Source organism: Nyctibius grandis, chromosome 7, assembly GCF_013368605.1.
Source record: "Nyctibius grandis isolate bNycGra1 chromosome 7, bNycGra1.pri, whole genome shotgun sequence".
Taxonomy (NCBI): domain Eukaryota; kingdom Metazoa; phylum Chordata; class Aves; order Nyctibiiformes; family Nyctibiidae; genus Nyctibius; species Nyctibius grandis.
Genome location: NC_090664.1, coordinates 25910422 through 26032317, shown reverse-complemented (window position 1 = coordinate 26032317; position 121896 = coordinate 25910422). Strand labels below are relative to the sequence as shown.

The following is a 121896-nucleotide window of genomic DNA, read 5'->3' as shown; positions in this document are numbered from 1 at the left end:
TTTCTTTCCAGATAGGAGAAATTAAAAAATAGAGGAGTGAAATCCAATGTCCCTATTAAAATACAGTTTGTGTAATTGCAGCAATCAAAGCGGTGCTAAGTTAGCAAATTGCAGTTGCGGTTAGATACGTCATTATTCACATTCACTTCTTCCGTTGTCATTCTCTGAATTGTTACACAGCTGTGAAGTGTCACCTCAGAGAGAGCTGCACAGCAATGATAGGCAAAAGCAGGGCTAATAGGTGTTTATGGTTTGCATAAAGCTGCATAGTACCTTTCAGCACGATTCTTTAGATACCAATTTAAACACTTGGATGATAATAGAACCTTTTGCTGTCAAAATTTCTGAGAAACTTATATCTGTCTTGGTCCTCAGAGCTTTATCAGAGTCATCAAGGATGACTCCAAAAGGACTGTTCAGAGAAAAAGCCTTTTTTTTTAATACTGTTGTGATTTTCTGCTGTTCTGAGGCAGTGAAAGGTGTTTGCACGTATCTTGCAAACATGCTAGGAGACTATAGTCTCCTGCTAGAATGGAAATAAATCTCTGTACTGAACTGTCAAATGCCATATTCACAAAGTCATTCAAAAGGCCATTGTAGGATGAACTCAGTCTTGGCTTCATCCTCATTTAATCCATAATGTGAGCGGGTATGGGACGGATTTTGGCCATTAACGCGTTGCAGCACAGGAACAATTTCATTGCAATTTTCAGCTTCGTTTTCTTTTTTTCCTAATCAAAATGTGTTTATCTAAGCCTCTATTCTGCAAATGCAATTAAGAACGCACTCTAACAAGTAAATGCTGGGATTTTGTTAGGTATTCAACTCTGTCCAAGAAAAGAGTTTAGGGTTTTTTGATTTTGTTGTGTAATGAAATTACCTTGGTATATTTCAATAAATGTATTCATACAAAGTCTGCTTTTAATTTCATGAGATCTTAACTCCAGCTTCATCAGGCTTATCTTCGTGCCATTGCTGGATCTTTAATTCTTCTTTTGTTAGTCTCTTAAGAGTCCATATAACTTTTAACAGGAATCTGACTGAGCCAAAAAGGAAATCATATGAATAATGCTGCATGCCAGTGCTTTGTGTACATCTCATTATCGCAATATGCTAAGTCAGTCAGAGGCTAAGCATGATATTGAAAACACAAGAGGAAGTCCTTCTGAGGGTAAAACTGTTCTTCATAGTAGAAGACTGGTAGTTCAAAATCATCCAGATGTCTGAGGGTTGTTCAAAAATATAACAGCACTAGATCCTCAGTTACTTACAGGACTGCTCTTTACCTCAGTGTCATATCAATCCGTTGTAAATATTTTGTCAAGGGTTCTGCATAAGGCTGGGGAGAAAGCTGGATTACTTTCGTCACTGATAAAGCAAACTATGCAAAGTCTGACTGTCAAAAGGAGTAAATGTGCCTGTGCTTTCCTCATCCTTGTTTTTTTAAACCACTAACAGTGTCATTCATTCTGAATGCCAAGATTACAGAGTAAAAGGACTGTTTATTCAAAAGACCCTCTGAAAACGGTATAGGAAATAGGAAGCCTTGCATTTATACTGTAATCCCTCACCTCCTAACAACACTCATCTGCTAGGGAGAGAGAAGTGTTGTAACATCTGGCTCAGTGTAGTGAGTGTTCATCTTCTGTTGGGAGGGCTGATGTCATGTAAGGAACAGAGGAGCAGACTAACTGTTGTAAATGAGAGGCAGCAGCAGTGCTTATCCTGGGAGCTGGGACTCATGGATCGGTTGAATGGCTGCCTGCAGCCTCAACGTGTTGATTCTGGCCCATTAACCATCCTATTAATCTTCAAAAAGGTTTAAAGGACAAGTATTTTGGAGAGTGAATATAGGTGAGAATTTGCAGGTGTCATTCACACAATACAGCCATCTTCCCCTCTCTTTTCAACAAACAGCTCTCCCAGTCTATTAAAGCACAGAAGGAAATTCTTTCCACCACCTTTTACCCCGTCTGAAATTTCTGAGAGCATCAGGTTTTTTAACATTTGGCAAGATGGTGGTGCAAACGTAAAGGAACAGAAAGGCAGCTTATAAGAATCAGAAGGATATTTGTTTTGGAAAATTTATACACTTCATTCAACCCACATCCTTTAACTTCCAGTTTTTGAGTGTCACCACAATATATACTGCTGCATGAGTCACTTCAATCCTGTATCAACCAACATTTCAATTCTCTGTAATATTCTGTTCTATTCTTTTGGGAAAGAGCAGCATAAAAGAATAGGGCAATTTTAGGCAATTTGAAGGTTATACCATGCTTGACACCTGACTTCACTTTAGTAACACCTGCCTGAAGAATAATTAGCAGGCTACTTTTAAAGAAAGAACTTCCATACGCCACAGATGGCATTTTTCATACCAGACAGGCAATGATGTATGTTGAAAGTGAGCCAAACTGTCTGCAAAAACTGTGAGAAATTCAAGACAGACATCTGAGTGGAAGGAAAGTTTTACCTTCCTCAACAACTCTACCCCCCCACAACCATTTGGGAACATCTGTTCAAACCTACTTCTATATATAATATACTTTATTTTCCTTATCTACTAATGCTACAAATTACAGGAGAAGGAAAGCAGCATAGCAAGTTTCTTTTATATTGGCTATGAAACCTACGATTTAATAACATAATGTGATGATTTGCCAGCCATAGAAATCCCGTACTATAAGACTCGTTAGAACCAAGAACAAAATTTTCTTAACTGGCTAGTAATATGGGGTCCTCAACTCACATTTCCATAAAGTGGTCCTCATTATCACTGTGTACTCAAAACTTCATCGAAATCAGGATACCGTATGTCATAATGGAGGCATAAAGTCAACAGTCACTTTGGAAATTATTGGCTAATATCTTAATCCTGGACTGTTCACTGATTTGTATGAACTTTTGTGTGTACTTTGGGCTAAATCCAAATCCCTGTGAAATCAATCGTAATATTTCCATTGCCATCTATAGGCTTTAGATGAGGTCCTTTGCTTCCTTAGAAGAATCTTTCTTCTTTCTTGCAAAAATATTCTACATAAAAGGAGTCCTGAGAAACCTTCATAATATTGTCATCAGAATCAAATGTCTTATGCAAATATGTTAAAATTAGAAAAGTAACAGCTCTATGTTGTACTTAGTGTTGCTTATGAACTAAAAAATTGTGCGTTTTATTTCCACAGTTCCAATGAATAGGTACGTACGTAAGAATTATAGAAATACATATACAAAATTATTTACAATGTGTTGTAATTCCAAACTAGGGGGGGGTTTGTCCCCTGGTACTTTTTACTCTCTTAAACACATTTCTGTGGTGATTGCACAAAATTTTTCTAAGGGCACTTTTCAAGATAAATTTTTAATTTGGGAAAATGCCCATTTCAGTATTTTCTCAGCTGTGCATGTGACTTTCTTGGCAAATAATGTGGTAAGCATTCAGAATAGGCATATTTCTAAAAACCCTGCAGTCCATAAGCAAACATAAGTAACATATACAGTGTCTATATATTCATGGTGACACTGAGGATGAGAATGTGTCCCTAAATACTAAACCACTTTTATAGCTATTTGCCACGTTCAGTGCTTCATATGGTTTTGGAGCACACTTTTATAACACAAAACCCATGATACTGTCATGTGGTTATAAGACAAGAAAGTTCCTACAGAAATGAATTATTGTGCTGTTTACTTAAAGGATGAGTGAATCTGAAACTTGTTGGGCATTAATGTAAAATAACATTTTACAAGGTTTGTGTTAATGGATACTAAATTTTCAAAATTTACAAATAAAATCCAAATGTTAGCAGAAAAGTACTTATGGCCAAATTTTATCTCTCTCTTGAGAGAGAGAAGTCTATCTGTGGACTAGTAATGTTATTTGGTTAGACATCAGAACTGAATATTTCAATTCAAGTATATAACATTAATAGTTATAATAGGTAAAAATTTCTAAAATAATCACATTTCTACACAAAAATATGAAACCATTTATGGAAAGAACAGGAATGTGGCAATATGCTTTATTCCAGTCAATTAGTCCTCTGAATAGAACTAAAGCCATTTTAATTATTATTTTATGGCCTGGATCACATTTAATCACATTTAATGCCCTGGATCACCTTATCTCAACATCTCTACAGAAAAGCACTGCAAAAAAAGGGAACTGTGAATTTTTTTCCTACTACAACTACTATTTAACAAGCTCTTCATTTACAACACTTTTTGAGGTCTTCTCTGTTTGTTGATACTAACCAAGTCATCTGCCCAGGTGATGGTTTTCAACTGAATGAAAGTAAAGTCTCATCAAATTTCCACAGGTAGGAGTCATGATAGTTCAGATGCCAGACAAAGGACAATGGCTAACAGATCCGCATGCATGACTTGGACAGAAGTAATAAATGGCTGAGAAACTTCTAACACATTTGCAGTTTAACAGATGACTGTGATAACCTCTTATTATGCCATATGGAGGCCCTGACTAACAGCCAGGGGCCTTAAATTACATTGAAATTGATTCCTACACTACAGCTTTCAGCTGTAAATGGTGTCAAAAGACTATGGGCTTAACACGGAAATTAACAGAAATATATAAAAGCAAATGAGCTCTAGTAAGTCCTTATCAACCTGAGGTAATAGTGTGCGTCTTCACTTAAGCCCTGTGCCAGTTATTGCCAGCTATCGGCTATATTGCCTTTTTTTAAATGAATACAGACATCAGGTTGTGTACAGAATTCTCCCTTTCTATCCACACACATTACATAACGATATTAAATTACAGTACATAATTGGTTAGACATTACTCTTTAAAATTTCTTGAATCTTGTAGCCGATTTTAAATACTGCATGTACTCTATTAAATACAAGCTCACCCAAGAGACGTAAACTGACTGAAGCCAGGAAATTCTAAACGAAGACTCAAGCTGACATTTTGTCCCTAACTTACATAACTATGTTTCCTCATAGCTACTAAGGGTGCACATCCTAATGGTGTTCCTTTCTTTGTTTGTACAAATAATATTATTGCAACAGTCAGCACCTTCATTTAAGAAAGCAGGATACATAAACTACCTTGAAACTAGGCCTGTGGTGGAAAGACATAGCTACAGAGTCTCTCCTTCTTGTGCTTCTTTTTTTGACTGTTTTTTGGATCTGATGAAAAGAAAGTCAAGAAAAGATAAGCATTTAATGAAATTACAGAACTACTACCAATTTGTGATTTAGTACGTTCAGCCAGCTTGTAATGGTGTTATTTTAACCACATCTCTTGAACTGCTATTGTCAAAATAAAACTGAACACAATGAAGCCATAGTAAACAAAAGTGCAAAATAAAAACTTAATAGCCATAAGGGAAGAGAAAGAAACACTGCAAATAATATATAACCTTATAACCCAGAGACAGAAGAAAAAAGAATTCCCATCATCTATCATGTCAAAAATTAAACTCTTAAGCATCACTGCCTTTTTACAGTCAATTATATTTTCTGTGTACTTTTCCTAAGAGTACACATTTCTATGTCTAGCTCAGTAATATACTAACAACAGAACATCAAAAGAGAGGTGGACTCTAGACAGATACAATACCAAAATTACTGTAACTCAAAAAATACATTATTAGTCCTCAGAAACAGAATTCATTGACAATAAGATATAAAAGTGATTAGCCACTATTTAGTAACAGGAACTAATAAACATAACCAAACCAAACTAGGTTCCATCACATTTCATTCTACCACCACGTGCCTGCAGAATTTTGGGCAAATCACAAGTCTAAGGCTTGATTTTTTTCTGTCTGTTAAATGGTATACTCTTAGCTATACTGTATGGCTAGACTGGTGGAAGAACCCTCTGTTAGTGTGCAGACAGATATAAGCCAATGAGGATAAAACTAAACTTCAAGCTATAGTTCAAACGCCTTTATCCATAGCCATTTTCAGTAATAAAATTATGCTAAAACTTTGATACAAAGTCATAATATGTTACAGCAAGTGATTGATCCCAGGAGCTTCCATAAGACAGTTTTTTGAGTAAACAAGGTATTTGGAACAAGATGAGACATCACCTGCATTGATGAGTCCTGAGCAGACCCACTAACCCACAAAGTGGAGTTAAAGCACAGGGAGTTCTTTGCTGCTGTGTGTGGCTTGAATATGAGCTAGCTGAAATCTGGAAGAAGCATGTCTGTATTTCTGTGGGGCTGTGCTTGTTAAGTAAATTCCTTCAAGACCATGGTAGGAAGCTCACTGTGCTTAGACTTTGTAGCTTCAAGTATATCTGTACATCTGCCAGTGTGGGATCTCTGCACCCTACTGCACTTACTAATGGGGTACCCACAAAGCAGTTGTTTAAAGCCACTAGAGGTCTTTAAGTAATCTGAGAGGTTACTACATACAGTTAGCACCTTACAGCCAAAGTGAAAGTCTGAGCTGCTTTTGAAGCATGGGAGACGATCAATTTTGTTACTCTTTTTTTTCTGTAATATAAAGTTATGTAATTTGGTCCTTTGTTTGAAGGTTCATTCAATTATCTAAACAAAAATTCTCCTAGCACTGTAAATCCATTTGCACATGTTTCTCTCTCTTCAACCTGTGCTTTAAGTCTCAATTGATTCAGTTAAAACTAGGAAAATGGAAAAAGACTATCTTTCTCAACAGGAAAAAATTCTTCCTGGTAATGAGATTATTATGGCTCCCAGATTTCCATCATCACACACACATATTGGCTGCTCCCCCACTGCAAGTATCCCAGTCAAATCACGCTGCCGCTAACAGATTAGTACACCTCTCAAAATGCCTTGGGCTAGGAACACATTGCTGGTGCATTTCAGGTAATGTAAATAAAGTACTTCCATTTGTTCTCTAAAATGTCAGCTCAAACTTGGCTGATGCCTTTTCAGGTTCAGTCTTAAACTTTGTATGAAAGACAGCAACAAACAATTCTGCAAACCTGAAAAGGCATTTTTGGCAAATAGAGTATTTGAAAGAGAAGTATCTTCTCTCCCCTCTTTACTAGCATAACGAGACACATTATATTTGACTTTCTGTTGTTAAAAGGTGTTATTTGAAAATTCAAGCTGCTTTTTTTCAACTCTTCATTCTAATTTTTCATTTTGAATTTTAGCTATATTTCATTTAAGAGGGAGAAAAACTAGCCAAGAATAAAAGGCTTTAGCCTGAATCACTGTTTTTTTTTCCCCTGTTTTGATAATCACCACCACCATCCAAAAAAACTTCCCCATCCAGCCATGAAATCAAAAATACCAAGCATTCACAAGTAGTTGGCTCACTTCTCTATCTTACTCCCGTTCTCAGCAATTTTGTCTGACAAAGGCATTTGAAAAAGAACTAAGAAACAAACACAAAACCTCTTAACTGCTGGAATCAATAAAATGCTCTAAAGTCTTTAAAGAAATGAATTACCTATTGCTTGGATATTTTAAACTAAAATGATCGTGACCACAGTTAATATGCAAGAAAGATCAATCCTACAGTGGAAAGGATTTGGAAAACAGACACAGAGTTCTTCATCACATTTAACTTTTATGATGCCCTACTACTCCACATAGCAGAGCTTTAGGGAGTGCTCACAAGCATTTGCTAGAATATGCACATTTCTTGCTCGCTCTTTCTTTCACTCAGCTCCTTCTACCACATTACCCAGTCCAATTAATCTCTGAAGGTTTTGGAGATATTTTCTTTTTTCCTTCTGAACAGCTTATTGAACAAAGGCATGATAATATAAGTATGCATCCCTTCCTGATATTTATTCCCTTTCATCCATTTCAACAAGGTCCAACAAAATAACCCTTTATATTTGCTCTAAATCTGGAAAAATGATTGAACAGACTCTTGTTGTTTTTGGCTGAAGACATCATTAGCTGCTAGATGCCTTTTTCCTGCTAAAGGAAAGACTTTCCCAAACGGATCAAGGTAGAAGGTTTATCCAAGATTAAAAGCCTACATTTGAAAACATACCTTTGTGTTGTCCACAGAGAAACTAAGTTTCGAAAGACACGAAAAAGGCAGAGCTGCTTAGGACTTTTACAAAAAAACATTTTACGTTTCCTATGAAATCACTGTAGAGAGACCAGAATTATTTAAAAAGGATTATTTATTAAACATATTTCTTTACAAAGTACAATCAATGGTTTGCATTAAATTTTGGGGTTTGGTATTTGCCTGTATGTACATAAAAGCTTATAATAGAAAATGTGTCATGATTTTACACATGGGACACAATACTGAGTTACCTTCATATTTTGATTTCTACCAACATAAGCAGTTGATAATAACTTTCAGCTTATCTGCTGGTTTTTTTTAAACTGAAGGTGAAGCGACAACATTTCTGCAGAGTGTCAGTACTTATCAATGTACTCAATTATGACAAAGTAGAAATGAATAACCCTTTGGGAAGTTTCCACCAAGCATGAGTGGAACATGACTTTTTTGGCAGGTTACTGGACTATCCTTATGATCCTAAAAATCATTTTTTGCAGTTTTAAGATAAGAAGAATTGAGGAGCTAGGTAAGTTTAATAATACCCTATTAGCAGCAGTTGATAGTAAATGCAACATAAGGTTTGTTTTGTCTGTCATACAAGGATGTGTCCTAGCAGACACTATTGTATTGTTCTCTACTTGAACAAAAGTATCTGCATGTATTGTATGTCTGGAAAAACAAAACAAAAATAAAGAGACAAAAAGCCATTTATTGTCATGAGTGACTATTGCCATCAGCTAATATGAATGCATTGCTAAAATTAGTGAAGACAGGAAAATGCTGTAAGGTAAATATATACAGAGTTAAAATACATTTCTTATCCACTAGATAGTGATTTTGTGGCACTGTGGTTTTCAGAATGTAACATCTGTTGAGAACAATGTAATTTTCAGTGCAAGCTAAAGCAAAAATACCTGCCCGCTGTCATAAACATGACAAACAAATCTGGAATGTTCAAAGTAAGTTCGTCTTCCACTTCTCCATTCTTGAGGCACCTTTAAGACATGGCACTTACTGTAAACCATCTAAAAATCAAGAAAAGCAGACACAATAAGCCTGAATTTTCCATAACAACTTTAAAAATCACTGCCAGAGTCACTTGCATACGTAAACGATGCCTGTGTAAGGCTTGCCAGCAAAGCATCTTTCCTGAGAACAGAGCTGGGACACTCTCTGTGTATCATAAGTGTGCGTGTTCTGAGCTGTGATCGCTGTCGTGGCTGTCATCGTTTGCTAGTGAGTCCCCCGTGTGCTGGAGACCAGCTGCGCCGATGCCAGAGAGCTCTGAGGGGAGCAGCGTGCCCTTTTTCACATTCACCAGTTCCTTCTCCCGGGCTGCTGCCCCTTGCTGGCCCCCTTTTACCCGCTTCCACTTCATTCGTCTGTTCTGGAACCAAACTTTTACCTTCGCGGAAGAAAGACAAAACAATAAAATAAAGATGGGGTCAATGAAAGTAATTATTATCTTTCTAGCTGTAGCACAGCACTTGAGTTTTTCCTTTTTTTTTAAGGTGCAAGACACTGCCTTTCTGTCTGTATGGCAAAAAGTTTAGCAAGCCTTCCCTGAGGAGTTTGGATAGGACGTGGACCCTGGGAATGTGAGGATAATGACTGCAAAGGAGGGAATGGGGTTATCGCAAGAAGGCAGCAGGGCTATCTGCAGCAGTTAGCTCCACAGGAACATCTCCAAGCCCTTTAGAAAACATTAATAAGTTCACATACTCTTGAAAAATGTACTAACGCCATTTCACAGGCAGAGAAACAGAGGCAGAACGGTTCCCATCCAGGGACTGCGCAGAAGAACCCACCTTTTGTGTAACAGAGAGCCCCGTCTGGTGGCAGGGACCCACACTGCTGCCCCTCGTGCTGACAGTCCTTTTAATTATCCTTCAAAGGAGGGTAGTTACTTTGGAAAGCAACTTGCACTGAAAAGTTTGCCTTGCTTTCTGCCTGTTTGTTTCTGTAAACTGGTGGTGAGTTTCAGGTGGAGCACTTTAAAAGCTTTTTTTCTTTTTTTACTTGCTGAAGTATCTGAAAGACCATTTCTTACCGTCAAAACTTACAACTTCCCCATCTATTTCACAAATGTATTTAAATGATCTTTGTTGACCGATACTCGGTTCTACTACATTTAGCCCTAGACCTTGGTCAAATTTTTCAGACAAATAAATAGCCCCAAAGCCAGAGGTCCAGGCATTTATAAATTTGACTCAAAATCAGCAAATAATTTCAGATAAGAATGGAAAAGAAATTCATAGCATGAAAGATTAAAAATGTATCTGTATTTAAGTCACATTTAACCCCAAGATTTTACTCCAGCTGAAACTCATTTCCCCTCCTCCCCTTCTCTGCATAGAAATATATAGGGAGGGGAAGTAAACCTAAATTATTTGCACAGTTCTAAAGTACCAGTACTGCAAACCACAAGGACTTTTTTTTTCAATAGCCAAAAGAAAAGAAAAAAAAAAAAAAAAGATGTGCACAGCATCTGTCAAATGTATTAGACCAGATTAAAGGCTGTTTTCAAATCAACTTAAAATATTGTCAGTGAAAACAGTATGAATAGAAGATTGTTGGGTTTGATCCATTTAGAGTTAATGTTGCTAAAGAATCTCGTGCGTGTGTGTCTGTGCAGCTCTTCACATGAAGGTTCCACAGAAAAATAAACAATGTCTGCAACTTTTCACTTGGAAAGAAAGCAAGAAAGCTTGCAATGTTGGTGTATCCTCTGCTGCGTTTAGCAGAATGTGTTTCAGAGTTTTAAAAGAAACAGCAAGGAACAGGCACAGCAGGACATATTGTACAACATGAGTAATAGAGCCACAAAAATGCTGTTTTGCTGAATCTGTCTTATACATCCAGGAAACGTCGCAGTGTTTAACCTTTACTATCACTTTGAATTTTACATTTAAATTTTACTACAATTGAACTGATAATTAAGTTCACTATCTGTATGGATGTGTGTAGAAAGGAAGAGAGGTATATTTATTTTTTATGCTCTATATTCCTGTGAAAGCCAATCACTTGGGAGCAGAGCAAAATGATTCCAGGTTAGTTAAGAACCTCAAAGCACAGTATATCTTTTCCTTTAGTCAACTCATCAGAGCCAAAGAATCTGGCTTGTAAAGTGAAATGAGTGTAAAGGGGAAGGTATTTATTACTGGCTGCTGTGATGTTGGGAATTACCATACTCGGGTCACGTATAAGAGTTGTCCATGGAAACAGTGTCTTCAAAAGTGTACAGCATTAGTACAGCATTGGCAGTTTTCTGGGGGAAGTTAAGACATCATTTTTTTTGTTTGTTTGTTTTTAAGACAATATAGTTTCTCTTGCAAAAGACACTACTCTACTAGTGCCAGACAGTGCAGTAGATGCAACTGCAGTCATAATTTAAATATCAAAAATAATACACTTTGGATTCAACCCAGTACTGCAGAATGTTATCACTCTTCTGAAATAAGGGCCAAAAGAATTTTATTCGGTAAGAAGAAATGACAGATTTGGAGTGATGTTTAAAAGATCTAAGCAATTCTCCGGATATTTTTATGTCCTTGAACATTCACAGAATAAGTCACAGCATTGAAAGCCTAAAACAAAGTAACAGCGTATACAAAAAGTGGTTTCAAGAAAAATGACAATGATGCATTTGAAGCAAAAATTTCAATGCACAGCCTGGATTCAACCTACTTTAACTTACTGGGACAGGAGACATCCAGGCAAACCACCTTCTGAATGCATCCATTTCATTTTTGGATACTTGAGAAACTGAAGCTAATACTCCTACTGTCATTGTCAGAAACTGTTCTGGCTGGGACAGATGTGAGCAGGATGATCACTGCCTGGCTCCTGATACAGGTGCTCATTTCTGTGCTCTCTCAGACAGAGCTAAACTCTCACATCTGCTCACTCGACTTTTTTGACTCTAATTTAATAAATTTTTTTGTTTGATTTCCATTTTTTCTTACAATATCTTGTTGCTGCTGCTTTTTATAATTCCGGTCACTTCACAAAACCACAGTCAAGAGCAGTCTCTCTCCTTGAGCTTTAAACCCAGGAGAACTGAGTGGCACCAGCTTTCGGGTAATGAGTAGCCAAGGGCAGGCTGGGGACTAGCTCTTCATTCACATCTCCTACCCTCAGACTAGCTCATCTGACCATGCCCTGAAATGCCTCCACCAGGGATGAGTCTAGGTCAGCGTCTGTATATTAATTGATATAAATCAGTTAAAGGACAATGATTTCCCTTTTCAAGAACAAGCACAAGATACATTTATAAATTCCTCAGAGGATGCAGCATGCAACGCTATGTCTGCACATGACCCGCTGTCTGGGAAACGTGGTATTTAAGGGAAGGAGGGCTAAAAGGACTCCAGCTACCTTTGCATGCACTCTCTGAGGGCATGGGAAAGAAAGTAACGCTGGTGCTCCCATATGTACTACTGACTGTCATATAACCTGTCAGGCTTCCCATAAAGAGAAAACAGTAACAATTTAAAAAAGGAAAAAAAAAAAGCTTTAGGCTTTTTTGTTAACGACTTCAAATAAACTGCATCTGATTTACTTAGGGAATATCAAATAAGAAATTTCTTTATCTGGTATGTCAAAGATTATTTTCAAAAGCTAGAAATCAATTCTAGTAAAGTTTATTATTGAAAATATTATGAGTTTATTTTGATGTCATTTGGTGTATTAATGTACAGAGGGTCACTTATATGAAGGAATACGTTAGGTATTTTTTATATAGATTTCTTTATGTCCTCCATTATAAAGCACTGAAATCCACTTTTGACCTGATCCAAAGTACACTAATGTCAGTGTAAGTTTTTCCATGGAGTTCAATGAACTCTAGATGAAGTCTTTAATACTCATGTGCTAATAGTATGAGACAGGTCCTTCACTTGTTATTTCCTCTAGAGATCAAATTCAGATACTGGAATTCTGAACTTCCTTTGGAGATGAGGAGTCAATTATGGAGGGTATAGTTGTTACTGATATGTGATCCATCTATATTTTAGTAATGGGAAGGAAGTGAAGCAAACTTTGTGTTAAGTACTTCAGAGTGTCAGTTTATCTGGATTCATGGAAACCCATGATTTTCAAACCCACAACTTATTTGAAACTTACAGGTGTTGCACAAAACATGCATCAGAACAAAGCACCCTGAGAAACAAAAAGGAGAGAGAGGAGAAAGAAAGAGGAGAGAGAATGAAAGAAAGAGAGAAAGAGCAAGAGTGAGAGAGAATGACTGGAAGAAAAAGAAAGAAAAAATAAAAATAAAGGAGACAAAAAGCCCTTAGTGAAGTGAACTTGAAAAACTTGAACTTTTTTCCAGTGAAAGAACTAGCTTGTGCCATTTACAACTTTTTTCAAAACTGATATCCTTTTAAAGTAGTTTAAAGATCTACTATGACAAACTTGATACCGTAGGTTTTATGAACCTTTTTGTGCTGTTCTTCAAGTGTAAGTTAGCTCCAGCAGGAGATGAGGGTGCTCACCACCTCCCAGAATCAGGTCCTGATTGCCTATTATTTGTTAAAATGCACTCCCTCTTCTCCACCCTCTGACTAGCACAACTTAACTGTGTAGAGCAAGCATATGTATGTACAGAAAACAAAGGAAGTGGAGGGAAATGAACTATATTAAAGATGATGGTAGCATTAACAGCTGTTTCTAAATCAGCACTTATGAGCAGTCTATAGAGTACATCTGCTTACTGGCACGAAAGCACAGTTTCTTTTCCCTTAGTCAATACGTTGTTTAGCATCTGCATCTCCACATCTGATGATTAGACTGTTACTTAAGATACGAGCAAATGATTTCACATTGCGCATCTCCTGATGTACAAGATAAATGTTTTTGCTGTGACCATTTATTTTAAGGTCTACTCTGCAGGAATCATGGGAGGAGATTCAAAACAAGGAGGTTGACATTGTTAGTGTCTACATTACTAAAGTAATCATTATATACTTATGATATATAGGCCCTTAATATGCTTAAGGGCCACATTATGTGCTGTCTTGCATGTATATCTTTCATACAGCTTCATGATATGGACATCAACACATCGTTTTGGTTCCAAATGAGCATGTTGCCTAAACTTCTGATTTAATACTGCTTCTTCAGAAGAGTACTTCAGTCACATTAACTTTAAGAATAACTGACTTCTACCATGCTCTGTAGAATGCAGATGCTTCCTTTTGACAGGGGATTTTAGCATTCTGTACTTACAGAGAAAAGCTAAACAGATCCCTTCTATAATTAATGAGTATTTCTTAATAAAGAAATTCTTGTCTGAAAAATTAAAGCATGACTGAATTCAAACTACCTTAGTTGTACTGTCTGCTGTCTTTCTTCTTTTAAGAAAAAAAGACATTTCTCTTTTAAAAAAGCTCTTTTCTGAAATGAAAGATTCTTTCCTAAAATTGAGTTTTCTACTCCAGGTTTTAGTGGCATGAGTCCCAAACGAGATTAAAATCCGAGGCCTGATATCTTGGAAACCTTAAAAATTAGAAAGAGTACTGTGCCACTAACTGTTATTTTGCTATAAGGGATGCATATTTCTAAGTATGAGTCTTTGAAGTCAGTATCCCAAATTCCATGTTTTATTATACCTAAATGATGTGTCAGGAAGACTAAATCACCAAGCCTTTTAAGCATTCTGTCCCTGGTCAGCCACTGCCCATTTTCTTTTTTTTTTTTTTTTTAATCTACCAACTTACTTTCCTCTAATGCAGTCAAACATATGGATAACAAAAAATAACCCTGACTTTTCAAAATTAAAAAAAAAATGAGAAGTTTATTTCTCAACTTTCTTTGGCTCTGAAAACGTTCCTGTTATTTTTAGATAGTATGCTTACACTGCCCAGTTTTAGAGAAAGTCAAACTCCTGAACTTTACAGAGTTTTACACAGATAAAACTTACCTTTTTTGCATATATAGATAGTATTTTTGTGATAATTTATTCAACAAACTTACAAAAGCAAATAGGAATGTAAAAACAGAAGTTTCTTTTCATGTTGTAGACTGTAAATAAATATTAGAGTTGGAAGAATCAAATCTGTTACTTTAAAATATTTACAGAAATGATAGAGTTATCAGTTCACTTCAGTAACTAAAGGTAACATGATATTTTAAATAGTTCAGCTGGATTTCAGTCATGCTGGATACAAGAGAGAGTAAGTTAAGGTAGTTTTATTCAATTAAACTTAATTTTCTTCCTTATATGATTTAAAGGAATTCCAATTTCTATTCCAAAAATACCCTCTTAAAAATCTTAAATATATTTTGAACTTAAACACAGTTTATATAAATCTGAGTATTAAATGTCGTGTTAGTTATTATAAAATAGTACCAAAATATATCAATTGGAGAAAATCAACTTTTCTTTGGAAATTATTGAGTGGTACTAGAACCTTCTGATTAAAATTGGTTAAGTCACCTGCTCACTGATTTAAAGCAATCTGCTCCATGTTACGTTCCAGGACCTTGCACTGAGTGTACACAAGTACTTTGCAGCAGCTGTTGAGAAAAAGGGGAGGTTTTGGCAGGTGCACAAAGGACAGCTGGAGCTTTTGGCACCCAGGAAGGTGTAGGAGGGAGTTCTGGTTTTTTGTTACATAGAAGTCAGTTGAGGTTTGTGTACTAAGGTGATACATTCTCCTTTCTACCTCCCACGTTTAGATGGGGATGGAATAGACATCATATTTCAGAGGAGAGCAGTGATAGGAGTATTTCATTCCAGTTTCAGAAGTCTTTGAGAACATTCAGTTCACCTCCCTCTACTCTATCCAAAGAACTGCCACCTTCTCCACCAGTGATCTTCAAAATTAATTTCATGATCAAACAGCTAACCCTCCCTATTCAAAACCTCTCTTAACTAGGTTTCAGGGTTAACATACCTTAAGCAGAATGGGACACACTATTTCAGGTTCTTTCCTCCTACTGGCTTGTTGTACATAATCTAAGGGAGTATTTTTTGTAAAAATAGTCTTTCTTTTTTATCCAGAGGAAAATAAGGGCAATCTGTGGGGCTGCTGCTAGAACTCCTTCTACCTTGTTCTCCTATAATGTATCTTTTTAGAGTCTACCTTCATCCAATTTCATTGCATATATATAGAAATCTCCAAAAGAAACACATGGTGGAAAACTAATTTGTGGGGAAGATTGCCTTCAGCTAAACTTTGCCTCTTTGTATAGGCATTTACCTGCATGAATTGCTCATAAGTAGAGCATCTTATTTCATGAGAAAAAAATTCTGCACCCATTTTGTACAGGTCAACTGGATGTGGAAGTTAAAAGACGAGGGATAATCAAGGCTGGCTTTTGACTGATTGTGTTGATGCTTTTCTCTACTACTTTAGTATGAAGAAAGCCAAATGTCAAGAAGCAGGTCTTGGCAGAAAGCAACTTCTGACTACTGGCCCATGACAATCCTCCAGGACTCTATGGCAATGGAAGTCACCTCACTGCCTAAGAAAGAAGCACCCTCATTTGTATTCATTTAAACTAGTTCCACAGTTCATGACTTCAAATATGGAGGGACCTTTTTGCCTTCCAAAACAAGCCAGTCCTGAGTCTTTTGCTGGTAAACTAGCCTCAAAATCAACATCCAGTTTTAAAGCTAGTAAGCCTCAAGAAACTGCATCTGTTTTCAGCAGGGCCTGTCCTGAGTAGAAAGAACTAGTGAAACCACAAAGAGATTCTCAATTTTTCAATGCCCTGCATAAAAAATATCTCCTTTATTCTACAGGTTCATTGGTACCTCTCCAGTGCCATTTGTTCCTCATTGATTTATTCTCTTCTTCTCACTTTTTTAAAGTGACCATGAATGACAAACCTAAAAAGCTCCTATCTCCTTAAACAGGCAGCAGAAGAAGCCGCATCTTTCTTGACCTGTGTCTAAGAAAGGGTAGGGGCAGCAGAGTCTTATTCACTTTGTAAAAGCAACCACATAAACTGCTAATATTTCTGTCTATATTGCATACACTGCTTGGCACAGACAGATTTCTGCCTACCCAGACCTCCATGGGGTTTCTCTGCAGGTGTAGAGTCCATTCACAACTAACAGCTTGAGGCCCTTGGATCTTTGCACATGGTATTGCTTGTTTGAATTCAATCAATACTGCAAAAGTAAATATGCTGTTTGAGGTTTTGCCATGTACTTTTTTTGAAAAGAATTATCATACAGATCAAAATTATGCACGAGTTATAATTAGGTTTGCCAGGAGCATTCTTTCCTAAGAAAGAACAAACTGAGTTGGCACAGCAACTCTTACTGCTGGTATTTATATTGCTCAAGACAAATATAAAAGTATTAGTGAGTTTGATTTTATTGAGAGTGTTACTTTAAATAAAACAAACAATCTAAAGGATTTCAAGCCACACAGTCTTATTATTATAGTGTGTATAGAGTGCTTAACACATGGAAGCTTGGAATGAGCAGCTGCCTCTCAGAGAAGACAGGACAGCATGATAAATCAGACAGATATGGTCAAACTTGTCCTGTAAATCCATTCTTTGATTTTGTTTTAAAATATACAGGGTAATAATTTCCCCACCTAACCTTAGAAATCTAGCTTCCTAAAGTAGGAAATTAGTCCTGCTGTGTGATACATGGAGAGACATTGACTCTTCCAGAGGTGGTTCAGAACAAATGACCAGTTGAGGAACATTGAACTCTCTGGTTTCTCACTCAGGTGACGAAGGGGAGCTACTCTTACCTTACCAGTCAAGTCTAAAAAATGCAGTGATTAGCCTCCCCTGAGCTCTGTGATACTGAAAACGATTTGAATGAAGTCACTTGTGATGCAGGATACAGGTAACCTGGTCTGGAGGAAACTTTTCTAATGGAAAACTTCATTTATTTTTTGTATAGTCATAACAATGCAGTGCTACACTGCCCAAATGAATTTAAATAATAATGCTGCGTGCTTCTCTTTCTGGTAGAAAAAGACATTACAAAGCTTCTGCCTTTGTTACTCATCCCATGTTGGTAACACGTACATGGAAGCCAAACACAGATGTAAAAGCACTCTTCATTTTGACAAAATTTTGTCCTTTGTCTATGCAAATCAATGGCTTTGGGCCTTTTATAAATGATTGGTGGCTTCTTGGCAGGTATTGGAAATCAAAGTTAAGAAGAAATAAACCTTCTCATTGCCATCAGCAGAATTTAATCTGACTAGGTGGGATTTTCTGTTTATGTTGGCAAACAGAAGCATTACATATTTGGACTGTTTATTCCGGTAACCTTAGCTAGCCTGCAGAACTGCAACATTACCCTTTTGATTAGCTCCATGCAAAAAGATCTTGCAAGGTCAAAAGATCTCCTACTCTTTCTATATTTGGCAGGACCAACTCCATAAAAATGTCCATTTTGCCACGCCTCTGATACCCCACTGCAGCTGCTTCCTCTCCTCATCCCACAGTGAGATATTAAAAAGTTTGCATGGAACCTTCTCCAAGTTTATCTGGATGTACAAAAAAGCCAAGAATGCGCTTGTCAAGGTTACAAATATCTAGGGAGCTAAGACAGTTTTTAGTCTAACTGGCTCTTCAAAATATAATAGAAGCCTGCCAGATGAAAATTATTAACTGCTGGCTGAGCAGGGATTGTGAGTGCGCTCTATAAGAGATGGAGCAGGAATTATATGTACCTATACTGCTGGAATTCTTACAATACCATAATAGAACCATCCTACCACCAGATGTGCTTATAATGCTCTCAAAGTACACTCTTAATATCTAGGCAATTGAGATACTTATTTTTTTTCATTCTCCTGTCTTATAACTCAGGTTTCCTTTTTAGGGAGTGATAGGATTACTTCCTTCTCCTGATCCATATGTCGTGAGGGGTTTTTTTCATTATTATTTTTGTGAAATGGCCTTCCATGAGTCATTTATGTTTGAACTGATCTTGTAAGTTGTTTCAAAAGTCAAATGGGGCCTTACTTTGATGACTGTAGAAAACTTTAATACCCTTATATAGCTTTTTAAATATGGTCAGACATATGTTTTTTTCTACAGCTTGTTTAAATGCCAGAAAGGTAATTATGAAGTGTTAGTTGGTCAGTGCCTCTTTTAAGCTGTGGCGTATGGTTGAAATTATCACTATAGCCAAGAGGAAGATAGAGCTTTCTTAAGATAATAGGCTCTGTGATTTATCTCACATCTTGGGAAATAACTGAAAGTTGTAAATTTAGGATGACCCAACAATACTTTCCCCAGATTATTTTTTGTTCTTTTGCCCTCTGAATAATATGATGATTGTCATTTTTTAAAAACCTAGTAGAAACATTATGCTAAACAATTCATTCTATCAGGGGTTAGGTCTGCTCTTAAACCTATTTTCTGAGCAGATACATTAGTTCACCCAATATACCCACTGCTGGTTTTTTGTCATTGTATTATCTGAAGCAAGTTTCAATTCTCTGTATGCAAATTCAATGTTTTGTGAGAGATCAAGAGAGCTTCCATCACAAACAGGTCTACAGCCTGTGATGAGATCGAGGTTATCACTTGTGTGTTCACTTACTTCAAACAAAGGAACTACTGCCTATCAGGTACCATTTTCTGCAATGCAGCCTTTGCCGGAAAAATAGTAAAGGAAAACTGTTCCAGAAATAGCAATTTTCTAAAAATGCTACCTTAGTGGAGAGTGTTTTTTCTTAATTCCATCAATATATTTTAATTCAGTCATAATAATTTTAGAGAAAGGTCTGGTTTTCTTGCATCTGTTTAAGATAGGTATCAAATATGTTCTTCTCTGTTGGGCGGCTAGTAAAAGAAAGTAATAACAGTGGTACGTAAACAATTAAGTGCTGTTATCCCACTCAAGAATAATCATTCATTCTGCTAATGATGGAAAGACAGGTCCCGAATATGAGTTCAGTCTCTTAACTGGAAAAAAAAGAAATATTAGTGTCACACCAGGTTCACCCTAGAGTATTTTTTTTAAGTCACTGAAGGAATACTGATGTAAAACAAGCATGCAAGAAGTGTCAAGCCTTCTGATTTACTGCATTCAGCTTCTGAAGACTGCCTCATACCATGGAAACCCACACCCAGTTGCATGACTATTTACAATTTTTCCATCAAAGCAATATATTTTTTTAAAAAAACAGACATTTCTAATTGACAACATTGGAAGTAACATCATTACTTGGCTTACTGTGATTCAAAAACTGAAAAATATGTCCAGAATTTCCTCTCAATTTTCTTTTTGTTTTCGATTGACAATATAGATTTTATGCTATCATTATTTTTTTTCTCTCAGATCATTTAATTGTGGCAAAATACAGAACTGGACTGTATCAAGCTAAAAATCTTAATGCTTTCCTCTCTAAGCAAGAGTGGCTTTAAGCAGGAAGGCAGGAAGGGAGGTAGGAAAGCAGGGAAGAAGGAAGGAAGGAAGGAAGGAAGGAAGGAAGGAAGGAAGGAAGGAAGGAAGGAAGGAAGGGAGTTATCTCTAGCAGCTCAGTTGTCACTCTGTGATAATCTGAGGAAGCAGAGAAGAACTAGATTACATAATTAGACAGACTAATTAGAATTCTATAGAATTTATCACAATTGTCAGCAGAATGCTTAGAACTGATGTTATGTGACAGCTAGAAAACAGCAAGTGCTCCCATGACTTAAATGAAATCTCTGCACTTGTGTAGCACAGTCTGCCTTTTCTGCTCCAGAGACAATATTCAATATTTATCTGTCCCTTTTCAGTATGTTAAATGCTTTCAGTTTAACTGTTTCCTTTAGGATAGTGAACTCTCTCTTCATTTACTTGTACTACTCAACCTGATCTTTAATTAAAAGAATAAAGAATTTATCAGGGAGAATAGTTAAATTCCAGGGCAAATTCACCATTATTAAATATGGGGATATGTTTTCTGAATTCAGCTGACTGATTCCCATCAAACTGGCCAGCAGATATTTTTTAAAATTTATTTATCATTGCTCAGTTCCACACCGACTCTATCTTTGTCACCAAGACAAGAATTCACTCCTCCTTCCCTTAGCTGTCAAAATCAGGTGTGGAAGTTAATCTAATTGTCTCTGCTTACTTTAGTCAGTGGAAATGAAACAGGCAACATTTTATTAATTGTTTGATACAAAATGGTGTGCTTTACAAATATAGCAAACATTTAAGTAACTGAAAATGACCCCAGTAGAACCTGGCAACGTGTTCAAGTCAAACAAGAGAAATTACTGGCTGCTTCTTGACAAGCTGGAAGGGACAGCCATTCCCTAGAAGCCTTCAAAGAAAAAAACTGTTTCATTGCTTGTGTGAGTAAATGTGCATTTATATGTATAGAAAAGGCTGGATTTTCACTGATGTGTCTACTTATAGCAGGTGTTAATGAAACTCAAGAAAATTTCGAAACTTCTCGTATCTAGAGTTCTCAAATCATGGTGCTATTTTGGTACCTTCCCTTGAATATATCATCATCGTACTAATTGTATCTAAAGCAATCCCTCAATCTAATATTGATTCCTGAAGAAAGGATGACTGTCTCTGAGTGGGCAAAAAGCTTTCAATTCTAATGATAAAACTGTAGGTAATATTTCATCAGATTTGGTGTACATGAGTCCAGTATTCTAAATGTCTTTACTAAAACACATTTTTAAAATGTGTATGTTGATGTAATTATTACTGGAAATGTGACTTTACTACCTATTTAGTGTGTTGGGATGAGATCCTGAAACACTTCAGTACATGCTTGACATTAATATTTCTATTAGAAATCAATGTGACAACATGCATGATGAAACGAGCACATGCAGAAGTGTTTCCCGGACCAGGATTTGGTGAGCAGGAAACCAATAACAGTGATAAGAAATTCCATCGTCTCCTCTGCTTTCACAGCGCAGGGTAAGATAAAGTGGTTAAAAAATGCCTGTATTACAGTTTTGCTGGTGTTCCCATTCTTGCTGCCATCTGGAAACAGGATGTTCAGAAACTTTGGACAAATGGCAACTGCATATATTTAATAGACTAAAACAAGATGCTCATATTTGTTGCATGCAGGCAAATCAACTGCTTGTGCATGCAGTATTTGGGACCTACCACTTCTTCAGCCACATCAGTCTGGACAGATTAGAAAAGATGTGCACCAGTTTAATGGATATATTACTCATGCTTTTATCTTCCATCTCTGCCTGCTAGATGAAACTAATCTGTAGCTGGTGCATAGAAAAATATAAATTACTTGCATAGCAGAGAGATAATAAATGTTTATAATTTTGCTATAAACATCCAATCTGATATATCAACATATCTGTTAGTAACATAAACAAGAGCTGTACTGTGAGGAGCTACTAACCACTGGTAAATATTGGGCAAGCATCTAAAGTCCAGTATTTTGCAACAGTACCTGTCTTTCAGTGAGGTCAAGGTTTACTGCTATCTCATATCGCCTCAGCCTGGTCAAATAGTTATGATGAGCAAATTCTGCTTCTAGCTCTCTGATTTGCTCCTTGGTGAAAGCTGTCCTTTCCTTCCTGGGTTTACTGTTGACCTCTGACTTGTAGTTTCCTTCTTGGGAATCTGAAAAAAAAAAAAAAGATGAAAAAATGGAAGTAATGATAAGTGTACAGCTAAATAGAAAACAAGCCCAAAGATAACAACATGCTTAAGTTACGTTCTTCAAAATTTCTTCTCCAAGAAACACACCCTTGCTTTCATACCTATGGATTCTTCACTGTAAATCAGGAGAGCAGAAGCGATTCTGACAGATGTGAGCTGCTGCTTCAATTCACACACATCAAACTTTAGCTTAAACCTTGCAGTGTTTAATTTCCTAACAGTTATCTGTAGAATTTTTGCAAAGCTTCAACCCTTCCCACTTCTGGCAGCTCTCAGTGCATCCAACCAGTACAGGATGTGTATCATTTGATTAGTGTCTTAATGAGTAACACTTCAAGAATCTCTCCTATCATTTCACTAATACCTTAAGCCAAAGCTCTATTTTAAAGAATACACGTTAAGGTTTAGTCCAGTTACACTTTCAGGGAAAGGTAACAGACAAAGCATAGGAAATTCAACACACATCAAAAAGAAATCAGTGAGCACATCCCATGTGATAATGGGATCTCCTCCTATTCATGCCACGATGCAGGTAGGGGGGTTATGTCACAGCTGGTATCCGTATACGAAATTTGCTACCACTACAGCTCATTACCTAAGGAATACTTTGGCCACAATCAGAGAAGCTTTGATTATAGTTTCATTACCACCCTCCTGTTTCCTTTTACTCTCAGAAGCATTTGGTCCTGAGCCAAACTACTGAACTCAGTGACAGTTATTCTGTTGCTGTGACTGAAGTCTGTTTAAATAAATAAAAAGAGATGAAACTGTAAAAAAAAAAAAGATAGAAAATTGAGAAAGAGAGAATGCAAAGGGGAAAAAAAAGGACCAGACATTTATAAGTTTGGGTATGTTACAACACCTATAAATCCAAAATTAGCAGGAGATCAGTAGGAGTATCATTAGTCAAATTCTGGCCTCATGAACTATCTTAAAAATGTCACAGATTAATTCACACTTCAGCTGCTGATTTAAATAGAAACCTGCATCAACATCCAAATGAACAGGCCTGCAAGAAATCACTCCCTGGCACTCTGTGTCAGATGAATCATCGACATGCCTGAGACTGTCCAACTGGCCAGTGAGTCTGGTTTCAAAACTACAGTCAACTATCTACATTTTATAAAGGTATAAAAATGTTTTCACTTTTTGTCAGTTACTCCGTTGCATGGAAGGGAACTTTTTTTTTAATGAGAACTGTTGATGCTTGACCTAGTCATTAATGTAAAATGTTTTAAAGCTAATGGTTCCAAATCACCAAACCTCTTAATTTTTGCTGACATGACACACTGAACTTTGCTTCAAACGTGCAGTGTACTGCTGGTTATATGACTGAGGGTATCTATCAAAGTTGTTGAGTGGGTCTGGGATCTGTTGAGCCACAACTGGAGTAGGGATTGTTTAGGATAGAACCTCTTTTGATGGCACACCCATTGACTACAACATGGGGCCAAGGTCTACCTAAACTCAGCATAGAAAACTTGACAGATCAAAACCACTTTAAACCTAGAAGTTCACATTTCTTCCTTCATACGAGTCATTAGGCAAACTAGAGTCACTATAACTTCTCTCCACATTTTTCCATTGCAGGAACATGCACGTTGCTTTTCTTCCTTGAAATTTCCTGGTCTGCCACCTCATTATAAGGTCCAAATACTATATAGATGACTTGAACTTAAATATTTAAACCCCTATATCACCATTCGTATGAATCAGTGAAGAGAGATATCTAAATCATTTTTCTTATCATTCAGACTTAGCGTTCTTATACCACCAGATGTGTTTCATACATGTTTGAAAGCAGGTGGGTGTGCATACTTCTTATCTGTATTACGACACACAAATGTATTTTGTGCAAGTAATTGCTAAAGCCCTCTTAACTGTCTTGGTAAACCTGTGCCTGTGTGAGGCCATGAGCCAAGAAGTCTTCCCATGTCAGTTCTTGCTGTAAGAAAGATCCATGGCTCACTGGTTTCCAAACTAAAGGTTGCTACCTTAAATACAAGTAACGCACCTACAGGTATTTTATTTTAAATACTAAAAATGAAGACATAAGCCTGGAAATGCAACAGAAAGTGTGGTCAAGGGTGTAAAACCTTGCTAGCTACTGCTATCATGAATGTTCAAAGGGAAAAACTTCAGGAGTACCCATCCAAATGTCTCTCAGGAGGATACTGATCTCTGTGAGTGACTGAGACTTACAACACAAGCGATTTTTCTACAAGCAGATGGTTCCATGAGAAAAACAGAATTACTGTACACCCAGTAAAACCATAAGGAGCCAAGTCATTGTTCAGGTTAATACTCATGGTTCCGAGTTCTCAATTTACAAACACGATTAGCATCTAAATTCCAGGTTCCTGGGATACTGATGTAAGGAAAGGGAAATGTAACTGCACGAGTAGCATTTGTCCTTCATCTTCACCAGCATAGATGATTCAGCACTGGCAGCAATGTTAGCCCACACAGATCCTGTGCAAATATATGCATGCTTGGACAATTGGTTATTTAGACATTTCTGCCATTGCTGGATACTTCCTTTAAGTCAATGCTGGATTCTAAGTGCCTGGCAGCCAGAGTTTTGTCAGCAATATGATTTCATCAGCAGACTGACACAGGGGAAAAGTTTCAGGTTTTTATTTATTTGTTGTGAATGTCATGGAATGCATTTGTAATAGTCAAGATACTCTGAAAAAAAACACATTTTATATTCATATATTTCTGAAAGCAAAAGTTGGAGAGCTACTCAGAAACCTGAGACAGGTACACAGAAAGCTGACTCCCTCTCAATACTGAGGTCCACGCAACAGAACAACTGTAACCTGTTTCAGCAAAGATCTGGCCAGCAAGACAATGGTTTAGCTTAATGTATTTGAGATATTGAAATGTATCTAAAAAGAGATTTAGATGAATGCCAGTTAGGTGAACACTAGTTATGAACTCTTGCTGTCATCTGACTTTCTCTGCTGCAGTGTTGCTATGGTTCATGTACAGATTGCCTTTTATTTCCCATTGACATCATGCTACTTGGAATAGTAATTTTTAAAAATATTACCTCCATAAATTTTGGTTGTTTTCATTTCCAAAGCGGTAAATGTAGGTTTTCTGATTGCTTCTTTTTCACAGTCTCTGTAGAGCCAGGATTGGGAGCCAGAGCTTCCATCTCTTTCTGACCTTCAGGTCTTTGTTCGTATAACCTGACTAACTTCTCTTTGGTGGAAAATGGGTGGGAGATTTAGAATAAATTTTTGGCAGAACTCATGTCAGCCTACATCTGTTTTGCAGCTGTTGCAACTAAGACAAGAAAAAAGTCCCAACAACCTTAGTTTTCTTCTACTGGCTACATCTTATGCTGAATGGTAGGTGTAGAGGCAGACAACAAAGCCTAGGGGGATCTGTTACACTCCTTGCCTCTCAAAAGGCACATGTAAAATATATACAGATGGTACAAACCACTTGATGAAAAATACAGCAATCTATATTGTCTGTCTTCTGCCTTCTTCCAGACGAATTCTGGCACACTCTCAGAAGATGTAGCCTACATGCAGGTATTAGTACCTTATCAGTCTCCCTTTTGCAAACCTTTGTTCTTTGGATGTCAAGTAATGTAGGCAGTTAAACACTACTTTGAGGGATGCAGGTCGTACCTCTTTCTCAGAACTGTTTTTATCAGTTTTCAAAAATTCCAGGCATCATCTTTAATATCTGCTTTTAGACAAAAATGCTTGTTGGTAACTGATGCAGAAGGTACCATTTGGAAAGACATTCAAACTTATAAATGACTGTTCTACAGGTTATTTGGAGGCTTAGATTTTTCCTGAGTTTAATAATAACTCTTTTTTTTTTTTTTTACAAAAGAAATTATTACTAATCGCACTATTCCCCAGCCTCAAAAGTTACTTCTACTTTATTCTAAGAAAAAGATCACTGTTAATCCCAGCATTTGTATTGTCCTTCCAGAGTTCATGTTTCCTTCCCTGTACATCACTGAGAGATGAAGCACACCAAGAAAACACAGAATCTTACTCCTGTGTGTAGAATACAAAAAGTGGTCATATTGATATTTTTGCTTTTGATGCATGCCTAGAAAAAAAAGGACTGCTCACAGAATAGGGAAAAGAGACTGGTCAGAAGATCCATGACACAAAGATCTGCTGCTAACTGGGTAGGGTCAGAATCACAGGCAAAATGTGCAAGAAGCACCTGCTATTTTTCCTTTGATTAATTCAACAGCTGATCTACCTTAATTTCTCAGACGGAAATGAACTTTCAGTTAATACCTGCAATATAAGATCCGAGACAAGAATTTTAAGAAAATAAATCACATTGGTAGTGCTCTATTAGCAGTTGCAGATGGTTTTCAGATCCTGAGAGTGAGTAGTGACAATAACCACTAATAATTTGTGACAAAAAGGCCACAGAGATTTCACCCCAAGAATTGTTATTCAACATTCAGGTTTTCAACTTTAACTCACATATTTCAACGCGTATTCTCAAAAAGCCCCTAGCATGAACAACCTATTTCTAAACTTATTTTGCTATAAATTTATAGAGAAGTTGGATAAATTATATGTTTTTAATTGCATACCTGTCTATAAATGATGTTCCAGTGTTTGCAGAGAACAACTACTACATGGTTATTTACTTTAAAATGAAGCAATATGTACAAAGTAATCAATGCAAAAAGCTTGTTACTTTACTAGTTTAATGTTGCATGAAAGAACATTTCTTTCAAACTTAATTCCTCTACATTTGTTTAAATCATTAACATATAAACAAAAGCTTTAGAGCTTCTAAACATCAGTAGGACACAACAATGATGTGTGATTCAAAGCAAAATGCCTTTTTTTGTCCTTCAAGATATTAGCACTATGAACTTAGGGAAAAATACTTTAGTATCAGGGCAATAATCTGGCAAAATATCATTAATCTGAAATACACGTATGAAGAAAATAAGCAACTTTGTGCTATTACAGTTGCAAAGGGATATTATGAAGGAGCGGACAACTTTATTTTTTAATGGTCAGAACTACATACTGGTATACAGCTGAACTGACTAATCTAATAGTTTCTGATGCTTTATAGTTAATTATGTTTTCTGACAAAATGAAGTAGTTCATTGAGACACAAGCAAGGAGCTAGCATAAAGGTCTCCATATGTTTCCTATTGATTTGCCAGCAACTACATGTGAGAACAAGATTTACCCAGAAATAGTCACTTCCAAACATTTTTGACATTTAATAGAGAATACTATGCAGTTTTTCCATGACATTTTTTTTCTATTTTCATTTCAAAGTTGCTCAGAATTAATAAGTAAACTTACCCTGTGTCCAAAACATCTCCCATTGCTTTGCAGGATCCTAATTTAAATCCTTACTCCCTACTTTTGAGTATAATCTTTGTACCAAAAAAAATTAGTTAAATCCAGGGCCATACAAAGCTACATAGCTATGCTTACTTTGATGCACCTACTCTTACTTGCACCAATTGAGACTATGCAATCGAATGCTGCAGACATAATTAATCTATTTTTATTTCATAATTTTCCTTCTCTTTAAAGTCATTTAAACAATATTCTTAGAAGATTTTGCTCAGTTAAAAGTACAGTTCCAAACCACTGAACATATTCAATCTGAGTGCCTCTTTTGAGAATGTCATTAGAAGTGTTTCTGGAGCTGCAATTCACTAAATGTATTTAGAGAATCGTTTCTGAAAATTGGAACAAACAGCATCATCATTTCCATAATTCACAACTCTGCATGTGCAAATGGGCAAAGCTGCACAGTAGCACAAGTACAACGTCAAAATTACATGAATCTTTCTTTTCATTCTAATGAAAGCGAACTTTTGTTTGCTTATTGAGTTAATCCTTTCTAACCTAGTCTGTGACAATTTACAATTTAAAACAGCCTCATATCCACTCCCAAAAAAAACATGAACTGGCACAGCAAAACTTGAGGATATTCTGAAACACATTATATACCATCCTAAATCATTACCTACTAGTTGTTGCTGCCAACTTTTTTGTTATTCATGCCTCCTGAAAGTACAAGTCTAGGAATTATACGGCAGTATCAGAAACACTGATTCATAACACTGTGATAGCTAATGCTCCAGATTCTTGAAGATACCTATGCTGGAAAAGATGTGTTTCTGCCAGGTCATCTGATCCATCTAGCTATATAGCATGTACATGTCACTTCTTTTTCAAACCATGCAAATATGGAAGACAACATATGAATTCTCTCATATGAATAATTACACTAGTTAGATCTTCATGTGGAAGACACTACTCTAAGTCCTAAATGTTGTATTATTACAGCTCATGTTAGTAAAGAAGACTTGAAAGACACTTTAAGAAACACCTGAAAATTTGTCTAAAAGGTCAACACAGGATTTCCCTTACAGAAACCTCACTGGCTGCATTTTAATAGGACTTTATCCAGTGGGACTTCCAATCCCCATTTGGAGTTCTGGAGATACATCTCTTACATGCAGCATTGAATAACATACACGTGGTGTTTTTTTGCCTATTTACTGAACTATTTTTATAGTTTGCTTTCATGTAGAAGAGTTTCTAGAAGGTAAGAGCTGCGAGCACCATCTCCCCACAGATTAGCAGTGAGTCCTCCTGAGTAAGAGTTAACCTACAAAATTAAACCAAAAAAATTTCCTTCCAAAAGCCTCTTACAACAAAGACAGACATCTAAGTGGAGAAAATGGTAGTTGAGATGATAGGAGTTTATATAACCTTTCTTTTCTTGAGTCTCACCTCCTAGACATCTCACACAGAGGCTCTTTCCTACCCAAAGGAAGCAGAATAAAAGTGAAGAGCAACCAAACCCACCTCAAACACTATGTGTGCCTCAGTCATCATCATCAGTCTGATGGAAGCCCTTCTCTGGACAGCAGCTGTATTGGAACTCCAAGGAGGCAATAAAATACTCCTTTTGGCCCTACTTTTTTGTATAAAAATACTTAGGAAAATAGATTTTTTTTCTGCAAAGATGGTACATGAAATATCTAAAGCACTACAAACTGTAGGGAAGTAGTTGCTTAAGAAGAGAAAGGAGCATATGACACACAGAACTTAGATAATCACCTCTCAACAAGTCTTATCTCCCTAAAATGATGGGTTGCAGTTTCCATTTTAGCCTTGTGAAGCAGGGAGACCCTTGTCCTGTGAAAAATACTGGGGCAGCCAACATAGGCAGCATTCTGGGATTCAGGTTTAACAAAAGGCCATATTTAATTCATGTCTGAAAAAAAGAAAAAAAAAACTAAAATACTTCAGTGATAAAGAATGCACTCTGGATGTTTTAATCCTTTTGGCCGGAGAGCTTTTTGAGGAGATCCTTTTTCACAAGTATATGTAGATCTGCCTCTTTGTCATAGTTAAAATATGGTTGAGGTTGCTCCACTTTATATGACATAAAATACTAAATATTTAGCTTAAGGTATTGCCAGTAAAAACAGAGATGAGGCTAAGGAATGGAAAAATATGTTGCAGTCACTTGCTGCTAAGAAATATATGGAGAAATTATACTGGTATGTATCCTGCATGTGCTATCTAGAATTTAAATATCATGAAAATAGTTATATTATTTTTTTCTCTGCAAAGCCAGACTGTCACTGTTAATATTCAGAATCCAAAGTACAGTGGGGATGGGAACATATGTCAAACAATGCATTTTACAAACCTCGTTTCTATATTAACTTCTTTATATAAATGGCCATTAGTTTTAAGTGCTTTCAAATTTGCATTCAAAGTACCTTGCATTTAAAGCAGCAGTACATTCCATCATAAGACTAGCGATGTCTGCTTTCCCAATGGCAGTCAGCTCTTGCTAATAATTCTGTTGCTTAGAAAGGGCAGACCTTGTGGATATTATTCTTCTAATCTGTGAGTAAAACACTTTTAAAGAGGTGTTACAAACTTGGTTACTCCATGTAAAGATCTCAGTTATTTAATTTTCAGATATCACTACAATAAATCTTCACTGTGAATTTCCAAATATTCTTCTAATAACCAATTGTTGTGTTTTATCCATATGCAAATAGACTTCAATATTTTTACACATAGTCACTATAGTCACCTTATCCAAAGTTTACAGAAATCAAGATGTAGTTTCCAGACCAAGTGTATAGCCTTAGGCTCTTTCTTCCTTAGCTGATGTGCTATACATAAACAGTGCCATTGTCCCCACTCCTCACACACAAGACATTACATTTTAAAAATGTAAAAGCCAGAATCTATAGTAATTCTTGTAGATCTTTTAACGGGCCACATCATTGTGCTACAGTATGTACCTTCACTAGAGCAAATGACCAAGAAAAGAGTGTGCCATTTGGGCCAGTTTCTAAGGATAGGCCAAGCTCTTCCCCAAATTACAGTGGGCAAGCTGGGGCAAGCTCAAGAATTTCAGTGGAATCGCTTCTCCGTCACAAGGGTGTCAGAGCCAATTTTGATCTCTTTATAAGTCCCAGCTTACTTTGTGCATGATCATGAGAAGTCTTGAGTTGATTAAAGAAAAGTATTTTCTTAGGCTCCTATACATATATTTTCTCAAAATATACATGCAGAATTTACAGGCAAAATCTTGCTGACTTCTAAGTTTGCTTTTTAAAAAAATTTTATTGCAATTGCGTGAGCTCCTGTCTGAACAAAAAAATAAATAGTTTGCACATAAGCCAAAGAATCCAGGATTTTAATTTTCCATGCTAAGCAATAAAAGTTGAAGCACTTACAGAAGTTTAATACAGTTGGAGGGTTTTTTAGGGCTCCATATTGCCTTACTCACCCATCTTTCCAAAGCAGGTCTTCAGGATACAGTTACACAAAGGAAAATATAAATGAGTACCAACAATTCTACTTTAACTCTCTCTAAGAATTATTTTGCTGCTACAGGAAACAGGAAGCCATTTCACAGCGGTATTTTTCAGTGTAATTCTTCCACGTGTGTCATACTGGCTAATTTTTTTTTTCCATTCATCATGGAACAGATTTCTTTGGAACTCCTTAATGATGTAGTGAAAATTTTATGTATGTTGAACATGTGACAGAAAAAAAAGTGTCTGGAGCAAATCTAACATCCAATATTTCCGCTTAATCCTATGTTAGTGTGCCTTTTCTTCCTTCTTTTTTTTTTCCCAATCAGTCTGCCTCAAATGTTTTTTACTCTTTCTAAACCCTGTCCTTTTGAAACACTCATAACTGGCCTCTGCAGTGTATGTAGCACCTTGCAGAATTGCAGGATCACAAATCATCTTCCATTTCACAGTCTTGATGAGTGTCACAGTCCTCACAAGCAATTTCACATGGTCATTCCCTGCCTTGGTGGCTGCCCCTGTTGGACATGGCTCAGCTAGTGTGGCATTACATCTTTCAGCATGAGGCACAAATGTAACCCCTGTCTGGGTCTTTAAGAAATATCATAGATTTCTGTGCAAATGCAAATACATGCATATGTTTTAGTGACAAGTTTTGTAAATCTTATTATCCCTCAGAAAGCATTAAAATGAAACCAACAGGCCCAGCTATGCTCATAACATACCTTAGTAGATATCCAGATTTTTTTTAAGCACAGAAAAACACACACACACACACTCTCCTACCAAACGGGGTTGCTGTTCTGCATGTATTCTAGTATTTCATTCATAGTTTACTTTACAACATAGTGCTGAAGTATAACACTAACTATAAAAATGGAAAAACAGTGGAAAGTACTTTCCCACATGCAATTAAATGGAATTACCTGTCTTTCAGGGGAAACCAAAATAAAAAGGGTTATAAAATAAAATTTTTCAGATGTTTAAACTATTTATGCCATTGGCTTTCAGATCAACCATGAAAGTCTCATTTTTCACTTAGAACCATTACTATCTGTTAATACCAGATAGAAAACCTCCTGATGACTACTTTAGAAGTCCTCACTGTCAGCTGTTTTTGACTCCTACTTAGGAGTTCTACGAAGTTCTCTTACTTAGCAGCACGCCACATTTTCCGTTCTTTGTGTTTTCTCAAATGATTATCGTAAATGGCAGAATCCATTAAAAACACCCAAAGGATTTGTCATGTTTGAAGCTAACACAATTTCCTTTTTTGAACTAGAGTACAATTGTTAAGGGATGGAAAAATGCTCACATAATTAAACAGAAAACCCAAAATAGTTCTCTAAATGGTATATTGGGTAAAGGAAATAAATCTCTAAAAGAAAAAAAATCTAATTTACAGTGCATGTTTAAGTTTTCTGCTAAGTCTATTTTACTATTAATTTTACAGTCTAGGGGAGCTTTTTGATGAATAATTTTTCTTGATTGCTAACAATCAAACTTGTACAGTTGAAGTTTGTGACTCATAATGGAAATCTTTGACAGGGTGCAATAAAAAAAGAACTTTCAACTTTGATGTGAGCAAAAAGCCACACCATTAATTGTTTGGAGTACTTCCTATTATTTTAAGATGAGAGTGCAAGAAAATATTTACTATATACCTAAGAGAGGAGGTCACTTCAACTATGGGTTCAAGTACAACTTCTGAGACAGGAAATTTTTATGCCATACTTGTACTGTCCCCTTTTATATGTATAATATAGAGAGACTACAGTTAAAGTAACTAAGAGGTCTAAGTCCCCTTTAAGCCTCTAAAATGTACTGCTACTTCCAAAGTAGTTGATGTTCCTTACATAGTCTTAATATTTAATTTGGAAAGAGAAAGTATAGTAATAAGGGCCTGATTTTGCAAACATGTCAGTGTGTACATAAAGTTCAGGTCTCAAGTGAGCACTCTGAGAACAGATATATTTAGGGAAAAATAAAAAGAAAAGAATCCCCCAAAACCCAAGAGTGCCCAGTAATTAAACCACAAGTCCACAGTATGTTAGTCAAATCAAAAGGTCATTTTGTCCCCAGATTCATTTAAAACTCCTTTTCAGTAACCGAAAGTCTTTCTGTGATCACTAAACTAATACAAAAGTAGAAACTTTTATTTTCCAAACTAAGAAAGGACATTTGGCACACAAATGTTAAATAATATGGCCTGACTCTTCCATCATTCACTTCACACAACTTGCTGCATATAAGCTGGAGAAGAAAGGCCTTCCTGGTAAAGTAATGTGCTAGTGAAATAGCCTGGCAGTGCATGTCAGACCATAGTAAATCCTGTATATGTTTTACAATCCCAGACAGTATTTGTTTTACTCTTTTAAACAAAGCTCATTTTAAATACCTACCTCTACTGGGATAAGAAAATTAAGAAACATTCATTACAATTGAAAATACAGGTTGGGTAGGTGTACCTTTTTTCTCCATCCTAAAAGTTGTAACTCCAAAAACAAATAGAAAAGTTATTTAATTCTTCTGTAAAACAATGCACATCAGTGCCCACATTCTCTATGGTGATCGGTTGTCACCTCCAGTAATGGTTGGCAGGCTGGAGGTAAAACGTCATCCCCCCTTTTGACTCTGAAAGTGTTGAACTCCACCTTTCTAGGAACTTAAAATTGCTGTTTTATTTCTTTGCTCTTCTTCCCATCCATATAATCTAGGGTTGGATGATCTGCGGTAAGAGTAGATGCAATACTTGAGATTATCAGATCACAGAAATAGGGGAAAAAAGAGCAATAAAATTATTAGCATACCTACTGGAGAATGTAGGGCTGTACTCTAAAAAGCAGAGACTTGAAGCAACAATGAAATCCCAGCACGTACATCAGCAACCAGCAATTCCAGGGCTGGACTTCATGCAACAACAATGAACGCTGCATTTGCCAGTGCTAATGGGGTGAGGAGGAGGAGGTGGAAAAATCCCCCTCTGAACCTCAAAAAATACCTCCTTAACTCTGGTCTGGCAGCTCTGAAAAAGAGTATGAAGGAGCTCTGAAACAGCACAAATTCAAGAGGTATATTAAGAAGTGGAATAAAGGTCTGCAGCTTTCCAACAAAATGAGTTATAGCAGTCAGACACGAGCTCCGGGGCGTTACTCTTTTCAATATAAAACTTTATTGCATCTAATTTTAAACTACTCTGTCACTGAGTTTCTGCCCAATTAAATTACATGATTGGACTTTATACTATTTTTATCAAGGGTAACTTATTTTAAAATTGCACAGCTTTGAAAAACCTTAATGCCAAGAAAGGAGCTTTTCCAATCTTTTTTACTCATTGATAGCCACCCCGAATATGGGCCTCTCGCATCCCTGCTCAGGATCTTGAGGCAAAGGGGACGCCCACGAACGAGGGACTGTTTGTTTAGCAATATACTGGCTAATAGTTTCTATTGATCTAAAACGAAACCTGAACCATCCAATCTCAATTGTCTGTTGTATGACAAAGTGTCAAGAGGCAGGTGTAAAGTATTGAACAACTTCATTCCCTCTCTTACCTGCTCTTCTGCCGAGAGCGCCTTAGCAACACAGCCCTTTTAGGATTCATCTGCTTACTGCCTGGTCCAGCTACCATGACTTGAATCTCCCTTCCTTTCTGCGGTCCCTAGTGACTCCAGTCAGTAGAACAAATGTCATTAAGGCTTGGATTTCTTGGAGATTCTGGACTGGGTATGCTCCGATACAACACAGCCCTATAAAAATGGTACTTGTTGAATAAGTGCGCTGGGTTGTTTTACATTGTTGCAATGTTTTCCAGGGGATTTATAGGCCTCTGGCGCACTGAAAACATGGAGCAATAGCTTCTTTCGCAGATGTAAACACGGGTTTGAGTAAATAGTTAATTTATGCTGGTGTTAGAGCATTTGGCAGATGTTCCTAGTCATAAACAAGCTTCCTCCATCTTTCAAAACAAAAACAAAAACTGGATATTGACTTTCTCTATCATCCAAAACCCCAGCTTGCTTCATAAGCAAAATTGGACGCAGTTCATTTCAGAAATCTGAGACAAAATCCAAAAGGAAAGGAGGTTAAAATGTTGGTCTGCTAGGGTTATGATTATGCTGAACCCATATAAAAGATAAAAGAGCGTAACATGCTAATAAATCTGATGTTTTTATGCAAGACTGCCTTGTTTCCATTAAACAGCGAAAAGACAGCTACTGTTTAACTGAAGAAACTGATGGAAAATCCTCATTACTATATAAACAGTGGTTTAGGCATAAAAAGTGTTTAGTTTATGCATCTGTGCATTAGCTGAACACTAAGCTTTTCCTAAACACAATTTGGTGCCTTCCTACTCCCATATATTTTCACTTTCTTTTTGAAAGCAGGAAATCTGTGTCTTCTCATGCCTCAGAATGTAAACCAAAAAAAATTAAAGATTTTTGTACCATGTGTTTTACCTAACCCACCAGAAAATCCCAGTACATTGCTCCTAGAGTTGTAGTTTCCCTTTAAAGTTTGTCTTTTGTTTTGTTTTGGTTTTTTTAACCTTATTTCCAAAGGAGACTTTGGTCTACCATCACCATAAAAGACCTCATTGGTTACATCACCTGCTTATTCTATTTTGGGATTTAGACCGCTTGCTTATTTGGTGTTCTGTCATTCAGCTGCTTATCCAGACCTAAAGCTGAAGAAATAAATCTCATAGTCATGCAATTACAACAGAATGTTCTCATTTTACTTCCCTTAGCTTTTAACTCACATCAATAAAAATGTATACATAAACCATTTTTTTCACTGATGGCTTCCATTCCCGGTTCCACACATTTCACCTCTTTCAAGCTGATCTAGTCGCTATTAAAAATCTCAATATCAACCCTCTTCTCTCTTCATTCACTTTCATGATGTCAGCCCTTCAAGCCCTTGACATAATAAAAGTTGACCTGCAGTAACTGTTATGCAAGTGAATCTTCAGTTTTGTGGACAAAATGAGAAGACATTGATAAGACAAGGCTGAGAACATCAGAAAATCACCGGTCATTCCTTCTTGGATTGCATCAGTGGTAACCAGATAAGAAATTCAGGTTAGCCATCCTACTTCAACATATTAATGAGCATTAATTCACCCATATATTAACATGCAAGTCAAATAGGATTATTTGTGTGGATGGTACCCTGTTTGTAAATAGGGGCTGCCCCCAAAAGCTACTGAATAGATCAACACTTGCTTTTGTGTATCCTAATACATTAAAAATGCCTTTTAATCAGTTAAGAACTAATTCTGATTTGTTTTTATTTGATTTGCTTTAACTTGCACTGAGAGATAAAAGGAGCCCATTTCAGACAGTTTGCTACTGCTTGAAATTATCAATCGTTAATTCTCAGCAAAGGAACACTATCAGGACACTAATGCATGACCCTAGTAAGCCTTAAAGGGAAATAAACAAATACATTTTTATAATACTACTTGGAAAAAACTACAACTCAATCAAAGACTGAAGATTGAATTCCTAGCTCCTACCTCAGCTAGGAAGGCTAGTTCCCTAACTAGGAGGACATTTGTTTGGTTCAAAAACTGTAGAAAGAGCCCAGAAGCTCTTTCTTTGAATGAAGACACGTATGCATGAATAGAATGAGACAGAGAAACTTCCAGATATATTATTCTTTAGTATTAGCATATCAGTGGTGCTTAAAGGGCCTCCTCATTTTACTGGACACTGCATACTAACAAATGAAAGTCCATGTTCCTAAAAGCTGGCAATGCATTTATTGTATGCTGCACCTCACTTCTTCGTGGCAGTAACAAACAAGTGAAAACATTGATCACTGCATCCTAGCTATTATCATCCTGGGTATTGCATCAGAGCAGGTTTTAAGGAAAGACTGAGGGAAAACATCACAGTTGTGACATCCTTCAACTTAGTCTCTCAATTCATCTAATTGAAAACAACAGTTCCTATCTTGAACAAGACTTTGATCCTTATTCAAGTAAGGTTTGGCAATAACTGGCCAAATTAGTATAATTACATATTGTATTGCATATAAACAGTATCACATGAAATTCACATTTTAAATAACAGATCTTGGGGAAAAGAAGGGCAATGAGGAGTCAGGCTGCATATGATCTAGTCAAAGGTGTACAGACAGGGCACAGGATGCCATTCAGGTCACATCTCGCTGAGGTACAACCACAGAAGCAACAGCAACTCAGTCTGTTTCTCTGACTTAAACTGATCTTCTTAAGTGGTACAATTCTGAAATTCCTTACAGTGTGCTTATGACAAAAAAAAAAGTATAATTTATCTCAAATTTTGTGGGAAATTAAAGAATCATAGGAAAAGGTCAAAATATGCAGTGTCCTCAGACTTGTGTTCAACAAAAGGCTAAGGAAAAGAAACATGTTGGGGTCTAAGCCAAGAATGAAAGGACAAAAGCAACATGAAAATGTATACACAGTTCTCAGCGAAACTTTGTAGACTTTTGTGAGAAGGTGAGCAAACCTTTCATGAGAGCTATGTCACCAGATACTCAGGTCTGCTGAGCTACATAGTAATTCAGATGCTTTAACATCTGAAAGCACCAGCCTTTGTGGGTATAAATCAGCTTACCTTCTACATGACAAATCAATAATATTCCATGTGGGTATGATCTATTCCTTTTATAAATTAATAATTCAAACAGATTAAGAGATCCTTATGCATAGAAATATGACCTAAAACTCCAGAATTATGTTTAGGAAGCAGGAATACAAGCCACAATCACACAAAAATGGTTTCAGAGTGGAAGCAATTTCTGAAATTATAGAAGTGTCATTGCAAATGCAGGATAAACATTTATCAGTAAGAGAGCTATGAAAATCAGACATTTATTTTTAGGCAAGTCATATGTCAAGTTGCCCAGGGGTAAAATCACTTATCAGTATTTAGACTTTCATCTTCCTAAGCATATTTAGAAAACAGTCATTTTGAAACTCCCTTTGCACATAGGAGATATTTAGGGGAACAAAAATCTTTTTTAAAACTTGGTAAAAGAACACACATAGTGTATGAAACTCATTAGCTCAAATCCAGTTCTGAAAACCTGTTTACAAATCACAATCCCACGGAGCACTCATACAGGATATGAACAATAAGTTGTTTCACAACTGTCAGCAGTGCGTGTGTGAAAAGAAATAAGTGGTAGAAAGTGCTCAGAAAAGTACATTGCCTTTTGTACCCATTTTTCTAAGGAAAATGACCTTCAGTGACCCACAATGCTGTTCCAGATTAGTCACTTCTCTACATCTTCTGCTGCTATTGATCATCAAATTTATCTATCCCATTTTTCACTGGTTATTACACACAGACTCTCAGATCCAGAACCTTATGAATCATTATGAATACAGTGTCCTGGAATATCTGTACCATTCCTTTCTCAAAGCATTCAATATTGCTACAAAAGTAGTTAAGAACCAGTAAGGCAATAATGTTGAGATGCCAAAAAATGATGTTCAGCTCCTCATTTACTCTAAATCAGCATAAAGAAAAATGTAGGAGATGGCAATGTTATATCCGGTACAAATCATCACTTGGACAAAGCATAGCTGACTCTAGACAGGACCAAAGTACTTGTCTGAAATGCTTCCTTCTCTCTGAATGCCTACCGCCTCACCCGCCCTCCTCCTGATATTAAGATGTGCAGGCAGATGCCTTTGTCACTGCCTAGCCCCTGTGTATTTGCTTGGATTGATTCTCACTGTGCTTAACTCTCACTCCAGATGATGAAGATTATGCCCCGTCCTACCTGAAACAACGCAGGCACCAATGAACAGAATTTGCTAACCGATGTAATGCATATGCAGGTGTTAAGTCACATGTCCTGAAAAAAAAGGTTAGAGTTGATACATAAACACACAAGTAGTCTGCTTAGTGTCAAGATTCACATGACATACCACTTTCCTTTCCTCCTCTGTGCACTGCCTCCCCCTTGAAATAGAGTCCAACTCAAGGTCTCTCTCTAGCTGTTTAAAGCCCCCCCCAGAAATAGCTTGAGCAACCTGGCACCTTTTTCTCTCCAAGATACAACTTTTCCAAGACAACTGTGTTCCACTGAAACAATTAGAAAATTTAGGAGTGTGAGAGGTTCACAAACGCAGAGTCAAGTCTTTTTTCCCACCAAGGCTGAATCTCCATTCCCGTAAGAAAAGTGTGGCTCCAGAATTCATGGTTCACAGGAGCAGAAACGAAGCTCTCCTAACTGTTTTAATGTTATGCGCGTACACACAACACAAACAAAAGCTGTGTAGTACACATAGGAAGAAGTTAATTCTTTTCTGCCATATTAGTATACAGAATCATGAACATGACATCTTTGTGTTCTCATAAAGTAGCTTAAAAAAATGTTTATTATTTCAGTTCATCACACACTAAAAGTACTCAACCAGCGCATAAATAAAAATAGTGAACCAGTCTGGAAAACCTGGCTGTAGTTTTTGCTCTGAACAACCCCTGAAATTTTTTGATGCCTACCTGGAGTTTGCCCAATCATTCCAAATCCAGCATGACTGGATTAATTCTTAGAAAAGAAGTATCTTTCTGACTAGATTTATTCTATCTGTGTGATACTTTTTCTTTCAGTTCAATTTTTTGTTGGAAGACAAAGTAAACAGGAAACTCCCAAGCATTTAACTGTTACAAAACTAGCTATAAAACCAAAGACAGAAGTTTCAAAGTTTTGAGTTCCAGGATTATTTAAAATGGCTTGAAGATCCCATTTTAGCACTACCTCATCCAACTATTTTTGATCTGGAAAAAATCTGATTCTTCACTGCATTCTTTACAACTTCAGAGATATTAAATGAATCAACATGGAGAGTGATCCCTTGTTTGCTCAGTAAAATGTAAAAATATTCTTTACAGTTGTCATATAACTAAAATTCCTTGAAGTTCATGTAATGTAGAGCTAAGTGTTTAGTAGCCCTCAAATTTTCCTTTTTCCTGTAACAAGGTGCTTTAGCAGTTACATAAATAAATCATCTAAGGACATCTTGAGGAGCCCCGGACCCCTGAGGCCTCAGAAGAAGTCAGGATAGAGGAGGAATCTGTCTTGGTTGATGAGGGCTGGGTCAGGGACCAATTAAGCAACCTGGACGTCCATAAATCCATGGGTCCTGATGGGATGCACCAGCGGGTGCTGAGGGAGCTGGCGGAAGTCATTTCTAGGCCACTCTCCATCATCTTTGCTGAGTCGTGGGCAACGGGAGAGGTGCCTGAGGACTGGAGGAAAGCGAATGTCACTCCAGTCTTCAAAAAGGGCAAGAAGGAGGACCCGGGTAACTATAGACCGGTCAGCCTCACCTCCATCCCCAGAAAGGTGATGGAACAACTTGTCCTTGGTGCTGTCTCTAGACACATCAAGGATAGGGGGATCATTAGGAGCACTCAGCATGGCTTCACCAAGGGGAAGTCATGCTCAACCAACTTGATAGCCTTTTATGAGGATGTTACCCAGTGGATAGATGATGGTAAAGCTGTGGATGTGGTCTATCTCAATTTCAGTAAAGCGTTTGACACGGTCTCCCACAGCATCCTCACAGCTAAACTGGGGAAGTGTGGTCTGGATGATTGGGTAGTGAGGTGGATTGTGAACTGGCTGAAGGAAAGAAGCCAGAGTGGTGATCAACGGGACAGAGTCCAGTTGGAGGTCTGTGTCTAGCGGAGTCCCTCAAGGGTCGGTACTGGGACCAGTTCTATTCAATATATTCATTAATGACTTGGATGAGGGATTAGAGTGCGCTGTCAGCAAGTTCGCTGATGACACAAAACTGGGAGGAGTGGCTGACACGCCGGAAGGCTGCGCAGCCATTCAGAGGAACCTAGACAGGCTGGAGAGTTGGGCGGGGAGAAATTTAATGAAATATAACAAGGGCAAGTGTAGAGTCCTGCATCTGGGCAAGAACAACCCCATGTACCAGTACAAGTTGGGGGCAGACCTGTTGGAGAGCAGCGTAGGGGAAAGGGACCTGGGGGTCCTAGTGGACAGCAGGATGACCATGAGTCAGCAGTGTGCCCTTGTGGCCAAGAAGGCCAATGGCATCCTGGGGTGTATTAGAAGGGGTGTGGTCAGCAGGTCGAGAGAGGTTCTCCTCCCCCTCTACTCTGCCCTGGTGAGGCCGCATCTGGAATATTGTGTCCAGTTCTGGGCCCCTCAGTTCAAGAAGGACAGGGAACTGCTAGAGAGAGTCCAACGCAGAGCCACGAAGATGATTAAGGGAGTGGAACATCTCCCTTATGAGGAGAGGCTGAGGGAGCTGTGTCTCTTTAGCTTGGAGAAGAGGAGACTGAGGGGTGACCTCATTAATGTTTATAAATATGTAAAGGGCAAGTGTCATGAGGATGGAGCCAGGCTCTTCTCAGTGACATCCCTTGACAGGACAAGGGGCAATGGGTGCAAGCTGGAACACAGGAGGTTCCACTTAAATATGAGGAAAAACTCCTTTACAGTGAGGGTGACCGAACACTGGAACAGGCTGCCCAGAGAGGTTGTGGAGTCTCCTTCTCTGGAGACATTCAAAACCCGCCTGGACGCGTTCCTGTGTGATATGGTCTAGGTAATCCTGCTCCGGCAGGGGGATTGGACTAGATGATCTTTCGAGGTCCCTTCCAATCCCTAACATTCTGTGATTCTGTGATTCTGTGATAATCCAAGAACACTTACGCAATTTTTATTCACACATCCTTTAAGGTATACCTATGCTTATTTAATCTTATGGGCTTTTTCCTCTGTATTTTTTTAATAGATCAGCTTAGAAGCGACAAAACCACGATTCTCATCCATGCAGAAGGCTACATGCTACCTGACTGATATAAAGATACAGGTGTGCAGATGTTTCTTCATGTGAACAACCATCTGCCTTTATTGTTGATGATGGGCCATAAGTCTCTGGGAAACACAAAAAAAAATTGATGATAACTGGAGGTGAAAAAAGGGATAAAAAAGAAAAAGATAAGGCATGACCAGACTTTGTATTTTCTACTTCATATTTTCTACATTCCCACCTGCTAGATTTGGAATATCATATTTTCAGCAAATTCAGCTTTTATAATCTCTCCTGTTCTCTCCAATTCTTCCCACCATTTCATTATTTCATATGTCTGTGATATATCAGGACCTAAACAGTTGTGTAGTTTCAACAAATGTGCCTTTTCAGGACTTGAAACTACCAAAATCACATTTAAAAAATAATCTCTAAACACTTTTTCAGAGTGTGTATGGATTCATTTCAGGATATCTTGGCAAATGTAATTTGGAAACTAATCCCAGTTTTATAAAAAAGTAGTGTATTTTGTAGGAATTGAACTGTCATACCTATGGCAGACAGATACATGCCTTTCTTTTCCTCCCTTTTGTTCTGTTATTGACAAAAAAAACACTTACGTGGGATTAAATGCTAGCCAGGAAATATATATTGTCAACTGGAGCCCCAAGTCATTTCCAGAAGTTTTCCAAAGTAGGTCTAGCATCTGGCAGCACAGCAAGTGCCATATTCCTTTTGGTTTAGTTTTATACCATTTTACCATGGGTCTGTTTTTACATCTCCCCGTCACTAGTGCAATCAATTATAAGTCCAGACAATGAGAAAGAAATGAAGGAGGACAGCCCCATCCCACCCTCCCGTGAGGTCATGTGATGGGAAGCTCCTGGCTCATGAGAGTGTGTGGTGAAGCACATCTCCCTGGCTCCGCACAGCACTGTCTTTCTCTCCAGTTCCCTTCAACCCTCCAGTATCTTCCCACCAAGCAAGACAGAGACATTTCAGCACTATGCTGGGCGTATGCAAACACCCATTCCATGGCAGGAAAGGGACAGATACAGGAATGTCCCCTTAAGTCACTACTGGTAAAAACATGTAATTTTTTTAAAAAGTCCATATTAACTTATAAAACTCAGTATATACATAAAGTATCAGAAGGCAATCTGAATACAAGGGTTAGAATAAGTGTTTGGACAGGATACAACTGAAGTCTGTGTTTATGCTTGCAGTAATTACAAGAACAGTTTCTACCTTATCGTGAGTTCAAAATGTGAAGTATTAAATTTTCTAGCAATAAAAAACAGAGTTGAATGTCAGCACGAGTCTGAAAATAGGTCACTTGAAAGGATTTGGATAAGAATAAATTAAATATTTTACTTATAGGACTAAAGGTAAAAAAAAAACATTCCTGGCTGTGGATCCAAATCCAAGACAGAACTTTTACTGAAACTGTAATAACACTGTTTTCCAACAAAGAAAAAATGTCATTGGAAATACTGATGTTAAAACATTTGACAACCATCAAATGATTTAGAAACAAGCACAAAAAAATGGAATGGATAAAGAAATATGAAAGGTTTTTCAACACTATTTATAAACTATGTTCTAAAGCTGTCCCGTTTAAAAATTCTCATTAGATTTTCTGGGCCAAGGGTCCACCCCTAATGAAGATTCATTAGATTTTCCTAAAAAAAGTCATCTTTCTTCTATTATTGATTGTTCCTGTCATGAGTTCAGCTTCTATCAGCAGTTTCTTGTAGTTTTCATATTCACAGACCTTTGTACAAGTCAAAAGTCGTTTTTTACTAGGAAGAAAGCTTAAAGCTACTTTGCTGAAAACAACTGCAAATTTTTAACAGGAGCATTTTCCTTCACTTTTATGAAGAAGTAAACTATTCTAGTTAACTTAACCTAAAAATGAGTTACAGAACCTAAAACCAAGATTCTTTTTCCTTTCACAACTACGCTCACCTGTCAGAAGCTTAACTTCCACAGCCTTTTTCAGCAGTGGAAGTAATTACCCCATGCAGCTCTACAGGCTGGGGGAAGAGTGGTTAGAAAGTGGCCCGGTGGAAAGAGACCTGGGGGTGCTGATCGACAGCCAGCTAAACATGAGCCAGCAGTGTGCCCAGGTGGCCAAGAAGGCCAATGGCATCCTGGCCTCTATTAGGAATAGTGTAGCCAGCCGGTCTAGGGAAGTGATCGTCCCTCTGTACTTGGCACTGGTGAGGCCGCATCTTGACTACTGTGTCCAGTTCTGGGCCCCGCACTTCAAGAAAGATGTTGAGGTGTTGGAGCGAGTCCAGAGGAGGGCGACCAAGCTGGTGAAGGGTCTGGAGGGTCTGACTTATGAGGAACGGCTGAGGGAGCTGGGGTTGTTTAGCCTGGAGAAGAGGCGGCTCAGAGGTGACCTTATTGCAGTCTACAACTACCTGAAGGGAGGTTGTAGTGAAGTGGGAGTTGGCCTCTTCTCCCGGGCAACTAGCGATAGGACAAGAGGACACAGCCTCAAGCTTCGCCAGGGGAGGTTCAGGTTGGACATCAGGAAGAATTTCTTTTCAGAAAGGGTTATTAGACATTGGAATGGGCTGCCCAGGGAGGTGGTGGAGTCACCATCTCTGGATGTGTTTAAGAAAAGACTGGACATGGCACTTAGTGCCAAGGTCTAGCTGACAGGGTGGTGTAAGGGCAACGGTTGGACTCGATGATCCCAGAGGTCTCTTCCAACCTGATTGATTCTGTAATTCTGTGATTCTGTGATTCAGCAGAGAACCACCAGAATGAATTAAGAACTTTACTGGTTTTTCACGAATAATTTTTGACATTGAAAAGAGGTAAAGATAAGACTTAAGCCACAGATTGTTGGGAAACAGAGACTGCAATGAAATAAATCCCAGCTCAAGAGTAAAGAAAAAGCAGATGCAAACTCACACATGAAAACACTTGGTGCTAAAGGCAGTCAAGGCACAGAGAGGTACCCTGTGGAATGAAACACCAAGTGCAGCAAGCAGAGGACCATCTAGCGCAAAAAGGGAGCCAGAGAAGCAGGGAGGTCAGAAATATGGCGCCAGGCAAACAACAGCTGACACAATGGGTGTCACGGACCTAGAAGAGCTTCCTGGACTCTTTCAGATTTCCTCTGTCCCGTGAAACTGGCTTTCTCTAAGTAGTTTCCAAGGGCCTGCAATTCATTTCTTGGCTAGGCAAGCTCGCTTTCACTGAACACAGTGATCTGAGGTTTGTTTGAATTCCTGCTGTGTGGAAATCTACTGTACTTTCTAGCAGGTGTGAGAACACTGAGGCTCCTTCAGTTGCAGCTCATTTCCACTTACTAACTACTTTATCTCTGTGGATGAAGCAAAAGTGACTTTTGTGTTTCCTGGCAGTCTGCTGCTTCAAAGAACCTAATAGTGACTTGTTTATTTCAGAGGAAATGGAGACCAGTCAGTGATGACAGATTTATTGGCTAAATGGACATCACAAAAAAATTTTCATGCAGTACAGGCTGGCTCTAACCACACTACGAGAACTCATAGTAAGGGGTGATGCTCATTCCAGAAATCCAGTCCTATTTAATCCACTCCACTCTAATCTGTACATTTATATAGCACCCTTCATACAATTTCTGAGAGCTCTGTACAGAAATGTAATAACCACTGTACTGAAAAACATCCAGGTATATTGATGGCCAACATTTAGACTTGAAAATATAACAAAAGGAATCTGACTGTTGAATATCTCCCGGCAATGAGTCAGTCAGTGACAGGCAAGAAAAAAAATGGGTGTCCAATCTCTTCCAATTAAATCTCAGGATAGAAGAGAATTTCTTAGTTCTGGAGAGACAATTCACAATATGGCAATTTACAATAGCTCCTACTGGAGGAGAATTTTACATCAGAGAAATAAAACATGAAAATTGATATGAAACTTTAGTGAGATCCAATATAAATTGTACAGTATGGCTGATCAAACTCAGTCCAAGAAGAGGAAAAGGCACAGGGTTTTCAGCAGTTGGTAGGTTTGCAACACATGAAGGTTTACTCTGAGAACTGCATGGTCTCAATGCGAAAAATAAATAAATAAAAACATTCTAGAGCAAGATACTACCAAACTTATGTTGCAATAATCTTCAAATGCTAACTGGATGTGATAATTGCATCTGTCAAAGAAGATAAAGTAGATTTATGGGTAACGTATAGGGACCTGTGTTGAAAATCCCAGATTACCTGACAACTGCCGGTTTTCTATAAGGGTGAGGAGCATTGATCAAGGCAAGCACTGAGATTCAGCCACTCAGCAGGGAATTCCATTTGATCTGGATTCAATTTCAGAAAAATGTCTAGCTGAGGTTGTGCATCAGCCAAACAAACATACCATTTGGAAAGAAGCTGGAATAGTTGTTGAGGCAGACAAATATATCTGTACATCACCTCTATACATATGATTGGCTAAAGCGCATCTGCCGATAATTGGCTCAAAAAATCAACAAAATGATAAAAATGCTTCTATTTAAGATGATAAAATAAAAAGTGTTATTTCTTCTTTGGACCCACATACCTGCTCAAAAATACCTTGATCGGTAATTCACCCAGCATCTAGTAATTGGAATTATCATTGCATTTTGACTCCTCCTACTCCCCAGTCTAGCTTGACATCCTGAATGGTTTAGCTTTGTTTATACATAAGGAACTGTAAGCTAGTTTTGCCCATTTTCCAGACTGAAGATCTGAAGTATGGAATAACCACAGCACTGTGTAAAGATTATCGAAATTACTCTGAAGGAAACAAAACTAGCGGGTCTACACAGGGACTCCTATAGGGAGTATAGTCAGGGTGATTTGCCCAAAATAATGTTATGTTCTTCTTAGTAGGGGTAGTTTGCCTGGCAAAATCATGCTGCTGACCTGTATATGCTAACTTCCAGCCCTGGAGACTGTTTGGGCTCTTCTGGGCAATGTTCTAGTAGACAAGACAAACTCATAAAAGAAATCTACGGCAGAGTTTGAAACTTAGGGTTTTTATCCTCGATTACTTTCCAGTGTCTTGTTTCAAAGCCACCCATCTTCTCTGCTTTTGGGGTGCAGGGTAGCAAGGTGGCTTATTTATTAAAATACAGTCTTAGTCTTTTAAGCCTACTAATAGCCCCCTCCTTTTAGCAATTATATCTAAATTTTAAAAACTCATAATCCAAGAATGAAGCCCAAAGGTGCTCTTGAATCAAATATATCTTATACAGCCTGCAGCACAATAAAAGTTCAAATGGTATTTTTACTGTGTTTTGACTTGTGTGTGAGAGTGTGTATGTGTATATAAAGCATTTCTGTAAAGTCAAGAGCTAAATTTTACTATCCTTTTTTTAACTATAAGAAAGCACACTAGATGCCTTGTTTGATCTTGATTTAACCCTATCCTGCAATTACATATATTGTGATCATCTGTATATTATCAACCTTAAAGTATAAGCACAATGATTTGCAAGCATCCTATACACTAGCCTCACTCAAGAAAATTTCTAGAACTGGGAGCTTACTTTACAGAAGAAAGTGCACAGCCCTGGTTTCCTTAAAATATGTTCTATTTTACAGGATTGCCAGCCTAAAGCAAGAAAAAGCATATGAACGTACTGCGGTTTAAGAGTCCACACTCTGGTTGAACTCCTTGAAAATGTATTACCAAAGCATTAGATGCAGAGAAGTAGGTCCCCAGTATGAAAGCACCAGGAAGGACACATATTTTTAAAACTCAGGACAGGCTGAAGGGGTTGCAGCCCTGCAATATTAACAGTAGATCTCTTAACTATAAGCAAATGCTTGAAGGATACAGATGAGGGACAGTTCTGGAATAAAATGTTTACAGTTAAAGTTCTACAGCCAGGAAGAGATAGGCTAAAGTCTAAAAGCTGCCTTAACACAAAAGGATCAGCTTTCAAGAAAGTTGCACACCCAACTGTTACTATTTAGGCACCTAAATGAAGAACAATGGGGGCTGCTTGGTTCTGAGCTCTTTCAAGCATCTGGTCCAAATTCTTTCCTTCCATATGAATCAAAACAAATGTTTAGGCTACCAGCTTTCCATTGCCCTTTCAGTTTCATGCCAGCTTTTCTAGCTTTTAAATTCCTTAGTATAATAAGACGAATCAAACACTAACTTAGCAAAATGCCCAGTTAGGGACTATTTGCAATATTTTCTTTTTTATTAGTAGCAGATATAAAGTTTGTGTAAAGTCTTTGTAAAAATATATCTTTCAAAACAGTATCTTTTGGAACAAGATTTTTTGGTTTAATACATTTTAAAAAAAATGAATCCATCTTACTTGGCTATCAAAAAGTGGTCACAGATTAACTCACAAATTTGAAGACAGAACAGGCTGAAAATCAGCATAAAACAAAACACAGTAGCAGAAACAGTTAGATAATTACCAAATTACCAAGTAAATTATACAAGAAAACAAAAAGGAGATCATATGATGTGGAAGTAGAACATAAGTTGATGTGTGCTGTGCCACACGATGCTAAGGAAAGTTTTAAGGCTACATAATTCCTGCTGCTCAGGACAATTATGTCCATCCTACAGTGGTGCAGAACCTGATACAGGAGCTGCAATGCTCTGCAAGAGCCCAGGATACATCATTGTGCCTGGACCCTGATAACGTTGTTCCAAAGTTGGCTGGATCCAACCAAGATGGTTGAAAGCTGTGCTAAGTAGTCAAAAGACTTTGTATTTAAGTGTTAGAGGGCAACTATTGAGACAGACAGGCAAATGTAACTACGCGGTAGTGCCATAACTCTGAAACTAAAATAGACAATGTAGGAAATGCAGAGCATTACCTGATACTAACCTTGCAAGAGTAAAGGTCCATTCCCAGTCCTCTTCCCACTATGGGAAAACCTGTTCTTCAGAAATGTGCAAATTCAAACATTTTAAGAAGGTCTCTGCTTAAGAACACAGAAATTTTGCAGGCCTATCACAGTGAATACTGAAACATTCAACACTTTCAAGCAGGTTAATGAATAAGTAGAGTCTACTGGACAAAAGTAAAGAACAACTGGATACCCCATTTTAGTTTTACAACACACACACACAGCAGCAAAGCAAAGAGTGTCTAGTGAAAACACAAAACCACAGATGGAAATCTGGGTTTTTCTGACTTGAACGAAAGAAAGCTGCTTCAAGAAGCACGTAAACAGAGTTGGCAGGAAGCATCTTTACTAATTTACATGAGCCAATTTAATAAAATATGGGAGACAGAAAGAAACATACAGTCCATTTTCAGATTTTCCTATACCTAATGAGCATTCTTCTCATCAGTTTTTATTTTCCAAACTATATTCAGGTTTAATGTTTCTACTGCTTTATGATTCTTACATAGATTATTTTCTGTAAGTGACACTGTGCTAAACAGCCATTACACCAAAGTTACCTCTGATCATCAGTTGTAGAAAGAGTTTTCATTAAGAAAACAAAACGAAAAATTTGGAATGAATGACGTGAAGATAAGAACAAAGACTCATCCCCAAACTAACTAATTTTATGTATAAGGATGCATGAGAATTGCCTTCTAAAGCTGGATGATGAAGAGAAGGGATAAATTATTTAGGACTGTAGTAGCGCATGAGACAAGGTTCAGAAAAAAAAAGTTCGGAGTATTCTAAGATGAGTATCAGGCCAAAATTCCTGCAAGTGAGATTTATTATACCATGGAGTCTGTTTCCTGAGACTGCTAACAAAGGCAAGCTACTTTTTAAAGTCCAAATGAGCATTTAATAAATGAGTACCACACTCACAAACCATATATATAACCCGTTTTGTCATACTGAATTGAAAGAAATCAACCCACACTCAAGCCTTTTAGTCATCACTACTTCACTCCATCTGTCACTCGTCTAATAAAAGGATATTAATATGGATTGCTGTTTGGTGGGGGGTACCTTCTTCCCTGTAAATAGGATTCCTCTAGGTAAATTATGTATGACTTTTTAGCAAGGTTTCCTTTCCTTTTTTTTTTTTTTTAACCTGTACTGTGTTTTATGTCCTTCCTATCATTCCGAGGTCTGCATAGCTAGACAGCAATGTAATTATCTTGTAATTAATTCTCTTGGGGGGGCTGTTCAACCACCATCCACTGTATCATCTGACCATCATTCACATTCATTACACTGGAAATAATGGCATCACTAATGGCACTGCAGAGTTTGTAGTTCCTCTCCTTTTTGGAGCCAGAGTACCATGGAGAAGAGAGGAAAAGAAAGGGGAAGAGAGGGAGAGAAGGGTTGTTTTCTTCACTTTGAGAAGGTTGGAAGTGAGGTGAGGCGGGTAGTGATGAAAGTCAGTATGATAATGACAAAAAAAAGCTTTCAGCTATGACAGTTTTGCAGCATTTCCTGAAGGGGGGCAGCCTCTTGATCCTTTTTAATATTCTTATTAGTCTCCCGTTCAAGAAGCGTGTGTGAGGATATGTTTAACTCCCATTGAAGTCAATGGTTCTTAAGCATATGCTCAAATTTTTTCACAAATCAGGACTTTAATCTGTTCCTTATGTACATTTAGGATTACAGAGAAGTCTTCTGGTTTTGAAGTTGCTGGAAACATCAGCTTGCTGGTGGGAGGTGGGTGAAGGGAGCAGGACTCCATCACTTTCAGAAGTCTTCAGCTTTCTTGTTTAAATTTTTCTAATTTTGACTAGAAAAGTATCTTTTTACCATTTTTTTTAATCTTCTCAAATACTGTCTGTTAGATTCTAATGTGTGCTGCAGAAATGTGAGTTACTGACACAACACACTTCTAGGTTTTTGTTAGTTATAAAGTCACAAATACCAAGGTTAGCGTCTCATTCCTCCCTCCTTCCTCTATAAAGTCGATAGAACTCTTACCCAAACCCAAAGACATTTATTCCTAGCAAGGGGAAAGAAGAGTTGAGACAAAAGCTGTAAAACTGTCTCCGTCCTACACTGCAAATCCACCTCAATTCTGGCATCTAGTGCTTTTGGCTGTTTCAGTCCTGGAACAGAACCCTCTTCTGAGCCTGAAGGCTGTGCCAAACTGTATGGTGATTTTTGTGATACGGAAAAAAGCCCACTGGAGACTAGCCGGAAAGCAGACAATCCTGTGATCTGATCCTCATGCGAATTTATGTCTCCAGTGTTCAGATTTAATATCTTCTGTAATTTTATCATGCACTCTATTTGCTGATATTACACTGAAAAACTTAAGATATTGAAAATAACTGCAAAATTGCCAAGCCCAAGCATTCAAAAGGTATCAGCAAGGCTACTGTACCTTTTCTTTTCTCTCACTGCCTGCAGCTTCCTCATCCTCCCCAAACTGTTTTTAAAACACATTTAGGAATGAAATAGCACAGTATAACCAAGTGCTGGTCCAGTCAAATCAAGTGGACTATCCAGGTCCCTAACTGCTGTTATTTTAGATTTGACACACACATGCACGCACACACTCACACACACAACAAATGTATGTTGATGTCTATTATATCAATGAAACAGAATCACAAAAAATATTTTACTGTTTTCAAAATTCTTCTTACAGAAAACTAGAGTGAAAAGACAAATTGCCAGTGCTGTTTAAAGAGTTTACAGGCCCCTTCAAAATGAGACTTTACTTTCTTTGAAGCACATTCCTTCCGGCACAAGTAATTATTACCTAAAATCTTGGAATTAAAAGTGCATTTTAAGAAAGTTAGATTCATTTTTTTTTCACCCATTTGGCTTAGTTTCAACTACTCCCTTTTTACACAAGGCTTTGCTCAACACCGAGTACATGACTAGTTTTGAATATTAACCATCAGCATTGTCATGTCTGGGTCATGCTTGATTTCCGCTATAGCTGTTTATGGAATCTGCTCTGTGGTGCACACCCGTATGAAGTTAAAACTTCAAGAAGAGAACAGAGAGCACACAAAACATCTTTTTTTTTCTCTTTTATTTTTCTTGTTTACTCTCAGCCTTGCGCACTTTTCTTATACACCATAAATACGTAGAAGAGCCATGACTGACCTACAGTTACCAAAAGTAAGCTCACAGTAAAAAAATTGATGGTTTGGGGCTGATGGGATAATGACAGAATATTGCTTCTCGATGTTTCTTGCATGTACGCGAGCGTACTGAAGACAGAAGAGCGTGAATAGAACAAGGAAGAACACACTTAAGACAGCCCAGAGAAAACACTGAGGTAGATAAGAAACAGGATTCAAAACATCAGCTGAGCAGCAGTTGGGCAACGCCTTGCAGGGAAGTAAGTTTAACTCTGAGAGGATAAGCTGGAACCAGGAGAAGGATTCTAGGACTGGAATTTCAAAAGGGTATGATTGAAAGGTAGGATCATTTCATCAGCTTTGGTTTTGGCAGGGTTAAAATAGGAGCCAAGAGAGAGCCAGGGCAGGAAAACAGGATTCGATTTCTGCTAAGTGGTGTAAAAGTCATTTGCAAAGCAGTCTGAGAACATGTTGGAGAGAGAAAAGATTGATAAAAGCAACTTGCAAACTCTCATGGTAAAATAAGATCTTCTAAACCATAGTTCTCACACAGTTCAGAACAAGCAGAAGCCCACGGCCTTGTCCTGGGGAAACCAAGGACAAAGTTGTTTTGCCCCTGTAAAAAGATGCTTTATGCTTACCCTGGGTCTCTTTTGCGAGCATTTTTTTCCTACATCTGTGCATTCTTGCCCTGGAAGGAAAGGAAATGCTGTCTGCTTTTATAAAGAAACCAAACTTAACTGCATAAAGTTAGCTCTTAGTCTTTATGGAAAGTGGAGATATATGAGACGTTGAATGACATGGCAGGGAAGGTGCAAAGGCTGATTAGTGAGACCTTCTTTCTGTGCTTGTAGTGCAACATGCTACACACGTTCCCTGGACTTGCTTCAGTCCGCAAACTTGCAGAGATACTCTTCCAGAGGTATTTAGGGAACACGAACCCCCAGCCAAATAACTTCTGAACTAGTAAGGCTCCATGCAGGTTCATGTGAACACCTCAGATAAGAGCAGTACTTCTTGCATTTCTAGCTCAGTGTGGATTTCACCTCCACCTTTTGTAATAAGAGTCTACTGATACATTAATAAGGTCCTTTTAATTAGTAGGCCAGCAATAACATGTAGCCAGACTCCACTATATGGGTAGCATCAAGCTTTCCACTTATCTACATAACCAAGTCAACCATATGTTTCAAGGTTAACATGGCTGCAGCTTTTAGTTTGTGTGTGTGTGAATTAAGACTATCAATTAGTTGTGGAAACATGCTTGAAAAACACAAAGCAAGCCAGAGCCTCCATAAATAACATTTTTATGGTATCTACCCATGTGTTGTGGAACTACAAACATTTCTTAGCCGCACACCATCGAGATGAAGGAATCAATGACAGAGTAGCAACGGACATGCCTGTGCTTAACTTTTTCAACATTACACTGTTAATTCCAAGAGAATTATACACAGTAACCTAAGCTTCGACAGGATTCGAGCATCAGTACACAGACTGGCAAAGCACTGAGTGACTTTTGCAGGAGGGAAGGAAATGGCTTTCCCAAGAACGTTGAAGGACTGGGTCATTCTGCAAGTTATAATTCACCAAACATCCTTCAAAACGGCTGGATGCATTTAGCCACTGTACTTGAAATACACAATGTGTATCCAAAAAAAATGTTTGGGTGTCATGTCTGGCAAAGCTCTTGTGATATGTTTGAAAATACAAAAACGTTAAATCTCTAATATTTCTCATGCCAGCAGACTGCAAACTTGACTGGCACCTTCTCTGCATGTCTACATTTCAGTTTGGAACCATCGAAACAAAGATAGCTTTATAGGGTTTGAATACTGTTAGATTTCTGTACATACACTCAGATTAAAGATGTTTGCCTTGTAAAGTTGTAACAATGTATCAAAGTGTAAAAGGCAAAGGGGTCAGAATGAGTGGAGAAGAAAAATTAAATGCAAAGCTAAACCACAGCTACAGGGAAGTTTGGCAGCGTATTTCTTCATAATGTAAACCAATCCAAAATATTTGCGTTCTTGTCTCCAGCTTTTTCTCCTGTGTGTATTCACATTATTTTTTTTTAATTTATAATTTAAGTTGTTCTATTTACTACTTTTAATAATAATATATTGTTTCACAAAAACAAATAATACAGACAGAATAGTCACTCTTTTTATTGGCCCAATACTATAATCTATTAGAAAATCATGTAAATTAAAGTGGTAATAATACAAGAAAAGATAATGCTATGAATTCAATATGTCTTATGGACAACTGCTAATGAAGCCTCCTATTTTTATCTGACTCTGCTCCACTGATCCGTAAGTGTTTCATCTTGCATTGCCTAACAGATTAACATTACCTAACAGTACTGTTCTACTTAGCAGAACACTGCGGTTCTTAAGTTATTGTAGGTTAACCTCTAATGGAAATCTGATTAAGGTGAAGGGTGGTATTTTTTGTTTTGCAATGAAGTGCGTGCTCATTCTGCAAGGATAAATGGAAATTGAAAGGATATACAGGCATACAATCCTTCAGAAATGGACTTGTATAAAAAAAGAAAGAGAGGGAGGGAGGGAGGGAGGAAAGGAGGGAGGGAGGGAGGGAGGGAGGGAGAGGGAGCCGGGAGTGAGACCATTAGTGTGTATTGTTCTAATGTCCTCAGGAACGCAAAGACTTAACACACAGCTGAAGCTTGAGGTCATTGTGGTACCCCCAAAACAAGAATATAGAAAGAAAAAAGAAAGAAAAAAAAGTGCTTAATACTACTATGTCACTTCTGAGTCAATCAAATCAGTAATTCCAAAGCGCAAAGGACTTGCAACGTCCTCAGTTCTTCCTAAGCCCTACGTAAGGCGAGTATGACTCGCAGACTGTTACTAGGTTTTAAAGTCTAGCTCAGAAAATATCAGTTCAAAAAGAGTGAACACGCCTTAGCCCCCATTAGATTGCTGTTTTCTTCTGGCAGAAAATCCTGTCTGGCATTTTAAGCTCAAAGCTTTACAAGGCATCTTCGAGCGGTCGACATCGCTGTAGCTGCCTGGGCTTCCATTCACACAGTTTTTACCAGCTCGGTGTACCAAAGCCTCGCAAAATATGCCATCGTATAGTCTATCAACACATCTGACTTCAGTTCTTTTTCCTTTACTAAACCAACTGATATTTTCATGAATTTAGGAGACATCTAGTCATTGTTCCTGCCATTCTTTTTACAGTAATAAGCACATTTTAACAAGTAGGTTTTGCTTGTCCGCATATCCGAGGATGGGGCCTACAGCGTTCTGGTATTCTGCACCAGCTGGAACAAAGTGAAATCCTTGAAAAGCTACTGAGAGCCATGTGCCTGAGGAGCCTCCCTCACCCTGTAAAAACACCCCCTTCCAAAGAAGCCCCCATGCACATGCAGGGTAGCTTGCATACTTCGAGAATATGCCATTTGTCACTTGGCAGGTAGAAAACCCCCCGGTTCATTCAACTCTCTTCAGAGCTATATTGTCAGTTCACATATGTCCAACAGATTTTTTAGTATCTATTTTTAGAAGGACCAAAGTGGGAAACAGTTTTTTCCGCTTGGTAAATCTAAGTGACTAATGCCTCCAATTCACCAAAATGTGTAAACATACACTTAACTTCAGGCGTGTTCGTATCAAAGTAATACGACTACTTCTGCTGTGAAGTCCTGGCTCCACTCAATAGTTAGTTTTGACTTCAGCACACCCAAGATTTCATTCATCTCCCAACATACAAAATTAAATGCATACTGGCATCACCATAGGATCACAGTCTAAGAATTAAAACTCACAATGATGGCAGAAGCTACTGAAGTGCATCTAACGCAGTTTATGTAAGGCAGCATTTGTTCAAGCTCACTTGCTAAAAATAAAAAATAGCTATTAGAGATCTGAGAGAATGCAGAAGGCAGAAGGGCTTTTAAAAGCCTGCAGTAATCTGTTTCAGTTTTAGTTTTTCATATCCCATTTGCTATAAAATGATGTTCAATCAACCAATTTTTCTCTAGTCCAAGAAGCAGCTTCATTAAAAAAAAAAAAAAAAAAAAAGAAAGAAAGAAAAAAAGACTATTTGGCTTCCAGTTAGGGTTTCATAATCCACTGGATTTTATTGGTTTAGTAAAACTATGCTCTTCTATCATAAATGAAAGATTTGACTCATTCCTTTGAGACTTGTTTCTTCTGCCGTTTGGTCAATTATTTTGTTTCATTTGTTTAACAGAAAGATAAAAGGAAACATAGGTTCAAGTACAAAATAACTCTTCTTTCAAATGACCATTAAGTTTTTGTGTTTTCTTCTGTTTATGTATTTTAAGGGCCCCTTTTCCCACTGCTGCAAGGTTTATTCAGCACAGGTAATTTTCAATACAAAGTTCAGACTGCTTTTTTTCTTTCTGTTGAGCAAGAAGCTCCAGTGATTTCAGACTGCATAGTATTTAATGATTACATTCATCATTAAACAACAACATTTAGAAGCCAATTTCCAAACGTGACTTCTGATTTTTCTTTTGATATATAACTGCATGCCTATTTAGTAATATGCACTACTTCCAGTCAAGTAACCTACCCCCAAAACTATTTGTAAAATTCACAATTCCGTATGGAAAATAAACTCATGTTCCAAATAGGAGGTATGTTACTGTCTCCTGTAGGACCAAGATCTCAAAATGAAGGACATCCTCCCTAATCTACAATGAATATTACATCTTTAATATCATTGACATTAACAAGCAGAATTTTGACAGCCTAAGTTGTCTATTTATAATGTTTAGTAGAAGAATTCAGAAGCAACTTTTTAGGTATGACAGTGAACAGTATACTACTATATCCCATTATAATGATTTTTTTTTCCACTTTGCATCACTCAGTGAATGCTAGGATACAGTGATGCAACTCTGCACTAGTGATATTACAGATATATATATAACATTTGCAGAGATTGAATAACATCAGTGTGATTTAAATTTTTGTCTATTAAAATATTATTTTAAGTGGATATGGTTTAGGCAAACTTGTCAAAGGACACAGATTGTGCAATATATATTAATAAATAACAGGGACAACAAACGCTATAAAACTAAGACCGATGGCAGCAGTGGCTTTTTAGACAAGCATTCCTTTGCTGTGTTTGCCGCTGGACGCATGCGAGGCAGCGTATCACAAAAAGCATAAGCACTAGCATGGCTAACTGGTCTATCTCCTTCCAAGCTAAGCTACAATCATAGTAAGAACGAGTGTCTTAAAATCTGGTTCTACCAAAAATCAGTAGGAGTTTTGTCATCAGTATCTTCCAGGTGAAACTTCCCTTAGCATGTATGTTTATAAACCATTTATTTTAATAACTTTTTTAGGAATTCAGATACTTAAAATACAGACAAAACCAGACTCTGTGCATCTAACACAATTACATCAGGCTGTTTTTTAATTCAAAGTTTCATTAAATACCATAGAAAAGCAGCTGTCTGGTCACGAATGACCCCAGACACTCACCCCAGAAGTCAAGTGACTTCTTGCTGTGCGCACCTACGCAGACACACAAGCTCATGGTGGTAAAGGTGATGTAATTGCCCTGCTGAGTACTGGGAGGAAGGCTTTTTCTGCGGGCTGGCTGCGCACCGTCTCCCTCCTACCCTGCCACCAGTAATACTTGAGAAATGGCGATGCAGATCTGCAAGTCTTTAAAGCCTACTAAAAAAAGCGCGTGCACACGCATGCATGCACGCAAAGCTTTTCATTATATAAAAGCTTACAGTACTTTACAAATGGAAGTAAAGCACTGGTATTGCCATTGTATAGGTTGGGGAAACAGACATAAAAGGATAGGGCACAGGCTCGAGATAGATTAGAATGCTGGGTTCAGTGCACAGCTGTGCACTGATGTAATGAAGTAGCCTCAAGCACTTTTTATCAAACTTCTCTAACACCACACTATTTTAGTTAGAAACCTTATTAGCGACATATGCAAGTATTTATATTTAAAAAATATGACTTTCCTTTCACGTCTTTTCAAGTTGCATTCTTAAGTGTATTAGAACAAGGACATCGGATAATACAGCAAAAAGAAGGACTGAGCCCAACCCCGCCATAACTACATTTTACTGATGATTTAAACTTTGCTCATTCTAGCAGATGAAACCAGGTTTATTTCACTTCCTTTCCGCAGACTAGCAAAACTGCTTGGTAGAATACATTTTGCTACTGAAAGAAACATGCTACAGTGACCGTTCATACTGCCGTGTAACACTGTATTTGCTGAAAGCAATAATCCAGTGAGCGATATCAGATTATTAGCAGACAGCACCAAAGATAATGTCGTCACCTTCCCTTGAATTTCAAAACACAGAACTCATTCCTACTCTTGAGGACTTGATACAGCATATTGAGTCATCACAATCTTAATGAATGAGTATTTCCAAACGGCAAACTATATGCAGATTAGCAGGCTCAATTAAAAAGCACTTATTAAATAATTAGCATATCTAAAAAGGGCAACAAGTCTGACAAAAAAAAAAATCCAGAATCTGATCACTTACTGTGCAAAATACTAGAGAAGTTATGCTAGATATGTTAGGAAACATTTTATCCTAGGATGTTAAAACCAATTAAATTAAAATTCAATTTATATATATAATGCTAATTGGCAATGTTCAAACAATCAGGCAATCCTAATATTTTATCAATAAATATCTGCAAAAATTATAAAGCATTTTTCTTTCCCTACAACGCAACAGCAGTTTAAAAATCCTGAAAGGTAACGCCATGATTTTTTGAAAAGTTTTAGTGAAATTTTCTCCAGATATGGTCAAAATGTTTGGATCTTTAATCCCTATGTGTCCATATCTCCTTCTGCATTTGGTTCTAGTACCACACTTCTTACTCATCCAGACCCCTCGGTGACTTTGCTTTGAAGACTTGAATTCTTGATAGTGCTTAATACCAAATAATAACAGAATAACATGCAATTACATTTCTGTGCCAGTTTTAAAACAGAGTAACAGAATTAAGTTCCAATGGCTTAAAAACCCTTGAGCACTTCAGTAGTTTCACTGGAGTCAACAGACCTTCTCCAAAAACATTTGTGCTCCAGTGAACGTCTGGATTGGGACCCCGATGTTTCTAAAAGGGTGGGTTGCGGGGGGAAGTGTAAATCCTACTGAACGATATATAAAAACAGACAGAAATACATAATTAGAGGCCATACTTATTTCTATCCACACAAAATTACTCTTTGGCTATGGGCAAAGAATTCTGAGAATGTATCAGTAAAATAGCGTTTAAAAATTTTACAGTCATAGAAAAGTTCCTGATTATGTTTCAAGAGAGCAAAAGTGAACGCATTGCAAATTTTCATCTATTAAACAATCCAGCAAGTAGCCCACTAAGTAGCCCAACATCTACTAAGCAATCAATCAGCCTTAAAAGTGTTCTGCTGAAACTATGATTATTCTTCATCGGATTTTGAACTTGTTTCATTTATGAAATCCACAGAGGTGGTTTGTTGTTGTTGTTTTCTAATGGTAAGTGATGCCTTGATACTGGATACCAAACAAATTAACTCTTTCCAGAAAAACTATGCTTTATAATGTATTTTTTCTTGCTTCCGTTTACAACCACGCTGAAAAGCACAGACATATTGATGAATCAGTTACACAGTTCTTTTTGACTACAAGTGTGCAGCTCATTTTTCTCACTGATGTGTTTCAGAAATGAATCAGAAGTCCTCAAAACCCATGATTTCACAGTATTTATAATCATTTATCAAAATGACCTGCTTTTTAGAGACCATTTCAAACAAGTACATATGATTTATGATATTTACATGTGTTTAAAATAAACTCCCTGGAGGTGTAACTTTTTACAGCTTGCATGTTGAGTAGAGGTAGGTTATAAAAGATGTTAAAACACTGGAAAAAAGAGTATTGTTTTCTTTTTATGTGATTTGTCAATGAACAAAACCCAGCAGAACAGCTATTGAAACACTGGATTCCTTAAATGTTTTAGTAGGTTTAACATCAGTGTTTCTACATGATACTATTGTAAATACAGTCAAATATGAATAGTTGTTATTACCTGCTAGCCTTTCCTTGGAAATCTGTGCCATATAAAAACATTTTTCCACGTCAAATTTTAAATAAATAAATAAAAGGCCTCTCATGTTTGGAGGCATGTGTTTAATTACACTAGAGTTTAACTGGAATCAAATTTACTTATGTATTTATCTATCGCAATTAAATGCTTGAATAGCTGTAGTGCTTAGAAGAACTCCTTCAACAGTACTCAGCCTCCCTCTGGTCTTTTCAGCATAGTACAGATATTTTTTTCGCCATAGTATTTTAGGCTTCCTTAAGGCTACCAGATTCACTTTCTTTTCTTATTTCTCAGTAAACCTAGGTTACACTTTCTGTGTAGTCATTAATATACTTTTCTCCTGACTGAAGTTTTAAGAAAATCTGAACCTAAGTAAGCCAACTTAGACAATCGCAGCAGTAATTTTGCATTTGATGTGTTCTGCGTCGTCTGAGAATCAAAACCTACTCTATAAAAAACAGAAATAAAATGGCCTCAAAAGTCACAGGCAAGTAATGAGAAAGGGAGGCATTAGAAAAATCCAAAATATTCCATATAGAACAACTCATACCACAAAGCAACAAAGCACTCCAAGAATATGTTTTTTATACACTCAGCATGGTTTTCATCCGCACCTCATTAGCGCACAGATAATTCTGACCATTAGTGCACTTTAGAATGAGCGATTTTATTTGCAACCTATCCTCAAATTTAGTATCATCTTTTTACTCCTACATCCTTGACATACACAGAGCTGAGTTACAAAGGCAAGGATGCAGATGGCATTATTCACCGCAAAACGTTAACATCTAAAGATTTGTGTGCATCACTCCTCAACTCACAGGCTAGTTTACTGACCCACTTCTGGGCCTACGCAGGTTGAAAGGAATGTTCTGAAGATAATGAGAGAGCGACTACAAAACCTGGAGACACTGACAGCTGCAGTATGCAAGGGTCGATGACTAAGTAAGCAGTATTTCCCCGTCCTTTACAACAAGAACAGTTGACAATTTCACCCTGTTCTGCAGCAGCCTATTCAGTATCTTCAAAGTGATCTTCCCAAACTGCTTAAAACCTGGGTTAGGGCAAAAGAAAACTGTTAAGTCAGACAGTTTATAAAACTACCACGAAAGCACGTGTCACCTTGCTTTCTCAATCCCAAACAGAAGTATAACAGAACGTAGCGCAAAATATTTCTGTCCTCCCATTCCCCTGCAGTATGTGAATTCCAGGGAAAAAGAGCAAGCACAGGGACGAACACACAGCCCATTGTCCAAAATTTTGCTTGCCCTCTGGATTTTTGTTTATAATTTTAAAAAATTACACTCCCGCCGTCATAACAAATAAGTAAAATGGGGTATCTCTGCTGGTAAATTTTCAGAGTATCTATATGGCTGAGCAACAGTTACTAGTTTGGGAGATAAAGGATGCAAGGAATGTTCACGCTTCACTTTCTTTAAACTATCTATTAGCTCAGCTTTATGAATCTACTTTCCTGATCTTAAACATTCAGAAATAAAAGCAGAGTAGTGCAAGACAGGGGTAGCCTAAGGTTAATTCAGCTCTGAAATGCGCAACAGATTCAGTGCTCAAGAAAACACTAGGAACATTCTGTGGTTTTAAGTGATATGCTTAAGAAGAGAAAATATATCTGTAAATAAGCACGAGCATTAATAATTGTCTCAGAATGCTGGCACTGAAACTTAAACAGTCTCTCTTCACTTCTTAGTTATTTACTATTAGAATTTTATACAAATGCCTATTGAAGTAGTTCCAAGTGTGATGAATATGTCTCCAAAAAGTGGGGGAGGTGTGGATGAAATTCTTTCAAGTAGGGTAATTTGTTTAAAAGAACCGATTAATGAGAAATAAAGGGGACAATTTTTAATCAAATGAGGGGCAATTATGGATGACAAATATAGAAATGCAGTGACTTACAAATATTTCTCGCTGCCATACATTAGAAAGGCATTAAATATCTAGCACCAGATTTCAGGATTAATAAAGGGGTGGGGTTAAATGTTCAGTCCAAAACTCAGGCTTTTCCTGAAGAAAAACCAAAGATACAGCAGCCACCCAGCCATTGTCAAAAGATGTCTATTTTCAGTTTGAGAGATTCACAATTGTGTGAACAGCCATAATCTTTTTTTCTTAGGGAAAGGGAGGAGGAAATAGTTACCTGCCTTGATCTCCAGAAAGTCTTAGAAAGTGGAGTTCGGAGTACAGCACAAGGTAAGCGTTACCATGGCTAAAGGCTCCAACCGTTGTCCACTAAATCCAGTGGAAGACTCCAGGCCCTTCAGGGTAAAGTTTGGGACGTTCCCCACCGGTGTTTTTTGGTTTGCATTGCAAAATGACATAAACAGAAAGCAATGCAAATAATTCCCTGACAGTGAAAGGGAGCAATTTCCTTTTTTCCTTCAGCTTTAAATAGACTGACAAATACAATAAATCCTTACACCAAACAGGCATCCAGTTATTTTCCCAGTAGTAATGGGGACTGAAATTTTAGCATTGCTCATACACCTCACAAAATCACAGAATTCCTTTTATCTCATAAAATGTAACGAAGATACAACAATAGGTTTCACTAACAATGTTTTAACTAAATGTGGCTTTTGATCTTGGAAGAGTTTTCAGCCTGTGTGCTACCTACGTAAGATGAAATTCAGTTAAACCCATTCTGAATCACTGCAAACATTTCTTAATGTAACGGACAATGAAGAAAATGATGGTGTCCTTGAGGCTTATTTTTTAAAATAGTTTCTGCTGCTTACCGCTTTACCGAGCTCACAACGTTTCAAGTGAAAGAGGCCACGGCTTCAGTTGTGAACTTTATAAATATCTGGAAAAGCCTTTCACTTTCCTTGCCTCAATCACAAACAATTCGCTACGCCTGCTCTTCGTTTTTCTCTGTTGAGCCCTCTCTTTTTCAAGTGCCTCCTGCCTGTCTCACTATATTTTTGATGACTCCCCGGTTTCTGTGCACTCTAGGGGAAGTGCCATCAGTCGTGTTGCCTTCGCCGAGTGGTTTTTGTCAGTGGGACTTTGACAGGCTTTGCCTTTTTAAAAAGCAGAGATTATGTCAAGTTCTTTTGCACGATCAGCGATGCCAAATCATTGCCCTGGAATATCTGCGGGTCTACATGTTTTTCTGCGTGTCTTTAAATAAGAATTGCAGTGATTTTAAAAGTCAGACAGCTCCTTCCTTCCCTCCGCCCCCGCCACCAGCAAACTGAAGCGAAGCAGCTTTCTAAAAACTCCCATTCAGCCGTTTGCTTTACAGACTCAAAATTTTGCCTCTTCCACGCTGAGGATTTGATGCAGGCGCACCCATATGCTCCAGGGCAGCAAGGCACCAGCTCCTGTCCCGAATCCCCACTTCCGAGGCAGAGTTTCCAAGCGTGGTGCCATCGCCTCGGAGCGGCCGCAGCTCCCGCCGAGGGGGCGGAGGGGAAGGAGCGCGCTAGATTCTGAATTTTGAAGCAGAGGTGGCGTATCGGGCAGGGGGGAGGGGGACGCGGGACCAGATGCTAAAGTCCTCACCAAAACTACAAACGTTTCTCTCCTTGGCTCTAGGAAACTCTCCCCCCCCCACCACCACCTTGATTTTACGCTCTATCACGTGCTGGATTTTTCCTTTTTATTCCCCCCGCGTAGCCCTAATAAAGCTTGTTTTAATGATGGAGATCCCGAGAGCGCGTTTGAGGAAGGGAGCGACCCGGCAGCCCGGTGTCAGCGGGCGGCGAGAGCACCGCGGCGGCCGGGCCGGGCCGGGCCGGGGCCAGCCGAGCCGAGCCCAGCCGAGCCGAGCCTAGCTGAGCCGAACCGCGGCAGGGGACGCGGAGCCCGGCAGCGCAGCTCCCCCCCGGCACCCTCCGCCCGGGGGTCCCGCCCCGCAGGGGAAAGCGTGAGCCGTTACCTGAGCTGTCGCTTTTCCTTTTGCCGGACCTCTTCTCTGTTTCCACCGGGGACAGAGCCTGCCTGCCATAGTCCCCTGGCGCACACGCTGCCCCCGTGGGGGTGTTAGTGCCCAGGTTGGAAGAGTTTGAACACAGGACGGGGGGGCTGCTGCCCAGCTCCGGGGGTCCTCCTGAGTCGGGCTGAAGGCAGAGGCTGTGCCTGGCCGCGGCGGGAGGAGACGACATCTGAGGAATGTGCCAGTTCGTCTGCAAAGCCTGGTGCTGCTGTTGCTGGTGATGGTGGTGGTGGTGATGGTGATGGTGGTGGTGCCCCCTATGATGCTGGCTGGCAAACATGCCCTCCTCATTGGGGTATCCCGCTATTATGCAAGAGGAAGAAGAAGAAGACAGATCAGGGTAGGACATGTGGTCAGATCTTCCATGCAGGGCAAGAGAAGACTGGGAGAAAGGGTGCAAGCTCTGCGCGGTGGCATGGGGGCTGCGCAGGCAGCCAAAGAGTGTGTGATCCATGGCATGCAAGTCTCAGGTTCCAGGCAGGAGAGTTTAGGAAAGATCCAACTTCACCACCCTTTGTCAACTTTCACTGTAAACAAATCGGGGTTGGGATTTTTTTTTCCAAAACGGCAACGACAGACTTTGCAGCAGGCAGCTGAGCTCAGATAATCCAGGTCTTTAGCCCTAGTGGCCAGTCTCCGCTGCATAAACACTCGGACCTAGATGAGCCTTTCTCAGAGCTGCTCAGATGTCAAGAAGTGGGAGAGGTTGAAGCCAATAGAAGGTGGTCCCAGAGAACTGCTCGAAGGGGGAAACAGCTCCGAGAGGTTATAAATACAGTAGTGTGTAATGTGAGCTGGGGGCTGGCTTAGCAACACAGCACTGACCACATGCAAACTCCCTCCAAAACGCCAGCGCCGTCCCCGCGCCGAGCCGCTCCGTCAGCGGGCGGCAGCGCTGCGCGCCCGCGCCCCGGGCGCCCGCGTCAGCGGGGGGGGGGGGGGTCCGCGGGGGCGCAGCCTGCCTCCCCCTGCCCCCGGGCGGGCCGCGGGGAGCACGCCCCGCCGCCGCGGCGCCCAGCGGGGCTGCCCTGGGGCCGGCGAGGCCGCCCGCGCCCCCCGGCGGCGATCGGCGGGGGGGTAGAGGGCGGGGGGCGGCGGTGCCCCCGCAGGGCCGTCACCGCCCCGTCGGGGCTGAGGGGGCCGCCCGGGGTGCCGCCGTCCCCCGGGGAGCGGGCAGGAGAGCGCAATAAAATCGTGAAGTGAAATCTGCGGGGTTTGCTCGGGGCTGGCAGGCGGGGGCGCGGGGACTACCGCCGCCCCTTTCCCCCGGGGGCTGAAGGGCGCTTGGCAGCGCCTCACCTGCGTGCCCAAGTAGGAGGGCGCAGCGCGGCCCAGCGCGCAGGCGGCCGCGGCGGCGTGCGGGGCTTCTCGGGCCGGCCCAGCCGCCGCCATCCTCCGCGCCGAGGAGCGCGGTGCGGGTGCGGGGCATTCACCCGCTCCTCCCGCACCCGCCGCCCCGGCTCTCGGGCTGAGCCGCAGCGCTGCCCCGCTGCCCACACGCACCTCACGCTTCCCTCCAGCATCAGGGGGTTCGTTCTGCAACGAAACCACCGGCGCCCACCGGGCGGCCAAACCTGGTCGGAGAAAGACAAGTTTCCCTTCTTGCCCCCCGCCCCTTCAAAACAAGAACTCGCATAATTTTTATTCCCTCTGTCTTCGTTTTCTTCGTTGCGGTCTTTAGTGGCTCAAGAGGGACAGGCTAGAGAGTCTGGGCTTGGCTTTTGTTTTTTGTTTTTTTTTTTTAACATGCGTGTAGTGGAATTAACAGTAGCCACGAAGGCGGCTGTTAACTGGTTTAAATTACGATAACGCATTTATTGATCACTGACCAAAGAGGTGCCCACTGCGGAAACGTTTTGTTTCTTAGCCCTTCCTCCTCGCTCTACCTTCCTCCTCCTCCTCCCTCAAATGAAAATCAAAAAAAAAAAAAAAAAGGAAAACCATTGCTCTCCTGCAGTTTAAGTCTAAATTCTTGGGTCCATGTGCAAAAGATAAAATGAATTTCAATTGCTATTGGAAAAAATCAGGAATTGTATGAGATTTGCAAGAGCTAGTTTCTTAAACGGATATTGAGTCCTATTTTGTGGGAAATTAGTTTTGCAGACTTTCTAAAAAAAAAAAAATCTAAAACTTTTGTTCAGCAGCTGCTCCACTTTTCCCTGCAGTTTCAGACTGAGCTGGAACCTGCAGCAGTCTTTCGACGGTAAGATTTTCCCCCCTTTTCTGACATCTAATGCTTTTTAAAAATTGTCTTTAGATTTAAGTGTAACAACGCGGTCTTTAAAAAGAGAGTGGCGTCCAAAGCAGAAGTTGCTGCCTCTGTGCACTGTTCAAAACTTGATATTTCTTCAGAATAAAGGAAATATACAGTTACAACACTGATGAAATATTTTGTGCTTTTCATTGTGTTTATCGTTTCAATATGTGCTCTAATATTAAAAGAGAGGAGTACAAAGAGAACTCAATGGCTGAACCCCTCTTGGGTTCGCTAACTCGCCGGGCTGCGAGCACAGGAGTGCTGGTGCCCCTCAGAAACAGACAGTACCATGAAGCGAGAGGGTGACCGGCGCGGCGCACCCGCAGTGGCCCCGCCGGCCCTGGCCCATCTCCCCGCCGGCGGCGGCGGCGGCCCGAGGGCTGCAGGGGCGGGCGGCGGGGCCGGGCGCGGCGGCCCCAGGTGGGAGCGCGGGGAGCGGCTGGGCGGCCCCCCCAGCGCTCGCCCCGCACCACACCGCTCCCCTCCGCGTCTCTCCAACCTGCTGCTGTCAGTCCGCCCGGCCCGGCCGCGACGGCGAGAGGCCGTCGCGGGGGCCGGGACCCGGGCCGGGGGGGCAGGAATGCCAGGACCCCTCCTGCAAGGGCCACCACCGCTGAAGCCCTGACACCGCCACAGCTGCGAAGGGGCCGGGGAAGTCCCACATCCAAGCCAGTGTGAAAATGCCTTTTTTTTAATTCTAGGGGATGGCCGCACAGGATTTCTCGAACAGGATTAAAAAAAAAAAAAAAAAAAAAAAAAAAGAGTTAAATAAGTGAAACACAATGAAGAAAGTGAGAGGGTGCGAGGAGGAGGGAGAAAGATTAGGTTTCCAAGAGAAATAAAAGACGGAGCCAAATAACACTTTTTAGGGAGAGGTAGGAGAGGCTCCAAAAGGTGAAGAAGAAAAAAAAGAACGCAATAGCGAAGTTATAATGGCACGGCAAAGTGTTTGCCATTAGCTTCATCATGAAATCTGAATATTCAGGACTGTGCTTCCTTGGGCTCTGGAGTCCCCTAATAAGCACACAAGTCCTACATCAAGTGTTCTTATTACTTCTTTAATAAGAGGTTTTAAGCACACAACAACTGGAAATATGAATCTATATAGAGCTTTATGCTTTCATTTTAAACTATATAATGAGAATGCAAATATAGGCAACTAATGCTAAGGCAAATAAACAACTTCAAACGCTTACTGAAATGATTCAAAAAGTTTCTGTTCGGAGTTATCAAATACCTATGGCTATATGATACCATCCTTTGTAAAACTTTATAACTTTCCAGTTAAAGAAAGCTTCAGTGCAAAGCTTCTCAGTGAAATAATGACCAAAGAAAGTGTAAGCAGCTATTACCTCTCAATATTAATGACTGAATTCTCGTTCATATTGTATCTTTTCAGAATGTGCGTTTGACCTACATGTGGTACAAAAGCATAACTTAAATCAATGCCAGCAAGTTTGCCCAAAGCTTATAACAGCAAGTGAAAAAATAGCATGTTTTAAATATAGGAAAACAGTAAACGGTTTAACTCATAAAAACATCTGGAGCCAACACAGTTTGGAACATCATTTATATTTTCATGTATGGCTAATATTTGCATTCGCTTTGTGTTTTTCAGTTTTGGTGGTGGGGTTTTTTTTTTTTTAGCTTACAATTTATGGGGAAAGAGATCATATAAAATTGACCTGAATGAACCAGTGTATAATTGCTTCTATTTGTAATCTTGCTCATTTTTTTATGTTGGAGGCTGAAAGAACCATCTTCCTGAATATTTATCAGAATGTAAGTAGGATTCTTAAACAGTTCTTTCTAGTGTGCGGTTTGCATATTTGCAATATGCATATTACAGTAAAATCAGACAGTCATACTTGGGGACCACCGTTTGAGTGGTATAAATTGTCATAACTTTGTTGAAGTCATCAAAAAGATGGCAATTGATGCCATTTAAGAATATTCTCCTTACTGTCAAAGAGAAAGCTTACAAATATGAATTCAGTTCATTTTAGCAAAAGATTTTATTGTACTCAAGAGCATACCAAAGCAAGAGGATGAGGTTTTATTGTACTGTAATTATGATCAGTTCGTATTTTTCCATGGCAATTTGGTGAAGGCAGGCATCATTATTTAACCTTAGAGTCAATCCAGATTCACAACAGATGTATGTTTATTTTCAGTCTTTTCTTTTTCCCTAAATTTTGCCTGTTTAACTCCCATGGAAGCAATATAATTCATTTCTCTTGATACCTGTGCTGCAACAGAAACCTACAGATATAAGCAATAATAAAGCCTGGGGATTATGCATCATTTCAGAGATGCTTGAGTGCCTTAACTGAAAATCCTCTCATAGAAAATGAATAAGTTGTTGACTGACTTGTCAAAAAATACTGAATCCCTGACTAGCTAAGAATGACAATAATCACATTTACCATTTATAAACCTACGATATACCAGTATCTGCACTATACTTTGCCATAAAAACTTTTTTTGTGAAAAATTACACTACCACAACGCGTACCACATAACTTTAACATTGCATTTCTGAGGTGTATTTCCATTTCACTGTTTTTAACGTTTACACATGCCATGGTTTAACACTTATCAGTCACAATTTTTGCTTTAAAGACTACAACATATCTATAAAAACTCTAAGCCTGAATCTATATTTTCAGCTACTTCACCCATATACATATGAATTCTGTTCTAATTTTCATGATCTCCAAGTATTACAAATTTTAATGCTATGCCAGCAATTTAGTGTATTATATAAAAATTGTGCTGAACTATGAGGCCCTCACTGAAAATGATTTACAAGTTTGCATTACATCATTAAAAGTTACTTGAATTGCCAGCCCACTCTAACCAGGAAAATACCTTATGCTTCTTATTTAATTTAAATAAACCAATGAAATATTAAAATGGTTAATGTACTTGAGGCTTCACACCTGAACTACAATGTTTCAGGAATGCTTTTAGAGTTTAAGCTATGGCAAACTTTCCTTCCACATTAGATACTCAAAAGCCCCAGAACAAGTTCTCTTCAAAGCTTTGGGGTGTGTTTGCTTTAAATAGATAATTTATTTGCAAACGGAACCATCTTGCACAATACTATTTGTTTTCCAGTCTGCATGTTATATTGCAATTTAACAATTGTTTCATTCTTTCTAGTATTATCTCCACTTAGGAACGCTGAACTAAAAAAGAGTTATAACAAGCCTTGTAGAGTACTTTAATAATACATATCTTTCATTGGTATTTAGAACTTTATTCAAAGTCCACGTGCAGGCAAGTCAATGATGCCTGAAAAGTATGTTTTCCGTTTTGTTTTCTCCAGATCTTGACAGTTAGACACTACACTCAGTCCATTCTCCTATTAAAATTACTAATCACAGAGAAAAAAAAAAGGCTTTTATTTTTACATATTATTAATTTTCTTATTTGATATAATTTGCATTGTGGATTTTGATCTATATATGTATTCAGAAGACATTTTACCAGAGCCCCCACTGAAAATACAGACGGAGTTGTGCATGGAAGAAAGGTGAAGTGTATTTTCAGCACTCTGTTTTTTTAACAATGCTTGCTTCTTACTGTGCTGCGCAGTTAATATTTTGCTGATTACCTTTCAAGTTTTAGTCACTCAGAATAAAAAATACACACGATTCAAATCTTTGTGCATCAAATGTTTTACGCTATGACTTATACCCGTTTACTGGGTAAATACGCAGTGTGCTTACATTACAAAGACCAAACTAGAGGAAAAAAACTACCACTGCCTGAAATATTTCTTGTCCCCTGGCTGACATTTCCAGGCCCTTGCAGGACCAGCAGCAGGGGGCATATTTCATAATTCTGCCTCCATCAGGGGACGTTAGGAGAGTGACAAGTCACTAATCTTCATCACCTCTTTTACACATTAATGAGTAAAATGCTACTCACAGTGTCTATTCCTAGTCATTTCTAATTTTCTCTGCCCTGGAGGGAAAAAAAGACACATATGCGTATATCTATGCACCAAGAATAAATAACTACAAAATATCTAGGTTTTAATAGCTGCTGGGATTATGTCACTTACTTTGCAGGTGTGTTTGCTTATGATTTATAGTGTGATGAGCTCTAGACTTGGAGCAGAAATCCCTAACTAGCTAGTATTCGGAACAGAAAGGTATTCACTGCCCTGAAGAGCTTGGGCTCTATTCATTTCACCAGTTTCATGTGGGAGTACTCCTGTGATTTTACAGAGTCCTGTTTGAGTTCATGGTCATTTGCTTAACTAGACATATTTGCAGGACTGGAACCTTAATTAATAATAGCTCTAGGAAACAAAGAGCTGAAAATTGCAGGTACTTTTTTTATGCCTAACTGCATCGTGCTCCTCAAAGCTTGATATCAGATAACGCTAACAACAGATACTGGACAGGAGAAATTAAATACAAAGTAACAATTGTTTGAAATTATCCTTTTAGATTAAACTGGGTTTTTTTTTAAGATGCAGATATTATGGCACGTGAAAGAATGAGAAAAGGAAAAAAAAAAAAAGCAAGCTAGATTTCCCTAAAAAATACATGCCAAGAAGACCTTAATTTGCAGAGATATCACCAAAAGACAAAACTGTATTTGTCTCAAAGATTCTGATCCGGGAAACTAGTTTAAGTTTGCTGGCATCAATGACACTTCTGACGTTAAAAAAAAATAGGCAAGTTCTTAACTATCTTGAAGAAAGGTCCAAGTGGCATACATTAAGGAGACTGACACCTTCTAAATATACATTTGCATAAACTCCTTTTTTTTGTTTTATTTCCGCAAAAGAGAATGTAGCTTTATTGATGAGCTGTGAATATATTATACTACTTCTTGAAATGAACCTTTACAAGATATTTGTATTTGTTTTGCTTCATTAGGCAGCACACTTGCATGTCCTTTGACACAATGCAGATAGGTCTCAGGGTGGGTTCAATAAACTATTACAGTAAGGGAGTGACCTTGAGGTGCTTTCACATCATGTAAGTATACATATTGGACTTTGGCACACTGAATCACTCTCAGGAGCCACCTTCCTCCCTTCATCGATGCCTGTCTCATGTATTTCATTTGAATTAGATGCCCACAATAAAAGTGAAGCCCATTTACTCCTACTCTTTCTTTTCCAAACAGAAAGTGCCTAGCACTGTGGGCTTGGTGAAGCTTAGCAGTACAGCAAAGAAGAGGTATATTTGGCATACTTTTCAGCTGACTGAGACACAAACGCAAAATACAGCACGTGGGGACACTGTCTGGATTTGTGCAATTCCCTCATAGGCATGTTGTCCATGAATTTTACGCATTTGTGCATTTGAGCTGTAGAACGTATCACTTAGAATTTTAGACTACATTTAATAATCCAGATATATTTCAATACAAGATGGTAAAATAAAAATATTTTCCATTTAACTGTTTCAAAACGCCATGTGCAAAAGAACACGACAAAATGGAATTAACTCACAACATATGCAACTCTTATTTGTGCAAGAGCAGTATATGCCCCTAAATCCAGACTGCAGCATCTGGAGGCATAGCATGTCTCTAATGGAAGAGAAAGGCACGAGACATGTCAGCTTCTTGGCTATGTTACACTGAAAGCCGTGCCTTTTCCTTTGTGATACCCAATACAATTCTGATTAAAACTAAAAAAACAGACACTGTCCAGGTAAACTGCCTCGGAAGCATTTTTGATTTTTCATCTCATTAGTTGTAGGCAGTAGGACTAAGCTGAGATAGATATTTACAATATTAAAAAAAAACGGACTAAGCTGAGATAGATATTTACAATATTAAAAAAAAACTATCTAAAGCTCTTTCATTTGAAACAATCAAGTTTGAATGAAAACTAATATCCCATGGTATGAATCATGCATTCATAGTGCATCCAAACATACAAATTCCCATTTGTAGAAGCAAGTTCTGCCGTCACCAAGATATTTGTAGTGCCTCTTTCTTATTACTGCTTTTTACCTCTAGTATTTTTACAAATAATATATTCTTCATATACTTTTACTACTGTGATCAGCTTGGTAGAGACCGAAAACTTTTTAGAGAAACAATTCATCCTTTAAGTGTTTTACAACATGAACTGTCTTCAGACTTGACCTTGAGAAGTGCTGAGTCTTTTCCCCATCGGCCTCGCAGGATCAACTTCATTGTTGCACTGTAATAGCAGTTTTTAAAAGTGCAGCTAAACATAAATACTGTTTCTTGTAGTTGAAAAAAAAAAAAAAAACACCACACTGAAAATTGCATTTTGAAACAAATGTGTATGAAAGACACTTGGTGGATAAAATATATTTTGCTAATGCATTTTCAAATTTTTATTGCACTAAAATCGTTAAATGATCTGCTATAGAAGTTGAGACATCTAATTTTAAATTTTCTTTTATTCATTTTTATCAGCTAATCTCCCTGTTATATTCATAGTAAGCAAGGGAGAAACCATGCCTGTCTATTGTAGTTATTCTTATTTGCAGAAAATACAAGTAGAAACTGAGAAACTGCATTGCTACAAAGATTTTTTTGCTAAACTTCGAAAATCCTATCATGAATGGCATATTGGATGTATAAATACACATATGCATACACTAAAAGAGGGTGTTCGACCATGCAAAAATACGAGCATACCTCCAGGCTTAAACCCTTAATGTACGATTAAAACAGATTAGGTTAGTGCCTGCTTTCTTTTAAGAGTAGGGAGAGTTCTTAGATGCATTACACAAAAATAGAAAGCCTTGCATTAAGGCAAATGAAGGAGCAGAAAAAGCTCTTTGCACAGATTACCAGATGAAGTTCTGACTTTGCTTCCTAGCAGAGTGAAATGTTTGTGAATGTATCTAATCTAACACACCCTATAAAACTGTACAGTAGTCCCTGGTACAACAGTGAGCTGTACGGAAGAAAAGGTCACATCCGAGAGCAAAATTTCAAGATTTCAGCCTGCGATCCAAAACTGCCTGTTTAATTTCTAAATTGTGAAGCTGTGTACCCATTTTGGAAAGCACATAGGTAGTCTTCCCTTATACATGTACAGTAATTTCATTAAATGTGACCCCCTGCAGCTGTGGTAACGAGGCTTTTTTAAAACATACCTTGACTTGATGATGAGAATATTTTGCTCTAAAAATAAGTCATATATTTAATTTCTAATATGGCAGGCATGGCGCGTATTCAGGGGTGCATGCAGTAAGTTTACCCTGTACAATTTGTAGTCAATCAGACTTTCCCAGACGAAGTCCCATAAATATGAACATACATTGCTTGTTTGTTTTCTTTTTTTTTTTAAGTTTCCTTTATTGGTATCATAATAGTATGACCCAAATATAAGGAAATAACCGTACCATATTAAACATAGGAATACGCTTTCACAGTCATTTATTGTGCATAGCTAGTAAACATTTCCTGGCAAACAATTTAGAGAGTCCATAAATTCCATCCTAACGCTACTTCCGTAGCTCGATGCAATGCACCATACACGAGGGTATTAGCTCAGTCTCTCTCATCCGGAATGGGTGGATTGGAATTGAAAAATCCCCACCCCCCCATTATAGCACCATATGTCTCGAAAGTCTATCCTCTCTCAGGGCAAACGGCTCCTCTCAGATCCGCCTGATGGATCACGACTAAAATGCTGCTGTCCCTCGCTATTTAATCTAACAGCATTTCTGAAGTAGCTATCAGGAGAGCACAACAAGCCAAGCATCCCTTTGGCATTCGTGGCAGTTCCCCACGCAGAGAATATCAGGGGTATGGAATAGCAGAGGGAAAATCTACCACACCGTGCCAATTTGTACGGAAAATTTGATCCTCAAGCTAGGGGTAGGAAAAAGAAGAAAGCCTCTCACTCCAGAAAATCGAGCAGTGCTCATGATTCCCTGGTTCCTAATGTAACCAGCTAACCAATGTTAGTAGGCCAGCTTTGCAGCATCTTCTGAAGTACTGAGTAATACTTACACTGTAAGAATTTCAAACAATTTTCTCTAGGTATCTTATTGAGGTGTTTATAGATTGAGGGATTATTAGGGGAACAGTTTACCCATAAAGATTTTTGGTGGATTAGATTTCCGCTCAGTTTTTTACAGTTCTCTTTCTGTGTGTGCATCAGTTTATAATGGAAAAAAAAAATCCTTTAAGTGACACTCAAACCATTTGGTGTTTGAAAGAATTTGTGTGAGATGATCATGTTATGATAAAGTTCACATCACTAGTAGAAGAGACTAAGCTGACATATTTCTGCCAGTTTGTGTCCTTATTAAAGGTATACATTAATACCATTCCTGTTACAGGTATTATTTCCAGATTATTTTGGATTGAAAACAAAGACTTAGCAAAAATCTGGACTCCTTCCAAGTTTCCAAAGACCAGCTCAAAAGCTCAAAGCGGTTCACTTACCATGTCCATGTTCTGCTTTACGATCTTTAATTTTAAGATATAATATTAAAACCTCTCCCCTGTACCCCTTGAATCCGAATCTGAGGAAGGGTTATGTGATAATAAAGACAATTAAGGGCAGAAAGATTTTTATTTCACTTGTCATGGAAGTCTCTTTGTTTTTTAACTCCTTGCTTTTAAAATCTTCTTTCATTTATTTATATCAAATGTAACTACTGTTAAACAAATAGTCCTCTTCTTAGTTACCCACTTCATTATATATATTTGATAATCCATGTATATTATCATAATCTTTCATCAAATGCTGTCCTTTGGAAGATTATTATGTGAACAAACAAAGGCTTTGGAGTAAATAGTACGATGGATTGTTTTTGAAACTAATGAAAATGACCAGGACTTCAGAGCTCTAGAATTTTACATTTTTTACCTCTGTTCTTTGCCCATTGCTCGACAGCAGACCTTGCACAAGCATCCCTCATTTTCTGGCTGCTCATCTTTACAACCTCTGTGTACTTCCTCCTAGTACCTCTACGGCACTGAGTTCAGCTACGAGTCCTTCAGCAGTACTCTGAAGAGAAGTAGTTTGTGGTCTGCAATTTGCTCAACTTGTTGTCTGATGATAAAGCCCCTAATTCCTTTCCTGGACCAGGACCTCCGCCAGCTTCCTTTCATTGTGCACATGGGCAAACAGAGCAAGAAGAAAGATAACGCTCCGCTTGTTCAGCACAACTCCAGCAATCATTTTCTCTTTTATGTTTCCAGTGAACCTGATTGCTGGCAAAAGCAGCCAGAAAAAGACAAGTCTGATCAGAAAGAGCATAAGCAGAGCAAGTCCAGTTTCCCAGACACATAGCCTCACAGACTATTCTGTATTGGTGATAGGGTGTATTAGTCACTGGACCCGGTCAACCTTGGCCTCTCCGAAATCAAACAAGTGCTCCTGCTTGTGTGAATGTCCCCTAATAACCATTTTGCTGTGGATACTTGTCTGATTGGCATAATACACTATTTTCTCATATTTAGCATTACGCTCATGCATGGTTATATAGATTTTTTTCCTGACTCTCTTCATGGTACAGAATACCAATAAACAATTCATGTGTTTTATGTACATTAAATAGTAGGAAATACATCTGTGTAGAAAATGTAGCTAGTTCCTGTGCTTGCAGAGTCTCTCTGGATTTATTGTATTGAAGCCAAATCTATTGTTAATCCATTTAATACTGATTGTATTCTCCAAATATGTTTGGTGTTTCCTTTCCGAACTGTCACATACATAAGTCAGTAATATATGTTCATAAGGTACTGGCATAAAATCACTGAAAACAGGTCATATATTGTATTCTTGCTGATAAAATACTTATAACCTCACCAATTAATTTTAGATGGTGACTGGATAAATTATCACTGATATTTTAATAGGATCTCTATGGAGATCTTTGTCCTTTTTCATCAGGTGCCGTGCACTGAACGGGAGAGCTTTTCATGTAAACAGGCAAGATAAAGGGTAAAACAAAGGAAAACGGATCATTATAAGGCAACTATATCTAAAAATAGAAGCATATACTGTAGACATTCAGTGCAGGTCTGTCGTTAAGAATACTTTGCTTGTGACACAAATAGAAATACAGCATTCCTCTTTAAAAATGTTTCTACCGAATCATGTAGCAAGAATTAGGAGATGCATTCCCTGAAAGTACTCTTATTTAATACCATTTTTAATAGGTTTCACCCTCCTAAAGAATGGGATTAAATCAGGGTGAGGTAATTGGGAGTTATGGTCCAGTTAGTGAACTTTACCATGAAGCTAGTGGCAAGTTAAATCATTATAATATGGAACAGCACTTTGTGAAGAAAACTGCTGGAAGTCTAACAGTTTGAGTGCTATTGACTTCAAAGGGGCTGGAATTTCAGACCCGATTTCCAGAATTTTATGATTTGCTATAATTGTAGCTGCATTTTCAGTATGTCATATATTTCTGCTTAAAGCATTGAAGTGAGCAATCTGCATATGATATGGTAAATAAACAGAGGCTACGAGAGAACACTGCGAATCCAGGTTCACACTTTACCCCTACCAAAAAAACCCAAACAGCTTCTGTACTTCAAATCTTTCACACCTCTCAGTAACTGTGTCAATATTTTAAAAACCACACTCTATTATGAAGCAATAATTCAAATTGTAGTTGTATCAGACTGACATATCTCATTTTTTATGCCTCACTTGAAAGATTCTCGTTGCTGTCACGTTTAAAGAATAATTTTAAAAGTCTGTATTTCTTCCATACAGGTCATGAATATTTTAACATGGAAAAAATGCTTACAGGGTATGGAATAATATTAACAGGAGCTCGAAACCTCAGAGTGTCCATAATAAAACATCAGCTACATTAAACAAATCAAAAATTACCATTTCCCTAACTGCATCCAACACGGAGGAATTCTCTACTAGAGTTGGTGTGACAAAGGAATTAGAGAATAAAAAATTAATTGCTTATGTGCACATAGCTACAACTTGATTATATTTGTTATGAGCAAATGAATTAAAATCCAATATCTATACTTGTTGATCTAAGACACTCAGCTTTTACGAAGTTGACACTGAGCATGAATCAGTTATTAGGAGAAAGTATTAAAGGAAAAAATTGATGGACAACTTCAATCTGATAAACGCACTGTAAAGGACACCTCAAAAAAGTCACAATCAAGGAAAAACCTCCTACGGGTTTTTTTCACAAATAATAAAATGACCTTGTATGTGAAGGCAGCTACTAAAAAAAAACAAAACAAAAGGGAGGAGCAGGGGAAAATGTAGCAATTAATATAAATTAGAAGCTGGGAATTACAGAGCATTGATAAAGAAAGCCAAAAGTCCCAAAGAGAAAACAGAGATAAGGACAATATGAAGACATTTTAAAATTATATTATGAACAAAAAATCCCAACAATTGCCTTGCTCCATTATTAAATGGAAATTACTAGGACTTTTTGTAATATCATTTAAAAAAAAAAAGCATTCTCAAATACTTTTCTTCTGTATTTTGGGAAAAAGTCAAGTGATGTATTCATATCAGATGATTATGATGAAGCTCTATTTCAGTAGTAGCGCAGGAGAACGTTAACTAGCAGCTAATAAAACTAGACATTTTTAAAATCAGTAGACCTGCATAATTTGCATGGAGGTATTTTAATACATTTGGCAGAGAACTTGTCTGCATGGTTAGTGAGGATTTTTAGTATGTCTTGGAGAACTAGGAAGGTTCAAGAGAACTATGCAAAAATTTTTATGAATAGTTAAAAAGAATAAATGTGATGACCTAAATATCTATAGGCATTTCAACCTCACATTGATCTCAAGAAAAATGAGGAATGGCTTCTAGGAATATTAGTTCATTTTTACCAAAGCAGTGAGAACAGAAGTTTATGGAAAATTATCTTGCCAAAGCTAACTAGATATCATTTAATAAGACTATATATTTGGTAGGATAAAGGTAATTTCAGTAGTATGAAATATGCAGAGGAATATTGGAAAGTCTTTTAGTTGTTAATCATAATATTTTGATGAAGAAAAAATTTATTAAAATCAATATTGTACCTATTAAATAGAGTCAAGTCTCAGTCTCAAGCTTGTAGTAAGTGGGGAAAAATAACCAGTGGTGTTTATTTTAATGGTGACCCACAAATGCATGGCCCTGTGATATTTTTTTTCTATCTGTGACTCTTTTATCAATGATAAGAAAACATATTTAGAAAGTTTACATTTAAAATGATTGGAATATTAGTAAATAAAGAGAGAGCCAAGTCACTGTGGAACCCAGGTTGCTCAGGAAACTGGCCACTGTTAAACAAACTGTAAATTTCGGTTCAGACAAACCTAAGACACTGCTTTAATAACAAAGACTGTATGTCACTGCTACAAGGTAGGGACCCTGCCTGCAAACTGAAGTCAGTCTGAAAAAGCCTGTAGAGCAGATACTCATCTGGGAAGAGCTGTGAGTCCAAGAGGGTAAACACGAATCTGATACTACCCATGGGCACATCACCAGAGAAATATACAATATGGTTGTGTTACCTCTGTCCTTGGCACGGATGCAACCAGTTCTGGAAATAGTGTGTCCACAATTCAAGAGAGATTGTTGAAAAATTGGAAAAGGTTCAGAGGAAAGCAACAAGAATGATGAAAGGATTGGAAAACATTCCTTGTAATGAAAGACTCAAGGAGCTCAATCTATTTAGGTTATCAGAGAGACGTTTAAAAGGGTACTTGATCGCAGCTTATAAATAACAATGTGAGAAAGAGAAATTTAATAACACTAGAGTTTTCAGTCCAGTGACAAAGGTATAACAGAAGCCAGTGGTAAGAAGACGTAGTTGGAGAAATACACTGGAAGGTTTAAATCAAGATCGAATGCATTAAAATCGCACACAAACAAACAAAAAAGAGTAATTCAGAAAAGTTCTGGTGCCCCTTACCCATGGGGGGCAGACTGAGTAGATGACCATAATAGCCTTTTAGTTTTATAGGCCATGAATCTACGGCTTCAATTGCAGGCTTCTCTGCTCCGTATTTTCTTATGCCATCACTGGGTAGATCCAACCAGTGCAGAGTTAATCGGAACCAGGTGGAGCCTGTTTTTTTGCAGCACAAGGGAGCTTCCCCCTGAAGCTACATTGGATAAGTCTAGGATTTGACCAGACTGAAGGAATTAATACAATATGAAGAGCGCATGTCTATCATATTGACACATATCCTTTTTAATTATTGCAAAATGTATTGATATTTGAATGAATATAAAACACTGTCTTTAGGGGTGAAATATAGTAAACTTTATGGCAAAGTGATTTTAATCCCCCTCACACACCTTATCAGTTCCAGAGAAATGGAAGGAAATAGAAAATGACGCACAAACACACAGAGCACTGTTTAAGTGAGGCAGAGTACAGGAGAGAGCTAACTCATTTCGCCTGGTTTTTGTGCTCTTGAGAGTAGCGTAGGTCCGAAGACTTTCCTTCGACCACAGAAATTTCTGAATTAACATTCTCGTTAGGAGAGACTGAAGGAGGAGGTGGACCAACAAAGGAAAGAGAAATGGTAACGGAAAAAAACACATATAAACAACATACCATATGTAGGACACTCACCATATGCCAGCCTCACTTTTTTCCTCTCTCTCTAACGTGGTCCAATAATTCCAGTCATCTAGGGGGTTATTCACACTGTCTACTTCAGGCATCTGATTTAGGTGCTTTGAATTGCAGCTGCCCCCTCTTGCCTACAGCCCACCGGCACCTCTGTCTCTCTGCCAGCTATGCAGGGGAGTACAAACACCTAGGTTTAGTTCTTAAAACTGTGCTTAAATGTTAGATATCTAAGTTAGCCTAAAGCTGTTGTATAAATGCCACTCTTTTCTATTATTATTTTTTTTTAAATCATTGCTATGGAAAAAATCAGTTGTTTAAATTACAGGGATATAAAAGTGCAGGAAAGTTTACAAATTCAAGGCCAGTTCCTTAGCTGGTACAGTTCATATACTGGCATTCTAATAAACAGATTGACTCCCATTTGCCCCAGCAAAAGTGCAGCCTTCAAGCTGGTTTTACAAACCAAGTCGGCCACCTGATTCTGCTGGGTAAAGCACATATGTTTTCATAAAACACAGAAAGGAACATTTTACAATGTAAGTCCATTAAGAAAAAACCTCAGAGGGGAAAAAAATAAAAAGAAGACGTTGTGTAGGAAATGGTAGCTACTGCAGCCTGCAGAAAGTACTTCTCTTATAAAAGCAGAGAAAAAGTGGTGAGAGATCAGCATCAGGCTCAATAACGATTGAAAATAATGTATTTTTCTGAGGAAGTCTCTTACTCCCCTCCCTAAATAAATTGTCATTTTATTTAAAAAACATTCTAAATGTTTTGCTGCCTCATATTAGCTAATAGCTTTACTATATACTTCATTTTTATCATGTGGTACTGCAGCACACCAAAGTAAGCAAAGCGTGCAGATCTCAGCTCAGTACAAAGCTAGACGTCTCACAACAGCAGAAAGGAAACTTTGCATAAATATTGTTGAGAGACTGAAGAGAGAAGAGGAAATTCTGCATCTTTAATGTAATGTCTTTAATGCTAATATATATCAAAATGCTCTGTATACTCCTGGAACCCTTCTGTTAAAATCTCTCTAACTCTAGGGACACATTGTATGAGGCAGTTATGCACCATTTAAATGTGAAAAATGCACACTTTACTTGGAAAAAGATGTGTGACGTGAAGTGTTTTTAAGAATAATTGAATGATTTTGTGATTCATTAAATGTTTTTTTCCTCAGCAAGCAAGTAATGGCTTTTCCACTAAGCACCCAAAGGGTGAAAAGTCAAACAGCTAGAATGAGTAAAGCATCCTTAGGAAGAGGATCATTTACAGTGCTTTTTGTTTTATCCCTTATCTCTTTTTTTGTTCCAAGAGGAACAGAACAAAGAGGGAAGGGGGAAAAAAGTGAGTAACTGCATGTAGGAAATTAAAAAGATTGAATGCTGGGGACAAAAGGATATGTGGCAGTTGTCTATTCTTTCGTTTAAGAGGAAATGGAGAAAAATTGTGGCACCTAAGGTTTATTGAATATGGCTTCACGTACATATCCCTGCCGAGACCATGTGATCAGTTCTTTTATGGGAGAGAAAAAAAAAAAAGAGCTGTTTTAATATACCCGATATATCTTTAGGCCAAAGTGTAAATCTTCAGTTTCTTTCCCTTTCTTTTTTTTTTTTCTTTTTAAAAAAAAAATATCTAGGGAAACAATACACACCTTGACTCCTGCAAAAAAGATCTCTGGCAAAATCACAAGACGCCTGCTTAAGTAATACCCAAAAGGTAACTCCATGCATTCCACTGGCCAGAAATAATTCACAGCACGATGAATCCACAAGAAAGTCAATAGCATATTATAACACTCTTAGGGGAGCTGTAGCTGTAAGAGCAATGTTAGACAATGCCTTAGCATGAGCTATCACTTTATATATGTGCTGTATACATGAGCATGAATTATATTACAACATTTGACACGCTGTGGCTTTTGATCTACTGTGACTTATGACCTCTGTCCTATTGTGACCTTTATGCCTAAACCTGCAGAGAATAGTTCAAACAATAGAACATAGATGATAGATGACACTTAGATAGGATAAAAGTGTATAAGGAGTATTACCACTCATGCTCAGGGCAATAGCTAACCAAAAACTGCCAAAGATTAGGAAGATACTTCCCCTGAGATACGATATTATGAATTTTCTTGCACCTTCCTCTGAGGCATCTGGAGCCAAGGATACTAGCCTAGATGGACCACTGGTCTGATTAGGTATGGCAGTTCTAATATTTCTATGAACATATGCTAGTGTGGAAAAACAGAGCTTATATCGTTAATAGAAAGTTCTGCATAAGACAGGAAGGATCTTTGACCAGTGTTAAAATCCTTGTGAGCTTTCAGCTGAAAAGCCAGTTGAACTTTGTGTAGATTCTGTTTCCACCCAGATCAACTGTGATTTCCAGCTGATTTCAGTGGGAGCAGAAGGAAAACTGCAAAGAAGCCCCATGTACTCTCTTGTATGGGGGAGCACTCAGACCCCACAAGCAACTACATTTTATTTTTAGTAAAAAAATATAATAATCTCTGTAGATGTGGGGTCTCAGGGTCTCATGAGATCTTTCCAGATAGCCAGAGTTGGCATTTACTTCCCTCCACAGGAGGGAGAATTTGAAGACAATCTTTTATAGCTCATCTTCATCAGCCTCTGCTGCTACTGTACTTTTCAACAGCTCCTATTTGGTTAGCCTGTTTCAGCAGCTTCCAGCTGCAATCTTGGACTCCAAAGACTGGCTTCCTGATCATCAGCTACCTGGCTTCACAGAACAGTCCAGGGACCAGGCATTCAAATGCAATTAAATTGCTCTCCAAAAGAAAGCTGAAGAGCAAGAAGTAGTGTTGGCATGCTACAGAAAAGCAGGAAGACAACAAATCAACTGACAGTCTATATAGCATGAGACTGGAGTCTTTGGTTAAAATGTGGAATTATACTGCATCTTGGAAAAAAGTATGGACAAAAAAAGCAGCCATGGAATGAAGGTATCCATAAGGTCTTGGCTGGAAAAGTTTTCAGCATTTTTCAACAGCTGGATATAGACACATTAGTAAAACTTTGATCATAAATCATATTTTTAATATTACTGTCATAACCTTAAGACCTGAAACTTACTATCTTTTCATACTACGTAGAAGCTATAGCTTGTCTGTATCAGGTGTAAATGTCAATTTATTTAATTAAGCTGATTTAAAAACAAACAGAAAACTGTTTCTTGGATAGACTTTGAGTTTTGCTAAAAACAAATTTATTTTAATACAGCCCTCATTGATTAGTTAAAACAAAACAAGCCACTGAAACTGTAGCCTCATATACCAGGATTTATATTTGTTTGAAAGCAAACTATTTAAAAATCAAGGAAGCTTATGCTGATATGGCTAGGTCCTATCACCCCCGTTAGACCGATTCTCGGCCCTGTGGGAACTCTGCTCTTGCATCACTCTGTGGCAAGGGCTGAAACCTGTGAGTTCAACAGCAAAGTCTGCAGCTGCCACCTGAGTCACTGTCTACTTGACTGGCTGTAGATTGGGAGGTAGTTCTGGAGAAGTATAAGGAATTTACACTGAAGGAAAAGCAGTGTAGAACAGAAAGATAATCTATTAAGCAAGGCCTAGAGATTGGCAAACCGCCCTTTCTGGTGGAAAATTTACACATGCACAAGCCATTAGTACTATCTCCTTCATACAACGAAATACATAACCACCAGCTCAAACAAGCCTCAGATGATACCTGCCATCTACACATGCCCTTATGCACGGATATTCCTGATGTGCTGTTCTTAATATGTTGGGGGTATGAGGTTAAACAGTGTTTGAAAGAGAGACGTTGCAAACAACAAGTTGGATGGACTGGCTTTTGCTATCATCCTCTCATGATGACTGCTGTTATGGGGGATAGATACAAAGCTTGTCAACTTCCTCTATGTTAAAACTAGTGAAAGCAATATTACAGAAGCTAGACAAAGTGTAAATAAAGCTTGTTTGAGTATTTATTAATTTTTTCCTGAAAAATTTAAGTTCTCAGAAGTAGAACTAGTTACCGTTGTGCTAGCTTAATAATACAGCAGCATGAGTAGTGAAAAGATTCGGCATCCTGAACTGAGATTCACCTATGTAACTTAAGAAGCCATTTGTAGCCTAAATGACAATATGCTAACCCACAGCTGGAAGAAGCAGGTACTTTCAAGCACAACTCATCTGACTTATTGCAAATATCTACTTTATATAAGATTGAGCTACTCTCTAGGCTCTGCTGACTCAGTCTCCAAACACTTCTTGGTAGCAGAAGGAGAAGCCAGTTAAAAGGCCAGTTCTCTCCACTCTGTTCAAGGAGCTCTGCTGTCACCAGAGTCCCCAGAAAAGACACTTCGCTCACTGTTACACTACCATAAAACAAATTTATAAATATGTGGATTGTCATTACGTCCTATCAATAACCTAGCTAAGGGACTGAACCGTACTATTATCTAAATATATAAAAAAAACACGAGTTGTAAAATGATAGGCTGTCAGCAGTACATGCCAATCTATTTAGCATGAATTGAGACAGAGATGCATTACAGAGAGAAAGCTGACACCGGTGGAGTTTCTATTTCCCCTATGACACTGAGCACGAACCTTGCCTCCAGACCCTTTGTCTTCACACTTCTCTGACATTGTTCCTTTCCCTGTGTTCCTTTTGTCTCTCCACTTGTCAAACTGTTCCTCAGACACCTGGGCTTTTTTGATAGATTTCCTACCCAGTGCTTTGGAACTACGCATTTTTGATCTCACAGATGTATGAACTGAGATATTGAGTTTAAAGAAAAAAAAAAAGTCAAAACAGTACATATTGAGCAGAATCAAATGTTACAGTCTGTTTCCTGGAAAGCAGTTATGCTGTGCAAGTAGAGATTTTATTTTTTCAAGACAAACCAGAAGAAAAAAACCCTGAAAATCACAATTTATTCTAGTTGAATCAAAATGCATCTTTTTTGTTTTCTCTTGCCCAATGTGATGCAATGTACACAGCATTCCATTGAAGCAAAATAGTTTATTTTCATTGATATGTAAAAAAAAAAGCTGAAGAAACAAGGTGTATTATTCACAAAACTGAAGGAGAACCCACACTCTTACTTTTACACGGAATCAGGGCTGCCATTCATGCCAGGCGAGAAGTATGTTCAATTCCCTTTTCATCTTGTTAACAAGAGTTAAACCTGTATTAGCCCTGTTCAGTGCCTTCTCTTAAAACATGCCTTCTCACTGATGAACACGGAGGCAGCTAATGTGATACCAAATACCTAGAAATAAGAGATCTGTGGAAGTGCAGGTCAATAAAATGATTCTGTAGAAAATGAGTAAAAGCTATAATAAACAGTAAAATTAGTGAATAAATAAACCGAATTACATAGGGAATTCCTTGAACAAATATAAGGAAAAAGATAAAACTTACTTGTTTTTTGACAAGATCTTTCACTAAAACCTCTTAAAAAAACTAATCAGCCTTGTGATAAGAGAGAAGGTCTTCAGATCTTAATTGTTTAAAGGGACAAGGCAGAATTAAAAGGTTAATTTTAAAATTAGAAGGAGGTCTCAGAACAAAGAAGCAGTATGATAGATGCCTATGGAATCATACATGATGTGAAAAGGGTGAATAAGGAATGACTTTCTCCTCCAGTTTAGGAACTAGTGGGAATCAAGTGAAGATAGTAGGTTTCAGCTCCAAAATGATCAGAGAGAGGTAGCTTTTCATACAAATGGAACAACAGAAGTTGTGGATGCCAGAAGTTTGTCAAGGTCACCAGCTAAACTCATGGCAATATCCAGTGACTATTAAACATGAGACAACACCGTGGATGAAAAAGTTCTTGAAAGAAACAAACTGTTGGAGACTGAGTAGTTTGTGGAAATATCAAATATGCTCTTGTTCATTTGTTTTATTTCCTTCACTTCTCCTTTAACTTCTATCTGTTGTTGTCCATTTTCAGCAGGGTGTTACTGACCTGCAGAATCTCTGACAGGATCCAGTACAATTTCTCTCAGGGCAGTGCCTAATCTCAGTAGCTTTCCTCCTCTGATTGACACTGCTGCATTCCGTATGGAATAAAAAATGTGCTGTAAGCTTAACTGAAGATGTAACACCAAGGGTAAAAAAAAAAAAGAGCAATGAAGAGTTAAGATGGGTTTGGTTTTCCTCTTATTTGTACAAGATGATGAATGGAAGGTTCCTGGCTGAGCTGACTCTTTATATATATCCAAAGTGCCCAAAACAGTGCGCAACTCTCTGCAGGGAATTATTGTCTCTACCATAGACACAGAGGGAACAGGGCTGGCATGTTTGGATCCAGAGGAGTAATTAGCTCAGGCATATCGCAGGTGAACACTGATGTATTACTTGTATGGCTACTTCAAATCCAGAAGCAGTGTTAGCTTGTTTCCATAATGCTGCACCCCCAGGGCTACTCAGACCCAACTCAGGTGGCTCAGAGACATATATCTGTTACGGAGAGCACTCATAAACTATAACAAAAAAGTGTGTATGTACTGAGTCTAGTCCACACTGAGTATAGCTGGCACTGAAGTAGAGATAACAGTGTTGTAAGACTGCAGGCCTTGAAAGGCTCACCTTACAAATACTCTGACACTGCACACAGCAAATAATACCCCAGGGCTGGTGCTGCACCCTAGCAGTGGTGCAGCGCACAGGAGAGCACCAGCTCCTCAGGAGGCATCTCAGTTACAGGCTGTATTACCATGGCTTGGAGCTGGTCAAGCTGGGCTTGGGCTGTCTTCACAGCTATCCACTTGATCTTGGCCATGACATGATTCCCAGTACCCATTTATGTAGGTTTGTAAATAATTTTGAATATTCCAGCCCTTTTAATCACAGATTACAGGAAGTTGTTGATTTAGACTTCTTGTTTTTCCTGGTCTCATTTTTCTTTGAATGCTGATAATCCAAAACTTGTTACAACACTTCAGAAGCAATTTTACATGTGTGAGAAAGGGACAAAGTCCTTTTCATATAGGTATTTCTAAGAGCAGTTGAGATAGGGTTTTATTTTTTTTAATTTTTAAAAAGGCAGTTCTGCTTGTTTTGACCAGCATAGCTGATCCTAAGCTCACATGTGGGCAAAGTGCAGTGTGCCACAAGCACCACATTTTGTGCTATCTAAATACTCACAAAATGGAGGAAGGGGAAGTGATGAATTAAGTGAGAGGCTTTTGTTATGATTCTTTTAGGTTTTAAGGGTAAAAAATTGAGAATGGATCTCCTTAGAGAGGAAGGAGAGAGAATGGTACATCTAAAGGATGCAATCTATCATCCTAAACATTGGTAAGTGACATTTCCTTAGGCAGCTGACAGCTAAATATGTCTGGGTTTTTCAACTTGTACTGGTAGAAGAAAGAAGGAGTCTTATGCCCTCATTTTCAAAAAGGATATCCATAATTCAGTGAGCACAATTTGGTACACAAGTTACGGGTAGAGTTGTATTTAGCATACTTAGTTACATAGCATTTTCCTGTGTGGATATTTTGGGAGGAAAGGAATTTGTTCGTTTTCATGTGTGTTTTTTATGGTTTTTATTTAAGATGCCTGTGATGTGTTAGAAAGCATCATGTGCATAGAGCAACTGCAGCCCTTCCTGTAAATTCAACAAACTGGTATTTGCTGAAAGCAAGCTCTGAATGATTTACCTTTTTCACAAAGAGAGGTGAAGAGTAGGAGAGGAGTGGGAAAACAACAGATTTTTTAAATTACATTAACACTCACTACCTGCAAAAGTATTTGTAGAGAGTTACCCAAATCTCCTGTGGGCATTTCAGCATAAGTCCAATACAGAAATACACCAGAAAGGAAAGACTAGTTGATTGGGCTACAGGCCAATCTCAGCTACAACTGCATGGTATCATAAAACACCTTGGCCCCTTCCACAAGAAGAAATAATCAAGTCTCCATGATACCGTATTCCTGAGGAATGTGGTTTTTCCAGATAATTTTCATTTTCTGAGTCACTGTTAATTTTCTTTAGGCCTATGTACAGTTCACATTCCTGTTACAAAGGGCAACACCTTAAGAAAGTACTGAGATGGTCAGAAAGCAATAGGAAAAGAATGCTAAAAGCAATTACTTCCTCCAAAAGACACCTGCAGTCACTTAGGTGTTTTAAAAATACAACAGGATAGATTCAACCAGGAGGCTCAGGGAGCCAACCAACACTCTCTCCTTGGTTTCCTCTCCAGCGTGGAGCCAGGAGATCCCTAGACAAGCTCCGCCAGCAGTTTGCACCACTGCTCCACTCTGTCCTCTTCAAGACTCTGCCCAACTGGGAATGAATATAGTGTCTTGTTACTGAAGTTACTGCTTTAAGACTCACCACCATTGACAAGTCAGTAAAAATCCTTCCCTATGACTTATTCTAACCACACAAATTAGACCTATATATTGCTATACAAAGTTGTTCCAGCAATTATTTTAATTCAGTGATTAAGAATGGGCACAGTATTATCTTCCATATGTTATTAGAATGTACAGTAGTAGTCCAATGCTTACAAAGATTTACATTTGTGTTGGAATAATATTCATGAATTGGGAATTAAAAATCTCACTCAAACGTGCCTTCACACAGTGGGCCAAATAAAGCAAAGTTCTTCAACAAGGGACTTCTGTGTTAGAGACCTTGAAAATAATGACTTAACAGCATGCTAACTTGTTGAAAAGAACCTCATCAGAGGTCTGTCCAGTTATGACATGTTATGGATTTACTTTGGACTGAGGCAATGGGCTGAGGTATGCCATCGAGATGAAGGACTATAACTTGAAAGATATATATGTCTGTTTTAAGTAGGAATGTTCATTCATTAGCTCACTGCTTCATTCACTAAGCTATGCACAAACTGCTGCACAAATGAATGATTCAATACAGATGCCTTTAATACACCACATATAGCAGTAAGTAAAGAGCAAGGTACTTGCCATCATGACTTTCCTGATGAGACAAGGAAGCAAGTTCTTCATGGCTGCACTGGGAGGCAGAAGCCTTGAAATGGAAGAATACAGGCTATACTGGACAAAGTATTCTTTAACCAAAAGTGATCTATACATTAATATGCTCACAATCTTCCCTCACATCTTGAATGTTATGAATTTATTTTTGGGGAGAAAGGGATAGAAAAGATGAGTCATTTTGAGGTCCAGGCTGAGCAAAACTTTCCAGAACAGCAGCTCCAGGGGCCACTGAAATAATATACAAGCTTTCACAGGGCAAAATATGCTAAAGTGGGTCATAGAGTTTATTTCCAGTTGTTCCCACACGCAGAGTATTTTCTAATGATATTGACTAAATCCTTAAAGACTTTCTGTATGAGGCCAAATCTGTTCAGAAATGAGCGAAACCTGTGCAGAATAATATACTGGGATGTAAAAACAGAACAAGCAAGCAAACAAACAAACAAAAAAAATCACATAGTCCCCGTATTTAGAACTGATATTGCTAAATTTTCACTGTTAATAAAATAATTTATTGAAGTTCACAGAAAGCATTTTTTTCACTTGCAAAGTTTCCAAGCTCAAGAAAGATTCTAAATAGAGGAGAAAGTTTAACTAATACCAAACACTGGCAGAAGAAGCGTAAGAAGAAGCAGAGCAAAGATCAAGCAATGTAAATGATGAAAGCTCTCAGGTAAAGAATTGTGAAGTGGTTCCCTATTTGAAGAAGCTTTCAATTTTAACACTATCTTTTTGTTGAAGTCATAAAGTGTCTGTAACTAAGACCGTTAAGAAGTCGTTTTGGCAACCAGCCCAAGAAGGACATATGTGTTTTAATAAGAGGGCTTGGAATATAAACAGGGGCATATTTGCAAAATTAAGCAGAGCATAAAAACATACGTGTTTTTGGTCACTAAAGAGAAGTCTGCCTGTTACAGTAGAAATGAAAGAACAGTGCATTAGATAACATTATATACGGACTTGAGACAACAGAGTCGCATTTTGGCCCACACGTACAGAACACAAAATGTAATGCACATTTGAATCTACGGGCCTTCCCAAAGATTACTAGATGACAGTAGAGGACTTATGTTTCTTCAATGAATAAACGTGCCTTTGCTGCTATAAAGCACTTTCTCATCACAGACCTTAACGCTTTCTCTTAGGGAAAAAAACAAACAAAAGAACCCCAAAGTCTTAATGCATCTAGCCTTTCCTTGCAAAATATTGTAACCATTAATACACCCATTTAACAATGGAATAGAATGAAGTGCCAGTGGAGAACTGATTTAAGAAGGACAGAAGACCATAAACACACATGTGATATATTTGTATACTTTTCTCAGTCAGACCCATCTGCACTCCAGCTCTTTTTGGAATAGCTAAAGAAAAACTCTCTCTGCCTCCTTGATGCATACAACAATCATATATCAAACCCCGTATGTTTTGCAGTGGTTACTGTTTTTGATTTGCATGCTTTAAACTTAATTCAGACTCATCAGTAGAAATAACAAAGCAAATTAGACAAAACTGTACCTAGCAAAAATCACTTGAATTGGACAAAGTAAGGAAGGAAATTAGAGGCAGGCTCAGTATCAGAAATATGGTCTTTTAATTGTCAGCTATGCATTAAAACCAGTCATCTTTCCTTCTGTCATTTAACATCATTTTCCCTCTCCACTGTATTTTTTATTGTCATAGTGGTATTTGGAGTACGTATGTGCTGCCTTTTTTACCACAGTGTACCTTAGTTATTTTTTCCTGGCTGATTTTATAGCCAGGAGATACCTTTTAGTCTTCTAACTTGACCTGCTATATAAATTAGAGAACAGAGCCCAGCAATTTCTGCATCAGCCATGATATCTATTCTAGACTGGGTGTCTTTCTGAGAGATATGTTACAGCTCAATTTAAGAACAGTAACAGATGGAAAATCCAGCACATTGCTATGTCAGAATTTGTTCCAAACATTAATTACTATCACTTGATATTTGTGTTCTGTTTCCAGCTTAGAATTGTCAAAATTAAATTTCCCGTAGTTCCATCTATATTATTAATTGGACAATGATCAGGTAACAACAATAATTAAAAATTAGCAATTAATTTTAAAGACTTTATTAGTTAACTAAACAGAACTGGTCAAGAACATCTTTTACAGGAAAGGTCTTACAGACTGTGATGAAGTCTTCTTCTAACCTTGAGTAAATCGAGCTTCTTTAGTGTCTTAGCATAAGGCACATTTCCCAGACCTCATACCTTTCTCACAGTTTTCTTCTGAGCCCATTCCAGTTTGTCAATGTCCTTCTCAAAGCATAAATGTTAGAACTGGACAGAGTATTCCAGGAATGCTCTCACTAATGACATACACAGAGGGAGTATCACCCTCTCCATCCGTATTCCCTTGCTCAGACATGAAAGCATTGCACCTGACATTTTAATCATAGCATCATTCTGGTAGCTTACTTTCAAAATGTTATTTAAGTCTCTTCTAGAGTACATACTCTAGAGGATTCAGTTCCTCAATAATAAGTAAGTGTTATGTAAATTCTTTGTCCTTTGGCCTCAGGTTTGGCCATGCAAAAATATTTTGTTTTAATGAATCTATTGTAATGAGCACTCCAGATTAGCTCATTCCCCTTTCATTATCACTAATTGTTCATTAAATGATTTTGTCACCTGTAAGTTTTACTGTTGATAATCTCACATTTTCCATACTTTGCTAAAGATATTGAATGGTGTTGGAGAAAGAACAGATCCTCACAGGACCACACTAGAAATATTTTTCCCTATATGACTATTCTACATCTATACTTATTTCTTTACTACCTCCATTTTAGTCAGTCTTTTGTATGATTTTTAACAAGTTTTTAATTGAAAGTCTCAGCATTAATAAAGTCTTCTGCAATTTCCCCAGAATTCTGTAATTAAAAAATTACACTGAAATAAACTGTCTTAGCTTGCATCAAGGCTATTATCTGATCCTGACAATTTGGAAAAAAAAATGTAATAATATTTGTTCAGCATTGTTTTTAACTACTGATGGGATAGAAAATACTTTTCATTAGCTTCAAGGTAGAAATAGGTCTTCTTGTCTTTTCCTAGAAAAACAGATGTGTATGAGCACATCTGCCTTTTGCACATCATGACCCATGTTTTTACTATCCTTGCTGAGTACTGGATTTAAACCATTACTGAGATCCCACTTTTTCTTTATATACTTAAAGTATTGTTTCTTATTTTCCTCCATCCTCTACAGAGTTTTTCAAAGATACTTTCAGCTTCCTGTATCAATTGTCTGTATTTCCCTAGAGCCAGTTTTAAACTCACTGCTATTACTCTTGGTTTTAGTTTTGTGAATTTTTATTGCTGCCTTCATTTTCTTCTCAATCAATAGTGTATTTTTAGGCTGAAGATGTCTTTTAAGTATTGCGAAGTAGTGTGCCTTTTGACACTGAATATATCAAATCTGAATTGTATTTCATATTTTCATGTTTAAGTGTTTCCTGCCACATAATTTTACTCACAGTTTTTCTCAGCCTTGGGAAACCAGTTTTCTGAAAGGTGAAATATATACATTACTAGTAAAGTATTGCCATGGCAGACATTGGCAAACTACATAGACATTTCTGATGGGAAAAAAAATAAGTCTCTCTCTTCTCTTCCTCAGAATACACATCAAAATAACGCTGACTGTAGAAATATTCTGGGTTGTTGGGTTTTTTTACTCACCAAATTAAATTAATAATGTTTTGTTTGGTTTTCAAACAAACACTTAGCAGTTTAATTCATTGCCTGCACTGATTTGTCCTAAGGGAAGTCATATAGTAATTTAGAAGTTAACCCTAAATGCGAGATCATTTAGCCTGCTCTGACTCATGTGCTCTGTAATCTGGAAAAAGTCCCTTAGTCTTTCTGTGCCTCAATTTCCCATCAGCAAAATTGAAATAACAGTTTTCTAATATCAATAGATATTATGTACATATGCACAAAATTATGCAATGACCAGGAAAGTATGCTGAGAAAAGTATATAAGCCTCTCTGATTAAAAAAACAAAACCACTAAATGGATCTGTATCCATTGTAAGACTAAGTGCAGAAACATCGTAAAACTGCGGCTAGTGTTCTTTTGTGATTTGCATTTTGGAAAGTACAATGTGGAAAGGACAGCTGGGTCTCTGTTCCACTTCAGAAGTTCTGAACGTCTTAATTTCAAAATTAAATATTGCATACACATGAGTAAAGCCAATAATACTAAGGATTTTTTTATTCCCTTTCCTTCTGTATGAAGATCTCAAAACTTTATGAAAAACTGGATTAATATATTCTACAGACTTTTTAAATATTGTATTAGTAGCACTGTAATTCATTTAGGCATCTTTGACTTTTCAGTGTCACAAAAAGCAAGCTTACAGTTTGTTGTCTGGATCTTTAATTTAAATGAGGCATGTGTTAAAGAGTCCATATAGATAGACATGTGACAACTTTGCTAAATAGGCTGAAAAGCATAACTTATTCCTTCCAAAATCAACAGTGAACTGGGATTAGATTCTCCCAGAATTAAGCCCAGAAATAGTTTATGTGCTTTGAAAAAAAAGACCTAATCACTTGGGGCCAAACCTATACTGTCTCTTGGAGATTCACCAGTGGAATTGGCGAGAAAATAGAGAGATGATCTTTACATAATCACAGAAAAATGGTGAATGAAATCTGAAATACTGGCTGCCATGAGTCTTCAGATTCTCAGTTTTGTAGCTGATCTGATGAGCAAATTTGTCTTTACATGTTTAATTATAAAGTGTACATAGGACAAAGACTAACTGTTTCACCCAGGCCACCAAAGATGCTTCCTCTACTGCTGCTTCAGCTGTGACTTGCTCAGATTTAGCTCTTACATCATGATCTCAAATTTTGTTTTCCTTTAGAAAGAGAGAACTTTTATGGAGACACCTAACACACAAGCATTTCAGTTTTGAAGGGAAAGATTTTGTCTTATTTCCTACCAATTACCACATATTTCAACTCAGATCAGAATACGTAACATCTACCTCTAAAGTACACAAAGTTCAAACACCAAACCCAAACGTCTTAGACCTTAGCATCTGATCTAGATTTTGAATGCTGAAGTGCTAGTGTTTCCACTCCAGCTTGAGGTTCTGTGCAACAAAGAACTGAGAACTTCAGTGTTCACAGGTGGTTTTGCACGTGTGTGTGTACACCTAACCAATTTTCACAGGGTTAAATAAAAATGAGCTTATACAGTCAGGAATTTGGTTACAAATATCTACACTTATGAATTTGCCTGTTTGGCTGAAAATACCTTATTAATTTTAGTTCACTAAAACATAGCCCAGCTGTAACTTGACCCATTTTGAGTAGCTATACTTAAACCGGTGTTATGTTTTCAGTAGTAAAGACTGATAACTTGATAGCTCCCCAGGGTTTGTTGGTTACAGTTTAAGTACAGAGTTGACATTAGGTGCTATTTTTCTGTCTGAAAATCCCAGCAGTAATATTACAGATGAGATACTGGTATTTGGAGATATATTCAATGATTAAATTAGAGTCTGGATATCTTCAAACATACAGCATCATTCTCTAACCTGCAATTTTATTCATTTTCAGGTCCCTTTGATCTTATGAAAATGGAACTGTAAAACCCAAAGAAAACAGCAGTTGAGAAATATACTTTGGGCTGAGACAAAACCAAACTGGATTCTGTCATCCTTACTCATCGTGAACGGTAGATTACTCTGTAAATAGTCCTCATTATTTCAATATGAATAAAGGTCACACAATTTGGTGCTTAGGGACTACATAATAATTTTTCATCTGCATTTCTCAGCATTTTTAGAAAGCATGCATAACTCATTCATTCTTCTTTCGTAGTTGGGAAGCTGGTGTAAAGTTAGATCAAATGAGTTATCCTATATTGTTCAACAAGACACAGGGAGCCAAGAACAGAACCTCATTTATTTTTCTGGATGCATTTCAATAGAACAGGGTAGCATTCTATTAGCATTTCTTTCTGCTTCTTTGCTATTTCCAAAAAGCTACATTTCGAAGAAAACAGAGGCCTGCTGTATCTGTTTTTATTACTGTCATTTTTAGCCCATCAATGGATGCGAGCAACGATGCTCTCTGATCATGAAAAACTCTTATTCCAAATGCAGAAGAAAAAAATTACCATAAGTAGCAAATCTATGAATCTGAATGATTTAAAGCTTTCATGCAGATTAATGGAGGGTTTTATTCTATTTCCCAGAATTTATGTATTTGTTTTCTCATAATAAAGGAAGTTTCTAGCTTCTGGTTGTGAAGATAGCCTTGACAATGTAAACCAATATACTTTCATCTTGTTGAGTCCTCATCCTTACCAGCTAAAACAATAGTATCAAGCAAAGTTAACTTCCCCATTCATCTTACGGGAGTGTCAGCCTTGAAGCATAAACATGCACACTTAAGTACCAACACTGTTAACCAATTCGCTGCTTATTATCAGATTCAAAATAATTAGTCAGCACAATTAGACAGTGGCTAGATGTTTGTGATGTTCTTGACATGCTATCTCTTGAAAATGTTGAATACACTATGAAAATAGAGGGCAACCTACTAAGTTTAAGATCTATTTTTCTAAAATAAGTATCTGTGTAATGCTGCACACTTACGTTTTGCAATGCTTTTTAAACACCTCCTTCTCCTGCATATCTAAAAATCTCCCAAACAGTGACTTTTCATCTACTCCCTACCTCTAATTTTGGTGGTCTATGACCAATTGCTGTCTGACTGCCAGCTTCCTCTGCCCTGACAGAGACTTCACTTCATATGTATGTTCAGCTTCTTTGAGAGAATGTTCAGGAATAAACATTCAAAACTGGCCCAAAAGCACATGAATACTCATTTGTTGTGAACTGATTGAAACAACCAAGCAGAAATTATAAAAAACACACTAACACCATCCTTACAGTATTGCAAGGATGAGGGATGAGCAAATGGGAACACACAAAACCTGCCCTCTCTTCTAAAACATCCCTGATAAAAATAAATAATGCCTAGTTATTACACATCACATTTTCTCTTTAGAAAGAAAAACACTTTTCTGATTCCTTCTGCAATGCTTACTGCATCCATTTTACAGCTGAAGAAACTGAGGCATTAGGCTGAAAGGTCATTCAGCAGGAGAGCAACAGCAGAGACAGGAAAGCTCTCAGTTTATCACTCTGCCTCTGGTCAGGTGGCATCTTACGCATGCATTGCAAACTCTGTTTACAGCTGCTGGGAAAAAAAGCTTATCTGCCCTCTGGCCCCCTTACCTTGAATGTCTGAATCATGAACCCAGAGCCACAACATCAAACACAGAGGCCGAATCCTACCTTTGCTACAAGAACATAAGCAATGCTGCTATCCATGCTTCACCATGCTGCCAGCCTGCCAGAGGACAAGACTGGTGGAAGAAACCAGACTCTGGGACAAAACCACTTAATAAAGTCCCCAAACAATGCAAATAGACCGTAACAGGAACCAAAAACATATCACTGATTCCTCTCTTTGTATTGTTCAGTGTACTTTGGTTTAGACCAAGAACAAATTAATCTAATTCATATACACAGCAAGTACGTGATTCCTGGAAGTCTATGTATGTTTCCCACTAGGGATTTTCCTTTTCTTCTTACCTGCATTCATTTGCTGGACATAAATTTATTGGCAGCTTTTGTCAAACCTTTTTTCTGCCTACATCTTCCTGCCTCCACCTCTTTCTTGAAGCCTCTTTCAGGTCAACTTTTTTACACTGGAAATGCAGTTAAACACCTAATAACAATAAAATATGCTATAGTATGAGGAAGTGGGATGTATTCTTTAAATAATGACAGTGGAGTGGGTATTTTTCAGAATAAAAATGTATTTTCTTTCCTGACATAGTTCTGAGAGAACACCTATGCTGTTGTGTTTATTGAGCAATACTTGACATGCATTCATTGAACAGCCATCACGATAGCACTTAATTAAAGTCCACGTGGCTTTAAATGATGGGAAGCCTTTAAAAAAATAAAATTCAAAAATTGTATATACTTTCCCTGGCAAATGTTTAGCTAATGCACAAGGATTCTTTCTAAATATTTTTATTTAGAAGGCACCTTTCACTTTCAAAGCAGTTAACAAAGATTCCGCTAAGTATTATACGACTTGCACAATCATTTTCTTAATGCATTTATTTAGGTACCTAGAGAAGTGTGCAGAAGCTTCTGTTTGAACGAAGAGGACGAACGAAGGCAGGAGAAGAAGACACCAAACTGGCAGGGATCCCGAGCCGCTCACATGCTGATGTTCAGGAGAGCACATGTGGGTGCCACATGAGCAGGTGAAACTGTGATTCTACATGTGTGGAAGGGAGGATAACAATTAAACAATCAGATGTGCTAAGTACATCATGCTGGGACACTGCTACATTTCAGATGGGTTGTGAGGTTTGAAACCCAAGGCGATAACTCAGGAAGTGGCCGAGTTACAGCTGTAATCGTAAGGTTTTCTGCATGGTCCCTGGACCACCACGGTGCCAGTCATGTCCTGGCACGCTCCCCAGTAGCATGCCAGGCGCTTCGCAGCCTAAGGCGAGCGCTCGTCATCTTTCAGCTGCTAAAACGCCGAGATTTTCTCTCTGGATATACTCCAAGGCTCCTCTTCCTGCATGCCTGCACATACTGCAGCCCTCCCTAGCCACCGTCTGCAAGATTTCCCGCTGCCGCCTGCTCCCGGGGACGGTGACTTGCCCCTTGCAGCGGGGCGAGCCGGGCGGGCAGGGGCCGGGGCCGGGGCCTGGTCGGGGCCTTGGTCGGGGCCGGGACCGGGGTCTGGTCGGGGCCGGGCCGGGGCCGAGTCCTGCCCTCTGCCGACTGCGCGCCGGCGCGGAGCAGCGGGTCCGGCGCTGCGCTGCCACCGCCCAGCGGCAGCGGCCATGGGGGGCTCCGGGAGCCCGGGTAGGGTGTCGTTTGGTTCTGATTTTAATTGTAGCTACCGCAGTAGCTCCCCATGGTAACGCAAAGGGTCCTAATAAAGCCTGAGGGGTTAAAATCTGCCCCCACAGGGCTTTATGAGCTGTCGAAAGCTTTCATTGCACTTCAGTATGGCCTTCTGCATCCTGATTTGTCCTTCCCTCTCCGTTTTGGCTGACAATCTTTGCCTGGATGTTTTTTTAACTATAATGTGATAGTTGACTTATTATTGTTGTTGTTATTGTTATTACTATTGTTGTGATGTTATTATTGTTGTTATTTCTTTCAAGGTAGAGGCTATACTGTCTGGAGAACATGGATTTAGTCTTTGCACTGTAACTGAACTATTAACCTGAACTGCATGGAAACGCTACACCAAACAGCCATACATTTGTTCAGCTGGTTCTGGCCCTTTTTAAAGGAAAACCAGGGTAGTTTCTCAAGAAGAGATACAGCAGGGGGTCACAGAGGGCACCCGCCCCTCCACTCCCAGGCCCTGAACTGAGGAGCACCATGGGGCCCTCTTGTCTCTCCTCTCCAACACACACAGAAAGCTGCTGGAGGGACCTGTACTGCTGCACAGTCGTGTCAACGTGCGGCTGTGCGTTTGCATACAGTATGTCCATGCGCAAAAGTTTGAAGGGAAAACAAACCAACCCACCCTCCTGTGGACTGAAAGTCACAGCTTGCACCATGGGGCTGAGCCTCCGGGACCACTCCTCCTTCCACTGCTGCCACTGGCAGTTTTGTGGTTTCCATAAGTTGCTTCTCTTAAACATCTGCTTCCCTTTGCACCAGATCTGAGGCATCTGTATTTTAAATTATAAGCTCTTCTGGGTGAGGATGATATCTATCTACACACTTGCAGAGTGTTTAGCACAACTGCCCTGATCTCTTGCGTTGATTCTCAGACCTAGTCATATACCACTAGCAATAAATGTACATCAGTGAATATTTTGCTCCACTCTCTCCAGCAGAATACAAAGCAACGCAGAGCTTTGCCTCTCATGATAGAAATCTTGCATAGCATGAGCCCAAGCTATTTCACAGACCACCTGTCTTTTCCTAACCATGTGCAGAATTGACTACTAGGAATCCCAATGTGTTTTATATGATATTAATAAAATTAACATTTCTGTTAAATACTACTCCCTTCTGGGATTCTCACCCAACCTTGAGAGTAATAATCAAGAAAAAAATCTTTCTGTCACATTATTAAATGTTCAGTTGCAACAGTATAGAAGACTCTGGTAGCATAATGCCATGTTGGCATCTTTCCAGTATGGGAAATTTTTTCCATAGATTTTTTTTTTCAAGTCAATTTATTGCAAAACAGTTGCTTTCTGTAATATCACAGATTTATCCAGAGTCTACAATGCAATCATTGCTCCTTGCTATTGGAAAAGATTTATTTAGCCAGTTTTGGCCTTCATTCCAAAAGGCTGAATGCCAAATCATTACAGTGTATCTGGTGTTCTGTTGTCAGAAAATATGATCTAGCATTAAGATACTATTCAGAGCCTCTAAAAGTCAGAGAAAATAATTGTGGTAAATCAAAACCTCATAAATACTTTATAAAGTTGTTTTTAATGTCTGTTCTCATGTGTGACAAAAAAGTACCAGTTTACGTGCAACGAGAATACATGAGTTTTGAGGCTTCATTTCCTATATTGTCTAAGTTTTAAAACAATATTAAAGTCTATCCCATATAGATGCAAAAGTCAGGAGGTAGTTGTCACATTATATTTTCTGGTACTACTGCATTTTAATAAGCCAAAAGACAGCAAACCGCTTTTCTAGACTGAACTCCAAATGACGTATTTTTTTTTTTTTTTTAAAAAAAAAGACACTGAGAGGTTAAGAAACATATATATAGCTCTGAAGCTGAGGCCACAACTGTGCAAGCACATACACACAGGCAATGCTCAATGTGGTTAAAGAAAAGCACATGCCAAAGACTTAGGAGCAGCTGGCCCCGAATTTTGGCCTCAACACACCATGTGATATTGAACATATGTGTGGACTAGGTTTGACTCCCTTCAGTTGCTTCTGGAACACAATAATATCTCATTGGGTAAGAAAGCTGTTCTGTCTTCTAAACTACCTATGCCAATAACTTTTTACTTCTCCACCAAAAAATGCAGAGCAATTTTCAGTGTGACAGACAACAGTGATTGCCAGAAGCTTGGAGATGGTAGTATATCTGGGGTGGATATTAAACTGAGTCCGTCTAGAGGCATGGGAAGCATGGGGGAGCAACAGGCAGAATAATAAACTCAAGCAGAGATCATATCCAGATCTTACTCTGTAAATACTCCACTTACTTATTCTTGGAGCACCAGAAATCTATCAATAATTTACCTTTTAAGGTTGTAAAAGTACATAACCTGTGGGCCAGGGAATCTGCTACCTCACATCATATTGCATACAAATTCAGAAGCAGCTAACCAATGCAATATGGAGAGGTGCTTTTTGCAAAGAGGAAACCAGAGAGGCCAGGAGGGAGCACTGGGTTGAGAAAAGGGGCTGAGCTTGGAGGTAGCACTCAGCCTGATCTAACTCAGTTGCCTCTGAGCAGTTTAAACTGTGGCCATATTCCAAAGGAGGACAGAACTTATTTAATCACTATTATGCATCACTGGTGGAAGAAACTGAAGGTAGTGAAATCCTGCCAAGCTCTGATCTTCATGGTAAGCTATAGAAGTAATAGCAGTTTTGCCCTAGTGGGTTTTTTTTTGCTAGTGGGGAAGGAGATATATATATGTTCTGAGGTGACCAATAATTTTATGGGCCTGGCTCAAAGGAAACAGATTTTCATAAAAGAGGTGTTGAGCACTTTCTGAATATTAGGCAACTTTAACAATGTTTCATGTTGAACACTCAGAACCTGACAATACTCAGTCTTTAATCAGTTTTGAAAATTCTGGCCATCATTTGGACCTGTTTCTGGTAAGAGTAGAGAGGTCATCTCACCAAGAAATCCAAACAGAGGAAGAGGTAATCTGGGGAGCACCATATAGAGTGTGTCTACTTATACTCTCCCATCAGAACTTTTAATCCATCCTAATTCCTATTACATCAATGTGCTTTTTGAATAAGTCAGCACCTCTGCTGACTCTGAAATGACAGTTTCATTTTTAAAAATATCCCAGAGGTAGTAAGCCTTAACAAATCTGGAATCAGAACCCAAAGTTCTAAAAGACCTTGGTTTTGAGCTGGGTATTGCAGTTTAGCAGACTACTAGTATAATTATAAGTGGATTACTCCCCATTTACTAAGATTGTGGAATAAGAACTCCTCATTTGGACATTGGTTTTAATGGTCCTTAAATGCCCTCATAGTGTGATGATAAGGCTGAAGTATAAAAGGAAGCTCACTAGCAGTGAAAAAGGGAAAACATACAGCATAGAAGAAATAAAGTTTACTTCAGTTAGGTTCAGCTTCTAAGAAATATAAATAAAGCTTTTTACCAACCATAATTATTTTTGACTGAAACATCCTAGTCAATGTATTATTTACACGTACTTAAATACATCCTTACAGTGAAAGCACAGTGAAGTTCCATAGCAAAGCAGTCAAAATACACAACTTCTAAAATAGCTGCCTCAGCAATGTTAATTCAGTCCCCTTAAACATATACATGACAATTACTGTTTTGCACTAGATGATCCCATACTGTATTTTCTTAGGGTCTTTGTTTCATTGGGGATATTCTTAGTAAGTATCTACTGAATATTCCATTTTATCTATGTAATTCAAGGTATAACTTCATGTCACATTTTGGTACACAGCTCAGTCTTACTCAGAAGAAAGAATCTATGTTGATTCTCTCATATTTCACAATGGCATTACTTTCTATAGTGTTTCAATCAGCTACAAATTATAACACCCTTATAAGTTCAGGGGAAATCATCATCCACATTCTTATTCAGAAGTAACGGAAATACAGACATAGCTAGAGCTGTCAGATCAATTTCACACATGTAGGAATGTTTTTTTTTTTTAAAAAAGCGTATCACGGCAAGTATTCTGTAGCTTTTAAAATCACAGTTCCTCATTCAGTATAGCTACAATTGTGAGTGTTCAGTAGTTCTGCATCTTGGTCCTCCATAGTCTCTGCCACCAGATGCCCAGAAAGCAAATAGCACACAGTTTCTGACTGCCTTTGAGAAGCCAGTTTTAATAGACTGACCTGGCGCCACCTCCCAGGAAGCAGAGGTAGGAAGAGAACTCAGATCATCAGGGCACCATGGAGCTGCTGCTGTACATGCAAGGTAGTCTTTCTACCTTCTGCAGTTCCTGACTCATTCAGCACATCTCCCAGCCTCTGCAACAAGCAAGAATGACTCTCTTTGCTACAAAATCCCGATTCACCCCTTAATGAGTTCACCCTGTATGCTGAAATTTTCTCCTGCTAAAATAGTAGATAAACATGTAAGCAAAGCCTTTTATAACTAGAGATGCCAAAAGAATTCAGGTTACCTCTTTGTGTTCCATAGGAAATTCTGCAGTTAAGAAATGCTGAGCATGCCCCACAAATCTATAAAAAAATAAAGCTCTCTGAAGCTGATTTATTTGTTTTGCTGTCAACTTTTAAAACTGTTCGTAGTTTTAAATATTGTATTTAATTCAAAATAAGAAACAAGATGACAAGAAATATCAAAGCATTTCATTCTGAAAACGGGAAAGCAAAACCATGCAGCAGCATCAAAGCACCTTTTCCTCCCCTGCCACCAAAGGAAATCTTTGAAATCAGCAGATACTACTCTAAATTATCTGCAGCCTCAGTTCTAGTACGACAAAAATTTTGAAAATTTCAGAACCACAAAATTATTATTTTATGTTGCTTGTATGTATGTTATTTTCTTTTAAAAATGCAAACCAGAAAATCAGAAAAAAATCTGTCAGTTGGTATCATATTATCAACCTCATGATTAACAACAGGGCTGGAATACTGAGATCCTTTGCAGACTTCAGCCACTGGGAGTTAATAGAGAAGCTAACAGCCACAGGAGGATTTGTGTTAGGGTTTTGTTTGCTATCAGAGAAGAAATGGTGACACTCAGGAACTCAGGACTCATTCAAGACCCTAGAAGAAAGCGTTCTCTGACAAAAAAAAAACAACCTTTCTTTCCCTCAAGGCTTCATTCCTTCATCTCGTTGCTTTGTCATGCTGCTTTGTCGTGCCCTTTATCTGAGTTCTCTCCCTGACTGAGGTACCTCTGACATCATACAAAGTTGTAGCAGAAGACAGACAGTAGTCTTATGTCTGAGCACAATGGCTGTGACCACTGTTCTTAATGGTGAGCAGAAATCCAGTATTGTTCCTGAACACACCCTATTCTGTTGTCTCCACCAAAAACAGACCTTGTGTCAAGTCTAACTCAGTATTTACACTGATACATTTTCAGAGGGCATATACTGAAAATATAGTTTAGTTTATTCAAGTGTAGGGTTGTTAATAGTGTTTACACTAAGAATATTCTTAACATCCCTGTCACAATAGTTACTAAAACCGAAACATTAGCAAAATAAATTAGTTTTCCCATTTTACTTTCCAGGAATCCAGGTTAGTTTTGAACAACATGAATTCTTGGAATCTAAAGATGATACCATCCTACAGGTCAAGTTCCAAGTAGCAAAGTTTTCAGAGCACCTGCATAAAGATAAAAATATATTTTCGTCTTTTAGAATCTATGAGCAAAATTCATTAATAATTCTCATTTTCCTCCTCTTTCATCTCCCCCAGTGAATGAAAAATCCTAGTATGAGTAGAGACTTCCACATTATTAGAGTCTACAGTTATTCCATACTTGGTTGTGATTTCTTGCTGGTGTCTTCAGAACATGTAATTTCCTTGTGAATTTCCCTTAAATTTGACTTGAGAATTATTTTGTGTTTATGAAGAATGAAGATCAAGTTCAATGAACATACTATAGACTGAATATTTGCACTGTATGTGAAGTTTTATTCCACTGTACGCTCTCTGACACAGCACACTGACAGCAACTGGGCTCCAAGACTAAAAGGCAAATCTGTCTTTCATATCCCTTGTCAAAAAAACCCATTATTTATAGAGATGAATACATTGGCCAATTGTCAATGTCAAAGGTATTTTTCCTAAAACTGTGAAAGCTTCTAGGTTTTGAAAATCTCTTTCCATGCCAAAACTCTAGATGTTAAACCTTAGAGTTATAATCTTGTCAATCTGCATACAAAATTCACAATTGCATCATTCAGATTTTAGCTGTGAGGAAGCATATATTTGCCCACAAAGATATCTGCTGTGCCTTAAACCACAATTCTGTCTAGAGCAAAAGACAATAGTCAGCAAACACACTGTGAAAAATTATCTTTATTTTCTGCCCTGAATTTATATAATGTGAAGTTTCTTGGGGGCAGAATAGTATCAGGACTGATTACACTTTGTTTCTACTTTAACTGCTTTTCATCTAGTTTTTGGGTTTAAAACTTGCTTTCATGTCAAATGTCTGTGTCCAGTGAATAATTTCAAATTTTATAAAGAATATTAGAAGGGAAGAAAAAAACCAAAAACCTCCCCTAAACAAGAATTGCCATGACACATTGTAATAGTTATTTAACACTTTGGGAGGCAATAAGGAGACTATACACACTACTGAGACAACGCACAGCAAATAGCGCTTCACTTGGCACAGTGCACCTGGCCCAAGGTTTTCAGGCAGCACCGTTTAATGCCTGCACCCCTCCCCGCTCTGCCAAAGAGGTATGGTGTAACCAGGTATTCTAGCCCACAGCGGGGAACAGAGACACAAGACATGATGATATTTGCCAGTGAAATAATGCAAAACAGATTACATTTTAACATTTTATTTGTTCTATGCTGCAGAAGGAGACAATAAGATAAGGACCAAATTACAAATTCCCAGCTGAGGGAATTCCCAGTTTCTGTTGCAGTTGTGCTTCTTGAGTTTTGAGAGTTTTACAAAAGCTTACAGGATATGCTGATCAAGATTAAAATTTAGTTGTTAGTTATCAGTGAATATTTCACAGAGGGGGTGGATAGATGCAGAATGAAGAGAGAATGAAAAAAAAGGAAAAATAAATTCTCAATTAACTCTAATAGTTTTCTGATTTCAGCTGGCAATATTTGAACCACTTCTGTACTTTTATGCAAGTTGTGATAGGATTATTATTATGATGCTTTGAAATACTTAGTTTTGGTCAGGTTCTTAATTTTTAATATCATAAAGAAACAGCAACATCCTTCCAAACACAATGCTGTCAATCCAGAAGAAAAATGAGTACTAACACAGTAGGTGGTCTTCCCACTGAATCACTATCAATGCCTGCACCATCTGGGTTTTCCTTGGAGGCCTCCTACCCAAGAGCTGACAAGACCCAACCTTAATTTATGAGACAAGATCATAGCCAATGATGATATGAATGCAAGCATGTATAGTAACACTTGTGAGGTTTACAAATATTGTATAACTGGTGTATAAGCACGCTTTTAGTGTCATTATAACACCTTTATGGAATTCTGTGGCAGTGAACTTTCATGGCCTATTCAGTTTACACACTATTTGCCTGGGAAAAGTACCCAGTAAAGAAAATAAGATTTCATTTTTGTTGGAAAAAATACAAAACCTTTATTTACTACACATGGATTATGTTTTGAAACCCCAGTATGTGCCCAGTTTTTTTTCTCCTGCAGAATATCCAAAAGTGGTAGTCAAGTGGTAGCATAGTTGCCTACAAAAATTGAGTTAAAGAATAAAACAGAGTTTATGCAGAAATTAAACAAAAATTTTGTGTCCAAAATCTTTATTTTATTAAGTAACTTAACTTTTTACTGCAATTTAATTTTAAACTGTTTAGAATTTAACAGAAAAAAAAATGTTGATCCATGTTTAAACCACTCTAAAGAAGAAATTTATATATTTTAAACCCTGAAACAATACTAACCTAAATTACAAACAGAAGTACACAGGTATAAAGAGCTATAAATGATAACTGAAAGCAGCAAGCTTTTCAGATCTCTGAACAGTACAGCTGAGTCACCAATATTCCATATAACTCAAAAGGAAACTGATATATTTAATGATTAATAATTTCTTACCAATATCCAAAACTAGAAAGGTAGTGGAAAATCAAGTTCAGAAGTTCATATTCAGGATTAATACAAACTGAGCTGAATTACAAGTCACTGTAGTTATGACCTCCTACTCACTCATGAATTTTTCATGGTACCGAAAGTTTTTCTTCATACACTTTTATAGTTAGTAATTTGGCTGTTTTCCCAAAGAAGCATTTTTCTAACCTAAATATTACTCACCAGTTTCTTTTTTTTCTTCTTTGTTATTTTCTCATTTTAATTATTTTTATTTCTTTTTTGCTCTTTTTTTAATAAAAAGATTCACTATGCAGACTTTCACAGTTCCCTAGAATATGCAATAAAGAGACAAGAGATGAAACTTTTCAGCCAATGTCCAGCAACATTGGGCAAGTTTTCACTTAATTTTCTCTTAAAATCAGAAATACATCTGGCTTGTCTAGACAAAGACACAGGGCAAAGACTTTAGGGACCCAACTTAGGAGCACTAGCTCTGCATAAATAGAGGATAGGAGAAAGGATCTGTAATGTCTACAACTTCATCGTGCTTACAGTTGCTGTAAGTTGAACTTGCTTACAGTTGTAAGACTTGCTTACAGTTGAACCAGGCCTCCTGTGAGAAAAAGCTGTAGCACCTACTAATTCAGTGGTGCTAGGGATGATGTTGAAGACTGGACCTAAGAACTGCCAGCTGCTCCTGGGCAGCTACTCTCAAGCATGCCTTCTTGAGATCAGCTGTCCACTCAGCATTGATTTATGAAAGGCAGGTCCTGCTTGACTAACCTGATCTCCTTCTATGACAAGATGACTCACTGGATGAGGGAAAGGCCATGGATGTTGTTTACCTGGACTTTAGTAAAGTCTTTGACACCTTCTTCCACAGCATTCTCCTGGAGAAAATGGCTGCTCATGGCTTGGACAAGTGTACTCTTCGCTGGGTAAAAAACTGGCTGGATGGCCAGGCCGAAAGAGTTGTGGTAAATGTCCTGGTTTGGCCTAAACCAGGCCGATTTTCCTTTCAGTGATTTTTACTTTCAGCTAAGTCTCCTCTAAGTAACTGCACTTTCTGAAACTAACTGCATGTCTTGCAGACAGTGTCTGCTTCCAGGACTGATAACGCTCGAAGTTTGTAGTTATCGCTGAGGCACCGGTAGGGATGTTGTGCAGTAAGGCTCTTGCTGTACTTAGTCTTAGAGAAACCAAGGTCACTGCTGAATTCCTCACTGCTTACGAGTGAAGAGCCGAAGGGGGGTCGCAGGTGCAGGGGGGAGCAGACAGGGCAGGTGACCAAAAATTGACCAACGAGGGTACTCCATCCCATACACATCATTCTCGGTATAAAGGGGGGGGATCACGAGGGTCTCGCTCTCTTTCTGCTATGGCCGGTGTCCAAGGAGGACTCCGTCTGTTTTCCTGCTGCCCCCGATCCCGATCCGTGCATCCCTGAATCCAGCTCTCGACCGTTGCTAGGCCCAGTGGGCCTTCCCGGAGCCTGCCCTGCAGTGCCGGTGGTGACGTGGCTGACTTCAGGGGAGCTCAATCTTGGTTTTGTATATATATTTGTATATATATGATTATTTCTATTATTATTATTATACTTTTTTCCATTATTATAGTTTATTAAAACTATTTTAACTTTCCAACCCGGAAGTCTCTCTCCCTTTTCCCTTTCCCTTTCCCCTTTGGGGGGAGGCGGGGGGGGGGATAACAGAGAGCATCTGCCACAGGTTTAATAGCCGGCCCAGCTTTAAACCGTGACATAAATGGAGTTAAATCCAGTTGGCGGCTGGTCACAAGTGGTGTTCCCCAGGGCTCAGGATTGGGACCAGTTCTGTTCAATATCTTTATCAATGATCTGGATGAGGGGATCGAGTGCACCCTCAGTAGGTTTGCAGATGACACCAAGTTGGGCAGGAGTGTTGATCTGCTTGAGGGTAGGAAGACTCTACAGAGGGATCTGGACAGACTGGATTGATAGGCCAAGGCCAATTGTGTGAGATTCAACAAGGTTAAGTGCTGGGCCCTGAACCTGGGTCACAAGAACCCCATGCAATGCTACAGGATGGGAAAGAGTGGCTGGAAAGCTGCCTGGCAGAAGAGGACCTTGTGGTATTGATTGATGGCTGGCTGAATATGAGCCAGCAATGTGCCCAGGTGGCCAAGAAGGCCACCAGCATCCTGGCTTGTATCAGGACTAGTGTGGCCAGCAGGACTAGGGAAGTGATCATCCCCTTGTACTGGGCACTGGTGAGGCCGCACCTTGAATACTGTGTTCAGTTTTGGGCCCCTTGCTACAAGAAAGACACCACAATTGAGGTGCTGGAGCGACTCCAAAGAAGGGCAACGAAGCTGGTGAAGGGTCTAGAGCACAAGGCTTATGAGGAGCGGCTGAGGGAACTGGGGTTGTTTAGTCTGGAGAAAAGGAGGCTCAGGGGAGACCTTATCACTCTCTACAACTACCTGAAAGGAGGTTGTAGAGAGGTGGGCGTTGATCTCTTTCCCAAGTAACAAGCAATAGGACAAGAGGAAATGGCCTGAAGTTGTGCCAGGGGAGGTTGAGATTGGATATTAGGAAAAATTTCTTCACGGAAAGGGTTATCAAGTATTGGAACAGGCTGCCCAGGGAGGTGGTGAAGTCACCATCCCTGAAGGTATTTAAAAGACATGTAGATGTGGCACTTAGGGACATGGTATAGTGGTGGACTTGGCAGTGTTAGATTAACAGTTGGACTCGATGATCTTAAGGGTCCTTTCCAACTAAAACGATTCTATGATTCTAAAACAGCTAGACAATTTACATTTTATTACTAATTCTTAGCTAAAGATAACGCTTTCCATGAAGAAATTTTTCCTAATATCCAATCTGAACCTGCCCTGGCACAACATGAGGCTGTTTCCTCTTGTCTTATCACTTGTTACTTGGGAGAAGGGACTGACACCCCCCTCTCTACAACCTCCTTTCAGGTAGTTGTAGAAAGCGATAAGGTCTCCCCTGAGCTTCCTTTTCTCCAGACTAAACAACCCCAGTTCCCTCAGCTGCTCCTCATAAGCCTTGTGCTCTAGACCCTTCACCAGCTTCGTTGCCCTTCTTTGGAGTCGCTCCAGCACCTCAATTGTGGTGTCTTTCTTGTAGCAAGGGGCCCAAAACTGAACACAGTATTCAAGGTGCGGCCTCACCAGTGCCCAGTACAGGGGGATGATCACTTCCCTAGTCCTGCTGGCCACACTAGTGCTGATACAAGCCGGGATGCTGCTGGCCTTCTTGGCGACCTGGGCACACTGCTGGCTTATATTCAGCCAGGTGTCGATGAACACCCCCAGGTCCTTTTCTGCCAGGCAGCTTTCCAGCCACTCTTCCCCAAGCCTGTAGCATTGCATGGGGTTGTTGTGCCCCAAGTGCAGGACTCAGCCCTTGGCCTTGTTGAGCCTCATAGAGTTGGCCTCAGCCCATTGATCCAGTCTGTCCAGATCCCTCTGCAGAGCCTTCCTGCCCTCAAGCAGATCAACACTCCCGCCTAACTCGGTGTCATCTGCAAACTCACTGAGGGTGCACTCAATCCCCTCATCCAGATCATTGATAAAGACGTTGAACAGAACTGGCCCCAACACTGAGCCCTGGGGAACACCACTTATGACTGGTCGCCAACTGGATTTAACTCCATTTACCGCAACTCTTTCGGCCCGGCCATCCAGCCAGTTTTTTATCCAGCATTCTGAAGTCATTGAGACTTGCAAACACACAGATAAAGACCATACAAATTTAATCATACATTTTCAGGAAGAGATCTGAGCAGGAAGGCTGTTCTGTCATTCAGAGAGAAAAGCAATAGATAAATACAGTGATCACCTTTTAATTTGCAGATTCACAACAGGGTAAGGAAATAACATTTTGAAAAACACAGGGTTGTTTTAACATGAAAGTCAGATGCAGCTCCCATTACTGAAAATACGTCTAAGCATTATGGGTATGATACCTATGTTGCAGAGAGAGTTGCATTATGTAAATGCATATTCCTTCCTTTTCCTTCAGTCCCAGACTGGTTCAGACATATGGTTTGCAGAATGCTTGCAACTGTCTCGTTTTTGGCACTTCAAATACAGGAAGCAATACGTTATTTGTATATTCTGTTAGGGACTAATACAATACAAAGCCCACTGAAACAGCTCAACTTTGGATCATACCCTTCAATTCTCTCCTGACTAGTCTACATTGTTTCCTGAAAAGGCATCACTTAGATTTTTTTTTGTAAAGGTAGTTTGACAGCTGCTCTACTGGTTATTACTAGTCTTAAGGCTCTTCCTGCATTATTCTGCATTTACCCTGCAATTTTTCTCCTTCGCCTCTGTGTTAGGCTCCAGACCTGATCTCAGTGAAGACAACAGGAATCTTTCCATTACTTCATGACAAACGGTTTAGATTGGAAACCAAGTCTGCCCTCTGGGGTGAGAAGTGAATTGCATGACTTCCAACTAGAGAGGCTCCAGTCTGCATCAGGACACTTGGCTACTCCACCACACCCTAGTTCTGAGTACTTGTAGGAAAGCTACAGATTTGCTGTGTCAGCATGTTAGGCAGAAGTGCTTGTAAAGACAAGACATAAAATATGTTTCTCTGATTCAGTGTCAACAATGCTTGTATATCTTTTCCAGTTACATTTTGTTCTAATATGGCTTAAATTAGTGTCATTTAATCACAATTTCATTTTTACTCTCACTGCTTTTCAGTCCCAGTGAAGTTGCCTTTTTAAAAATCTGACTGATCACAGAGAGTACAACAATATTAAATATTACACCTTACTCTTTTTAAGCAGTGCACATTGGTCATTAATTTACCCTTTGTAAAATGACACTTTTTTTCAGTTCTGTCTTCCAAGATCTACAGTAATGTCTTTTCTTCTAGGAAGAAAACAGGTTAATAAATAATCCTAAGTCTGAAGTTTATTGGCCTTTTTTGTCATTCACCTCCAGTGGGAATTATAGCAAGGAACAGTTGCCCTTGTTAACCTGCAAACATTTTTCACTCAGTTAGGTCATTGCCTGTGGCTCAAGGGTCCAATTTTCCTTTCATTCATTAAGCACATTGGGAAGTGGAGTTCCTAACCCTTTCCAGTCTAAATGTGGAACAATCACATCCCCTCACAATCAAGTGCCAATGTGCTGGGACCTTTACGTTTCACTGTGATCTCTCAGTGACGCAAGTTTTTAACAATTGAAGGATATTAAGTCAAAAAGTTGTTTTCTAATTGGAGGAGCTCAGGGGATTTCAAATAATGAACTCTTATAAACTGGAAGCTGGTACATGTGCCTTTCCAATTATTTTTGTTTAAAATCAGGCAAGAGGGCACTGCTAATCTCAGAAAGCAGATTCCAGAAGGTCTGCCTAGGAATTAAGGCCATGAAGCATAACAGTTGAGCAGGCATAAACCATTATTGCTTTGGGGAGATGAAATGACATAGTCTCATATGTCATTTTACCAGATGGTGTAATAGCTAAAGAACAATGTAATTCCAGTTTTAAAAAGTGTATTTGATATAGCTAATTCACTTATTTCTTTTAGAGGAATAAAGAAAGAAGGGAGAATGACTGTTTCTTATTAGTAAAAAAGTTTGCTACAGAGAGTCTCTGGATGCAGAGATGGATGAATGATGGACACAGTCTGGTAATTAAGAGATAAATGCTTGAGTTCTATGTAAATAGACCTCTTTATGCACATCAATGTCTGTGCCAAAATATATTAAAAATCTTATCTCTAATAAGTTAGCAGCAGTGTTTACACAGGGACAAGTCTATAAGATAAGCAGAAAAATCACTAATCCTTTACAGTAGAATGTAGAAGTGAAGTAGAATACTTTAAAATGGGAACAAAATAACTAAAAGGGTAACCTCTGTAAAATTGCTGAGAAGAGGCTTTGGGATATGGCAAAGGAGAAGACAACTGAGTGAGAGAAATGTGGAACATGGAAAAGAAGAGCTCAGATTTCGCATCTTCATCTGATTTCTACTCCTCCTGAGTTGTCGGGGAAAAGTACAGGAAGGATTTCTCAGGAGCTATATGTAATGATTTCATGGCATAGTGTGGAGGGGTAAACTGGAAAAGAAATGGAGTTAGGACATGAGATAAGCACAGTATGAACCAGAATCTTGGCAATGGAGGATGAAGGGAAAGGGATGCAGACTGAAGACTGAGCAGAGGGAAACAATACACAAGGGTCTGGATGTGTGGGATGCACGTAAATAACAGCTGCAGATGGAGGAAGAGAAAGGTTGACTTTAACATTGGTGTTAAACAGAAAAATGAAGAGAGCTGATGGTCAGAGGCTGGCAAAGAAAAGCTGCTGTGGATTTTCATCTTGAAAATATTGAGCTTGTTGTGATCTGTATAGATTCCCAGAAAAGTTAGCAGACATGTCAGGGGGAAGTAGAATATTGTTCAGTGGGGGGAGATGGAAAGGGAAATTTGGGAATTATATCTTGGCCAATTGTTGAAGAAATTGGAACTAAGTCAAATTTTCAGGGAGGTTCCCAAAGAGAGGGAAAATCAAAACTGGTGCTTTTCAAAAACACACACATCCAGCTTCCTTGTTACTTGTACGACTTATGTGTCAAATGTCAGCATTTTGTTATTTCTAAAAAAGGAGGGAAGAAACATGTTTTGTTTGAACCATGTGACTGCCTACATGCAGATAGCAGAGATGAAGACTTCGGCTAGAAGAGTGTAGGGTAATTAGAAACACACATTTTGGGGCCTTTCCTGAATAAGTTACCAGTGCAGGCAGGCTGTTTACCACTCCTTGCACTCTCAAAAGCTCAGAGCTAAGTTGAACAGAAGACTGGTCAGCAAGAGAGTAAGTCAGAAAAATTCAGAAGCATTTTTTTTTCTTCAGTTGGGATTTGTCAAAATTAAATTCTTAAAGTTTATATGCATAAGTACATTTAAGTATGTATGCAGAGAGAGAGAGATATCTATATCAGTATAGTTATAGAGATATAATTCCCATCTGTCAATATTGTGCTGGATATCAGCTAGATTCTGGAGCAGGCCCTGGTGTCCTGTTCAACTGTGTTTTCATCCAGCCCAGCAGAAGCAGCCCCAGGCAAATTGGAGCCAGAAGGAGTAGCTGGAGGATTCTCACTCTCACACTCCCTGTCCCATAGGGTCCAGGGCAGGCAGACTTTCCTACAAGCTGGAGCTTCCTAAGGCTTCCAGACTGCTACTGACTCCAGAACAACTTCATTTTATTTTTCTTTTTTTTTCTTTTTTTTTTTTTTTTTTTAAACCAAACATGAAAGTCTTTTTGATACTGGAATGAAAACAAAGCTTCTCAAATTTTTATGTGTGTGGCAGGTTTATGCTGGAGAAATTCAACTGTCTCTCACATGGTGATTGTTACAAAAGGCCTGGGACATCAGAGGTTCAAATTCTTGCTCTGATGTAAAGAACATCCGTACATCATCCATACAACAACAAAAAAAGCTGAGTGGGTCCTACCTCTTTTTCCCAACCTGGACCACAAATATTTTTTCTCTTATCTGTTGCCCCTGAAAAGCAACTGAACAACCTGATACATTTCTAAAAGCTTCCATTTTGACAACACACCACATTCTTTGGAAACTCTAATGCAGTGAAGCTTTTTTCACTACTCTACTCAAAGCTCTTTGGAGTATTTGAAGGATGCCGTGAGGCTAATGCCATTTTCCAAAGTGCTCCCTCTGAGTACGGACTTCAAGGAAAGCTCTCTGAAGACAAGCACGCTATTTCAAAGAGAATGTCTAAATTTAGTTTACGTGAATGAAACTAAATTTAGAAATATCCAAATATTCTGTGAAATGGGATTACTGCTTTCTGCCCAGTTCTAGTCAAACACACAGGTGTTACTGGAAGCTCAGGTATTTTGGCTAGAGGATAAACTGAATAATAGAGAAAGAATGATGTTGCTGTCAGCTCTCATCCCAAAACCTGTAACGCTGTTGGTGCAGCTTACACACTTTCAATGTCAGTAGTTACTAAAATTTTACTGCAAGTCTGCTGTTATTTGGTGGTTTTCCTAAAAGCCTAGCTTCTGGAATCTTGCAAAGACACATGAATTTAAGTCCCCTTTAAAATAGATTTAGGTTTGTATTGGCTGCAGAGAAAAGTTTTAAATTATGAGTCAAAATGCTCAACCATTACAGAGCAGATGGAAAGACCCTTCTCTTCAATACATTTTTTTTTTAAAGTTCATGAATTTTAAAGCAGTTTGCTGAATTTCTGTACCCAATTCATAATGTTTGAGTGCTCATGTTTGGCAATACTTGATTTTTTCTTTGCCCACACACAAGCTGATGCAAGCAAGTCATGAAAAAAAGACTGAATACGTCTAGTTATAAGGCTCTGCCAAACCTTTGTTTGCTGACAAGAGAAGCATTTTGGAAAGGCCTAAGAAGCACTGAAAATCTTTTTTGCCAGCTTTAAAAAAAATTCCAAGTCACACCTCTGTATTCCAGGCCACACAAACTGAAATAATTTCTGAAATGGAGATTACACAGAAAGGAATGTCCTCATATATATTTTTTAAAGCACTGAAATCCAAATGCAGTACTGATTCTTTACATTATAAGTCAATATTACAAGACAAACTTTAATTCTGTGAGTGTGTATGGTAAATAACAACAGATTGTACTAGTCTGTTCAGGAAGAAACACTTGTAGGTTAACTTCTTGATCGCATTGAGAAATTATTTAAGGAACACTGTAAAAGTTGTTTACACTTTCCATGTATTATGTATAAATATTTGTTTATGGAGCAACTGTGTGGTGCTTTGCCTTTGTCAGCAACTGGAAATTGTTACTAATAACTACATTCAGGGTTATAAATGCCATAACCCCTATCTGACTCCATGCAGTACTTTCCAAGAAATTGCAAAGTGAGAACTCTGGCCCGGGCTTCAAGGAAAAGTTATGCTGAGATACACAAGTGAGACACTTGTTAAGTGCTTTCCCTAATCCCCATTACCCCCATCTCCACACCCATGTAGAGGACACTCTGAAGCCTTACACAAAGGTGTGTTTACAGTGTCAGATATCCAGAAGTTTGAGACCATTCTTAAAATCAGACCTAACTCCTACCGTACACTATAATATCACATCATTCTTCTCTTCTCTGCCATCCAGTTCAAACTTCTCCCTTCACTAAGGACCAAAGTACCTGAGCTAACCAGCTCCGTAGGCACTACTGTCATATAAATACTCTTACTAGCCCCAAACTTTATCCTCCCCTCACATTTCCATGTTTGACTCTCAGTTCACTGCAGTGAATGTTTAATTCCAATTAATACATGTCACACAACAAGAGCAGAAAGTCTGAAGTGTGTGTTTGAAACATGTTAGCAATCACTTTAAATATTCGAGGGTGAGCCAAAATGGAGCATAATCAGAATTCCTTTCTCATATCCCAGATAACAGTATCAGACTTTGGCCAGCTCTTTGGGTACTATCACAAAGGCCTAATGAATTAGCATTTTTGTATAGTTTTAAGACATCAGGTCTTACTACATTAGCTTGCCAGGTGAAAGACCAGTGGTATACAGAAACCTTATGCAGCAGGATAGACAAATGAGCTCAGGCAAGTGTTCTGGGCATTCTGCTGGATGGTATGGTTCTGCTGACCTCTTTCAGTGAGCACAATTCCCAGATTCCAAAAGTTATCCCAGAGAAATTAGTACAGTATTTGGCCCATTGTTAGCATACTAAGCTTAGAAATCTGTAGCATAGAACAATACCCAGTGGATTTTGTGGGTTCAGCTTTCTACAAAACTATTTCTTCGTACAAAAAAGGACAAAAAAGAAGAAAACATGCAGGCATGGGAAAGTAAGTTAGGCAGGAAATAAGTCTGTATTCACATCTGTTATCCAGAAGAAAAGTACATTTGGAAAAAAATATACATATTTAAGAAGCTGAACATTTTAGCTTGATTTTAATTAGTATTTATTCAGAGTCCTGTGGGAAAGAAGAATGAATGTCGTATAACATATCTGATGCTGGAAAGCCCTGAATATACTCAAACTCACGTTGGTTAAAGTAGGAGGTGGAAACATGTGAACTGAAGGTCCTGTTCTATATTTTTATTTATAAATGCAATCTAGGCCACAATTTGATATTAGTTAAGTAAAGCATTAGGGAATTTGTATCATGTAAGAATTCCTAAGAGAGGAATATGGTGCATAGAGTTCTGTTTAAAGCTCTGGAAGATATGAACCTCATCTGCTTTCATTGATCGTGTGTGGTCAGTATGCTTAAAGTCATCTCTTTTATACCAATTTGTTGTAAGTTAGATTTTTCTAGTTCACATCTACAGGACAAATAAATGCAAATGCAGGGATTATAGTAAACGTCTCAGTTAATCTTTCTGTCATTAGAAAAGCAGTTTCAGAGTAGTTCTGTGTTAAATCATATCACTTAGAAAATTCAAGAAACAAAAAGCAGTTCATAGATTTTGGGTGCAACACAACTCAATCCATTGATATTCGTTTCATGCTTGTTCTAATTCCTGGGAACCGAGAGCAGTCTGATGAAGTCCTCATAAATCAATAAAAAAGCAAATGATATATGAACAGGCTATATATGAGAATAAAATTAAAAAATCATTACTGTTAGACTCATCCATATTTCTTATTACTTTCTTACTAGTAGGTGGCTCTCAGTTTCAAGTCCTAGAACTTTAGAAAGTCCCCCAATGACAAATCATTCAGGCTTTTCCTCTCCACCATATAATTCCCCTAAAGACTTCTCACTCTAGTTTCAGAAATCCTGTCTGCTGGTCACTGTCACCAAAGAAAAGCTGGAGAAATTCTTCATGGTCACTCCCTCCCTATGTTCTGAAGGCTTGCCTTCATAAGAGAGGTTATCTTCAACAGAAAGCATCATCCCTATTGGCAAAACTCTCCCATTATTAAAATCTTACCTGCAACACCACATGTCACATTTCTCTTAAGAATGATCACTGTCATCCCTCAAAATCCAATTTTTCTTTACATTGCATCACATGGAAGGGCATCGCTCAGTGCTGGCTGTGGTTTGGAGAATCAATACCACACACTGGAGTGCTGGCTTGAATTTCCAGAATCCAGTCTGGTCTATAAAGTCAGGTGCTAACAATGTACAAAACAGTCTCTGTTCTTTTTGCACAATCCAAAGTGTGCAAAGAGATTAAATAGTGTGACTTGATCTAATAAAGTGGAGGAAGAGCGCTGTACACACACACTCCAAACACATCATTCTATTTCTGAGCAGTCTACACAGTAGACTCTGTGGCTGGGAGACATTACAGCACAGATCCTACTATGCTGTTCATAAAGAGACTGCAACTGAGAAAATGAGCTTTCTCTGCATATGTAGCTGAATATATCCATATAGAAAGGAAGAAAGGAAGAACAGTTCCAGTGAAGATCTGCTTTATGAAACCATGGCAGCGCTGACAAGATATTACTAAAACAGTGTGCTTGGTTCTATGAGAACCGGCAATTGCTGATGCTTAGTCAAAAAAAAAATTTTTTTTCTAGTATGGGTGTGTCAGTAGGAGGGTGGAACTATAAAGTTCAAAATATTTCCTGAAACACTTTAAAGTTTTTAAAAATGAAAGCATTTTCAGTGAGTAGGAAACTATTTGATACATATTTCCATTAAAACAGACTTCAACTTTGAAAATATAATTATCAGCCTACAGACCCATTCTCCAAAACTTTATCAGAAAGAAAGGGTAGAGATAGTGAGCTTATTTTTCTTGTTGCTCAAAATTAAGTTCCCCACCTAATTCTGGACAAGTGAGAGAGAAGACTTTTGCAAATCCAATTTCCTTCAAACAGCGGGGGAAAAAAACCCAAAAAGTTCGGAATCTCTTTTTATGTATGACCTACCAAACTCTAAATAAATTGTATTAACCATTATCCTGGCTCTCAGATATTTTCTCTGTTTCAGAGAGAAGATGCATCCCTCATTTAAATCAAGCTAATTCACTCTCAGTAAGCCTGCTGTGTGAATAGCAAAATCACCTTTTTCCTATCCTGGACAGGATGCTTAATTAACTCCTAACTTTCAAATATTTTCTGAACTCACCTAGAATGCACACTGAAGACAAGCCCCCAAATGCCTATCTGTATTACCTTGAAAGGTAATTAGGTTTTGAATTCACATAAACTGTATACTTACCAGGTTTTCCAATATCAGCTGCTTCAGGGTTCCCCTCAAGAAAGTTTTTTATTGCTTTGATTCATATCATTCCAAAGGTCTGCATTTTTCCTTAGCCTATTTCCCTTTCCAGCAGCTGTTAGCTACCTTTGATGTGGGAACATAACTTGGTAGACTAGGTTGCTGTGTTCTGGTTCCTCTCCCAGTACCAGAGGGGTCAGCCATCCACTTGTGCTTACTTTTTAAATGCCCAAAGGTAAATAGCCATAATTTTGACAGTCTCTCCTTGTGTTGTCTTTCTGCTCTTCAACCGTAAGTAAAGCTTTTAGATAGTGTTCTTAAAAACAAGGAACATTTTCCCATTAATGCAAAAATGCCCACAATTTTCTAAATTACTGTCTGTATTTCACACTACGTGTCCAGACCTTCTTGAACACAGAAGAGAGAGCGAGAGAATTTTTAAGCTCAAATCCTAATTTGTGAGCATAGATTTTATCCTCTGTCAACTGTGACCACAAATGTACAGGGAAAAGAGCGTGAGTGTCAAACTTCAGTGTGACAATCTTACAACGTTGTCCTTTGGGATCAATCAATCAATCAGTCCCAGCTGTGAAACACCTGAAGAACAGGTGCCTAATTTCTGCTCTTTGTCCTGATCACATCTCCCTTTTCCTTTCCTTTCTTTGTTTGGCTGAAACTGAAGTTACCCTTTTCTCATTCCTATCCAGTTGCCTCTTGTACAATATATTTATTTCTTGTCTTTTGTGTTTGCATAAGAATCTTGTAGCACTCAAGTACACACACTGAAAAATAAAGATTAATCACATAAACAGAAAACTCAGAAGAAAAGAATCAACTGACCTGAAAATGTTTAAAGTTCTGCAAGGGTTTAAAAGGTTACAAACTGAAAGGACAAGGGTTTCTGGAAGCAGACTTATGAGTAAACAACCTCACTATGACCTCATGCTCGTATAAGGAGTGAAGAGGAAGAGATGGACCCATTAGGCAGGAAGTTACAAGAAATCTGCTGAGCTAAAAAACAGAAGAGAAAATAATGTATGAAGGTCTGCAGTTGACTCTGAAGAGGAGGAATCTCCAAGGACTAACTGGAGAGAAGAAACTACATTACAACATTTTCCTGGCCTGTAAGTCTAAGTTAGGAAGTAAGCAAAGCCCAGATCCAGTGCCAGATCACCGGGATTCACTGAAACTTATTGCGTGCCAGAACATACTCCAAATTGAACAAGTCGGAACAGAGACAACAATGACCCTTTTCTTCATAATCTTTCCTAACTAGGAGCAGTAAGGCAGCAAAACCTAGGGACTGACCTGGAGATGGTCCACATGAAACTGCTGAGCTGTCCATAGGAAGAAAACTCCCAGAACAATGCACACGAGGGCTGAGACAAAAGGGATTTGGATGGCTATCTAAATGTAGAGAAAGAGGTTCATCTCTCCTACCAGACAGGATACCCAGTAATGTTTGAAAGGAATTTCTGCAAACTGACCTTATTATTTTTTTAGCGTGAGAAAACATGCCAGGTACCTAACAAGCGAAGAGACAATATCAGTTCAAAGAGCATCTGACCTTAATATACCATAACACCAGAAGCAATGACTATGGAGAGAAATGTCTGGAATGGCAATCTGTGCCTATTTATATTCAACTGAACTGGAAAAGGGGGCCAAAGAGATACTGAGGAAATGTGGTTAACAGAGAAAGCACTATGCTAAAGTCAAAAGGAAGTATGAGAGCCAGGTTAAGAAAGAATAGGAGCTAGAAGTGAGCAAAAACGCCTACAAGTTAAAAAAAATGTTGCAAGAGACCAAAAGGTGTTTATTTTAGAGAAAAAAGCAAGGAGCCAGGGAACAGAGATCCAATAACAAATCCGGTTACTGTTTTAGGGTGCAAAGAATCCCACGATGTATGAACTTGTAAATAATGAAATTAATTAAATAAACTCAGCCTCCTCAGAGTAATGGATTGTTTTCGTATGGTGACCTAGACACATAAAGGTAGCTATACTGTGTTCTGCCTGGAGTAATGCATGGGTTCAAGTCATTCATTCCTTCACAGTTTCAGACAATTGTACAGCAGGTATTATACTAGAGGGGGCTCATCCAAAATGCACAGAATGCCATATATGCTTGTGCTTTCCAAGCTGAAAAAAACCCACTTTGCTACATCTTCATATAATTTAAACTGTGGGGAAAAAAAAATCAGAAATGACAGAAGACAGTGTGGGAGCATACAGGCATTTCACACCACATACCTTAGCCCACTGACAGGATCCTGTCTTCCTCCCTGATATTTCCGCAGTGAGTAGAGAGGGACAGGCAGTTGTCAGAACTGGACTCTAGATGAGTCTGTATCTTCCACTGAGTACATGTAAGGTGTTTGGAAAGGCTAGTCTTCCACGCTGGGTGCTTCAGTTGAGTGCCCAAAGTCAGACAGTGTGGCTATTCCCAAACAATTCCTCATCCCAGTGTTTCAGAGAGTAAGGTAAGACAAGGCTTCAAGAGTGAACTCTCTCTACAAACTAATTCCCTCGATTCTAGTCTTTACTTTATAGTATAACTTTGATGAAGGTTCCTATACATGGAGACTACATAAGGTCAGCATTTATGTCCTGCAGTTGAGTTCCTTAAGAATTCTCCTGTGCTCTTGATTTGGTTTATAGAAATATTTGTTCCACATGAACATTTGCCTTACCACACTTGTACCAGCTTGTTATATATTTCTTTGTTCAAAGGCTTGGCTTCTCATTTCACAGCAATCGTTAATATAAAATATAGATATAAAAGCTACAGGGTGTATGATGTATAATTGCTTCCCATTCTTGAACTGCCAGTTTTCTTCCCTCACACATAGTCATGGCACTCATTTAATGAAGAGATAAGGAGAGAAATCATCTTCTTGGAACATTGTAAATGTCACTGAAACCAGTCATCAAGACAAAAGGACCAGTATGAGCTAAGAGTGGAAATAATAACCTCACAGAGGTGAAACACGTGGAAGCTGAATGATGGACTTCCATAGGAGCAAGTTCAGTGAAGCTAATCAGGGTGTGAGTGAGTGAGCAGGTAGGTACAGCATATAAAGGCAGTAGTGTGTGTGTACACATACACATGTGTTTATTGTAGATGAAGGAACAGAGTGAATTCAAAGCTCTATAACTCAAAATAAAATGAGCTGAATTCATAACACGTATTTGTGTGGCAGGCTTTACTGCACATGTCGTATCTGCAATAATCTGGGGTCCAGATGGCTGGATAATGAGAGACCACTGGCCTGTCCTGGATGGGGTTCCCAAGTCTCTTCTCACAAGTGTTGGCTCAAGGAGCTGCAGATGCTGGGACAGTAAGCACACCACAGCACAGGCTAGGTACATATATGTTTGAAACAAGTGCGACCTCTGTAAATTAATCCATCTAGGGTGGGTAGGACTGGAATAACACAGACTGGAGTAACCTTCCTGACAGTGACATTATGAGGAGGGACTTTTCTAAAGGAAGTATTTCACTGTTAGTCTAAGAAAATTGTCATATAGTTCACAAGAAAACTACAGTCTGAATTTCAATCATTTGTTCTCTATGAACTACCAACAGTCAACTGCTCAGCAGTCAAAACTATGGGGAACAGC

At 38.5% G+C, this 121896-nt stretch overlaps 1 protein-coding gene and 1 long non-coding RNA gene across 3 annotated transcripts; one reads left to right on the top strand and one right to left on the bottom strand.

Moving 5' to 3' along the window:
* Positions 1 to 8092: 8092 nt before the first annotated feature.
* Positions 8093 to 65002, bottom strand: MEOX2 (mesenchyme homeobox 2). Its single transcript, XM_068405137.1, has 3 exons — positions 64181 to 65002; positions 22368 to 22540; positions 8093 to 9403 (listed from the first exon to the last, which is right to left on the bottom strand). Exons 1-3 carry the CDS (start codon positions 64689 to 64691, stop codon positions 9179 to 9181), a joined length of 909 nt encoding a protein of 302 aa, XP_068261238.1. The 5' UTR covers positions 64692 to 65002; the 3' UTR covers positions 8093 to 9178.
* A 1406-nt stretch (positions 65003 to 66408) lies between these two features.
* Positions 66409 to 99180, top strand: LOC137665938 (uncharacterized). 2 transcript variants are annotated; one of them, XR_011048566.1, is made up of 4 exons: positions 66409 to 66440; positions 94629 to 94746; positions 97221 to 97362; positions 98284 to 99180. It is a non-coding gene; the product is annotated as an uncharacterized lncRNA (long non-coding RNA). The 2 variants fall into 2 exon arrangements; XR_011048565.1 differs by having other exon boundaries at positions 94629 to 94758.
* Positions 99181 to 121896: the final 22716 nt, after the last annotated feature.

What these genes read in the sequence shown, in the direction of transcription:
- MEOX2 (XM_068405137.1), bottom strand. Translation starts at nt 64,691, where the DNA reads ATGGATCACACACTCTTTGGCTGCCTGCGCAGCCCCCATGCCACCGCG. An exon ending in AAGGAAAAGCGACAGCTCAG is followed by an intron (nt 22,541 to 64,180) that starts GTAACGGCTCAC and finishes TTTTTTTTTCAG; the next exon opens with ATTCCCAAGAAGGAAACTAC. An exon ending in TTGACCTCACTGAAAGACAG is followed by an intron (nt 9,404 to 22,367) that starts GTACTGTTGCAA and finishes TCTTCCGCGAAG; the next exon opens with GTAAAAGTTTGGTTCCAGAA.